The sequence below is a fragment of the Canis lupus genome, chromosome 2 (assembly GCF_003254725.2).
Source record: "Canis lupus dingo isolate Sandy chromosome 2, ASM325472v2, whole genome shotgun sequence".
NCBI classification, from domain to species: Eukaryota; Metazoa; Chordata; class Mammalia; order Carnivora; family Canidae; genus Canis; species Canis lupus.
Window position 1 is genome coordinate 50,373,765 of NC_064244.1, and position 144,179 is coordinate 50,517,943.

Here is a 144,179-nt window from a genome sequence, read left to right on the forward strand (position 1 = left end):
TTTTCTGCACACTCTACAAACATTCCCTACAGTGCTTAGAGAAAAATATACAGCACCAAACGGTCATAGTAGAAAACAAATAGTCCTGAATCAATAATGTAAGCTTCCACTTTAAGAAACCAGAAAAGAAGAGTAGATCAACCACAAAACAGGCAGGAGTGAGAAAATGATAAAAGCAGAATGGAAATCTATAAAACAAAAAATAGAAACAAAATAGGGAAAATCAGTAAAACTGGAAAATGCTTCTTTGATCAGATGAACAAAATTGATAAGCCTTTAGGCACACTGACAGAGAAAAATGAGAAGACATAAATTACCAATAATGGGGGACGCCTGGGTGGCTCAGCGGGTGAGCATCTGCCTTCGGCTCAGGTCATGATCTCAGGGTCCCAGGACTGAGTCCCGCATCAGGCTCCCTGCATGGAGCCTGCTTCTCCCTCTGCCTGTGTCTCTGCCTCTCTCTGTGTCTCTCATGAATAAGCAAATAAAATCTTAAAAAATAAAAATCACCAATATCAGGATTGAAAGGGAGAGCCTTAGTACTGATCTTTCAGAAACTGAAAGGATAAAGAGGATAATTTGAACACCTTTTGGTAAACAAATGATACAATTTAGATGAAATGGATAAATTCCCAAAAAGACAAAAACTAACATAACTATTTTAACAGGTAGCAAATCTTTTTTTTTTTTTTTTAAGATTTTTTATTTATTTATCCACGAGAGACACAGAGAGAGAGAGGCAGAGACACAGGCAGAGGGAGAAGCAGTATCCATGCAGGGAGCCCAATGTGGGACTCGATCCTGGGACTCCAGGATCATGCCCTGGTCCGAAGGCAGGTGCTAAACCACAGGGATCCCAAAAGGTAGCAAATCTAAATAGACCTGTAAGAAATCAAAGTTTTGCTAGGTAATGAAAAATATTCCCACAAAGAAAAGCCCCAACAAACGTAACACTGGATGTTAACTAGACTTCAACAAGAGAGAAAGTCAGTCGTAGGGCAGCTGGCTTCACAGGTGAATTCTAATTAAGAAGAAATAGTATCATTCCTACAAAACTCCTTCACAAGACAGAGGAAGAAGGAACACTTCCCAACTCATACAACAAGGCCAGTGTTATCTTGACATCACAGCCACCTAGATAAACACATTGTGAAAAAAGAAGACCAAAAACCAATATCCTTCATAAAAAGAAATACAAAAATCCTTAACAAAATAACAGCAAGTCAAATCGAGCAACATACAAAAAGGATTATATAACATGACCAAGTAGAAATATCATGATCCATCAACTGTTGAGCAAACCAACAAAATGCTGAATATTCATACAACACTCTGCTTTTTGACACTAAAAAAAGGGATAAAACTAAATGTACATGCTCTGATGTACATGAACCTCAAAAACATTAGGGTTGGTGATAGAAGGTAGACATTCACGATTATGAATATTACGTAACTACATTTATATATAATTTCCCCAAAACCCAATTGTACAGAAACAGAAAGCAGACTGGCGATTGCCAAGAACTGGGGAATCACTGGCGTTGACTTACCTTTTTGGCAACACTCTTTCTCTCTCTCTCTTTTTTTTTTTTTTTTGGCAACACTCTTTCTAAAAAAATATTTATCTGAGAGAGAGAGTGTGTGTGCAGTGGGAAGGGCAGCGGGAGGGGGAGACAAGCGACTTCCTGGGTCAGTGGGGAGCCAGACTCAGGGCTGGAGATCCCAGGAACCTGAGATCAGGACCTGAGCCAAAACCAAGAGTCAGACACTTAACCGATGGAGCCACCCAGGTGCCCTTTGGCAACACTTTTGAGAAAGTCTATGAAAGTCTCCTGCTGATGTTCCCAGAACTACCCCGGTCAATTCCCTTCCTAAGATTTCCCTGTGCAATTCTTCCCCAAATTCCATTAAATATCTCAGTGGTCTTCTTACATATTTTTGGATTTATTTAAAGGAGCCAAAGTCTGTTCTAAACATGTCCTGGTCGTACTTCTTCCAAAGATTTGGTTGTGCAATGATTTCTTCCACTTCGTGAACTAAGCTTGCCATCATTGCCCGTACTTTCCCTTCTGTGTAAGCAATCTAGTGATTTCTTTAGTAATCACAAATATGTATGCCAACTGACAGTTTTCAGAATCAGCCCACTAGAGACATCATGAGCTCATGGAGAGCTCTGGATTCTGAAAGAAGAGAGTGATGTGGGTAAGCACAGGCAGGACAAAGAGTTTCTGCTTCCTTTCTGGAAGAGTCCTACCTCAAAACAGTGTACACACGAACACATGTACACACACAGAGGGCTTGCACACATGGAAAGCTCTCACTCCACTTCTGGTCCCTTCCAGTTCTTCACTTTCCTCCCAGCGCTTCTGTGCTCAATCCACCGTCGGCACTCCTCCTTCAAAGATGGGGTACCGGGATCCCTGGGTGGCGCAGCGGTTTGGCGCCTGCCTTTGGCCCAGGGTGCGATCCTGGAGACCCGGGATCGAATCCCACATCGGGCTCCCGGTGCATGGAGCCTGCTTCTCCCTCTGCCTGTGTCTCTGCCTCTCTCTCTCTCACTGTGTGCCTATCATAAATAAATTAAAAAAAAAATTAAAAAAAAAAAAAACAAAGATGGGGTACCTACAGATCTTTCCTTCCTTGAAATTACTTCTGAATTATTCTCCGTCAAAATTTCCTTGAAAATTCCACAGAGTAGACTCATTGAAGATTTCATTCGTTCAAATCCTAAAAGCCCTCTCTCCAGAGCCCAACTCCGGGTTCTAAATCCAAGAAATGCATCCAATTTTAATGTGTATCTTCTTTTCTTGTTAATTATTTACTGGAGTTTATCTTTCTTACTTTTGGCTTCAGGTTTATTGCTCCGGTCCTGAATCTAAGTGTGAGGAGCCCTCTCTGCACCGAAACCTTGTCACTGCTTGCCTTACTGATTTAGAAGGTGTCGGCAGGCAGAGGAAACCAAGAGGCCTAAGTGACCAAGAAATATCTGCAATTGGGAGCCCAGAGGTTGGGGCAGAACGTGGTATAAAGGTTAAAATTCCAAAGCATGTCCCCAAATGCTTCCAGGGTGGAGGTTGGGGACAGAACGTGGTATAAAGGTTAAAATTCCAAAGCATATGTCCCCAAATGCTTCCAGGGTGGAGCAGTTTGGCATTGGCCAAAGTGGCAGGGCTAGGAGAGGCCCCGGGTTGGGAAGTTTTGCTGGAAGATTCACAGAGGAATCAAGAGAAGTGATGCTGTGGACTTTGCTTCTCTAAACTGGCTCCTAGAGCTTTTGTCTCAGCGGTCACATTCTATCTACCAACGGGCACATGATACTTTTCAGCATTCTTTCCTCCTCATTCCTCACTTTTTCCTTATTAGGCTTTTTTTTCCCCCTCCCTTAACTTTGGTGACTAACATGGCCCCCCCACCCAACCCACCCCCCATTCCACCTGTTTTTTCTCCTCCCTTGATTTCGTTCTTTTTTGGCTGTTTATTGTTTTATCCCTTTAATGCTACACCCTGGGCTTCCTCTAAATCACATTCTAGATATTTTCTCTAAGTTTCACTTCAGAAACTTGTCCATAATGGACCTCAACATTTTTTGCTTATTCCTCACAACCCTGCCTTTCCTTCCTATTTTTGGTACTAAATTATGGCACTATTACACAATCCCCAGGCCAGAAACAGATTCTTCCCTCTGCTTTACCATCAACTGTCGATTAGTAAATGTACTAAGTACTGCTTTTATGACCTTCTAAACCAAGGGTTGTGAAAGTGGTGTTTTTATTTATTTATTTATTTATTTTTGGTGTTTTGAGATCACCAGCAGCAGCACCACCACCACCACTTGGGAACTTGTCAGAAATTTAAATTTTCAGACTCAAGAAACTTATTATTCTAAAACTTATTTGTGTTTGTGTAAATGATGTATCTTTATGATAAAATGATACTCTCCAAAGAGGAATTTGAGAAGAGTGGCATTGTTTTACATATTTCAAACCTCTTTAATGTCTGGCTTAATACAAGACAGCTGGATTCTTCTGTTTGTGCGTTCAATCTGTTGTGATATATTTTGGTTGAAACATATGAAGAAAATCTGGTCTCACACGGATAAGGAGTGGGAAAAGGGAAAACTATTTTCATAGCCTTTCTAGATAATTCTGGATATTCTTTGATACCACACCAAACCTGACATATGGTAGTTTCTTAGAGTACAGTTGCAATGTGGACTGAATCTGAAACTGTATCAATTACCTTTTTCATTCTGCTACATTAAAATCCATGAGTCTACCTACCACTCTGATGACTCATTTTGGTTTTGTAATAGGGCGAGCTCACTGGCTATTTTGAAAACAGTCGTTGGTTGAGTTAATAGGGATCCTCCAAATGTTCACATCTTTCATCATATCATGTCAAAATACGTGTGTTAATATTACTGGTATTTTTGTAGCAAAAAAGTCTTTAAATACTGTAAAGCTGGAGCTTAAGGGGGGGAGAGTAGGTGTTTACAAGTTTTACAAGATTTACATTTTTTGCGTGCGAACACTCAACCCCACAAGTGCTTTTTCTGGAGACAACCAACCGTCTTATACTTGGGCATGCCTGCTAACTTCTTGCCATTTCTTCAAACAATCTAAAAGACGTGTATGCATGCCAGGGCGAACATCAAATGACATCAATAATTTTTGCCCCTTGGTCACGGGCACCCTCAAATTAGCTTATTGAAACGACCTTTTAAGTTTTGCATGCTATGATAGCAAGCAGGTGAGCAACACACAACACCACGATTTAGCGCAGTTTGGCACCACGGCCTTGGTTTCCTTCCGAGGCGCAGGAGGTTAACCTGGGGTCGCTTTTACACCGTGGGTACAAATGCCAGCGAGGTGGAAAAGGTCAGCAGAGTCCTGGCATCATATCGAAAATCGTTCTGGGACGTCTGGGTGGGTGGCTCAGCGGTTGAGCATCTGCCTTCGGCCCAGGGCGTGACCCCGGGGTCCTGGGATCGAGTCCCGCGTGGGGCTCCCTGCGTGGAGCATGCCCTCTGCCTGGGTCTCTGCCTCTCTCTCGCTAATGAATGAATGAATGAATAAATAAATAAATAAATCGAAAGAAAAGAAAAGAAAAGAAAAGAGAGAACCGTTCCGGCCCTACGGACCCATTGAGAGCACCTGCAGCATCCTCGGGGGCGGGGGTGAGGGCATCCTGGGCCCCCTGCCGCGCAAGGAGCGACTGCCTAAGTCCTGGCGGCCGCCTGGCCTTTGTCTTCCTACCTCCTTAACTCAGCCTCAGCCGAGCATCCCGCATCCCGTACATTTTTGCAACCTGTGTGCGTGTGTTTCACGTGGGGCCGCGGGCGGGGCGGCCTGCGCGGGAGCACGGCGCGCTCGCCTGGGCCAAGTGCACGCGGGGGAGGCCGCCGGGACCCCCCCCAGCCCCCCCCGCCGGGACTCCCCCAGGCCCCCCCCACGCCGGGACCCCCCCCAGGTCCCGGCCCCGCCCAGCAGACCAGGCCTCGCGCTTCCCCGGGTCTACCGGGGCGCGACGCGGAGGCAGCGGCGTGCCCTGCGCTTCCAGGGCCGAAACCCGGCCCCTCTGCAGCCGGAGCAAGCCCGGCGTGAGCCCTAGGGGGGCGAGCCCCGCTCTGGCCTCCCTCCTTCCCCCCTCCCCCCCGCGGGCCGCAGCCGCCGCGACCCACCCGTTGCCGGGGCGACGCTTCCGGCCGGCGCGCGCAGCCCGGGGAGCAGGGGAGTCGCGGGCCGGGCGGCTAGACCTGCCCGCCGCCGAGCCTTCGCCCGCGGGAGCGCGCTCGCGGCCCTCCCGGTTCCGCCGCTGACGCGTCGCGGACGTTGGGCAGCGGGAGGCGGCGGCGGCGGCGGCGGCGGCGGCGGTGGTGGCGGTGGCGGCGGCGGCAGCAGCGGGCCGGGATGAACAGCGGCGGCGGCTTCGGGCTGGCGCTGGGCTTCGGCCTCACCCCTACGGCGGTGATCCAGGTGACCAACCTGTCGTCGGCGGTGACCAGCGAGCAGATGCGGACGCTTTTTTCCTTCCTAGGAGAAATCGAGGAGCTGCGGCTTTACCCCCCGGAGTAAGTGCTGGGGCTCGGCTGGGGGAGGGGCGCGGGCGCCATAGAGACCTCGGGCGCCCAGGCCGGTCGGGGTGGGGGGGCGGCAGAGCGCGGGCGGGGGCGCGTCACGTGACCGCCGCGCTCACCTCGGCGTCCATGTTTGATGAGGGCAGCTGGGCGCGGGGCCCCGAGGCCCTTTCCCCGGGTCAGGCGGATTGTGTGTGTGCTCGGAGCGCGGGGGTGGGAGGTGAATCTCTACACCGAGCCACTACAGAGAATTTAGAGAAGCTGCTTTTTTTTTTTTTTTTTTTTTTTAATTTCCGTGCATCCCCGGTTTGTGGTCTCCGTCCGGGTCTCGTAGTCCGTGCCTCCCCTTCCTCCCCTTCCTCCCCGTCTTTCTTCCCGAAGTTAAGATGGCCGCAGGTGGGCCCGGAACGGTCCTCATGGCAAACGCCTGTTGGCGTCCTTGCGGCGGCGGAGTCCCGGAGCCCGCGGCGCCGCCCGCCTGCTGCCGCCTCGGGGTGCGGGCCGTGCCGCGGGCGCTCGGCTCCGCCCCCGGGGCCGTCCCGGCGGATTTAGCGTCTTGTTGGCTAAGCCGACCGAGCCCGTCCATCCGTGTTGGTGAAGATCACGTCCCTTCGTCCCCTCCCACACCCCTTTTTTTTTTTTTTTTTTTTTTTCTTGGCAGCGGATTAAAATTTCCGCCCTCAAGGTCACGCTGTCCTAAGCGTTCGCTAAAAAGTATCAGGGGCGGTGGGGCGGCGGGTTATCGCTGCGGCGCGGCCTCCGCCCTGCCGGGGCCCCGCGGCCGCGTCCCGGGGTGTGTTAGGGCAGCGGGGTGGCCCCGGGCGAGCCGCGGCCGCTCCCAGCGCCGACCCCGCAGGGGCCCTGCGGCCCTCGCGCCGAATTTCCTTTTTTTTTTTTTTTTTTTTTTTTTTAAGATCTGTGTTCTTAAGGTAGAGCTTAGCACCTCAGAGGCCTCCGTGTTTTGCTCATTGTTTCAAATCCCTCTGGAGGAACGGCTTAGAAGTCGCCCAGGATTTCTTTCTTTCCAAAAAAAAGCACACACACACACAACTTTTTTTTTTTTTTTTTTGGTCTTTGACCTTTTTTTTGGTGTACTTGACGATGATGCCCGTAGACCTATTTTTCTTTCGGTTTCCGCCCGTTAGGGATCCCGCGCTGCCACGGCGTGGAGACGGGGAGAGTTGGCATCGGGGTTTGCAGAGGTCGCTTTTCGGAGTGTTTTCCTCTCCTTTTTTTTTTTTTTTTTTTTTGTCGCGAAGTCCTCAGCGTGGGTGAAGTTAGGGAGAGCAGCAGCCACGTTTCTCTCGCGGGTTTTTTCCCTCCTCCGCCTCCCCCTCCCGCTGCCTACGCCCCCTGCGCCCAAACGCCCCTTTCCGCTGCCCGTCCTTTCCAAGCAGACACCGTGCCTGGCCAGCCCTCGGCACCGAAGTGTGTCTTTTTGGGGCAGGTGCATCCTCCTCCGTTACCACGATTCCAGAGCCCGTTTAACGAACTGAACATTGATGCTGTATACGAAGTAGTTTACGTTTTCCCAGTTACAGTCACGTGTCCGTCTGTCCGTCCTTCTCTCACTCCCTTCCTTCCTTTTCCTTTTTTTGTCTAGAATATCATCAGAAAACCACCCGTTGCATTTGATTGTTACCTCCTTTAATCCAGAATCCCCTGTCACCTTCCTAAAAATCTTTCATGGCGTTGACATTTTGTCTTGTACTTTGTTTTGCAAAATGATTTTTTTTTTTAAGATTTTTATTTATTTATTCATGAGAGACAGAGAGAGAGAGAGGCAGAGACCCGGGCAGAGGGAGAAGCAGGCTCCATGCAGGGAGCCCGATGCGGGACTCGATCCCGGGACCCCAGGGTCATGCCCTGGGCCCAAGGCAGACGCTAAACCGCTGAGCCACCCAGGGATCCCCTGCAGAATGATTCTTAATCTGGCTTTATGTTCATTGTTTCTGCATGATTAGATTCAGATAATACATTTTTGTCAAGAATACTCCATAAGTGCATGAGTATACTATTTATTGGCTAGCCACAGCTATATAGCTTGACGATCTTATTTAACTTTTGAAAATGTTTTCTGCTGTCTCTTGGTTTAAGCATTCAGAACTTTTTTTTTTTTTTTTTAATGATAGAGAAGTGTTTGGAGGAGTGTATGCTTAACTGGAAACAAGCAGTAAAATATTTTGTACAAGAGCTTTTGTAAACTAACCTTGCTTTCAAGGTTGTGGTAATAAGGTGTCTTATAGGTAGAAGAAACATATCACAGAATATTATTCAGTGCCAACGTAATAGCCACTTTCGTTGTTAAAACCAGGTATGGGTGGCAGTATGCTGCCGGTTACTATCTGATACTTAGTAATGAGCTGTTTTTTGAAATCAGATGTTAATTACTTTGAAAGTCAGAATAAACACTGTTTACTTAAATTTGGTAGAGTTACTGTGTCACAAACTAATACGTTTTGCAAAATTGTAACAAACAGCACATGTATTCCTTTTTTTTTTTTTTATTTTTATTTATTTATGATAGTCACAGAGAAAGAGAGAGAGGCAGAGACATAGGCAGAGGGAGAAGCAGGCTCCATGCACCAGAAGCCCGATGTGGGATTCGATCCCGGGTCTCCAGGATCACGCCCTGGGCCAAAGGCAGGCGCCAAACCGCTGCGCCACCCAGGGATCCCAGCACATGTATTCCTAATCAGTTTTTCCTTCAGTGTAATTCCTCATTCCTGTCTTTCAGAAATATTGCCTTGTTTTACTAATAGGGTGTTTTCTGCTCTATAATGAAGTGGTCATAACCTGGTCTTTATATTAAAGATGTTATTTGCAAATTTGAGCTGAAATGGATAACAGTACAATAGTAGTAGTTGTATTGAAGACAGATAAATGTTTTGCAGTGTCTCAGAAACAGTACTTTACTATTAATGTCTGGAAGCTGAGTAGAATTTCATTTGTTTAAAATTTGGAAATATATTTCTTTTTTTTCAGGTGGAAATATATTTCTTTAATAGAATGCGGAAACAGTTTCTCATTAACATTTTAAGCATTCACCTGTTAATATGAAAATTCACATTTTAAATTGAATTCTTTTGGAATGAGGCTGTGATTCGGTTTTTTAGCTTTTAAACATTGATAATTAAACATCCTTTATATATATGTTAACAATTCTTAATTGTGCTCTTTTTTATGCTTCTGGATGATAAATACCCAGAATTTTTTTTTTTAAAGATTTTATTTATTTATTCATGAGAGACACACACAGAGAGAGGCAGAGACACAGGCAGAGGGAGAAGCAGGCTCCATGCAGGGAGCCCGACGTGGGACTGGATCCCGGGTCTCCAGGATCAGGCCCTGGACTGAAGGTGGCGCTCAACCGCTGAGCCACCCGGGCTGCCCAATACCCAGAATTTTTTGTTTTCACTTGTTGCACAACAAAGGAGTACCATGTCATGGAAACTTTTTACGGCAGTAAGAAACTTTTGTAGTTTTTTTAGGTCCCCTCCCCCCCCTTTTTTTAGGTGTCCTGTATATGCAGAAAAATGCATGGATAAAAGTACAGCTTGATGGATTTCCACAAAGTGAACACACCTATGTAATCACCACCTACATCAGGCTTGTCTGCGCCCTAGCAGTTTCCCAGTGTCCCCCTTCAAATGACTAACCTTGGAGGGTAATCCTATCCTGATTTCTAACACTGTTTTTCACATGTGTTGATTTCTTTTTGCTTACTGGTTTTCTTCACCTCTCTGGTCTACAGAAGTATTAATAAGCAAGGAAAAATGTGTCACCTCTTACTTATTTAGTTAAAAATATTAATAGAACCAGTATAGTCATTTTATGAGAAGAGAAAAAGAAAACTTCTGCTTACGATCCTATTGAAACCTCTATTTCCATATATTTGCCTGCAGTCCTTTTGATATGTGCTTATTTTAATGTAGCAGAGTCAAAGGATTTATACATTGATGGTAAACTTTTTTCATTCAACATATAATCATTTTTTTCATACTTTTGTGTCTTATTTATAGTAATATTTCAATTCTGTCATTGGCTATATTGAGTCCTTTGGTTTGGTATTTTAAGTAAGTAGATTTTAGCTGGAAACATTTGAAAATGTGTCCTTTTGATTGTCAGGCATTGATGGGAATGCCTCCTGGCATTTGGTTGGCAAGTGTCAGTAATTTGTAAGAAGATCTTAACAAAAGGAAAAATTGTGCCCTCTAAAGTACCACTGGAGTCCTCCTCAGAAACCCTATTAAAAGTTATGTGTCAGTTAATATTTTGCACATACTTTTGTGTAATTTGTCCTTCCTTTGAATTATATCCTTTTTGATAGATCTTCCAATAAATTACTGGAAAAATTAGTACCACATTCACTTTTTCAAAAACGTTGTACAATGCCATCACCATGTTTAATGAAAAACAAAATAACCAATTAGGGCCTAGGAAATTTAACTGATGCTCAAAAAGTTGGCTCTGTAATTTCTACATTAAACTGTTAGAAATTTTTTGAAAAAAAAAAAAGACTATAAAGTTTTATATTTGAAAAAAGAGGCAAAATTTGATTCAACAAATCAGGCAGACGTAAAATTTGCTATATTTGGCTGCTGCTACTTTCTTCCGAAGCATACATTTAGACCAAGTGGAACATGTAACACCCTTTTAAAAGTTAAAACTCTAGGTCAAAAATAGACTTAAAAATGATAATTCTAGGGATCCCTGGGTGGCGCAGCGGTTTGGCGCCTGCCTTTGGCCCAGGGCGCGATCCTGGAGACCCAGGATCGAGTCCCACATCGGGCTCCCGGTGCATGGAGCCTGCTTCTCCCTCTGCCTGTGTCTCTGCCTCATTCTCTCTCTCTCTCTGTGACTATCACAAATAAATAAAAATTAAAAAAAAATGATAATTCTATTTAATTAAAGTAAGTCTGTTTAAAAGTTTAGGTTTATGAGAACAAAAGCTGTAAATATAAAATTTGGAAACAATGATTTATAAATAAATACACACTTGTTGAGCATCTTCTGTATTTAGGCTTGCCACTGTATTGTAATTTAGATGATAATGTTCAAAATAAGATAGTGTTAAATATATGTTGATCTCTTTTCTGTATTTTAAGAAAGGAGATGAAAATGACGGTGGTGTAGCTATGTCTAGTGTCCGCATTCTTATGATCATGCTTGATGCGCACAGATCAGCCTTTCTTAACCAGTTCTGGGCTTCTCAAATCTTGGTAGCCTGTCATAACATGAAATTGCTTTCCCACCCAGTCTCATACTTCCTTTCCCCTGGATGTTTTAAATTTGAAATGATATGGGTTTTAAGTAGGGGTATTGGGAATTGTGTTTTTAGTTTTCAGTAGTGATTATTTAGGTTTCCATTCTTTCACAAAAGGATCTGACCCTTTAGGGAAAATAGTTTCAATGGCGATTTGTTAGGCTCTTGAAGAATGCTAAAAGAGAGTGTACTTGTAATTGCTAGAGCTTTAGTAGCTCATTGTAATTACAGTTTTTTTTAGGGGCAAGGGTTGTTGAAAAAGAAACAGTGCCACTTGGTCTAGTTCGAGAAGAAATAAAATTGTTTCTCTAAATTGAAATAAAGACTAGTACAAGTAGGCCTCATGGAAACTGGGACTGGGAACCAGAAAGATTTCAGCATCCAAGGTGACTATCTGCCTCTTCTCAGAAGCTTTATTGTCCACTCAGTTTCATTCCATGTATCTGCTCTATTTTCTTTGCAGACTTATTTTGTACTCAGTATTTTGGCATCTGGCCCAAGCCCTGATTCTCAGTGACTTTTCAGACCAAGATAGAGAATCTGATTGTTTAAGTTCATTTGATCAAGCCACCCAAATTATAGGTGGTTGGTTAGCCAGTGAAATGGGCCCTTGGGTCATGTGGCAAATCAGTTGTGGCTAGCAGCTTCTAAAATCTGTTGGGGATTTCACCTAAGAAAACTCTTAAAGTCTGTGCTGAAAGTGTATATAGAATGTCTTGGAAGCACATAGAGGAGGGGTACCTAACCACTTTGATATCTTAAAATAGCTTTCCAGAAGACTTGGAAACTCAAGCCTTGAAGAAAAGTGGAATTACCCCTCAAAAAGGAAGGTAGGATATCATAGGCAAATGGAACAATATGTGCAAAGATGGCCCAGATATTCAGAATGTGTTGTGGAAACCACAAGTACTTCTAATGCCTAGATTTTTTGGGTGCGATGTAGAGGATGAAGCAAGAACAGAAGGGTGTCTGTAAAATTTAAGTAAATTTAAGCAGTGGAATGACATGATAAAATGTAGGGTTTAGAGGGATCACTCTGGCAGCTGTTGTGAAAGACCATTATTAAGGAGTTGGGATTGGAATCACTGTGATGGGTTAGGAGCCATAGTAATAATCCTTGTGAGATGATGGGAGCTTGAGTTAAGGCCCTGATCATGAGAATGATGAAAGAACTCCTGTGACAAATATTTGGGATGCAGTCTTCACAGGATTTAACAATCAACTGGATGAAGAAGGAGGAAGGGTCAAGGATGGAAACAACCCCCAATCTCAATAGTTTGTAGAAATGAATTACTTCTTATGCTAAGTTTGTAGGGTAGGGAACTCTACTCATTGTGGTCACTCACTCTGGGATGAAGCTGATGTAGCAGTCAGCCACCCATTTCTCAAATGAGGCTGGTCATTGTGGTGGAGCAAAAGAGCCAAGTAATGTCCCTTAAAGCTCCTGAATGTCGGTCCTGCTCATACTTAATTGGCCAAAACAAGTTACATGGGCACACCAACTTTAAGGAACAAAGAAGTGGAATTTAACCACGTAGCCAGAAGAGATTTGGAAGCATTTAGTGAAAGGTACTAATGACGGTTACATTAGTGACTCCTAGATTTATGATTTGAATAATATGGTGGTATTTTTAACTGAGAGATGATGTATAGGACAAAGACCAGGATTGTTGAGGAAGAAGGGTGATGAACTTATTTCAGACTCAGTAACTTTTGGGGGATGGGCCTTGTGACCATCAAGGTGTGATATCCCAGCAGGCACTTGGATCTGGGAGTCTAAAGCTCAAGAGAGGTCTAAATTGGAGATGTGGGTAATGTAAAGGTGAGTTAAGTGTGGACACCACTGTTTTTACCTCAGTGACAAATTCATGAAGTACTTAGATGTTTGTATAGAGTGAGTGGGGAGTAGGCATTGTTGTAGTGAGCCTGTTGAAGCCTGAATTGGATAGCCTTAGGCAGGAGTGAATTGAATTGAGTTGGGTTGGGTGAGAAAGAGACAGTTTCTTTTTACCAACTTTTATTAGCCTATTTACATTAATAATATAAGTTCAAGTTCTACTTGCTAATATGTTTCATTATCACAGTGTTTTGGTAATAGCATGAATATGTATAATCATTATCAAGATGGATTTGTTACTTTATGTGAAAATTTCTAATTTTAGAAATGTCTAATATTTGGAATTGATAGTACATTAAAATGCTTCTAAATTTTTTTTTTTATTTTACTAGAGAGTGTGAAGGATAGAAGGATAGGGAGAGAGAGAATCTCAAGCAGGCTCCATATCTAGTGCACAGCCTGATGTGGGGGGCTCCATCTCACAACCCAGAGATCATGACCTGAGCACAAATCAAGAATCAGACACTTAACTACCTGAGCCACCCAGGCACCCCTAAAATGCTTTTAAAATTCTTGATTAGTTGAATGATTAAGGTTGCATTATATTTGGCTTTAGATCGTTAGACTTCAAGTCCCACCTTTGCCATTTACTAGGGCTAGGATTATGGTCAACTTTCTTGACCTGTTTTGTAACATAAATTACTGCACAAGGCAAAGATATTTTTCAATGATCTCACTTATTTCATAGTGTAAGAAATGTTAATGCTTTAAAGGAGTGTATATGTTCTATATTAGGTATATATTTGGGTGTTTTTTTTCTTGCTAAAGAAAATTTTAGACTTTAATTAAAAATAGTCTTGGACAGATAGACAAAATGATAATCATTGAATATAGTATATTTTGCAGTCTGACAAGATGAATTATATTATGGGAAAACTGCTTTCATCTGTGCTCTGCTCTGTGGTTTTTTACTGTAGACCTACCTAGATTAAACTGAATCTGGTAGGATTTAGAATAATATGTTTTTTGCATATAAAATAATTAAAATTTTGTTTGTAAAATCTTTGGTCTGAAATCACAATGCTGCCTAGCTAGCCTAAAGCAGTCTAGTACATGCAAAAGATCTTAATATTAATTCTTTGTTGTCTATTTGCAAGACTCTGGTGAAGTTTTTAGTGATCTAATTAGGAAAGGTTGGAAGTGGTTACAAAATTTGAAGGATTGGGACTTTTTATAAAGTGATTTTGCCCATTGATATAATATGCTGGTTGAACATTTTTGGGTTAAATCTGCTGTTTTCATGTTTTGCTTGGGTTAACTCATAAATTTCAAGTTTTTAGAGGTAAGACAATAGGACTTCCTAGATTTCTGTCAACTTTTGTAGACAAATCACGGTGAAAGACTTAAGATATGCCTTAAGTACAGCCACTTTGGAAAACATGGAAGTTTCTCAAAAAGTTAAAAATAGAACTACCCTTTGATCTAGCAGTTGCATTACTAGGTATTTACCCAAGAATACAAAAGCACTAATTCAAAGGGATACATGCACCCCAATGTTTATAGCCAAAATGTGGAAACAGAAGGTGTGTATATACACAATGGAATATTATTCAGCTGTAAAAAAAAATGTCATCTTGCCGTTTGCCATGGCATGGATGGAGTTAGTATTCTACTACTCAGAGTAAATCGGAGAAAGACAAATACCATATGATTTCGCTCATGTGTAGATTTAACAGAACAAATGAGCAAAGGTGGGGAGTGGGAGGCAAACCAAGAAACAGACTCTTAACTATAGAGAACAAACTAATGGTTACCATAAGGCAGAGGGGTAGGTGGATAGGTAAAATAGGTGATAGGGATTAAGGAGTGTGCTTGCTGTGGTGAGCATCAGAATGTCGTATGGAAGTGTTGAATCACTATATTGTATGCCTGAAACTAATATTATACTGTATATTAACTACCTGGAATTTAGATAAAAATTTAAAAATACAAAACTTTTTTTTGTCTTAATAATCTTTAGCAGTAAAAATTCTTGATTAAGATTATGCAGAGATCTAAGAAAGATGTTTCAAGTGAAAATGACAAAACAAACCAAATGTTTATTAGTCCAATTGTTTTTCTTTTTATCTTGCAGCAACGCACCTCTTGCTTTTTCTTCCAAAGTATGTTATGTTAAGTTTCGTGACCCATCAAGTGTTGGCGTGGCCCAGCATCTAACTAACACGGTTTTTATTGACAGAGCTCTGATAGTTGTACCTTGTGCAGAAGGTTGGTATCTGACATGTTTTTTCCATTATTTTAATCTCTGTCCTGTGTGTTACTACCTTTGGCTTTCCTAGAAATTGGTAGGTAGAGAGTATATTGCTGTGTGTGTGTGTGTGTGTTTGTGTGTGTGTGTAGGAATGAAATTTGGAGAAGGAAAGAATTTTTACCTAATACATTAGAATGGCTATTTATTACTTACTTGTGCTTGAGATTTTGTAGCCAAACATCTGAAAAAATTCATGAATTACTTCTCTGGTTTCTTTTGTTTGGCTTTCTGTAGTCAATTTGCAAGTTGTAAACAAAGGTTTCTGAAATTAAAATACTACATTGGTAAGGGAAATTATTTTAAATGTATGTGTAAGTGAGCATTTGCCCCTGTGTATACAGTATTAATGATATCATAAATAAAAATTGTTCATTTTCCCAAATTGAGGTTAAGTAATATTTATAAGAAAGATATTTATAATTTAATCTCCAAAGTATCCTCTTAAGGTAATTCACCTTGTCATTGAGCCATTATTGCATATTCAATGTGATTGCTATGCAACTGGAATTTACTTTTTTCTTTTAATGGCTTGCTTCTCTTGGGGGGTAGGATGGGCAATTCAAGAAAAATCATGGAAAGCCCAAAGCCTCCATCAAGGAAATAGTTGTTGAACATGGGAACAAGGCCAAAAGCCTCGTTAAATTTAAGACTTAACCTGCTTTAAGAGCTAATGATTACTAATACTTATTTTGTAGTAATTTCTGTTTACAGAGCCATTTACATATAATAGGCTGTGCTGAATTTGACAGTTCTGGTGTGTAATCAATTTTTATTTCGAGTACACATTATGGCATGTGTACTCTTTGGATTTTCGAATAGTTCATTATAATTTAAATGTCTTTAAAGTATGTTTTCCCTGGTGGATGGTGGTAACTGTTTTACAACGTAAAAAATTTACCTGGAGCAATTTAAGGAGTTTTCATATGGAATGTTTTAAAACCTCTTTTAAAACAAGGCTAATATTAAAATAACTTGACATATGGTACACAGTGTTGCACTTTTGAAATTTGATGCTTATTTCAGAATGTCTATTCTGGGATGTCAAAAACATTACAGTTAGATACAGTGAGTACCATTCTTTTGGTTTTGAAGTCTCAGAATAGGACATTCTGGATGTTTTTCCAGAGAAATTTGAAAGTATTTTCCCCCCTGCCTGGAGATTAGAATAGAGTAGTACAATAAAAATGGATTAAAGCTAATTATTTGCCGAATCTGTCCTTATCTATTGATCTGTAAGGGGACAGTGAGCCCAGAATTGGAGAAAGCAAGGTGAGAACAGAGCTGGTTATGGTTTAGTTCTGCATACCAAGTTCATACCAGTTTCACATCAGGTAAACTGCATGGGAAAAAAGTCAGATGGCAGGTTTATTAAATGGGAATGTTAATCCTATCAGAAAACTATGCTACCAACAGTGCAGGATCTTATGTTGGCTCATTACTGAATTGGAAGGAAGAATTTTTATCAGTGTTGCTTTGTTGGAACCTTGCTATATTCCCTTAGAATTTTTCATGTATTTGAGAAGCCCAAACCATGATTTGTCATAAATGTTCAAGGTTATGGGCATGTAGAGGTTTTCTTCTTTGTTGTACTTAATAGAGCTTAATAAATACACACTTACTACAATAGGTCTTGAATATTTTTAATACTACCATTTTGAGACAGTTTCTCTGGTTTTGAACATGTAAGTTTAAGCACATTTTTATTGCAATTTAGTTGTATTTTAGAACACTGATAAAATAATTGGTATTAGAGAAACATTGAGATACACATTTTTCATTTAGTGTAACTAAATATCACCAATTTAACCTTACAGAATCTGAAGAATGTTACAGTGAGCCATGAAAGATCTGATTATGCACTGCAAGCAGAGTAATAATGTGTTATGTACTGAAAAAGATAGCAAAGTGAGTTTGAAATAAATCAAAGGAAAGAGTTCCAGTGGAGTAAGTTCTGTTAGAGGAGATAGGGTGCTGTAAGCATTCTTCTATTGACTTCACTGATTGCATTCTTTCTTTGATGTTATAGAAACAGCATTATGAAAGAAATGAGACAGCCATAGCAAGCAACAGTTTTAAGAAAAGTTTTTTCAGTTTCTTTCAATTTGCTGTTTTTCTAATGCAGACAGATTTGTAACAAGGTCCTAAGCTGTATAAGTAATGTTTGATGTGTAATAGTTTCATACATATTAAGCATTAGCTATTGTTAATAAAACCTGCCATTTCAAAATAAAATATGCTTTCATTATACTTGTCCAGATATGACCTCTTTTTGTTGTTGCGTGCATCTCAGATTTCTTTTTTATAAATGTTAACACTTAGAAAAAGATAAGGTCAAACATAACAAGGGTGTCAGCCTAATCATCAGTCGTAACTTTATGTCCACATTTTCTGGTAGATGGATTTTGACTATTAATTTGGTTTTGTATGTTTTCTCTATGTGATATTTGTGCATTATTAGATGACTAGACTGGCCAAGGCAGACCTGTTACACTTGCCTGAGTTAGGCATTGTTTGCCATGCCACTAAACCTGCCGTCAAGTGAAACCTTCATTGGGGAAATGAGATCGGAGTCTGAACCGCAGAAGATGGACGCCCTGTCTCTGTTTTTTATTGTTTTACTTTAATTTCATTTCTTTTTCTTTATTTTGTCCCTTTTTTTGTTTTTGTTTTTGTTTTTGTTTTGTTAAATCTCTTTCACTTTAACTTGTGAGCTGGGTTTCCAGTTCTTTGTAAATGGTATTCCATTAAGGGTTCATAACATTGCTTTGCAGATTATATTGGGAGATGAATAGCAGAGCTCAATCTTACAGTGAAATAAATTTTCATAGTAAACGAGGGTACAGTGTTGTGAAGCTCAGTGTGAGTCTTAATTGGTGTATTTATAGACTGCACAGTACATTTTGTTCTCAAAACACTAAAACACTGATAGAATTCTTAGGAACATTTTCTGACCTCATTGCAACATTTTTGCAACTTTTCTCCCAAATCTACATCTTTCATAAAAACCAACTGATAGCTAATAATTTTCATCCTTTCCCCTAGAAATTTAAGCATACAAAATCCTCAAGGAAAGTAAGTAAATGTCTTAGACTAATTTAGGAGTAGAGGACAAGCAGAGACATTTGCTTTTTTGAGTTATTTTATTATAGAAAAGAACTTACTTTCTTGACTTACAAAGACTTTTTACTTGCCTATATGGGGAATGGGTATTTGAGAAATGAAAACTTGCGTGTGTGTTTCTCTGCTTGAATTTTTTGCAAAATTTTCAGATGTCACTAGCTTCTAAATGGATTCCAAGATTAGGACTAGCACTTTAATTTTCTCTGAGAGATGTTTTTCCTCTCAGCTGAGTTTGAGGAGTATAGTTTGGGGAAAATGCTGAATGCTTGTTTGTTTTATACTTTTATATACTCTGATAGTATTTGGAGGGTAAATTTGATAGAATTCTATATTGGGAGTTAAGCAATGGGACTTTTTTTCTTAAAGTATCTTTAATGGTAATTAGAATAAGGAAAAAATGTGATTACAGTTAGACTTACCATTTATAATAGTTTTTTATTACTGTGAAAGGCAGTGAGAAGCAGATAACCTATTGAAAAATTTTTTAAGCCAAAAGTGGAAGTCTTCATAGTATCAGGTATTCATCTTTTGGCCTGTGTTGAATACTTTTTGTTTGTGTAGTCTTCCTACACTGTCTTTTATGGATACTTTTGCTTATTTAATTACAAGTAATCTTAAATTGGGGACATTAATAATAGAAATTCTTAGCTTATATTTTGGGTATGTAAATTAGGGTGGCAAAGCATAAGATTTACACAGACACAGGACCTCAGTCGATTTATCAAGATGTGTTCAGGTTTTAAAGCATTTAAAAAATAATACCTATTTGTAACATAAAATGGGCATGGTAGCAATATAAATAGCTTAGTATATATAGGTGGGTATACAGATATGTGTATTAATACCAGTAACTAATAAATATAAAATAAATTACTGTTATTTGATGTCTTTAGTAAGGCCTACCTACCTTTTATTTATGCATGTTAAAAAATCTGTGCTTGTGCAGAATTTACACTGAAATAATAAAATAACTGTTTTTGAAATTAGTAAATTAATGTAGACTTAGATGTTGTAAAATTTAGGAAAAAGTAGGATTTGTTAAAGCTAATTGAATGTAATTTTTCTGTTCCTATAAATAAGGTATAACCATTATTTAAATCAAATTTTAAAAGCTGTCTTGAATTCCATCCATGTTTACAGGTATATTCAGATAATATTGTTTAGAGATTATCCCTCCACGTCTGGTTGTCTTAAGTAGAAATTTCAGTTCTAAATTCAGCACGGTGCTTTTGAAAACTTAATCCATATGCTATTTTCAATTTAGTGTGATTTTGTACACTGTTTTATTTTTTGAGGACTCCATAATGGAAATGTGTAGACAACTACCACGTAATTATAAGTAGCTTTTCTAAAATAGATATATGCAGTCAACTTTTTAAGTAATATTTTAGCAGGAGCAGTAGAGAAAGAGGACAGAAAGGGAAAATGTGCGGAAGTTGCAGTTCATATCAAAATTAATTGATTCAAGTTTAGTGTTTAAATACAGCAATTGATGAACTTATTTTATAGTAAGTTTTTCATTTTTTAGTTCTAGGGATTTTTTTCTTTTTAGTGTCTAAGATTGTTTTAGTGTTACACTACTTTTATTAGGCAGTCAAGGTGTTTATAAGCAAGACATTAGGCATTAACCACCCCTCTTCAGATAAGTATACATAAATTGGTTCTAAAAGTCAGGACGTTAAGAAGTTTCCTGAGACAAAGGAACTTTTATTGTTAGTGATTCTCAAAAATTTTAGTAATTCCCAAGGCATGTTCTTTGAATTGGATTCTTTTAGGCATCTCTGACCTAGTTGGTGAGAGGTCTTTTTTACCTTGATGGGTGTAGGCTTCCTTTTAAATTGAAGGTGATTACATGGAGTAGGCTTTTGTTTTTTTCTGTCTGCTTGAAAAATTGAATAGAATATATTGGAAGGTTATCAAAATTGTTTGCATCACCAGTAGGTAGTTTTAGTAACTAGGATAGGGGCACTCATTAAGGAACAAATTTCAATTCGCACATATTTGTTTTTTCTTTTTCTTTTTTTTGACTAATTTGGTTATTTGCCATTTCTGGGGATTAAACTTTAAAAAATGTTCTTCTTTTCTGTATCTGATGTTCTGTGTGCTATTAGTGATGCAGCCAACACGAACGGTTGTCATGTGTAACACAACTTTCGATCACCGCGAAAACACCGTCCTGGGAAAGCGTCCATGCTTGATATCGTTTGGTTCATGAACATTAAGTTTCCAGTACAGGTGACCCATAGCTCAAAGTGTTAAATAATTGTCTACATTATTCAATTTTTAAAATAATATTCCATTAATGAGATTGTTAGTCTTTGAAGTTTTGCTCACTTTTATTTTTCCTAGTAGAGCAGGATAAAAGGAAAGACTTAAGTTCTTATTTATTTCTTTGTACAGATCTGATAGATAGATTCATTTATTATTATTATTTTTTAAGTGCAAGGGTAATTGTAAAATCATAGTGTAAAGTTTGTGTGGTGTTTCTGCTTCCCGTAATGTTTGGAACTTGCCTCTGCAGGTAAAATTCCAGAGGAATCCAAAGCCCTCTCTTTATTGGCTCCTGCTCCAACCATGACAAGTTTAATGCCTGGTGCAGGCTTGCTTCCCATACCGACCCCAAATCCCCTGACTACAGTAAGTATTACACACCCTCTTCTGAAAGGGATTTATGTTCAGTTGTGTAATCATTTGAAAAGAACTTAGAAAATTATTTCTGTTTGGAACCTTTTTTTTTTTAATGAAAAGGATTGAAAATGTCTGCTCAATTTTTCTACTTAATGTCTATTTAATTTTTCCTCCCATGTTATCGTTGACTTAAACTGACTTTTGGAATTACTTCTGAAGTAATTGGGCATTCGTTTAAATTTGAGAACTAAAGTAGATTATTCATTGGAGAATCATTTATTGAAACTGAGCGTTTTAGATTGCGTGGGGAATTGGAAAATCTAGGTAACTATATTTCCGCGTTCATGAGGACTAAATCTTTTAAAGTAAAATAAAATGATCCACAGCTTTATAACGGGAAAAAATATCAGAAACATTTAACTACATACATTTAGGAACTTAATACCTTTTTTTGTGATTTCTAAGAGGGGTTAAATAAGATTTTGCTGTTGGGCAGCCCGGGTGGCTCAGCGGTTTATTGCTGCCTTCAGCCCAGGGTGTGATCCTGGAGACCCGGGATCAAGTACCATGTCAGGCACCCTGCATGGAGCCTGCTTCTCCCTCTGCCTGTGTCTCTGCCTGTCTCTCTCTCTGTGTCTCTCATGAATAAATAAAATCTTTTAAAAAAAATTTTTGCTGTTAATAGGCTCTTGTTTTTATTTATTTATTTGTTTGTTTATTTATAAAAAGATTTTATTTATTCATCAGAGATACACACGCAGAGACAGAGGCAGAGACATAGGCAGAGGGAGAAGCAGGCTCCACACAGGGAGCCCAATGTGGGACTCGATCCCGGGACTCCAGGATCATGCCTGGGCTGAAGGCAGGCACTAAACCGCTGAGCCACCCAGGGATCCCCCTCTTTTTATATTTATTTTAAAGAAGGGTCATTGTTTTTCAAAAAATAATGCAAGACAAAATACAAAATTCACCTTAATTGTAAGTTGTATCTTAGATTTGTGGTATTGGATTATTAGGGAGTGAATGAATACTAGCTTTATGATAGTAGTTAATTTTTTTAAAATACTTTTTTCCTTTTTTTTTTTTTTTTTTAAGATTTTATTTTTAAGTAATCTCTGTACCCAATGTGGGCTTTAAACTCACAACCCTGAGATCAAGAGTTGCATGCTCTACCAACTGACTCAGCCAGGCGCCCTCTTCCCTCCTCCTTTAGGTAAACTCTACTCCCATTGTGGAACATGAACACACCTGGAGATCAAGGGTCTCAGGCTCTACTGACTAAGCCAGCCAGGTGCCCCTTTGATAGTAGTTAATTTACCAAAGTTATGAAAGTGGTCTCTGAAACTTTGAAGTGCAAAATTTTAGGTCTTTTTTTACATGTCATTGTATTGCTGGAGACCTGCACTGTGATCCCTGGTGGGAAAATGCTTTTTATTTTTTATTTTTTGGGGGTGAGGAGGATGCATTTTTGTATTTATTTACTTACTTGAAGGGGCAGGAGAGAGAGAGAGAAAGGGGGAGGAGGGACAGAGGGAGAGGAAGAGAGAATCTTAAGTAGGCTCCACACCCAGCACAGCACCTGACATGGGGCTCAGTCTCACAACCCCCAAGATCATGACCTGAGCCCAAATCAAGAGTCTGGCGCTAAACTGACTGAGCCACACAATTGCCCCTTTTATTTTTGAGATTTACTTATTTTAGAAAGAGTGTGAGTGGTGGAAAGAATAGAGGGAAAGAGAAAGAGAGAATCTCAAGCAGACACCCCCTGAGTGAGGAGCCCCAGCACAATGCTTGATGATCCTGAGGTCGTGACCTGAGCCAGTTGAGCCACCTAGGCACCCTTGGAAAATACTTTTTAATTCAACATCTGTTTGAGTTTGATATTTTAGATACTTTTTAGATACTTTTTAGATATTTTCTAGAAAATTTTATTTTGGTTGTATTCTGGCATATTTTAACACGTTAATTTCTGGATCACTTTTTTTTCATAGTATTGTCTTGCACTCTTGATAATTCTTAGAGGGATTGGTTAGCAACAGTGTAAGTTTTTATTTAATTTGTTGCCTTGAGGGGAAATGGTTTTCTTTTAATTTAGCTGTGGATAGCTATTATTTTGAAATTTAATTTATGAAAAACAATTCGAGCTAGAAAATAGAGGACAGGTGACCCATTGTGACTTGGTTCCTGCTTACCTCTCTGACCTTTTTCTTACCTGTTTCCCTAGCTTACTCTACTTCAGCCATACTGGCTTTGTTGTTTCTTAGACATTCCAAGCATATTTTTGCCGTAGGGCTTTTGTATTTATTCATCCTATGCCTGGAACATTTTGGTTTCAGGGAAGCCATAGTTTCTATGTCAGAAGGCAAAAAGTGTTATGTCAGGAGTTTAGGTCATCTTTAACCCAATGAAGACCAAAAGGGTAACTAAATACTTAGGTTTCTTAGATCAGGGCTAGAAAGTAGACTAATCATCAAAAGAAGGGCAATCATATTGTTACAGAGCATCCACATTCAATAGAACTTTCTACTATGCTGAAAATGTCCGTATCTGTACTACTGAGTGTGGTAACCACTAGCAGCATGTGCCTATTGAGCACTTGAGATGTAGCTGTTGAGCACTTGAAATGTATGTGTTCCTGAGTTTTAATTAAAATTCAAGTAGCTGTATGTCATAATTGACTATTATATTGAATAGCATAGGGATAGCAAGATGATATGAAAGGAAGACACAGGAAAAGTTTCTAAAAAACTGAACTTTAAATTTGAGAAACAAAGGGGTTGGATGAGATGATTTGGAAAAGCTCATTCCAAGTGTATGAGTATGTGTGTGTGTATGTATGTAAATAAGTATAATGTCCCAATGGAGAATATTTGCAGGTCAAAGGGATTGACAACTGAGAGTTACCTGGAAAGGCCTGTTTAAAGCTTTAAATCCATGCAAAACTAATAAATAATAAGAGTCATATTTGTGATTTAACACTAGTATATAACAATTCTTTTGCACAGTTAAAAAAAACTTAAATATAATAATCCTCAAACATCTGTGTACCTTATACCATAGAAGACAAAGCTGGGGGGAAAAAAAGGAGTGTCGATATACAAGCAAAACATGGAAAAAAACTAGGCTTGGGGTGGTGGCCTTGATTCAGAGATCACTCTCCCATTTCGAATTGAGCTATTTTATACGACTTTATGATAACTTGAAACGGTGATGCTGAGCAACAAATCTAAGATCTGTTAGTAGCAAGATACCACACATTATAATAAATACTATGAAGAAAAACAGTGATGTGGTTGAGAGGAAATGAAGCTTTATATGAAGTGAGGGAAATCTGTTAGAGGATATGAATGACCTGATTTCTAAAGGATGTGACTGGCAGCAGGAACACTAAGTGAAAGCCCTAAGGGGGGAAAAACTTGTGTCTTCAAGGTATAGAAGGGCAGTCAGTATAGTTGAAGCTTAGGAAATGGGCGTGGTGGTAGTATGTGTTTTGAGATAGTGGAGGGTTAGATAGGGTACTGATAATAGCGCTTTTGGGCCTTGGAAAAGAATTTGAATTTTATTGTAAAGTTAACTAGAAGCCAATGATTAGTTTTAAGCAAGGTGTAAGACATAATTTGGCATTTTATAAAGATCTTACACAGGCTTTTGTGATGAGTATAAGTGATATTTTTGTTTTATCAATTTCATCTCTACCTTGAGGAAGTGTTTTTACTTTGTATTTGTTTAATCTTAGTTTTGTAACAATATACAATGTCCAAAATTTTCTTTCCTTTTTTTTTTTTTTTTTTTGGAGAGGGGGAGAGCGAGAGGAAGAAAATAGGAAGGGACAGAGAGAATGTTAAGCAGGCTGGAGCCTGACTCGGGGCTCTATCTCATAACCTTAAGATCTTGACCTGAGATGAAATAGAAAGTTGGATGCTTAACTGAGCCACCCAGGCGAACCCCATTGCTCGAAATTTTAAATCTCATAAATGGAAATAAAAGTTGTAGCGTAAGTTCACATTAAAAACATGTTCCTTAACACGAACTAAAACTGAACTTAGTAATGTAAAGATCATTCAAAGGTTTTGTCCTGTTCCCACCAAAGTATAAGTCAGTTCAGTATTCTAGGTTTCTTAGGTAAACTTTGTCCCTGTTTCACTTTTAGTTTGTGCAGTCGTACCTTGCTTCTACAAACACTTAGTAGCTAAGTAGCTTTGGGAAAATTATTTTACATCTGTAAGTCTTTATCTGTGAAATTGGCATAATATTCATACTTACCTTTTACAGTTGATATGAGGATTATGTTAATAACAGAGCAAAGGGGCACCTGCATGGCTCAATTGGTTTATTAGCATCTGCCTTCGGCTCGGGGCATGATCTAGGGTCCTGGGATTGAGTCCCACGTCAGGCTCCCTGCTCAGCAGGGAGTCTGCTTTCCCCTCTCCCTTTCTCCCTTCCCCTGCTTGCATGCACATGTGTGTTCAGAGGGAGAAGCAGGCTCCCGATGGGGAGTCTGATGTGGGACTTGATCCTGGAACCCTGGGATCAGGACCTGAGTCAAAAGCAAATGCTCAACCGCTGAGCCACCCAGGTGTCCCTCTTTCTCTCAAATTAAAAAAAAAAAAAAACAAAAAAAAACAAAAACTTAAAAAAATGCGGCAAAAGTTAGGTGCAGTGATTATTAACCATAAGGAACTCAGTCAATGTTCTTGACATCCTAAGGTACAGGTGATTCTCATTATTTGTGAATTCTGTACTTGTAAATTCACTGACTTAGCTACAATTTATTTGAAGCCTCAAAAATCAATACCTGGTGGAGCTTTTACAGTCATTTATTGACACATAGAATGATGAAAATTCTGAGTTAGGTGCTCTGTATATTCTCTGATGAGTTCAAACAGCAACACCGCCTTCTTGTTTTAGCTCTAAGTCTGTAAAAATGGTTCTTTTTGTGGTCTGGTACCGTGAATTAAACATTTTTTTGTGTTTTGTTGACTTTGCTTTTTAAATTAGCCCCCAAGTATATACTATTGTGTTCCTAAGGGCTGGAGGGCTATGATGGGCCTTATAGAGAAAATATGTGAGTTTGGTAAGGTTCATTCAGGCACTGGTTGATAGTACTGCTGGCTGTGAGTTCAATGTTAATGAATCAACAATATATATTAAATAAGGAGTCTTTAAATAGAAACATGTAACACAAGATAATGCATTTATTGGGTGAAATAGATGAAAATGTGACCAGAAGCTTGCAGGAACCTAGCCCCGTATTTTCCTTAGGAACGCTGATGTAGTATTTAGTAATCCAGTTCTCGGCAACTTTATGACGTGACTACTGTGAAGGATAATTGACTGTTCATTTTTAATTTCAAGTTTTAAAGTAGTTACCTAGGTAGTTAAGAATTATGTTGTTTTTCTAATGATACACAGAACTGTGACCTCCTTCTCAATAATTCAGATGTATACTTGGCTTAAAGTTAGGACTCCCTAGTCTCCTTCCATTCTTGTTGAATTGATAGTTTCTTTTTAAGGTTAAAGAATAGTAATCTTTGATACTAATAGAAAATATGTGTTTTTTCTTTCTTTCTTCTTTCTTTCTTTCTTTCTTTTTTTTTTAATTTATAGTTGGGTGTTTCCCTTAGCAGTTTGGGAGCTATACCAGCAGCAGCACTAGACCCCAACATTGCAACACTTGGAGAGATACCACAGCCACCACTTATGGGAAATGTGGATCCTTCCAAAATTGATGAAATTAGGAGAACAGTCTATGTTGGCAATTTAAATTCTCAGGTAACTAATTTAAGAAGCAGCTGAGTGGTAGGACCTCTTACTCTTTCCTGCTTCTTCAGAGTCATATCGATTATAAAGTAACATTTACCTAATTTTTTAAGAAGGATATACGTCATTAAAGTGTGACTTTGTTTCTTCAGACAACGACAGCTGATCAACTACTTGAATTTTTTAAACAAGTTGGAGAAGTGAAGTTTGTGCGGATGGCAGGTGATGAGACTCAGCCAACTCGGTTTGCTTTTGTGGAATTTGCAGACCAAAATTCTGTACCAAGGGCCCTTGCTTTTAATGGAGTTATGTTTGGAGACAGGCCACTGAAGTAAGAAACCCTAAACAAAGAAATTTTAATGATTTTGGAAAAGCTTAAACTATTTCTGATGTAATTCAGGCTTTTTTTTTTCTTTTTAATAGTAATTGGCAATTTGTGGAAAGGAAGACTTTGTGTTAAGTATAAATGAAATATATGAGTTATTTACCATTTTAGCTTTTAAAATTATATTTGAAAGCATACTATTTTCTATTTTATAAGATCTAATTTGATGTTAACCTTATATACCCTATATAATGATTACAGGTCTTTCCCCATAAGCTCTGATAAATCGGTTTGGGTTTGCATTATGACTAGACTAATGGACGGTTGAATCTACGTTGATGAACTTAGAGTAATATAGTAATAAGAATCCAAAATCCTAGAAGGAAAATAATATTGAGTGCCCAGAAATATTTTAAGTCATACATTTTGAGTGTTAATATTTTCTCATATCCTTGTTTGCAAAAAGAAAAATTGGCATAGACTTTACATTTTCAAGACCAGAAATTCTGTTTCTTACAGATTATTGAGGCAAGAGTTTTATCTGAATTTCATAGGTAATTGCCTTAGTTATACAGCTTTCAGCTATGAAAAAATTAATATCTTTTTTTAGTGAATGCTTGTCTTCTCTGTGTGAAGGGGGGTAAAGTGAGACTCATCAGATTCATTTATGTGCATCAGAGAAACCACTTCTAACCTAGTAGGGAAGAGTTTTATCAGGTATCTCCCACATTTGAAGCTGTATCTGACTCACCTATGGTCCAGGGTTGATTAAAATTGTGCACATATAGAGGTTTTCCTGCATTCTCCCAGCGTGCAGAGATGCCGACAAAATCTTATAATCCAGATGAGAAATGATTCATTTTAATATTGGTGTCAGCATTTTAATTTATTCTAACGTAAGTTGTGTGGAAAAGCACTTGTCTTGGTATATTTAAGTATTAGAGAAGTCAGCTAGTGTTGTTCTTCTTTTTTCTCTGCTTTTGGCCTTGTTAGCAAGAGATAAAGATGGATGGTAATGAGATTAATCATGGTTTTGATGTTGGTTTTGATTATTCTGTATTTAGTTGTATCATTCTTAATGTGCTTTTAAGATGTCCTCAGATTTATAAATACGTCTGTCTTTTAAACATTTGTTTCATGTTTTGTAAAATATGGTGTGTATTTGTGATATGCTAATATTTTTAATTTAGAATTAATCACTCCAACAATGCAATAGTAAAACCCCCTGAGATGACACCTCAGGCTGCAGCTAAGGAGTTAGAAGAAGTAATGAAGCGAGTACGAGAGGCTCAGTCCTTTATCTCAGCAGCCATTGAACCAGGTAAGGCCACAGTGTTGTTACATAGGTCACAGTTTAAGATCATAGAACCTTAGAACTGGAAGGAGTTTTAGAGTTTATCTTGTTCAGTCCCATCATTTTACAAACAAGAAGACTGAAACTCAAGAAAGAGTAAGTGGCTTTATAGCGTCAAAGGTCAAAGAACTGCTTAGCACAAATGTTGTATTTTCCCATGATACTGAATTGAAGCACTGATATTGAATTAGTTTGAGTTTCATCAGTTCTTTATGTTTTCGTAGCAGTCAGTGCCCACAACTGATTTGCTTAACGCAAAGTATAAATGTTATTGTGAGGCTAAAATGAATAAATATACTTAAAATGTTAAAATCATGCAGGTTCACTTTCCTTCAAAGTTTTCATTTTAAAAATAGGAAAGAGAGCCCATGATTTAGACAAAATATGAAGACTTTTAGCAAGGTAAAGGAACACAGACTTTTGTGTTGCTAACTGAAAGTTAAAATCCAATTTAAAAATGTCTACGTGGTTTATAGTTGAGCAGATTTCCTAAATTAGCACTCAGAATTTAAGCTTCACTACTAGCAGAATAAATGGAGAGAAGATTTAAAAATCACTGTCATAGGAATTACAGACATGTTATAATGGTACATTATGGCAGCAACAAAATATTACGAACAGCTGTTTATAATCATCTGGTTTATATGTACTGCTGCAGGGTGGCTGCACTCAACGAGTTTATGCAATGACTTTCTTGGATGTTTCTGAAGGATAATTGCACAGGAGGAGGATGTACAGAGAGTAGGCCCCTTGCACTATATGTGGTACATTCCACTTGTGCCTGATTATTAACTGGGATCTTTAATTGTTCTGAGCTTACACTGCAAAGTGGTTTTTTCCTCCCAGAGTCTGGAAAGAGCAATGAAAGAAAAGGCGGTCGATCTCGTTCCCACACTCGTTCAAAATCCAGGTCTAGCTCAAAATCCCATTCTAGACGAAAAAGATCACAATCAAAACACAGGTGAGAATTTCTGCTATCCTATTTTAAATTTTTTGGTCTTGTGTTTAAAATAGTTAAGATTTCTGAGGTTTTAGAAACTTTGCTGGAGCTCACCAGGACTTAGGTTTATCATTAAATGTTGCTATAATTATAATACTGTAGTTACGAATGAAATTTTATCTAATGCATAATTTTTATTATCTCTAATTTACAGTTTTGGAGGTTGGTTTTCTATCTTGAGGTGCTTTATTCCTGATTTTTCTAAGAATAAACTAGTCTTTATACAGAACTGGTAGAAAGTTTTCATTCTTCTTCTTGAGAAAAGGAAACATATGTGTGGTGATGCTGAAGTATTGTTGAAGTAGCAGCTCCCCTGCCCCTCAGTCCCTTCACGGCTTGGAGAGTAGCACCTTAGATCTTGGTTTCTAGTACTAACTTATCTCTAGTTCATGAGTCAAGTGAGGTGCTTTAGATCTTTGGTATTCTTGATGATAAGAGCCTTTTGCTCCCCCTTTGGGACCTGAAGCACAGGAGTGACTTTGCACCTTTAGCTCCAGTATTATATTATACTTAAGCTCTGTTTCTGTTCTTTTTATCTTACTTTTGAACATAGTTCTGTCATTGTGATTTTCTTCTTTTAATAAATCTGTTTTGTATTTAGTCCAAAATAGACCTCAAAATGTGAACTTGCAACATCATTTTGATTGGAAGTGCCCTAAGAATCAGGTTTAAAGTGTCAAGTTTTATTGTCTTCTCTAGGATACATAGGGAGATGTTACTGAAATGTGAAAATGTATATAGTGGATCCTAATTATGTGTTAATATGTATATACATACTTAGATCTGAAGAGAAGAGAGAGAAAAGTATATGTGCCTGTGTGTGTGCGAGCTGTGTGGTTGTATTAGAGAAGGAGGAAGGTTTGAGGGGAGGGAAAAGGAATCAGTATGCTCTATGTTCAGTGTCAGCAGCAAGCTCAATTTAGTCTGTTCTTCTATGATATCAAGGAGATTGAAGCAATGAGATAGGAAAAATTATATTCTTTGACTCTAGTAAACTATACTTCTGACTGCTTATTGGTATATACATTTCTATAATTCTTAGTTTGTAAAGTCTCTTTTGGGATATAGTTTACTGTTGCCCTCCAAGGTCTTCCAGTAAGGCAAATTCAGATCCAAGTGAAGGAAGTCGTTGCGTGTACAAGGAATAAGGCAGTGCAACAGAAGTCAGTTAGATTATGAATATTTTACAGATTGACAGGATGTGGTGAAGGTAAAGGAGGTAAAGGAAATACAAAATTGAGCTGAAGAGTAATTGCCTCTTTTCTGAGGAAACAGGAGACCAATGACCTGAACCTCATTTTGTGTTGTTCTAAGAGCTGTGCTCCAAATCTAATACCTTGGTGGTTTTCTAAGGCTGGAAAAAAGCAAAATTTGATTAACATCATTGTTTCCTTGATAATCTCTGTGAAGATTTATCTGTTGGAGCAATTTAACTTTCTGCTTTAAGGCTGCTTGCTCTTATCATTTTAGGTATATTTGGATAATTTCCCCTATCAAGGGTTAGGAGAAGAATTTTTCAGTCCAAGATAAAATTTATTAATTACTTCCTAATTCATGAGAAAGCTTTCCTGTAGGTTTGTCTAACTGTGTGGCATTAGAAATTACTTGTTTTTGGCACACACATATATGTAACACTCAGATAAGTTTATGTAGTGCGTAAATTTATACTGTTTTTTATACATGTATAGAAACACTTGTAGCCTTTACTGAGTTCATAAATACAAAAGAAGAAAGGTTCTTTTTAAGGGGGGAAAAAAAACTCCTTAACCACAAACATTTGACTTAAGGATCTTGGTATGGAAGGAACTTCCCTGGTAGGGGAGTGGGATGGCAGGCATTTCTTGGCTTCCCCCTGCTAGTGGAATTTGATACCCTCAGCTCTGGCTCTGCCCCACTAGACTTATTAACAGGAATGTGAGTTTCAGGATCCTTTGCTCTTGAAGGCTCACCCTCTACTTTCTTTAGCATTCTCAGATGCTCCTAGAGCCTCCCTCCAGCCTCTATCCCCTTCCTGTTCCTTCTCCTTCTGTAGTAGGAGGCAGGAAGGGATTTCTTGTCATTGTATCTTGACTAGGACTGGAGAAGTGTTTCGACTATGCTCAAATTTTTATATGTGTTTTTTCCAAATGACAGTGTTATAAAAGGTAGGTAGTACTGTGATTATTATAAAGTTAAGTAACCTTGACAGACCAGCATGGGAACCATAAGACATTTCTTAGTATTTTAAGGGGAAAGAGCAGACTTAGAGTTGAACTTTGATGAGATATAATGGTAAGTTGTTCTGTATTTACAGTTTAATTTATAAATGTGATTTTGCACATATGCTGAAATGATCTCCTAATGGTAACTCAAGTCTTTCTCTTTGGTTGGATTAGATTTGCTCTTGACTTGAAGCTTTTAGCGTTCCTGTTCACAACACTTGTTTGTAGGTGACTAGTGGGTGAGATAGGGACATGAAAGTATTTAATGTCAAAATTAAAATAGGATAATTACTCTTGGGACTTTCAAACTCTGCGGACCCATAAGGTAAGATGGGAAGCCAGTGATCAGTGTTTTTTTTTTTTTTAAGATTTTCATTTATTTATTCATGAGACTACGCAGAGAGGAGAGCGAAAGAGAGGCAGAGGCACAGGCAGAGGGAGAAGCAGGCTCCATGCAGGGAGCCTGACGTGGGACTCAATCCCAGGTCTCCAGGATCACGCCCTGGGCTGAAGGCAGTGCTAAACCACTGAGCCACCTGGGCTGCCCTGATCAGTGTTTTTTAACTTTATTTATTAAAGCTATACATAATGTTTTAAAACGTGTTTCTTTGCTTAAGGTTAAAAAGCAGCAGTGTTGGAGGAAAACAAAATTACTATATATTTTTAGCAAGGTTAACTAGAACAGAAAAGTAGAGTTTCTATTAAGTACATAGAAGCAAAGGCCTTAAAACACATTGCCCTTATGTGGATGTCTATAAATGGATTAAAAATGTTTTTAAGTTTTGCAGTTTTGCCTTAATACCTATCACTCAACTCTGTGTCTCTTGGGTTATTAGTAATAAAGATTTCAACAAGCTGTAGCTTATCTTCTTACATTAAAAATGTGGTATGAAGATAAATGTATAATTTTTAAAGCCATATAATAGGTGAGTGATTCAATTGAAAATTAGCTGTGGAAAACAGATTTTAACTAACTGAAAAATGTGTTTAGGATTAAGATTTTATTATTAATTGAAAATTTTGTGGAAATTTTTCTGGCTTAGCATACCACAAGTATTTAACTCTGTATTTCTTTTATAGATATTTGTTTTAACTTAATTCATGAAAACATGACTATCAAGATGCATTTTAATTATAAAAGCATACTTATGAAAGTTGATTTGATCTCCTTGGGAAAAATAAAGCTATAATTTAAACTTTTCATTTATATTGATTGTTAATGTTGATGATCTTGAGAGTTAAGAATTTTGAGCATTTACTCCATACCGAAGACTGCTAGGCAGTCTTTCATGTATCATCTGATTCAGTCCTCATGACAGCCTGAGGGTACGTAGGTATGCTTCTCCAACTTTGTAGATGAAGAAACTAGACTTAGACTGGGTAAGGGTTCTCCCAGCTAGTGTGTGGCAGAGCCAAGTGTCACAGCCACATTGTTTTACTCCAGAGCTGGTGAGTCTCATCACTTTGTTAAGTTCCATACATTCAATTTTGTTATGTTTTAATAACTAGTTATTAGGGTACCTCTTTATTAAAGAAAATCACATTATATAAGCAATATTTCATTGAGAAGAAGGAGCCTAGAGAATTTCAGAATTGGAGTAACAGTTATTTCTCCTGCAAGAATTCTGGTAATAAAGGTTTCTTTTAATAGCTATGTTTATATGGTTATAAAATCAAGATCTTGCAAATCCAACATAGGATTATACATATCTTTAACTCATGAGTAACATTTATTTTCCTGTCATACTAGCAGCGTAATTAGTACTGGGTGCTTCCGTACACATTCTTAATATATATTATGACGAATATCACACAGCCAGTTAGAGAAACTCTTGAGCCATTAAAACCACTATTTCCTGTCAAAGTGTAACCATAAGCAGTATAATCACAAGCAGTTCTATTATGTGCAGGTCAAGAGTTAAATTTAGGATATAAATACTTGCTCTATGGGAGAAGTCCCATAGTAACAGTCATATAATAATGAGCAAAAGAAAGCCACATGTGAAAATAACAGCTTCAAAAAAAGAAGGCAGGGGTGCCTGGGTGGCTCAGTTGATTGTCTTCCTTTGACTCAGGTCATGATCCCAGGGTTCTGGGATGGAGCCCTGCCTCCTCCCTGCTCTGTGGGGAGGCTGCTTCTCCTTCTCCCTCTCCCTCTACTCCTACCCCCCTGCTCCTGCTTTCTCTCTCTCTTTCTCTGTCTCTCAATAAATTAAAAAGAAAAAAAAAGATTACAACTTCAGTCTGACGTAGAAAGTAACTTAATTTCTTTCTCTGTCTTTGTGTTCTGGATAATTTATTTCAAATAGTCAAATAGTCTGCCTCAGTCAACTGAGGCATTACGTAATAGAGAATTTTAAAATACTGATAAATACTTGGGATAGGTTTTAAAATTTTCTTACTTAAAAGACATCTTAAATGTTTAAAAATTGAAATTAACAGTAAGTTTTGACATTCTAACAACTTGTTTTTCTTTAGGAGTAGATCCCATAATAGATCACGTTCAAGACAAAAAGACAGACGCAGATCTAAGAGCCCACATAAAAAACGCTCTAAATCAAGAGAGAGGCGAAAGTCAAGGAGTCGTTCACGTTCACGGTGAGTTTTGGGGGAAATTAGTGGTAAGTTTTTTTGTGGCTTCATTTGTTAAAAAATTCTTACGGTTTAGGTTTTTAATGAGCAACATTATATTTTTCTGATTGTTTTAGTAGTGATTAATATTGGTTGCCATTGATTTGAGTATGATGATCAGAATGACGCATGAGGTTTCTAAAATACATAATTGAACCTGTTAATTGTTTGATTTAGCAGCTTCATGTACACCTTGGTTACATAGAAATTATTGTGTAATGTGTTATAAGCTAGTATAAATTGTTTTGGGTCGATTGTCGAGGAAAGAGGTAGGTCCTTTTTGGGGAATAGAATAATTTTAGTTGTGAATTTATTTATTTATTTTTGTTTTTAAAGGGACAAGAGAAAAGACACCCGAGAAAAGATCAAGGAAAAGGAAAGAGTGAAAGAAAAAGATAGAGAAAAGGAAAGGGAAAAAGAGAGAGACAGGGAGAAGGAACGTGAAAAAGAAAAGGAACGGGGTAAAAACAAAGATAAAGAACGGGAAAAGGACCGGGATAAAGACAAGGAAAAGGACAGAGAGAGAGAGCGGGACAAAGAACATGACAAGGAGCGAGACAAGGAAAAGGAAAAGGAACAGGACAAAGAAAAGGAACGAGACAAGGACAGATCCAAGGAGATAGATGAGAAAAGAAAGAAGGATAAAAAATCCAGAACACCACCCAGAAGTTACAACGCATCAAGAAGATCTCGTAGTTCCAGCAGGTTTGATAATGCTTAAAATTTTTGCCAAGGGATATACTGTCAACAAATGAAAATAAATTTTAACCAAGGGGGAAAAGATTATTCTGGGCAAATGGAAATAGTACAATAATATTTCCCTCTAATTGCAGAATAAACATTTCTCTAGTAGAGCCCTTGCCACAGTAGTGAACCAGTGAGGTAGAAGGGATGATAATTGGGCAAAGTTATTTGAAAAGTTTTTTTTTTTTTTTTTTTTTTTTAAGATTTTATTTACTTATTTGGCAGAGAGAGAGAGAAGGGGGAGAGGCAGGCAGGAGTGAGTGGGGAGCCTGATGCAGGGCTCGATCTGGGACCTGAGTGCAAGGTAGACACTTAACCTACTGAGCCACCCAGGTGCCCCATTTGAAAAGTTTTTAACTATCTTTTGTAACCCACTGTTTGAATCTGGTGGTGGCAGCCGCAGTGGCTGCTGCTGCTGCTGCTGATTTTGTTGGAGGATGATATGGCAAGGGCAAGTTTTTTTTCTCTTCTCTTCTCTTCTCTTCTCTTCTCTTCTCTTCTCTTCTCTTCTCTTCTCTTCTCTTCTCTTCTCTCCCTCCCCTCCCCTCCCCTCCCCTCCCCTCCCCTCCCCTCCCCTCCCCTCCCCTCCCCTCCCCTCTTTTTTCAATATGGAAGAACTGACCTCTTGGTGAATTTTAATATGCAGAATGATTATTAAAATTTCTTATTTAAGTTTCTTATTTAAGTTCTTATTAAATTACTTATTTAAGTTATCTTTACTGGTCTATTTTTTTGGGTGTTTAAATTTTGGTTTTCCTTTATCTGTCACTGTTCAGATTTTACTGTTTTTCCTAGGGACTGTTCCCTCTATTAATAAGTACACTGCCACCAGATGGCAGCAGGTTGCCATAGTAACAGCTGCTAAAAGAACATAGGACCTTCCTTGATTCCAGATTATCTGAACCTGTATCCATTACTCCAGATGATATAATAACTGAGTAAATGGAGGTTCCTAACTTTTTAAAAAAATTCAGTTAGCCAACATATAGTATAACACCCAGTGTTCATCCCATCAAGTCCTAACTTGTTTTAAACTAGACTTAAAAACACTGAACAAAATATCTATTTTAGCAAGCTTTATGGATATTTTAAGTTTGGTTTTCCATAGAAAATAACTGGAGATGAATGTATATTTTCTGTTTTTCTAACTTTGTGTTTCAGTAGCTTGTTTTTAATACCCGTCTTTGGTCAGGTAATACAAAATAATGGCAGGCATTTATTGCATGCTTTACTATATGTCAGATTTTGTGTCAGCACAGTTTTTCATGACTAACCTTATTTAATCCTCGCAGTATGTGAGAAGACTATTATTGTCATGGTTTAGAAGTATGATAATACTGCAGCTCAGGGGAAATTTTCCATCTGCTCTGCACTTCCATTAGAAGTACGGTAGCTCTTTCTCTTCTTTTTAAGAGATTAAGTTTGAGAATTCTCTAATTAGTACCTGGTACTTGCTTTTAAAAACTGCCACAAAAGCATAAAGTTGAAAGCTACAGTATATATTCAAATGAGGGTTAAAATAAACAGATCACTGCCATACTTCAGCACATTGAACCAGAAACTGAAGAATTAATTAGCCTCATTGCTGTGGACATCAGTCAAGTCTGCAACTGTTCCTTTACTCCACAGTGATTTTATTGATTTGCCTGTCAACATTCCTTCATGTTTATGTGATCATTTAGTTGTTGTCCTTCATAACACAAAACAATGTTTTGATTCCTTTTAAATTCAGTTGAATTTACTTTTTTGATGACTTTGAAATGTTTTAATTTGAGGGGGAGCATTTTAAGTTGCTTGATGTTTAAGAAAGTTCAGATGTTTACATTCATTCCTAAGTATATTCTTAACTCCTGTCTGGGGCCTGGGGAATAAATGCTGACTAACATGAATTTCCAAAGGTTCAGTGGGGCGCCTGCATGGCTCAGTCAGTTAAGTGTCTGCCTTAGGCTCAGGTCATGATCTCAGGCTCCTGGGATGGAGCCCCGCAGCAGCAGACAGTCTGCTTATTGCATTCCTTCTACTCACTCAGCACACGTGTGTGCATGTGTTTTCTCTCTTTCTCAAGTAAATAAAATCTTAAAAAGGTTCAGAAGTTTGAAATGTTTCCTGTTTTCAAAGAGCTTGGTAAAGAGTTAAAATTTGTCTTCTTTTAGTATTTTTCTGTTTTTCTTGTGCTTTGATTTGTTTAGTAAACGGGAAACATTTTAACGGCTCAAAAATAGTGTATTTTTATTTTCAACATTGTCCTCTAATCTACATTTTTAAAGGAAATTTTGATATTTAAGCAACTGGTAATGTTTATATTCACTAGTAAAGCTAGTAAGGGGAAAGGAGAAAATACTGATACCAGATGTCCACCTGTGCATCGTGCTTCCTGAACAAAGTTAAACTGGGTAGGGTGGAACCATTTTGTGTAAACAAAGCCTAAGACACACTGTTAATCTCATCTTATGAAATAAGCTTTGTGGTACTTGTGCTGCGCTGTTACAGAATGGCAGTGACTGAATGGAATATCCTTACCTGATTTTCACCTTAGTCAGGAAGAGTAATTTTGAGGTGTCATGAAAATAAAATCAGGTAATGGAGGAAAGGGCCTTAGGTAGTATTGGAATTGATGTTGTTTTCAAAGTTCTTGGCTGTTTTAGGCATAACATTTACTGTATCTACCACATCTGAGCATTATGTAATTTTAAATTTTATAATGAGAAATGTAGGCAAAATGTTTTATTAGCCTAGAATATTCTTGTTGAGGTGGTATGGAGAACTATGATTCTAGCGGATTTGGTTCTTTGACCTGTACGACCACTACTTATTAGAGCTCTTTGTGAGATCATTGGACACGTTAATCATAGTATGTCCTCCTTCCTACCTCATCCCTTGAATTATGGACATCTTGAAATTCACTGTTTCTCAGTTGACCAGGTTTATAAATGAAGTAATTTTGTGTATGAATCATTTGCTCACATGGTAAACAAAATTGTTCTTAATAATACTAAACACTGTCAGTTCATTAGTTATTTTTTATTTCACATTCAAGCCATAGGTTTTAACTATTTTATTTCTGTCTAAGCAATTTGTGCACTTAGTTTTACATGAAGAGAGCACTAAAGTGGTAGGAAGTTGGGGGGTGAAACAGTTTCTCTATAAAATGAATTAATGTAAATACTTTTTTAGAGATATTCTAAATGCTTGGATTTGAAAGTTCACATATTGCAAGCCAACTTAATCTTTTATAAAATAATCCACAGTGGGGCAGCAAGGAGCTAGATGCAGGACAAAGGGATCTGGACAAGCAAAACCTTTTAGATGCGGAAGAAGAACATACTTGAGAGAATCTAAAGTAGCCATTAGGAAATTATTACTGTAATTAGGAAATTATTGTTCAGATAAACCAGATGAGAAGAAGGTTTTCTTCCTTTTCCGTTATGAAATCTTAGAACATATTTTCATGTCTGTAAAATTTATGGTTCAAAATTTGACCTCCACTAATACTACATAATAGAACATGTTCTTAAAGGAAATGACTTTAAACTGGCCTTTGAAGAATGTTTGCATGAGAGCATTAAGGACCCATTTGCTTTTGTGTATTTGAATTCCCTTTATTAAAATTCCTGTATTTTTAAATAATATATTTTTGACTTCCAGGGAAAGACGTAGGAGGAGGAGCAGGAGTTCTTCGAGATCACCAAGAACATCAAAAACTATAAAAAGGAAATCTTCTAGATCTCCCTCCCCTAGGAGGTAGGTTGAACGCGTGTGCTAATAAACCCAAGGATGGAGTGGGGGGCGGGCGTAGAAATCTTTTCTTTTTGATCTGTTTTTAAACTTTCTCTTTTGAATGAGTAATACGTTATACATTTGCATGTTTGAGAAATCCCAACAGCATAAAAAGTTACAGATCAGTAGGTCTTAACTTCACCTATGCATTCATCTTCTCTGTCTCCGTAAGTAGTGACTTCACTTTTTTTTGTATTGTATGTCCTTCCAGTTTTGTGTTTAGATATACAAGATGGAAATTTATAGTTTCTTTTCATATTTCTTTGCAAAAGGCAGCACAAAAACCACATGTTGTGCCCTTGCTTTTTTTTCACCCAATTACCTGCAAGATCTTTACATATTCATTAGTGAGTGCTGCTTCATTCTTTTTTTTTATTTTTTATTTATTTATAGTTTTTAAAGATTTTATTTATTCACAAGAGACGCAGAGAAGAGAGAGGCAGAGACACAGGCAGAGGGAGAAGCAGGTTCCCTGCAGGGAGCCCGATGTGGGCCTCCATCCTGGGTCTCCAGGATCACGCCCTGAGCCGAAAGGCTGTCACTCAGCCACTGAGCCACCCAGGCGTCCCCTCATTCTTTTTTAGTAACTGCATGGACTTTCGTTATGTGGCAGTACTTTGGTTTATTTAATCAGTCTGCAGTAGAATAGGTTTTCTTAATTTTCCTGTCATAGATTATACAGTACTGTAATGAATAGCTTCAGACTTTGTTGTGTGCAGGTATGTGGGAAAATTCCAAAAGTGTCGGAGGCTAAATGTGTTTATAGTATTGAGAAGTATTTCTGTATCGCCCTCCCTCCTTATGAAGGCAGCAGTTTGCACTTTAACAGACTGTGTATGAGAGTGCCTGTTTTCCATCAGCTACAACATACTTTGTTACTACAGTTGTGGATTTTTGTCTGATAGATGAGAAATAGTATCAGGATATAGTAATTTTAGTTGCATTTCTCTTAAGAGTGAAGATGACCTTCTCTTCATATAGTTGAAGGCCATTTGTATTTCTCTGTGAGTTGTTAGATACTTGGCCCATTATTTTTGTTTGTTTTGTGGGGTCTGGTTTTTGTTTGCTTGTTTGTTTTTAGAATTTTCTTATATCCAGGGGCTTTTTTTGAATTAGCAACATTATTCTTTTTTTTTAAGTTTATTTTATTTTATTTTTTTAGTTAACTCTACCCAAACATGGTGTTTGAACTCATGACCCTGAGATCAATAGTTGCATGCTCTTCTGAGCCAGCCAGGTGCCCCTGTATTAGGGAGATTATTCTTTAGTGATTTGATACCAGCTATCATTCCTAGTTTGTCCTTCCTTTTCAGAAAATATTATGAGACTTGATTCTACAAGAGATTTTGATTTTTTAGTAGTTTCCTAAGTTTTTTCTTTTTCTTTTTTAAAGTAAACTGTATACCCAGTGTGGGCCTGAAACTTAAAACTCTAAGATTGAGTCACATGCTCTACTGACTGAGCTAGCCAGACATCTCTCAAATGTTTCCTTTTATGATTTCTGGATTTTGAGTCTTATAAAGTTAGAAAGATCTAGATTATAATAGAATGCCCCTCACTGTTTCTTCTTGTACTTTTATGATTTTACTTATTGCGTTCAAATCTTTGATCCATTAGGAGTTCGTCTTTATGTATAGTATGGCATGTGGGTCCAATTTTATTTTTCCATATGCTTTTCTCTTTGTTTTTTTTTTTTTTTTTTAAGATTTTATTTATTTATTCATGAGAGACATAGAGAGAGAGAGGCAGAGACATAGGAAGAGGGAGGAGAAGCAGACTCCATGCAGGGAGACCAATGTGAGACTTGATCCTGGGACTCCAGGATCACACCCCGAGCCAAAGGGAGACTCTCAACCACTGAGCCACCCAGACATCCCTCCATATGCTTTTATGTTGATCAGTACAGTACCACTTATTAAAAGCTCATGTTTTTCTAACACTAATTTGTTATATTGACTTTTCAGGTACTAAATATTTCTGTTTGTGGTTGGGTCTATTTCTGGGCCTTCTCTGCTGCTGGATTGGTTTGATGATTCATGCATGTACCAATGCCCCATGCTTTTTTATTTTTTATAACTCAGATTGTATAGTTTTTTTTTTTTTTTTAACATTTTAGTAGGGCCAATTCTTCCCCACTCTTCCACTGCTGTTTTTTGAGCATTCCTGACCATTCTTGCCTATTTTTCCATTTGAACATAAGAGTTGTTTAGGTTCTAGAAATAAAATCTGGTGGTGATCTGTATTACAGTTGCATTAAATTTATTAATTAGGGAAATTGACAAACAGATTTTATCAATAAAGCCTTATGGTGGTGAGTCTTGCTTTCCAGTATCTTTTTTACTTCTTTAAACCATTTGTAGTGTTTTTTAGGAATACTTCAGTGTTTGTTTCATAGAGATTTTTTAATTTAATTTTATTTTATTTTCATTTTTTTCATAGAGATTTTATACATCTTTAAGTTGATTTCTAGATACTTTATTGTTGTTTCTCCTGTCTTTTCTTTCATTATGTCCTCTAGCTGGAGGTTGGGTTCATGCAAAGGAAGATTACTGCATTTTGTGTATTTATTTTTTATTTCATCACCTTAATAATTTGTCATAGTTTTTCAGTTGGTTTTCTAGGTAAAGAAAAGAGAAATTTACAAAAACCTTTGTCAGAATGTAAAGAGGAGCATGTTTCTCAGTAGGGGTCTTACTGTTTATTTGCCAGTGGGTTACTGGCAAACAAACCCAAACAGTGGGTTACTGTTTTTAGGTGAGAATAATAGGAGGCATTATGATACTGTAGTCATGGGCCATATGTGTATATTTTTAATACTTTGGTCTTGGAAGTTAAAACTTTTCTCAGTTGTGAATTCAAATTAGGCAAAAAGGTTACTTTTTTGCCTAATTTTTCACAAGGTTACTTCTGACCCATTCCTTCTATGTTGCTCCCCACCCACCTTCTGTAAGTGATCAATTGCTTTTATCCTTCCTGTGTTTCTTCTTGCAAAATTAAGCAAATGCATTGATTAGAATATCTGTGTATGTATGTGAGTAACTGTACTTAGCCTCACTTACATGTTGGGTTTTTCTTTTTTAATTGAGAAATAATTCACATATCATAAAATTCACTTTAAATGTGCAATTCAGTGGTTTTTAGTTAGGTTCACAGTATTGTCAACCGTCACTCCTACTTCATTCCAGAACATTTTTTTCACTTGAAAACCCGTATCCACAAGCAATTACTCCCCCCCCAGCTCCTGGCAGCCACCAGTCTCACTATCTTTGTGGATTTGCCTGTTTCTGGATGTTCATATGTGGACTCAGCATGTGTTTTACAACTGGCTTCTATGACTAAATGTAATGTTTTCAAGGTTTATGTTGTAGCATGGATCACTACCTGATTCCTTGTGAATAATATTCCATTGAATGCATAAAACCATGTTTTATTTATCCATTCATTAGTTCGTGAACTTTTAGTATTGTTTCCATTTTTTAGCTATAATGAGTAATGCTTCTATGACTATTCATGTACAAGTTTTTGTGAGGCCCTGTGTTTTCATTTCTCTGGGGCATGTGCCTAATGAGTGGTAATTACCCAGTGCTGTTTTACTCTCCTTTTTTTTTTTTAATCAGTGTGCTAAGCAGTGAGTCAATTTATTTTTTTATTTTTAATTTTTTTTTTTAAGTAATCTCTACTCAGTGTGGGGCTGGAGCTCACAACCCTGAGACCAAGAATCACATGTTTTACCAACTGAACCAGCCGGGTGCCCCTCTCTTTATCTTTTTAGAAACTGCCAGACTGTTTTCCCAAGTGCTTGTGCCATTCTACCTTCCACCAGCATTGTGTTAGCGTCCTGATTTCTCCGCATGCTCACCAACATTTGTTATTGTCTGACTGATTATAGCCATTCTACTGAGTGCGTAGTGGTATCTCATTGTGGTTTTGATTTATGGTTTTCTAATGAATAGTGATGTTGAGCATCTTTGTGTGTGCTTAATTATTTTTTGTGTTATCTTAGAGGACATGTCTTTTCAAGTATTTTGCCCATTTCAAATTTAGTTATTTGTATTTTGTTAAGTTGTAGGAGTTCTTTAAAATCTGCGTATTAATCTTGTGTACCAGATACATGATCTGTAAATATCTCTCCTATTTTGTGGGTTTTCTTTTCTTGATAGTATTCTTTGATGCATTAAAGTTCTTAATTTTGGTTTGTTTTTATTTTTGTTTTTGTTTTTTAAATATTTTCTTTATTCACGGGAGACAGAAAGAGGCAGAGACATAGGCAGAGGGAGAAGCAGGCTTCCTATGGGGAGCCTGATGCAGGATTTGATCCCAGGATCAGGACCTGAGCCAAAGGCAGATACTCAACCACTGAGTCACCCAGATGTCCCAAAGTTCTTAATTTTGTTGAAGGCAGATTTATCTATTTTTTTTCCTTTTGATGCCTTTGCTTTTGGTGTCATATCCAAGAAATCATTCTAAATCCAGTGCCTGGATTTCTTCTAAGAATTTTATAGTTTTCTTCTAAGAATTTTATAGTTTAAACATATATGTTAGGTCTTTGACCCATTTGAATTAATTTTTTAATATGATATAATGGTCCAACTTCATTCTTGTGCATGTGGCTATCCAGTTTTCCCAGTATCATTTGTTGAAAAGATTGTCCTTTCCCCCTTGAATGGGTCTTGGCCCCCTAGTCAGAAGTCATTTGAACTATATATGTGGGAGTTTATTTCTGGGTCTTTGGTCTATTCCACTGGTTTATTTTCTGTCTTTATGTAATACTGCACTGTTTTGATTACTGTACCTTTCTTTGTACAGTAAGTTTTGAAGTTGAATGCTGTGCCTTCAAACTTTGTTCTAAATTTTAAGATTGTTTTGGCTATTTGATGTTCTTCAAGATTCTATATGCATTTTAGGATGGGTTTTGTATATCTGCTAATAACAAAGATAATGCGATTTTGATAGAGGTTGTATTCAATCTCTAGTTGGCTTTGGATGCTGTTTGTCATCTTAACAATAGTTAAGTCTTCCAGTCCATAAACATGGATGTCTATTTATTTGTTTTCATCTTTTTAACAAATTTTTTGCCTTGGTTAAATTTATTCCTAAGAATTTTATTCAATTTAATGTGATTGTTCCTTTGACACTTAAGAATTAATGTAGAAAGATGCACACATATGTTGCAAATATGTAATTTTTCTTTTGAACATGCTAATTTTTTTTTTACTTGCAAAGTTTTATGTAGGCAAATTTATCAGTCTTTTATTGTACCTGAATTTTTAGTTATGGTTGAAAAATCTTTTTTTTCACCCAGATAGTAAGGAAATTTACCCATATTTTCTTCTAATACTATTTTATTTTAAAAATTTAGGTTCTAATCCATTTGGACTTACTTAGATATTTTGGAATGAGATATGAGATAATGATCCAGATTAATTACTTCAAATAAGTTGTCTCCAAACCTTTTATTTATAAAAGACCATCTTAGGGCAGCTCAGGTGGCTCAGCGGTTTAGCGCCACCTTCAGCCCAGGGCCTGATCCTGGAGACCTGGAATCGAGTCCCATGTCAGGCTCCCTGCATGGAGCCTGCTTCTCCCTTTGCCTGTGTCTCTGCCTCTCTCTGTTTCTCTCATGAATAAATAAATAAAATCTTAAAGAAAAGACCATCTTTTCCTCAGTGATTTGAGATCCTACCTTTGTTACACTAAATTTCGTATGTACTTATATGTTTGCTGAATGTCTTTGTTTTCTTAGTCTTTATTTTTGAATTACTCGTTATTACAAGAGAAAATTTAGAATTCCATGTTGAGGCTAACTTTTTTAAGTGGAAGGTATTATGCTTCTGACCGAAAATGCATTATTTTTTCCCTCTAATTCTAAAGATCTATTGTTTTTATAAATGAAATTTGTTCATGAAGTCTTCTCTTAACTTTTGATCTTGAATTGGTGGGTCTTGTTTGTAATTGTGAGTGACAAGGGCAGTGGCACAGGTTACTTGAAATTCTAAGTTTTGCTGTAGTCATTCAGCCCTCCCTGGAGCTGCCCCTAATTTTTTATCCTTTACATTCCTTTCTGCTTTTTGCTTTGAAAAGGTGGCTATAAAAAAACCAGCACCCTATATTTGGCCTTATTTTAATCTTATTACAGTTGATAGATAAATCTTGAACAAATAAATTGAAAATGCCAAATCATGTTTTATGTGAACACACTGTGGCCTCTGCAAAAAAAGATTAATTGGGTTGTGGGGTAGAACAGGTGGGGCTGTAGGACTGTTTATGTAACTTGGTCAAACCCGATTACTGACCTGCTTATTTCCAGTGCATTAGTGTTAGATGAGACTGTTTCATCGACAACATGGGAGTCTATAATGTCTTAGAAGTTAACTGGCATATTACCACTGTTCTTACAGCAGAAATAAGAAGGATAAAAAAAGAGAAAAAGAAAGGGACCATATTAGTGAAAGAAGAGAGAGAGAACGTTCAAGCTCTACAAGAAAGAGTTCTAATGACCGAGATGGAAAGGAAAAGTTGGAGAAGAACAATACTTCACTTAAAGTAAGCAGCAATCACTCAGTGTTTTGGCTTTGAATAATTAAAATTGAGATTATTTTTTACATAGAACTAGATTTAGACCAAAAACTTCTTGATATCTTGTATGTTTTTGGTATCCTTTAATATTTGTTCGATTAATAACTTTTTTAAGCTGGATTTTTGAAGAGATGAAGTAAGAGCTAACTGAAACTCAGACACATACATTCCTTACTATAGGGAATCCTAGAGTCCTGGTTGTCCTGTAGACAGTAGGACTGTCTACAGATAATGCATATTTGATTTTATACGAAGATTTCTGGTTGAGGCCATTTTCCTTAAAATATATGTATTTCCTGAAATAGATTTTTTCCAGCAAATTTGACACAAGTTCTGTTGTCATTGGTATTGTAATGTATATTGAAATTAGTAGGTTCGTCGAATTAGAACAACAGAAAACCAAATTCTACCAAGTAAGGGTGTTTTTGGGGATAAATATTTAATTGCTAGTGAATTACATTAATTGCTTTATTATTCCAGTAAGTGTATTTGTATTTGGAAATCATTTGTAAGTTCTAGAGCTTTCACCTGATAATTTTATTTACTCTCATATTGGTAGGGGTTTATCACCATCATCAGTAACCTTGATAACATCTCTTGAGCATTACTGTGTGTCAGGCATTGATTGTTCCATATGTTCTCATTTAATTCTCCTTGAAGCTGAGGGCAGAATTGGACTGTTCTTGAGCAGTCTTTTCTAGAATGAAGAGTGATTTCTTTTTCTGCATCCTCTGAATTTTGCTTCTTTGGTATCCAGATTGCAAACCTATCCTGGCATCTTTGGGAGCTATTTAACTCTTTCGGCTAGTCTGTCCTACTTTTCAATTCAGTAATGTTTATTGAATATGTCCTAGACTTTCTTTTTGATTATTGTAATTTAATTTACAATTTCCATCTTTTATGAGAAATACAGAGGATATAGTGATACATTTATTTATGTGAAAAGATAATGGGAGCAAATAATCACTTTTACTAAGTTCACAGAAGTACCTATTTTAGCTGTAACCAGATGTAATAGCAGGCAACTTTTGAGAAAAAATATTAAACATATGGCTTAATATTCATTGTAGGAGAAGGAACACAGTAAAGAACCAGATTTAAGCGTGGGCAAAGAAGTAGATGACAAGGACGCACCAAGGACTGAGGAAAACAAAGTGCAGCAAAATGGGAATTGTCAGCCAAATGAAGAAAACCTCTCTACCAAAACAGAAGCAGTATAGAACTGACAGGTGCACCTCTGAACACAGGCTGGAAGAAAAATCCAAAGCTTTTAATTCTCTCAACAAGATGTTAAACGGTGAAGAAATCCAGTTGAGCATAAAGATACAAACTAACAGCTTTCCTAGTTGTTAGGTGACTTTGTGGCCATCTTGTTACTGAGTAAGAAAATAAAGCATGGACATGGTGAAAATAACAGGTGTTACCCAAACTCCTCATCTTCTAGAATCTGTGCATTTCCATGGTGGCTGCCACACTTGTCATGTGGTTTGTTAGTGTTTGCCAAGAACCATTACAAATAAATGGGACATCAAAGATCCAAATTTGTACTATCCATAAAGACTGGAGATAAGCATTGGAGGCTCTTTTAAAAAATGGTAGTTGCTGAATTTTGTATTGTTTTACCTTTTTTTTTTTAAATTTCAGTATATACAGATTTGATGATGTGCTTGAAATCGGTGCAAATATATACACACCCTTGTAAGTGCAGAGTATGTAAGAAGTTTTAACATTTACTTCACAGGATTTACGGTGATTGTGTTAAATTCTCACTATTGTGTTTTCTTTTGCTCACTGTTTAGGACAACAGTTTTTTGTTAAAATAGTTTTACAGACTAAAATTGCTTAAATAAGTGGATTAATAGACAACTGACAATGCATGCTCCTGTTCTCTTTCAAAAGGAAGAGCACCCATGCTGAATACTAATACTAATGTATTAGTATTCAGTTTAGAATCATTGGGTCTCCCCACAAAGTAAGCATTTCTTTTTGAACTTTCATGACATTTCCAAGCTTATTATGAATAATATTGCAGTGTGTGTTGTCAGCTGTAGGTGGCAAAGGTGCCATTATTAAAAGAAGACTGGGTTTTCAAAATGGGCTATGGGAGCACAAGCTGAAGCTTTAGTGCCTTCTACAATGTGGTATGCTGTTTTCTAGAATTTTATATGTGCTAGTCATTCTCAGTTCATAGGGAACGTAGATGGATATCCCGTTCACTCCCATAGAGAAGTGTGCAAATGGTATGTCAGAAGAGCTTCTCACATAGTTCACCTAACACAAGGCAAGTCCTGTTTTCAAGAATGGCTTCAGAGCTTAAAACAACAGTGCAGTTTTGGGACCATCAGTTTTATACTGTGATGATTGAAAATGAAGCATGTTCTTACTTTACTTAAATCAAAGCAAACACTTTCTCGTCTCCATTGGATGGCCTTAATTATTACCTCTTAATCATCTTCTCATAAATGATGTGCAGAAATTCTATGTAAAGGAGAACACATGAGGTTATTTGTTTAAGGATACGTTTACTTGAGTTTAAAATATAGGTCGTCCGTTACTCTTAGGCTCACTTTCAGCAGGAAGTATACATGTAGTAAAATGACAACATTGCTAATATTTTCCCCCAAAGCCGTAAGTCATAATTTCAGAAATATTTTCATTATTGTTTTGTTTCCCCAAATGTTATACCTTTTGATTAGCATGTTATTAAAATAAATCAAGTATAATTATTTTAATGCAAGTCTAATACAATCAAATTACTCCGTTGCCTTACCTCATGGGAAGAGTTACTTATAGATTTAAAAAGCTGAGTAGCACATCAGTTACTTGGTTTCAACTTGAGTTTTCTTTTAATGTTAATACTATTGAAACTTAAGTATTTGGTAGAGAACGGAAAGAATTGCCCCTATTGCAATGAAGCCTCGTTTTATTATGAAGCTGCTTAATTACTCTTCATGTGTTCAGAATTACTGTGTTTTTTTTTCCTTTTTTGTCACTGTGTACATTAAAATTTTTGAAAATGCTTTACTATGTAAAGTATAGATGGTCATTTTAATCATTCAACCACATACGGTTGGCTGGTAAACAGCTTATTCTGATACAAGAATGCTTGGGTGCATATGGAAAGATTGTGGAGGAGTGTGTGTCTTGCATCAACAGCTGTCTTATTTATAATATGTAAGTAGAATAGAGCAAATGTTGTTTGAATCTTTGTTATTTTTAGTACCATTTCTCTAATAAAGCCAAGTATTTTAGAGGAAAGTATTTGTTTATGCATTTCAAAACAGCATCTTAGTTTATCATGTTTATCTTGTTTTAGTTGGCATAGAGATTGTTTCGACATGGAGAGTACATGTTTGTTTGGTGTCTATAAAACAATCATTTAAAGTTTGAGTTATTTCTTGTACTCTGGACTCCTAATGTTTTCTTTGTTGGCAGTTAATTTGGTGCTTGCTGCTAATTATTTTTCCTGCTGGTGACATTCAGCTTTAAAATAATGACATTTCTTTTGAAAGACACTGATTTGTAAAAGTTGGACATGAATTGAGTAGGGATGCAAGAGATACAAAGAAAGTGAAAAAATGTCTTTAAGTGGGCTTACAGAAGCAGTGTATAGGGCCTGGAGGTGAGTGGTTGCGTGTGTGCGGGCGCATGCGTGAGAGAGATTGAGAGATCGAGAAAGAATGAGAGAGAGAAAGACATATTTTTTTCTTTGTTCACTTATAGGAGCCTGGTAGGTTTCCATTTATTATTTTCTTTCAAGGCATTTTGTTTTTTCTTTAAGGCTATTCTCTTTCAACCCAGGTAGATGTTGTCAGGAAAACTTGAGGTAAGGCCGAGAAGACAGCTTTTTATACTTGATCCCTTCTGTAATTATCTTTTTTAGCTTGATTATACAGAGAGTACATTCTGTTCCCTAATTGTGTTGCTATTCATCATTTTAGACAAATTCTGTTGATCTTGTTCTTTCTTTTCAGCAGTGCATAATGAATTATTTATATTAAGATGGCCTTCATAATAAGCTGGCTAGTTTCATATGTGAAAACAAGTATGAATCCTTAACTTCTGCAATTATCTCCTTATTATTCTCCATCTAATCTAATTTATAATTGCAAACACTAATTGTGATTTTGTTCAGAATTCTTATATTCAAGAGTTCTATATATGCTGTGTTGATCTTCAGAAACGTCAGAGGCTTAAATTTTGACATGCTTAATAGTAAAAACTCATGTTTAGAATCCTTTCTTTTTTGTGAAGAAAATAACTTCATTTGTGATGTTATTTCCAGGACCTCATTCATTCCTATATATATGTTTCTGTCTTTATCTTAAAACTTAAAAAGCCCTGAATCCAAATCACCTCTGAAGGTTCTAATTTTAAGAATTACGGTATGTAGTAATAGGCTTTTAAACATTTAAAAAATCTATTAGAAATAATATGGTTTGAATTAAATCTTTTTTTTTTTTTTTAAGTAGTTGAATTAGCTGTTAAAATGAGTCTTTGGAGGGATGCATCGCATAGCTTAAAATTTCAGGGAATTGTATCTTCACTCAAACATAGTATCTGATTCTAACTGCGTGGGTTATAAAGTAGAGCCATTTCCACAAAGTATGTTCCTTACATGTTTAGGTTTTTAAAAAAATTTTTACTACCTACATACTTAGTAATCTCACATTTATTTAACTAGTGTAATATTCATTTAAAATTGTTTCTTTTCAGATTTCAAAAGGTAGTGCTCTTAAAAGGGCTAAATTATATTTCTGGAAGCAGTAGTCAAGTATAATGTAATAGTCTTTTAAAATGAAATTGACTTCCCTATTTAATTTTGGGGTTGTGGATGAATTTGTTTTTCTTAAATCTTCTCTTGGTGATTCTGTCTGAAGATTGATACATTATTTTAAAAATAATAGCTAGAGCTGTTAATGGTTTTTGGTCCCTATTCAGGCTGGTAGTATGTAATCACTAGATTTCTTTCCATTCTAAAGATATTTTTATAGTTCCTAGCAACTAATTTGTTAAAATTATTAGTTTATATTTAATATAGCTTTTCTTAATACATTGTTTTTAAAAGCAAGGTTTTAGTTTGTTGCCTGATTTTTAAATTTACTTTGTATCTAACATTTTCATTTCAAAAATTGCCAACTTTTGTGAAATTTGACATATTTTACTGCTGAGATTTATTTTCCTGGGATTGGAATGGAATTAATATAGTTTTCTCCACTCTTGATTAACTTTTATTTGCTAGATAGTTAATTTCTTGACTATATGTGCAAGTTCAAGTATATGAAAATCATAATGAAGAAGTTAGAGTTGAGGAGACGGAGTTTTACCAACTTGAGGCTGTGTGTGGTAGGCAACAACCTCTTGGGGAATGATCTCTGGTTTCCACAGAAGATGACTTTTGGGTGTATTGTGTAGTTGTATAGGTAGTTCGGTTTAATAGTTAAATATTACTCTCCTGAATCTTACAATAGTGTTCTTCACATAATGCGATGGATTATTAAGGGAAGAGTTTAAAATGTAAACATAAAGATGCTGCATAGGTGGTGTATATTTATGTGAGTAGGACTACTTCTAAGTGGACTAGTAAAGATTTATCAAATGATGCTGCTATTGTGTTGCTATATTTTTAATAAAAACGAAAATCTTAAAATGTTGCCACTGTTGAGTAGTATTTTCACCTACTTCTGAGACATTTACACATTTATGGCTTTTGAAAAATAACTGAAAGGTGGTAACAAGCCCTTCCAGGGTTTCGCAATGTCTTTCTGGTTTTGGTTTTACAAAGATCTTGCTGGCCTAACAGGATGAATTGGAAGGTTGTGTGTGTTCCCTCCTCTTCAGTTTTCTGAAGGACTTTGATTCATATTGTCATTACTTCTTCCATAGACGTTAGGTGGAATTTCATAGTAAAGCCAATCCGAGTCTGGAATTTCCTTCTTAACATTACAAATCAACATTAATAGTAGATTTAGGATTATTCAGGTTATTTATTCCTGAGTAAGCTTTGGTGGTGTACATCTTCAAAGGAATTTGTTGTCAAAGCTATCGGGATATAAAGTTGGAAATTCCCTTTTTTTAATAAAGTAAGATATGTAGTGATACTTTCTTGTTCCTAATGTTAACATGTCTTTAAAAGGAATCTAATCAGATTTTGCTTTCATCATCATTTCCTCTTTTTTTTTTTCTTTTTATTTCACCAATTTCTGCCCCTTATTTCTTTTGCTTATTTCAGGTTTAGTTTGCTCTTTCTCTCATTTAATGTGTAAGCTGGAGTCACTGATGTGAGGCCTTCTTTTCAAAATAGGTATTGTAATGCTATGAATTTCCTTCTAAACACTGCATTAGCTTCATTCCAGCCAATCTTCGTATGTTGTGTCTTTGTTTTTGTTCAGTTCAAAACACTTCATAGTTTTCCATTTAGCATGTCTTTGATCCTTGGGTTACTTTCAGTGTGTGTTATTTTACTGTCGAAATATTTGGGCAGATATTTAGAGTCCAAAGAGCATTGTTGCTCTCTTATAACTTAATTCCATTTTGATTAGTAAACAGTTTGTATGATTTGATTTCCTTTTAAAAATTTTCTAAGAGTTGCTTTATGGCTCACAGTACATCTTCATAAGTGCCCCACACTCACCTGAAAAGAAGGTATCTTCTGGCTCTTGTTGAGTGAAATAATCTATAATGCCACGTCATGCTCTCTGATGGTGGTGTTCAAGTTTGTATATCCTTAATGATTTTCTGTCTATTGTTGCTATCATTTAATGTTGGGGTCTTGAAATCCCCAGGTGGATTGTGGATTTTGTCTGTTTTTCCTTTTAGTTCTTCCTGATTTTGCTTTATGTATTTTGAATTCATAAGTATTTAGGATTGTTGTTATATTCTACTGTTGAATTGACATTTATATCTTTAGTAACCCTTTTTGTTCCCGGTAATATTCTTTGCTTAAAATCTTATGTTAATACTAGCAGTCTGATTAAAAACTTTAAAAAACCCACATATTAGTGTAGTATTATCTTTTCCTATCCTTTTACTTCAGACTTGTTGGTGTGTTTATATTTAAGTGTGCATCTTATGGGCAGCATACAGTTTAGCCTTTATTTTTTTTTAATCCAGTATGTCAACCTATGCCTTAGTTGGTAATATTAAGACCAGTTACATTGAATGTGAGTATTGATGTGTTAAAATCTATCATCTTGAAGTTTTTTTTTTTTTTTTTAAGATTTTATTTATTCATGAGAGGCACACAGAGAAAGAGGCAGAGAGACACACAGGCAGAGGGAGAAGCAGGCTCCATGTAGGGAGCCGGACGTGGGACTCAATCCTGGGTCTCCAGGATCACACCCTGGGCCGAAGGCAGGTGCCCAACCGCTGAGCCACCCAAGTGTTCCTATCATCCTGAGTTTTATCCCACTTTTTATCTGCCTTCTTTTGAATACCTGTTTATTATCCTAGTTGTGCTCTTTGTTGGCTTCTTAGGTCTAATACTTTGTTTCAGATTTTAAGTGTTTTTAGGGTTTATTGTGTGTAAACTTTTCTTTTTTTAATTTGAGAGAGCAAGCAAGAGCGAGCATGAGCAGAATGAGGGTGGGGATGGACAGAGGGAGAGGGAGAAGCAGACTTCACGCTGAGCAGGGACCCTGATGCAGGGCTCCATCCCAGGAGCCCAGGATCATGACCTGAGCTGAAGGCAGATGCTTAACTGACTGAGCCTCCTCCCAGGCGCCCCTATTGTGTGTGAATTTTCATTTATCACAGTCTAAAGTAGTACACCACTTCATTTATAGTGTGAGAACCTTCCTGTAATACTCTTATTATTCCTAGTCCCAGTTCGTGTTATTTTTGTCCTACATTTATATTTGTTGAAGTCACCACAATACAGTGGTAACTATTTTTGCTTGAATAGTTTTAAAGAGACTTTGAAGAAGAAGGAAAAACAAGTCTCTTATATTTACCCACATATTTACAATTTATGGTGTTCTTTATGTCTTTGTGTAGATCCAGATTTCTGCTTGATTCTATTTTTCCTCTGCCTAAAGATAACATGGTATTTGTCTTTCCCTGACTGACTTATTTTGCTTAGCATAATACACTCTAACCCCATCTTTGTCATTGCAAATGGGTCTGCTATCATTCTTCGTGTTCCTCTACATGGCCTTCTTCTTGTGACCACTTTTTCCCCCCTAAGTTTATTTATTTTTAGGTAATCTCTCCGCCCAATATGGGAATCGAACTCATAATGACCCCAAGATCAAGAGTCACATTACTCGAGGAGTGCCTGGGTGGCTCAGTCGGTTAAGCATCTGACTTGATGTTGTCTTAGGTCATGAACTCGGGGTTGTGAGATCAAGCCCTGCACAAGCACAGCTCCGTGCTGTGTGTAGAGCCTACTTAAGATTCTCCTCATATCCCTCGGCCCATCCCCCCTACTACCTCTCTAAAAAAAGATAAAAGTCATGCTCTTCCAACTGAGCCAGCCAGGGACCCTTATTTGTGACCACTTTTAAGATTTTCTCCTTTAATTGGTTTTAATCAGTTGACTGATAGTCCTTGGTATTGTTTTATATGTTTCAGTGTTTGTGGTTCCCTGAGCTTCTTGGGTCAGTATGTTTTGAATTTTTATTAAATTTGGAAAATTTCCAACCATTATTTCTTCATGTATGTTTTCTTTTCTCCTCCCCACTTCTGGTCTCCTATTTATATATACGTCACTTGAAGTTGTCCCACAGCTCACTCAATCTCTTTTCTTTTTTTTCAGCTTTGTGTGTGTGTGTGTATGTCACTTTGGGTAGTTCTCTTGCTCTTCTCTGAGGTTAATATATCCTGTAGAGTTGAATCTGTTCGTTTTCCCCAATATCTTCTTTTTTTAAAGATTTATTTCAGAGAGAGGGTGGGCACGGGGAGAGGGAGAATGAAACTAAAACAGACTCCATGCTGAGTGTGGAGCCCAACACGGGGCTTGATTCCATGACTCTGAGATCATGACCTGAGTCAAGAGCAGGAGTTGTACACTTAATCAACCGTGCCATCCAGGTGCCCCAAGGCGTATCTTTTTAAGATTTTAAAAAAATTTTATTTGAGAGAAAGTTCAAACAAGGGGAGTGCCAGAGGAAGAAGAAGAAGCCCCAGTGTGGGACTCAATCCCAGGACCCTGGGATCATGACCTAAGCCGAAGCTACCTGGGAGCCCCCTAAATGTATCTTTTTTTTTAAATAGTTTATTTATTCATGAGAGAGGCAGAGACACAGGCAGAGGGAGAAGCAGACTCCCTGCAGGGAGGCCCGATGTGGGACTTGATCCCAGGACCCCAGGGTCACACCCTGAGCCAGAGGCAGATGCTCAACCACTGAGCCACCCAGGCGTCCCTAAATGTATCTTTTAAAAAATAATCTCAGATATTGTATTTTACAACTCTAGAAGTTCAACTTAAGACATTTTTTTAATCTTCCATGTCTATTTTACGTCTTAAAATGTAAATGTAATTTAAGCATGTAAAAGCGGGAAATCTTGCCCTTAGCCTTTCTAACTTACTTATTTGGCTGCATACTTTGTGCTGATTCTGTGTTTTCCCTACACACAAATGTGATTAGGAGTCTTGGCAAAGATCCATGCAAGCAATGAGTCTTGAAGCTTAAACTTTATTATTTTCACAGTAAATCCATCTTAGGGCCTATTTAAGAAAAGAAGGACCAGATTGGCAGGATGGAGGCTTCAGTCCAGGCTCATTAGATTGTTGCCAAGTGCAACGTGGCCAGTGACAACCAATGAAGGAGGTAATATTTACAAAGACTGATTTCTTGATGGGTCATAAAAGCTCACTTGCATAAAGATTTTATGAAGCCACTCAGCCGGTTGCTTGGACCTAGTGGATCTCCTGATCTGGATCTTCAGGGTCAGGCAGCCTAGAGCCCCAAGTGGCCCAGGAACAGACAGGGGGGTGGGGTGGGGGGCACGGGAGAGGTCTCCCGTTATTACAAGAGCTGAATCTGGGGTGCATGCTTTTATCTTTGTCATCCTAACGTCAAGCTCCTCCTAATTGCGTGGTGTGAGAGCAAGCTAATAATCAGAAACTTGAATAGGGGTTAAACTGAGATAGACCCTAGTTGAGATCATGTGATTATAAAACAAGTCATGAAACTCACTGTGACTCAACAACTAGCAACCTAGATGGTTGTCATGTGTATAGTAGTATGATACAAGGATGACTAGAATTTTGAAATTCTGTAGCCAGTCTGTTTGGTTTCAGAGTTCTCTAGTTCATGTGCATGTAGGCTCTTTACCATTCTTAAGAATAAATGCTAATAAACAGTAATAAATTGAGCAATAAGGATTATATTCTGTAACTACTTCCTCTGAAACAAGAAGGGAGTCTGGCAGCTTCTCACAGAAACTGTGAAATCCAGGGAGGTGGCCCAGGGCTTCTGCGAGCCTCGTGGGTGCCTTTGTGTGGCTGAGGACAGGGTGCTGCCCCGACAGATGCAAACTCCTGGGCGCTTGGCTTGGCAAATGGAGCTTGGACTGTTCCGTCTCCCTTGTTGCCCAGGCTGGGTCTTCTTGTGCGATCATCAGACTGCACAATTGCCTGTGGGCTACCAGTGACCGGAGGCGGCTTCAACAAATCTCCATCCAGCCACAACATCTGGCTGGCTTGGTCAGCAGGTACAGCCACCGAGGTCAGTGAGACAGTGATTGGCTCAAAAAAGGATGAGAGCTTAACTATGAAATCCTGAGCCTAAAAATGTACTGTGGAGGAATGAGAAAAGGTCCACACACAACAGTATTTTAGAGCTTGAAAGTATCTGGGAAATGATCTAGTTCTTCCCTTCTTGGACTTCAGCAGATGCGGCTCCCAAAGCTCAGAAGACCTGAGTAGCCTCAGGTTCACCAAGGGTAAGCAGGGAGTCCGGACCTGAGTGACGCAGTCCTTGGCCATCAGCAATTTCCTATCCAACACTTGCCTGCCTTGTTTAATTAAAATTTGGATAGTTTTTTTCCCCTCAAAGTGCTGCTTACATTAAAACCCATCTCAAAAATGCGGATGAAAAGGTATGATTCAGTGAGTACAGGGCTGCCAAGCATCATCATTTATAGTATTTGGAAAAAATACAATTTTCATTTCCGTGGAATCATGGCTTCTGGCAATAATAACTCCATTACTCTTGATGAACCAACTGAGACTTCCGAGCTAATGCAATTTATGTTCAGAGATGTCCTAAAAGGCCGACGTAACTTCATTATCAGTACCTGACTTTTTAAAAGTACTACAGCTATTAAACAATGAGAACATCTTCTAACATCACTGTAATAGGATTTTCTGTTCTTTCAGGTCAGGTGGCAAAAGTTTAATGAGCGATTTAATTGCTTGAAGAATTAAATATGTCTTATTTTTTGCTTCAGGGGTTGGGGTAACATTGGTTTGGACGAGATATTAAGAGTTTGGGTGAGAGTTTTTACCTTCGGGGAAGAAAACCTGCCTTAGAAATCATCTCCAGGTTCTCCAAATCCTATACTGGGCCAACTTCACTCTTGACTAATTACTATTCATAAAATCCACAGAACTTAGAGCTACATTTTATTTTAGAAATTATTATCCTCCCCTCACTTTTCTCAGGCGAGAGACAACCACCACAAACCAGGTGGCTTAGAACAACAGAGATTCATTCTCCCAGAGTTCTAGTTCAGAGGCTAAAAGTCTGAGATCGAGGCTTCTCTTCGGGCTTCAGGGGAGAATCGGCCCCATGCCCTTCTTTGAGCTTCCGGTGCTGCTGGCAATCAGGGGCAATCGTTGGCTCCCTCGGCTGGTAGACACACCGCTCCAGGCCCTGTTCTGTGGTCACATGGTGTTCTCCCTCCATGTGTCCTGAGTCTCCTCTTAGAGAGGCATTGGTCATATTGGATCGAGGGACATTATCAGTCCAGTATGACCTCATCTTAACTAATTATGTCTGCAACAACCCTATTTGTGACTGAGGTTACACCCACAGCTACCAGGGGTTAGGAAACGAGCCTATCTTTTTTGGGGGACACGAGTCTGCCTACTACAGCCTGCAACCTTTCTACTGTGAATACGGAAGCACTACAGCCAGTCATTAATTACCTTTCTGTGGGGCTCCTTGAGTTGGGTGAAAGTGGGGCGCAGGGAATCATGACTTACATCGATCATTTCTTGTCCTCGCATAGCTTATAGTCTCATGGAAAAACTGATCATAAATAAGTCAACTGATAGGTATTGATTAAAGAAAAATAAGTCTGGATAGGACACAGTTTTCACAGTGTGGTCAAGGGAAGCCTCTCAGGATATACATTGAAACTGAGACAGCTGTGGGAAAGGTATGGAGAAAAACGTTCCGGGGTGGGGGTTGTGGGGGGAAGCAACAGCAAATACTAAGGCAACAAGGTGGGCAAGAGCTCAGAACTCCAGGTACTGAGGGAACGAATAGGGGGAGATGAGGGAGGAGGAGACCAAGGATGTAGGCCGAGGCCTTAACCTGATGGGCAGTGAGTGGCTCCCAAATTTCTTTGACCGCAACGCTGCAGCTAAGAAATAGCAGCTCAAGATGCATACATATAACCAGATGGTGAAAGAGAAGACAGCAGGCAGTCGTTTGATTTCTAGTCACATTTTGGAGGTGACATCTCAGGATGCTAATGTACCTCATGTGGGGGGGGTGTGAAGGAATTCAGGGTGATGCTCATTGTTTTGGCTTGAGCAACTGGGCCGAAGGCTGTGCTGGTAAGTGAAATGGTGAAGCCTGGGGAAGGAAAGGAGGTTTTGTTAGACACGGAGGTGGCGGGGGGGGGGCTGTAAATAAACAGTTAAGTGTTTGACATATTCCATTGCAGACACCAATAAGTCACACGTACGTTGCCTAGTGGATACGTCTCTGAAGCTCAGGGATGAGATCGGGGCTGACAATGTAAGTTTGGTGATTGATGACGATCTAGAGATAGAATCTAGAGCCAGGAGAAGTAGATGACATTTGAGGAAAGGGAGTAGAAGAGGAGAGCATTAAGAAACTGCAAACAAAGCACCCGGTCACTGAGTGTGTTCATTACCATTATTTTGTGAGTGGCATCCGGGCACAGATGCCACACAGGGTAGTGAGCCAAGACCTGGAATGCCAGCACAGTGGCGTGTGAATTTGCACCAATTTGTCCTACCTGTGCAACTGGAGCAAGTCCTGCAATCTCTGGGCTTCTGTTTCCATATTTGCTAAGTGGTAACAGCCTCGCCTGTATCGCAGGGTAGGCGGGCTGGGTTCACTTGACACCTGTTGAGTTCCTGTCCCTTTCCCCATGGGCAGGTGTTTCAGGGCGGGGACAGTGTGGAGGAGGAGAGAGGGCAAAAGAAAAAAGCTGCTCTGGAACAACTTGACGCCATGCAAACAAATATCCCACTATATAGGTGTTTAATAGTGTGGGCTCCTTGGTGGCCGTGAGTGGGGAGCCCCCCATCTGTTGCCTCTTGAGTCAGTCTCATCTTTTGCGTGCTCTTATGCTTGCTGGGATTCCCGTTAGTGATATTTCTCTCAGCTAAGAGAGCTCTTGAGTACAACTCAATGTCTTCATCTGGCATCCAATGGAAGGAAGACGTCAAGGCGATTTTGACTCCCCCGGACTTTTGCTTTATTTGCTTCAAGTACCCGAGGGAGCCATGTGGTTATTGCTTATGTATCTAAGAGCCACTGGTAATAAAATAGATCACAGTTGCTGTTCCTGTTTGGCAGGTCTCCTCTGGGTTCACACAAGAGAATGAAATTCATACCGTAACCGAGTCCTCGCTCAGGTATTTAACAAAACTCTGGACCCACTGAGTCAGAATGGGGCCTGTAGGTGGGATGGAAGGAGGGGGGAAGATGACTTTAACATCCTCCTCTGCTTGTTCTTATGCAGATCAGAATTTGAGAGCCAGCTCTCTATGCCGAGGAGAAAGCTGTCACCCATATTAGGTCACTTAGTCACCTCTTGTCACTAGTGGAAGCTGACACGCAGAGCGCGTTCTACGCGAAGCACATCGTACTTAGCACGCGGACGGCCTCTGCCCTTGCAACTCCAAGTCTTTCAGCCACGAGTCCCTAAAATGTTTGGAACCGTGACAAATGGGGTGCAAATGAAGTCGCAGGGCACGGTAAAATGTAGAAATAGCAAATCACACTTTGAACCTAAACAACAAAGCTTATTACTGAAGAGAATTCTTCACAAAATGATTTTTTTTTTTTGACCTGTGGATTTAGTCATTCAGCCTTTTGTTCTTCCGTAAAGGCAAGATGTGCGTGAGTGTGTGTGTGTGCGTGAGTGTGTGTTCCAGTAAGGTTCTACAGAAGATAGGCAACCCGGCCTCCACTGGGGATTCACAGCCACGTCCCTGCAGCCTCCCCGGCCCCTCCTTAGGGTGCCCTCCGCAGCCACAGGCCTTAACAGGATCCCGCAGCCCGAGGGGGTGCCCTCCAAAGAGCAGTCATCGTAGATTGGACAATTTTCTGGCAGGTGTAAGGAAGGTGTCTGGAGGAAGGGGGACCACGGTCCCGATCACACAAAGGCTCGGTATGAGCCGGTGGTGGTGCTGCCCGCTGGGCCTCTGAAACCCGAGACTCAGAAGCAAGCTTCCTTCCCGGATAACCTACGAACAAACTTGTGTGTTGGGGTTTGCCATGCCCTCGGGAGGGGACTTGGGTCACATCTCTGGTCTGTGTGTGTCCTGTCCCTTCTTTGTGACCTCTGTGAATTTCTGACCCAATTCCTTCTGACCTTCATCCTAACTGGCTTCTCCATCCAAGTGTGCTGCCTCAGTTTGACCCCAAACTAGTTTGTCCCTCTGTCAGCCTTGTTCCTGTCCGCATTTTCCGTAAGAAACTGCAGTGACACTCCTGTGAGTTCGTAAACTCAGGAATGCTCCTGGAGGTCTAAGGAGTTTCAATAGCACCTACTCAGTACGACACTGTTCTTTTCTGCCTCTGGTTCCACTGGTCTCCCGAAGAAACATGATCCATGTTGCAGTCTCGAGAAGAATACTCCCCCCACAAGTATACTTCTTTTGGGCCAACCTTGCCTTGTCTGCCTTGAAATCCTGGGGAATAGAAATGTTTTAAAGACCTATTGGTCTTATACATATTTGTGTATTTTAAATTGTGTTTGAATGACTTCATTTTGAATAGCAAATACAGTCTTACTTTTCAAAATTCAAAGGCCACAAAAGCATAGTTTCTTTCCTCGGGGACGGTATGATTTGTTTCTTGTGTGTCTTTACAGAGATATTTTCTTTTTCTTTCTTTCTCTTTTTTTTTGTAAGATTTCTTTCTTTCTTTGAGAGAGAGAGAGAGTGGAGGAGGTGCAGAGGGTGCACACAGGTGCAGAGGGAGAGAGAGAGAATCCCAAGCTGACTCCTTGCTGAGCGGAGAGCCTGATGTGGGACTTGATCTCACAAACCCGAGGTCAGACCTGCGCCAAATCCAAGAGTCAGACACCTAGCTCACTGCCATCCAAGTGCCCTCAGAGGTATTTTATTTCCATGCAAACAGATGAATTTATTTTCTTTCAGTTTTGTACAATGAGTAAAGCTTATCACACACATAGTTCTGGACTTTGGCTTTTCTCACTTACTATCAGAATGAAGTTATTCTCCACCTCATCTGTGTCATGGCCTGAGGGCCAAGGCGTGTTCCTTGTCTACGGATCGCTGCTTGGGTGGACACCAGGCATCAGAGTGAGCAAGGCTGTGCCCCAAGTCAGGACAGGCAGCTAACGTGTGCAGGGATTCTGAAGTCCTAGAGGATGGGGCTGGCCTTTCAGAAAGTCTCAAAGAGGAGGTGGGATCCAGCTGGGGTCTCAAAGCATTTGGGGAGAGAGCATGTCCTTCATTATCATCCCCTCCCCTTGTTCAGGTGCTCGAGGCCAGCTGGGAAGTAAGACCTGGAATCTTCCCCAGGACCTGGCAAGCCTTTTTCTCCTGAGGATGTTTCGGATTTGGGCACCCTTGGGTGCCTTGGGCTGGGGTGTGGGGCACGGCAAACATTTCAGGGCTTCAAATTCTTCGCTCCTGGGTTTGAAGAAATAAAGGCTGTTTGTGAGATGAGGTGTTTCAAGAGGTAAGTGTCCAGTGTAAACAAGGCACCAGGAGCTGGTTCTAGAATTTTCCTATCCCACCCCTCCCAGGTTGTCACCCAAAGTGTCTCCTAAAGACCCATCTTGCAGGCCTAGGATGACCTGAGGCATCTTCAGAAGATGTTAAGCTGTTGAAATCAAAACCACAGAGATGATCACCTAAACTGAAAGGAGCAAGTTTCCTTGGCTTCTTTCAGGCCGAGAAGCTCCCAACGCAGTCTGTGCCTCACGAGTGCATGCGAGCAGAAAGGCCTCTGAGGTAAAGCCAAGGCCCTGAGCCCAGACGTTGCTGGGCTGTCCGAATTGGTTTCAGCCGAGGACCTCGTTAGCGGGGGCTGCCCTCTGGGTAACTGTCTTGTGGTTTTTTTCATTTTCTTGCTGAATTCATTTCTGGAGCTCGAGGCCTCAAAAACAACAAGCTTTTAAAATGACTGAGGAGGCTCTCCGGCTCCACAGGGCCCAACACCCGCCGCTTGGTGTTCTCAGCAAGACGCTGGGCCCTCATTTTCCAGGCAAGTCTGCCAGGAACAGCGGTAGGGAGCCCTGTCTGTGAGCGTCCTCGGCGGGAGGAGGGTCAGAGGCGTGGGGGGTGCTCATCAGTCATGGCTAAATTCTCAAGCAGTCTTTTGTTTTTTTTCCCCAAGATTTTATTTATTTATTCATGAGAGACCCAGATAGAGAGAGACAGAGACACAGGCCGAGGGAGAAGCAGGCTTCCTACGGGGAGCCCGATGTGGGACTCGATCCTGAGAACTGAGCTGAAGGCTGACGCTCAACCACTGAGCCCCAGTCCTCAAGCTTCCTTGAGCAATCTTCTGAGGTACTTAAGTTTGAAATTGCTGAGCAAATGCCTTTTGGTAAGGGACGTATATGCTGTGGTGCGTCCCCTCCTGGACCGTGGTATGGACACCCGTGGGAACCTGCCAGGCCCTCAGGCAGCTCGGCCTCACAAGAGTTCCAGCCTCCCTGAGATCGGCCCCACCCAAGTTTGCTCTAGACCAGAACTGGAGCAAAGCCCTCGGGCCCAGAGGCAGCATTGCACCTGCTGGGCGAAGGGCAGGGCACTAAGTCCCCAAGTGTCTGCCGGGCCTGGGGGTTGTGTGTGGACACAGCGTGAAGGTTTGACCTGGGGTTGGGAAGAACATGGGGTGGGAAGGGGAATTATTGAAGGGGAAGCCCCTCCTGGAAGGACATCTGGGCCAGTCCTGACAGTGCGCTAGCTCACTCTCTGAGACAGGGACAGAGTGGTGGCCCAGTTAGCCAGGTGCAAAGCAGAGCTGCCTGAGGGGGGGGTCCGAGCGCAGGGGGCCAGGACTGTTGGAGGGATTGATTTGCTGATGCCAGGGAACCATCCCCAACTATGCTCCTTTTTTTTTTTTTTTTTTTTTCCCAACTATGCTCCTTGAGAGAACTAGAGCACGCTCCCTTCACCGAGCTGATAAAGGTGTGCCTGGAGAGGCAGGGCCGGGCTTTCTTGAGGAGCTCAGGGGATGCTGCAGGTGACAGGGCGACATGCTGCCACTCAACTGGCCGCTCCAGCATCAATGGGGATGATAGAATCACCAAATGGCAGGTGTAAAGTGGATGAAACTACCCTAGTAGGCAGAGAACAAAAAAAAGTCTACGTTCGTGAATCAAGATAAAGACCATAGAACGTTGGTCTTGGCCTCAAGGAGGCTCTCCTCATTCCATGGATCATCATCCAGGGGCCGCTCAGACCAGAAAAGGGCAACCAGTGACCCTGACTCCCATGCCTACTAGGGTAGGTGTGTGAACAGGGCTCACAGATGGGAGAGATTTCCATCCTCGCGGCCACTGCCCTGGTTCAGGCCTTCAACAGACTCTTCCAGGAGCCTTGCCTCTCTCCCCTCCCTCTGACGGATGCACGCGGTGGTTTTTCTGAACTGAAAGCTGCCCTCCTTTGCGTGGAAAGAGAGACTCAAAGCCCCTCCTTTGCGTGGAATCTGTCAATGGTGCTCTCTTGTCCTCAGAGCAAAGCCCCATGGCCGGGGTGGGTGGTGGTGGGCAAGTCGGGTGACTGAGCGGGCCTTTGCCTGCCCCTCTGAGTTCTCTTCCCAGCACTCCTGCCATTTAGGCCTCCCAGGCTGCTCTGGCCCCACCCAGTCAACGTCCCTTCCTCTCATTCTTGTTGGTGTGGCCAACACTCGGTCCCCTTTCGAGTCTCAACACGAGCAGCTTGTCAACAAAATCTTGCTAGGGCCCCAGAGAGAACTAACCATGTCTGTCACGTGCCCCCCGGTACCCCCTTCCGGTACGGTGCCTTCCCTCTCCCAGCAAACCTGTTGTGTCCCAAGTCACCAGCTCAAGGTACAAAAGCCCCATCACAATGCCTTTCCTCCATGATGTCTATGTTTGCCATGTCTCCGCAACACCCACGCAATGTGCACGTTATGGCAAATGGAAACCAGCTCGTCCACTGCAACATCAGACTTGTAGTTTTCCACCATGATAAGGACCTGTTCTGGGGCTCCCTGGGGCGGGGGGGGGGGGGCAGGCAAACTCAGACATGAGCCCCCAGGGCCAGAGGGACCCCACCCTCCATGCCTAACCACTGCAGGCCTCCCCAGGCACTGCCACTGGATCCTCTTTCGAAGTCTCATTTCTGCACAAGCCTCTTACCCTAAAAGCTGTCATCGTCCCTGCTGTAGTCTAAACAACAGAGCACTCACTCCTGAGGCCCCCACGAGGTGGCCCTGCGGCAGATCGTGCCAGCTGTGACTTTTGTCTTCCCTCTGCCCATCTCTTTCTTCCAGGTTCAGACCCTATTCTGCGACAGTAGGCTGGGCACGTAACCAGGCCTGGCTGATCACTGCTCCCTGCGCACAAGGACCTGGTGATTGGCGGGAGAGAGGCAAGTAAGTGTCTCGCACAAGGGCCATCAGATTGTTCTGTGGCTCCAGGCAAGAGGCAAAGGACAGTTCTCCCACCTGAGTCGCCAGATGAGAGCTGCACAGCCTGCCACCTGACAGCCACTGCTGGTGGCTTTTCCTTGACTACCTGGAGGAATTGGTCTGTGGAGGGAACAACCAACCCCCACTGGTGGGTACGGCTGAGAGGCGGGGAGAGGACAGATGGAGGGTCTCTTCAGTGCTTGTGAGCAGTCACACTTGAGGCTGGCAGCAGCCCTGGATGTTCCAGTTACGGGAGCCACTGAACTCCCTTCTTTTTTGACTCCGTGAATTCGAATTGAGTTTCAATTCCTTTCTTTGGAAGAGTCCTTTCCTAAAGCAAACCCAACCCATCTTTTATCCCATGCTCCCTCTTCCTTCTTGGAATACATAGCCTGTGCTCTATGTTTGGTCCCCTTTCCTGCCTTCTCAACTTAGAGTATCATCTGCTCAAATCCCATTTCTCCAAGTCCAAATCCACCTCGGCAATGCCCAATACCTTGGACCTTATTCCTTGAAAAGTTCCCTCAGATGTTGTCTTTTTTTAATTAAAAAAAAATTTTTTTAAGATTATTTATTTGAGAGAGACAGAGCCAGAGCCTGAGCAGGGGGAGAGGGAGAGTGAGAAGCAGGCTCCATCCCAGGACCCCGAGGTCATGACCTGAGCCAAAGGCAGACCCTTAACCGACTGAGCTACCCAAGGCGACCCCCCACCCTGCCCCCGCAGATATTGTCTTCATCTGCTTGGGCTGATGTAACAAAATACCACAGACTGACTGGTTTATGGAAGCGGAAGTTGATTTCTCACAGTTCTGGAGGTTGGCAAGTCCAAGATCAAGGTGCCGGCGTAGTTGGGTGTGGGTCCTTTTCCTGCTTCCTAGCTGCTACCTTCTTGCTGTACCTTTTTTTTTTTTTTTTTAAGATTTTATTTATTTATGAGAGAGAGAGAGAGAGGGGAGAGAGAGAGAGAGAGAGAGAGAAGGAGAAGCAGGCTCCATGCAGGGAGCCTGATATGGGACTTGATCCCAGGACTCCAGGATCAGTGCTAAGCCACTGAGCCACCCAGGGATCCCCCTCTGGCTGTATCTTTACATGGTAGGGGAGGCTGCGGTCTCTCCGGAGCCTGTTTTATAAGGGCACTAATCCCACCCACGTGTGTTCCACCCTCATGGCTTAAGTCGCACCACCTAATACCATCGACTTTGCAGGTAGGGTTTCAACCTATGAATTTTGGGGAGGACACATTTGGACCATAGTAGGCATGACCGCTCAGTGGTCAGATACCGTTTCTTTCTGCGTGCACTGAGCTTGGCCTAAAGCATTCCAAGGTAGCAAGCACATTACGATGCTCAGAAGCCGTAGCCTTTCAGAAGTGGATATGCTGTGCTCCAGCAGGGCTGCCCACGCAGCCCCACGACAGGACAAGCATCACACCATTTATCATAGGAATTGATTTTTCTCCAGCGTGTGTTGCTAAGATATATCCATCTTACTTTGAACTTGGAATGTGCCGCAGCGCAAAAATCACCATAAGCGTTCAGCAGCAAGGTCAGCCGAAGGTACTGGGGCCCAGGAGCATAAATTGTTTCTCTCGGATCCTAGAATCAGGAATGGTTTTTCAGGTTGCACAAAACTCTCTCCGACCATCTCTGCCTTTTCTCATGTGTTGTTTGCAAGGAGGCTGAAGAGCCATCGCCAAGACCTACCAGCTCACAAACGTTGAATTGGGCTGATGCTTCTTTTGGATTTATGGGTTCAACTCAACTCCAAATAAACCGAACCAGCCCAATTTTGTCAGCTACAGAATCAGAGGATGGAGTTAGAAGCACGTGACTAAGGTCATTCCAGCTCAGATTCTATGAGCCCGGAAGATGCCTTCAGGACAGATACAACTTAGCAGAACCTGACCAGTCTAATTCCTGGGAACGAAACAGGCATCCTAACCACAGTCACACAATGAGACTCTTTCCTCTTTTGGTAAGTGGGATCTGGAAAATATCACCCGCCTCACAGGGTTTTGGTAAGAATCAAGAATAACATTTGTAAAGGGCTATACTCAGAGCTGTATCTGACGGACGATACCTAACAGATGGCTGCTGGTATTTTTCTTTTCTTTTCTTAAAAAGATTTTATTTATTCATGAGAGAGAGAGAGAGAGAGAGACAGAGACACAGGCAGAGGGAGAAGCAGGCTCCATGCAGGGAGCCCAACGTGGGACTTGATCCCGTGTCCCCAGGGTCAGGCCCTGGGCTGAAGGCAGTCTGAGCCACCTGGGCTGCCCTGATATTTTTCTTAATATCACCAGCGACTGTGTGTTACAGGGACTCAGGTGGTTATAAACCAAACGCTGAGGGGAGGGCACAGAAGCAAGTGAGAGAGACCTGAAGAAGCCTTCAAGGGCTTAAGAAGGTGGAGATGGGGTGGATGAAGTTGGGTTTTGCAGGCCAAAGTGAGGACGGGCCTTTTGGCCCCAGGCTTGCTGTGGTTTGGAGAACATTCTCCCTGCCCCGGACTCATTTCCAGAGCTTGAATGTCTCTCCCCTTGATTAGGTTCTCTTTCTCATGTCACCACCACACAAGTCCCTCTACCTTCCCTTCCTTAGTGTTCTTCTCTATCAACATCCACACCCAACAGAACTCCCGTCAGACAGGGTTACAATTTTCGTGTTCAACTGTCATGCCTGTTTTAAAGAACCCAAGAGGGGAGTAATCACCTGTTATGTTTACCAGCTATTTACCAGTTTTGTGTCTCTTCCTGTGTTTCTGAAGATGCACAGTCCCCTCTGATGCTGTTGCCCCACCATTTGAAGAGCTTCCTCGAGCTGTTCTTTCTGGGGCGGGTGTGCGCACATGAATTCTCTCAGTTTCTCTTTCTGTGAGAATGCCTTCTCTCCCGAAGGATGTCATCCTGGAGAGAGAATACTGACAGTTCGTGTCTTTCAGGCTTAACAAATATTGCCCTCTTCTTTCCAGACTCCAGAGCCTCTGAGGAGAAAGCGGCCCTTCTTCAAATCATCATTTTCTTATGGCTTTTGGGATGTTTCCCTTGCCTTTAGTTTCCAACAGCTTGGTTATGATGTGTCCGGGTGGGTGTCTTTGGATTCATCCTGTCGGAGTTGCTGGACTTTTTGAATTCGCAGGTTTGTGTCTTTCACCAGATTCAGGAATTTTTCAGCCATTGTGTCTTCAAAACAATTTTCATTTTTACACCCCACCCCTTCCCTCTCTTTCTGTGACTCTGATGACAAGAGTGTTTTTAGGCCTCTTGGTCTTGCCCTGAGGCCTCTGAAGTGACCCAAAGATTCATTCTTTTTCATCATTTATTCTCTGTGTTGCTCAACTTGTATAATTTCTTTTTTTAAGATTTATTTATTTATTTATGTATGATAGACATAGAGAGAGAGAGAGAGGCAGAGACACAGGAGGAGGGAGAAGCAGGCTCCATGCCGGGAGCCTGACGTGGGACTCAATCCCATGACTCCAGGATTGCACCCTGGGCCAAAGGCAGGCCCTAAACCACTGAGACACCCAGGGATCCCTCAACCTGTATAATTTCTACTGGTTTGTCCTTATATGTGCTGGCTCTTCCCAGGGCATCTCTGTTCTGCTGAGGAGCCCTTCCGATGAATTTGGTTTGCTTGAGATCGTCAACTTGGCTCTTGTTTCTGTCTTCTGTTTCTTTTGTTCAAGAATGCTCCCCCCGCCCCCGCCCCCGCCCCCACCGGGAGGAGGAATTTCGTAGTAGCTGCTGTAGAGTCCAAATCCCATAACTTCCATGTCTATGTGGTAGTTGGTTTTCATTTTGTTTTGTGTTGGTATCGAGTTGTATGAGTTCTTTACATATTTTGGGTATTATCCCCTTATTAGAGATATCATTTGCAGCACCTTCTCCCATTCAGTAGGGTGCCTTTTCCTCTTGCTGATGGCTCCCTTGGCTGCACACAAGCTTTTTTGTAATAGTCCCTATGGATGCAGTCCTGGGCCTGCAGAAGCAGATCCAGAAATGTACTGCTGGGGCTGATGTCCAAGAGATTTCGGGCTCCAAATTCCTCACCAGACTTTTGTGGATAGCTTTGTGGTGCCCTTCAGATCTATCCAATGTGTGCCCATCAGATGACCACATGGGTAGTGGTGCAGCTCTTAGGTCAGCCCCCAAAGTCACTGGGGAATTCAACCTGCACAGGTGCAGCTTGGCGGTGAGTCCAGGGCTCATCAACACCTTGATGGGACTGATTTTCCTTTCTCTCCTTTCTCTCCGTGATTGCTTCAGTTCTCCGTTGGCCCCCCAGAGTTGTCTTTCTGGTGTCTTTGCTCACCCAGCCCTGTGGTGCACCCCCCAACCAGGTGGGCTCTGGGGTGCACTTCTGCAATGGGGTGGGCTCTGCGGTTCATTCCCCCAAACTGGGTGGGCTCTGGGGTGCACTTCTGCAACTGGGTGGGCCCTGGGGTGCATTCCCTCAACTGAGTAGGCTCTGGGGTGCACAACCCCAACTGGGTGGGCTCTGGGGTGGATTCCCCCAACTGGGTGGGCTCTGGGGTGCACCCCCACAACTGGGTGGGTTTCCTGGGATGAACACCGAGGGGACACCCGGAGAAAAGAGCCACAGGATCCACTCTATTCTTTTGGGAATATAGCTCTTTGATGGAGAAAGTTCTTCCCTAGTTTTAGGTAGGCTGCAGGTGGTGGACTTTGCCTGCACCATGGCTTCCAGGCTGCTGGAGCCGTCTGCCCCCTGCGACTCCTCCCCAGGGGTCTCCCAGCACCTCCAGTCCAGGCAGGGGCTTTCATGCTTAATGGAAGTCACATAGCATGGTAAGCTCTGCACTAGGTCTGGGGTACTTCCAATGCCGACCCTCGTCCCCAGTCCTCCTGCTGCTCTGCGCTTCCAGAGTCCTCAGATCACTGGTCCTTGCGTTATGTCCAGGTTTTCACTTGGGGAGAGACAGGGCTGGACCTGCTTATCCCATTTTCCCCAGAACTGGACCCCTACTCCTAAATGTTGTTAGTATTTTGGTCTTTTCCTTTCTTTTTTCTTGGGGAGCATATACACAATCTTGGGATCAAACCTCATGTATAGGTTAGTAGTTTACTTTTTTAAAAGATCATTGTGAGACTTTACCCACATATTAACATAGGAGCAAAATATTTTGAGTCTGATTTCAAAGTATTATGTAGTTATTGTTGAAATATTGGGTAAAGGAGATAATCATAAATAATAAATCAAAAAAGGATGTGTAGTCGCACCATCAGAAATGACTCTGAGCATTTTGACATACGCCCTTCCCATCTTCTGCACGTTTTCTGGACATAAATTGCTGAACATACTACTTTGAGACTTTCTTTTAGCTTAATAACATTGTAAGTATCTCCGTGCTGTTTTTTTTTAAGATTTATTTATTTATTCATAGAGACACACAGAGAGAATGAGAGGCAGAGACACAGGCAGCGGTAGAAGCAGGCTCCATGCAGAGAGCCCGACGTGGGACTCGATCCAGGGTCTCCAGGATCACGCCCTGGGCTGCAGGCGGCGCTAAACCGCTGCGCCACCGGGGCTGCCCTCCGTGCTGTTTAGTAATCTTCTTCAGCACATTTTGAAGGGCTGCATTGTAATCCGTTCCATGGATGTACCAGAATAGATCATAATATATTTAAGCAACCAGATATCGTTGTGAATTTGAGTTGGTCATACTTCTTCTTTTTACAGGGAAAAAAATTAATCAACATTGTTTAGCATTCATAGAAATGACTCTTTTGTACATCTCTCCTTTTATTCTTCGCATAAATCCTAACCTATTATTGCTGGGCCAGGCATTTTACACCTATGACCCGATTGTCCTTGAAAGAGATTGTGCCTATTTCGAATATTAACGTACCCCTGCACTTATGCCAAATTAGGTACCATCACTTAAATACATATTCTAATCCGATTGGTTAAGATAAATCATCAATCGATTCCATTTCATTACTGTTTTGTGTATACGATTGAAAATATTTTCTGATTGAATAATATTTTACAAGTGACGGAGCATTCTTTCAGTATTGGACATTTTAAAAAAGATTTTATTTATTTATGAGAGGGAGAGAGGCAGAGACACAGAGGGAGAAGCAGGCTCCACGCAGGGAGCCCAACATGGGACTCGATCCTGGGACCCCAGGATCACACCCTGAGCCGAAGGCAGGCATTAAACCGCTGAGCCACCCAGTGATCCCTAGTATTAGACATTTTTTTGGTTCCATTCTAACATAGTTGTCACACAGCTGCATGTCTCTGTCTTTATCAATCATATTGGTGTATCCGTATTGGTCATCTACTTAGTGTAGCTTTTCCCACAGCTCTCTCTTTAAGGTAGGTTTATTGAATGGGCTGTTTCTGGGTCAAAGATTATTCAGTTCTATCCTTATATATTTTTTGTGTGTTCCTCTCTCTATATATATAAATAAATATTAATATATCAATATATTAATAAATCAATATATTATATTAATATAATATATTAATAAATATAAATAATATTTATTTTAATTCATCTACTTTATTTATTTAATATTTATTTAATATTTATTTATTTATTTAATATTTATTATATATTATACATTATATTAATATATATTATATATTAATAAATATGAAATATATATATATATAGAGAGAGAGAGAGGCCAGGAGACTATTTTATTTTATTTTATTTTATTTTATTTTTATTTTATTTTATTTATTTATTTTTTTCAGGAGACTATTTTAAAGTCTAGAAGTGCACACAGTAGCTTGGACAGAATGCTCACAGTGGCTGCAGGGGGAGAAGTAAGAATGATGCACCTGGAATATAGGGCCCATAGGATTTCCTGGTACACTTGATGTGGGGGTGGCAGGGGAGGGTCCCCACAGTGTGGACAGAGAGGCCTTTCTAAAGTGTAAGTTTAAAATGTAAACAGCTTAAAATCTTGCAAGAGCTCCCCCTCATTCACCATGAATACACATGGGGTGAAATCTCAGCAGCAACCCCGGGGCCCCCCATAACCCAGCTCAAGGCCCTTCTCATCCCACCATTCTGCATTTTATGCTCCAGCCGGATCAACCTTTGGCTCTCCCCTTGCATCTCCACACCCAGTGCATGCAGTTTTCTTTTTTTTAACCCTCTAGAGTCTCTCCAAATTCTTGGTATGTTATTTTCCTTTTTCCTGAACAAACCGACACAAACCTAAGTGGCTTAAAACAAAGAATTGTCTTCTCTCCTGATTCTGGAGGCCAGAGACCCAGTCAAGGTGTCGGCGGGCTGCACTCCCTCCCTTTGGAGGCTCTGGCGGAGAGCTCTTCCTTCACTTTTTCAACTTTTGGTGGCTCCTGCCATCCCAAGGCTTGTGGCTGCATTCATCCAATCTCTTCTGTCCTCGCATGGCCTTCTCTTCTGTGTGTCTGCACCAAATGTCCCTCTGCCTCCTTCCTCTAAGGATGCTTGCTTTTTGTTTTATTGTGTGTGTTTTTTTAAAAGATAGATTTTATTTATTTATTTATTCATTCATTCATTCATTCATTCATTCATTCATTCATTCATGAGAGATAGAGAGAGACAGAGAAGCAGGCTCCCTGTGGGGACCCTGATGTGGGACTCGATCCCAGGACTCTGGGACCATGCCCTGAGCCGAAGGCAGATGCTCAGCCCCTGAGTCACCCAGGCGTCCCCGATAAGGATGTCTGCGATCAGAGTTTGTGCTCCCTCAAATCATCCAGGATAACTTCCCCATGTCCAGATCCTTAACTCAATCCCATCTGCAGAGGCCCTTCTTCTTTATAGGGCGGCCTTTCCAGGTGCCAGGGTTTGGGGCCCTGCCACGTTTGATTGGCCATTGGCTGCACTTGTCGGAGGCCCTTAGCGAGCTGAGTTCCAGCACCATGTTCGCTCCTCTGCAGCGCTTCTTACACGCTGGCTCCTACGACCTGTTTTCACGTGGGTATTCACACACAGTCCCTCCGTCTACACATTGCCTCCTAGCCAGGGAGCGTGGCCAACTACTGATCACTCCTTCCCCCAACACAGCTGATGGTCCAAGTAAATGACGGGTGAGTGAATGAAGATTCATGCCGCAGGATCTGTTGGGTGCTCTTGAGACTTAATCATCTTATGAAAATTAAAAATAGGATTGGACTCCTCAGGCATCTGCTCAGTGGCTTTCCTGTTTCTTTCCTGTTGTCATGTCCAGCAGTTGTATTAGATCATCTCCATTCAAACAAACCTGCTCAGTCTGGCCTTGTGCCCAGTTACAGCCCTTGATAAAGACAGCTATTGCTGGGCGGCAGGAGAATATAGGTTTTCCTTTAATTGGTGTATGGAATCCAGAGTGTAGGATTTTTTTCTTAAGATTTTATTTATTTATTCATGAGAGACAGAGAGAGAGAGAGAGAGAATGAGGCAGAGACACAGGCAGAGGGAGAAGCAGGCTCCATGCAGGGAGCTTGATGTGGGACTTGATCCCAGGACCCCAGGGTCATGCCCTGGGCCGAAGGCGGCGCTAAACCACTGTGCCACCAGGGCTGCCCAAGAATGTAGGATCTCTGAGACTATCTGGGGTGCTAAGGAGGCTGGTCTGATGCTCCTGCCTTTGTCATGCAGGCAGTCATGGTGTTGTGTTGGGAGGTGAGCAGAGCCATCAGGGCGTTTCTTGGAGGTTACTCTGATCTTGGCCTATGAAAAATCTGTGCATTCCCTTGTTTGTGTTAGGATTTAGCCGGGGCATCGGTTGGCTTCCATGGTGTATGACACGAGGTCAAAATAACTCCCAAGTTTCCACCTGCCACATGGTGTTTGATTTTATTTACATTTCCCAGGACTTAGTCACGCACGGCTACAAGGAGAATAGGTTCTTGCAGCTAAAAAAGCACATCTGTGTTGTTCTTTCGCAACGGGTTTTGTCAGTCCAGAAACAGCACAGTATTTGATTTTCTATTTTGAAAATTCGTTTCCTTTCATTTCCTACGTCCCTTTGACTACCGTGAGCAATATTTGCAGACAACAGCGCCCTGCTTGGATATACTTGGCAAATCAAATTTATTCTTAACTAACCTACGTTGATCCAGACCAGACACACACGAACATGATGCTGGTTAAAATCCTATGTATTTGAAGATCCCTCTGGGGCAAACTGCAGCACATTTTATTTTTTATTTATTTATTTATTTTTAAACAATTTCTTTTTTTTTTTTTATTTTTTTATTTATGATAGTCATACAGAGAGAGAGAGAGAGGGGCAGAGACATAGGCAGAGGGAGAAGCAGGCTCCATGCACCGGGAGCCCGACGTGGGATTCGATCCCGGGTCTCCAGGATCGCGCCCTGGGCCAAAGGCAGGCGCCAAACCGCTGCGCCACCCAGGGATCCCTCATTTTAAAATCCTTAAGCCAAGCCTGGATAAATTTCCCCAGCTGTTACGGAAATGCATCGACCCGAATTAATAATCCGCCTGAATGCAGCGTCCGGAACGTCCACGGCCTCTTTACTTCTGTCCTTCCTTCTATCCTGGCGGTTGTCCCCAGTGCCCCTTAGGCAGTCCAAGCCCCAGGACCAGGCCCTCACTTTTCTCAAACATCCTAAATGTGTTGACAACGAGGCATGAGGCGGAGAAATAGAAGCTGAAGAGGAGAGGGGAGGTGGGTTCACCTGGGTCCCTTTAAACCTGTTTCACTCTGACAACTTGGCGGTGTCACCGAAACAGGCATCACGGGCCCTGCTGCCTTGCGCGCTGTGCCCTGGGAAGGGCCTGGAAAGAGCCTGGAAGAGCATGAAGGCAGCTGGCTCCGAGCGGGGAGCAGGGCCGGGACGCCTGGGTCGCACAGAGCTGCCCAAGAGCCGAGGGAGCTCAGCTCGTTTCGCTCTAAACGAGGCCCTGCTGTGGGTGCGGGTCCCGGGCCTCTCCACCTGCCGCCCTGCCCTCTTCTGGGGGTGGGGAGGGGGCCCTGGGGTGGGGTAAACTGAGGAATCTCCCCTGTGAGAGGCATGTGCATTTTAATAGCGAGCATTTCAAACCCCAGTCGAATTTTTACAATCATTTTGTAAATATTGTCACTGAAGTACAATGTCCCTACAGCAAAATAGCCCACTGTTCCCGGTGTACAGCATGACGGTCTTAGGAGGTGACGTCAAGACCCAGAGCCAGGCATGTTGGCAGTGCCTGGTGGCACGTCTGGATGCTCTGTGGTCAAAGGTAAGTGCTCTCCTGATCTCCGTAAGCACGGGTTAGCTCTTCCCCGGTTCAGGGGCACCGTAAGGTATGTAGTTTTGGGGGCCTGCTTTCATTTGGTCACCAACATGTCGTGGGAGTTGTCACTGTTACTGCTGGGAGTGTGTTTTTCTCCATTTCACTTCATTTCCTTGTCTGGTATTCCATTTTGTGGGGAAAACCCCCCCTCGCCACTCATGCATTCCCTTGTTGCTGAACCCTTGGGTTGAGTTTGGCTGCTATGAGTATGCTTCTATGAATATTCTTAAACATGTTCCTTCATGTTCATTTGGGGGATATGGGGGTATGTTTGGGGGTGGAATTGCTGGGTCATGAGGTGTGTCTGTGCTGGTTAGAGTTGACATGGACAATTCCCACTGTGGTTCTCTACCCATTGACGTTCCTACCAGTGGTATGCGAGGCCCAGAAACGCCACACTTCACTACTCTATAGTACTGTCAGGTTTTAAACATTTGTTCAGTCTCATTTCTCCATGCCAGTGGGTAGGTAATGACGTCGTGGCTTAAATGTGCATTCCCATGGCGACCAGCGTGTTGCTCCTCTTTTCATAGTCTTACTGGCCATTTCTGTGTTGTGTAGTGCCTGTGCCATAGAGGATAGGTTTTTGTGGACTATCTATCTACCCACATATCACAAACATAAAAGAAAAAAAAATATATGTACTATATTACAGATACATTTCATTTTTTTAAAGCATCATGGGGATAATGTAGCACATGCTTGTGACAGGTTGCTTGAGAGTTGGCCCCAATTCTCCATCTCCATCTCTTCGTGTATCTGAACCTTATCAGTGAGTTTTTGCAAGTCTCCCCTCAAGAGGCGGTGTCATTTCCCGCCCCCCCCCCCAACTCTTCCCTGACCTTGTGACGTGTTTTTGGCCAAAGGAAGGCAGGGGAAGTGATGGCATGCCAGTCCTGAGGCAAGGCCTGGAGAAGCCTGTGTTTCTGCTCCCTCCCCACTCCTCCCTCCACCGTGATGAGCAGCCCAGCCTGGTTTGAGGCAGAGTGAGTGAGCTCAGGAACCTCAGCTGGTAGCCAGCATCATGAGGTGGTCCTTTCCTTCACAAGGTCGTCCTTATTAAGGGAAAAGTAACCAATCCCAATTGGGTAGGTGAGCATACTCTTATATTCTAATGTGCATGTCCTTGATTCTGAGTAAACTTGAACACTAAAAATGGATTGAATGTCTGTTGCTTGTTCATATCCTTTGTATATTTTCTCTTGCGATTTTCATCTATTTGCAGAGCTATTTATATAGAAAGGATATTAGCTCTGCATTATATGCAGAAAAACTGCTCTTTGGTTTCATTTCCCTTTAAAGTTTATTTATGGTGTTTCTTATTGAAAAATTTTAACTTTTTATGTAGTTAAATGTATTAATATTTTCCTTTGTGAATAATTTCCTTTCGTGTAGTAATAAGAAAAATGGTCTTGGGTGCCCAGGTGGCTCCGTAGGTTAAGCATCTGCCTCCAGCTCAGGTCATGATCCCAGGGTCCCGGGATCTGGTGCTGCTCTCCAATCTGGTTCCCTGCTCTGTGGGGAATCGGCCTCTCCCTCTGCCTCTCCCCCCTGCCCATGCGTGCTCTCTCTCTCTCAAATAAATAAAAAAAATTTAAAAAAAAGGAAAAACGGTCCCTTCTCTAAGATTATATAATTATTTATCTATTACCTATTAAGGAATATAAATATTCAAAGGACTAAATCTCTAATTGTGGAACATGGCTACTTGGTAGGCTTTAAAGAAGATGATTGAGGCAGGGAGCCAATACCAGCTAGGATGCTTTTATATACCAATAATAGAAACTGTGCCTCAAATTAGTTAAAAATAAAAGCACCTTTTATTTCACATAATAAGAAGTTCAGAAGTATGACAGTTTTGAAAATTTGCTAAGTCAGCAGCTCAATGGAAATTTTTTTTTTTTTTTTTTTTTTGCACAGACCCAGTTTTTCCCCATCTTGCTACAATGCCATTCGTGGAGTGCTGGCTTTGTCTTCCCCTGGTTTTCTTCATGGCTATCACATGGCTGCCAGTTTTTTTTCCAGAGGAAAGAGAAGAGTATCTCTACCATATTGACTATAACCCCCTCCCTTCAGTGTAACTGGGCCATGTGCTCACCCACAGACCAGTAGCAGTGGTTGGGAAAACACCAATCAAGGATCCTCTTATTTCAATCAGGACTCTCCCTTGGAAGCTGGAAATTATTTAAAGACATATATAACATGATTGAGGTTTGAACAGGAAGGAGGAAAGGAGGAAAAAGATGTTGGACAGGTCACGGACAGCAGTCACTCCAGGCCTTCCAGGCACACCTCAACCTGGATGCCATTTCCCAACTTGTGGTCTGAAAAAAATTGTAGCCATTTTCAATATAGTCTGAAATAATTGACGGGCTCTGGATTTAGCTCAACCTTGATGCGGATCAAGGCTCTGGTTTTCATCATCTGTAGCATCTGCTTTGTTTTATTGAACTTCTTTAAGCCTCACATTCCCCACCTGTAAAATAGGAATGATATCTATCTTATTTGGTGATCAGTAGATTCTTAATAAATGGTATCTATCGTTATGACCACTCATAAATCTGCTTATGATTCTAATTTCCTCTGTTTTGTCTCAACAAGGTCTTTGAGTCCATTTCTGTTTAATGTGCTTTATGTGACTTGCTTTAAAGCTAGTCTTATTTATTTAGTATTTTCTTGTAAGATTTTAAGTAATCGCCGTACCCACTGTGGGGCTCGAACTCACAACCCTGAGATCAAGAGTTGCATGCTCTACCGACTGAGCCAGCCCAGGCGCCCTGAGGCCAGTTTTAAACACTAACCTGGCTTTTCTTTCTAAAAATACTCCCACTTGCACTTCTGCTAGCCTTCTCTTTCTCTTGTATGCTTACAAGTTCGGGTGTTTTCTGCACTTTATATGGGAGTGGCATCGATCCCACCCTTCCTGCCCCCCACTATTGCATACGGCTGACCTAAGGTTCTGAGGGTTAGCATTTACAAAAAGAGGATTCCATCTGTTGTGAAGCTGCCCACCCTCCAACACATGTTTGGTTTTATCATAAAAACCACCTGCCTCTTCCCGTTTGAAACTAACCTAAGCAAATTTCTTTAATTTATCTCCTTGTGGGTGAAGCCGAGCTCTTCTCAGCCTTAGCCTGTTTATATGTGTGTTGTTTTCTCTCCACCGTGACAGTGAGGAATGAGTCTCCTAGGTTGGAAGATTGAGAAGCATGGGCTGGGCCTTCCACACATGGGGGACCAGTCAGCACTAACGCTTGGGCCATGACTAGGTGCAGTGTTTCCTCAGCCGGCAGCTATGATGGCCTGGTCTCCAGCTGAGCCACAGCTTTGCTTCCCCTTCTAGTGATGGGAACAATGGCCTTGTCACGTATCTAAATAGTGCCTGAGCCATCTGGGCCTCCAGATCATTCTGCGACATAGATATATGTCCTAATTGTTACTCCTGAGTTACCTTTACTCAAAAGCAAGGTGACACCTCCAGTATTTTCAGAAGCATTTGGATATTCTTGCCATCATTGTGTTTATTTTTTTTCAAGGGAGGTTCCCCCTTAGGCCCTAAGGTTGGAAGGTGGCACAGACTATCGATTAAACCTATAGGTTCAAAGCAGCCTACTCAGGTTACTAGCTATATGACTTTTTGCAAGTTAATTAATTAACCTCTCTGAGTTTTAGATTTCCCATATGTACGAAGAAGAGAATGATATCTCATTTGTAGTATCATAGAAAACTATTTAGTCTTTGTCCCAGGTTCCTAGCACAGAGCTCCTAAAACTCTTGTATCTTCCTGAGTGATAGGAGTGTTCAAACGTCTTTTATTCTGATGGGATGACTCTTCATGGGCCCTTAGGTAGTTTCAGGATGGGGGCCAGTCTCCAGAAAGACCAAGTCTTGGATATAGGGTTGGAAATTTATTCCCACCTCCTGACATCCTGGGTGGGGAGAGGGGCTGGAGGTTGAGTTCAGTCACCAGTAGCCAATGATTCAGTCATACCTGTATAATGAGCTGCCCCCCCTCCAAATATCTAAACAATGGGGTTCAGACCCTTCATCTGGCTATTCACTTGTATCCTTTATAATAAATTGGTAATACTAAATCAAGTATCTTCCTGAATTCTGTGGGCTGTTCTAGCAAATTATTGAATCTGAAATGAGGTGGTGTGGGAACCCTCAACTTTGTCACACAGGGAGTGGGTATCCTAGGTACCCAATACTTGCAACCTGAAGTCTTGTGGGACAGAGTCCTTCAACCTGTGGGGTTTGATGTGAACTCCCAATAGTTAGTGTCAGCATTGAGCTGAATTGTGGGACACCCACCCATTTGGTGCTGGAGTGTTGGAGAACTGGTCGTTGGTGTAGAAAAAGCCCACACATTTGATGTGAGGAGTGTTGGGAGTGAAAGCAGCCCCTGTTGCTGCAGAGGACAGTGTGAAAATCAAGATCTAGCTTGGTGCCTGGTCCACAGTAAACTCCTAACAAGTGTTAGTGTTCATAAGAGGTAGGATTTTTTTTAACCACATTTTTTTTTAAATGAAAGGACTATACCTGTTTATTTACTTGGAAATTATCGTTTTGTTTTATTTTTCCCAGTTGTAAAGTTGATTTCTCTCCAAACCTTCAGCATATTGTTCATTCCTTGACATTGTGTTTTGGAGACCAGTCAACACCACTGATTTCTTTGTGGGTTGGGATTGAACCCATAACCCCCAGATCAAGAGTCACACGCTCCACCGACTGAGCCAATCAGGTGCCTTAGGGTTGATACATTCAAATGAGTTCTGGAGAAACACATCTTTGTAAATCAGTAGAGAAAAACAGCTGAAACCTGTTTGTGTGTGTGTTTGTAATGTCAGTTTTCCTCTCCTGATTTCGTCTTGGAGGGAAAGAACTCCAGACTCGATGTGCTCATCTCCTACGGGTTGGCGTGGGGTCCTCTGTGCTGGGCCCTCCCTGCAGTGGGGAGGGCTGTGAGGCAAGTCCAGGCAGAGGTGGCCTGAAGACTCCATCTCATCATATGGGCTCTGGGATGAAATTAAGTGGTGGGCATCATGCTGGTTTTGGTCTCTAAAACGCCTAGAAGGCCTTCAGTCTGGCTGGCTTGTGTTCTGTTCACACCGTGGCTTTGCAGACTGAGCATTTCCAGGAAGGCCTAGGGTGGGGGAGGACCCATGAAGTGGAGTTGTTGGGGGGGGGGATCCATCCAGAATGGGGTCAGCCCTCTGCATCTCAGTGTTCAGGAGGATGTAACTCCGCAGCCCTGTTGTGTCAAGAAGACAGCTCCCCAGAGCTGCAGAAATGTGCCTAAGGGGAGAAAAAGTGTTCCTGCCACAAGACACTGAGAAGCTGTGGCTGAGGTCTCCCCTCTTATAGACAGGATCTCCTTCCCTCCATCCCCTGTCCCCAGGCCTCCAAGAGGGCACTGACCTGCCTCAGCACATCACAGGGCTGGGACGTGGAAGGGAGCTCATGGGTGGCTCGTGCTTTGGGAGCATCTTGAAGTGTTGGGGCCGAGAGCTCTGGATGTCTGGGGCAGGGCTCTCCAGCTGCTGCATGCATGTGACCCCGGCTTCGCTCTTGTTAGAACACGGCTTCCACCTCCATGGGGTTGGGAGAAAGTCTGAGGCTCTGGGTTCCTCACAAGTGCCCTGGGGCTGCTGCTGCTGGTGGTTCTGGGACTACCCTGAGAAGCAGGGGTGTAGAGCAGAGGGTCTCAGAGGCATGCCCTTGACCCCAGGGGTGTGGGGCCAGGAGCTCTGGAGGTGGGCCTGCCATCTGTGTTTTAACAAGCCCAGCAGGTGATTCTGATGTTTGCTCAAGTTTGAGAACCACTGCCCACTTCGTCATTGTGATGTCACCAACGTCCGTTTTCTCAGAAGCAACAGAAGGAAACTTTTTGAATATTCATGTGTCCGTGTAACAGCCAAGTGTAAATAGAAAGCCTCTAGAGCAAATCTCAGTGAAACACTCCTGACGACGCTGCCCCCCACACGGCTCTTCCCATGTGGCTAGTAGCTGCGAGGGAAGAAGAGGCAGACAGAGTTTTGTGATTACAAAAGAAGTCCTCGTTCACTTTTGAAAATCCGCAGAATACTGAACATTGTAACTGCAAAAGTGAAGTTTCTTCCCCTCTGACTCCCTTTCATTTCCTGTGAGAAGTAATCATGGCTCACAATTTGCCATGTAATTGTGCGACTTTTTTTTTTTTTGCACAACTAAAGGTCTGTAGTGTATTTTTTGCACAAATACACTACAGAGGGTCCATTTTTAAGTACAAAAATTAGAGTGCCCTGCATATTATTCTCCAATTTGTTCATTGCAGCTCACTGTCAGGTGTATGGAAATTTCCGAAAACCTGAGGCCATCGAGGAGCCAGGCCTGAGATCACCCATGTCGTCGTGGAGGTGGCCTGCCAGGGCTCTGCCCCCCGGCAAGGGAGCGGGGTGTGTAGGTTCCTCTGCTTTGGCTGGGCTGCCCTCTGTGTAACACGCCTCCCCTCTCTGCATGCTGCCCCAGAGAGGGGTAGTTGGAACACACATACCTCACTGTCTCTTCCCCTTCCTCTGTCCTTCCCGTACCCCCTTGTTGGGAGGGACAAACCTGTCTCCTCTTTTTTCCTGTTTAGTTTAGTTAGAACCAGCCTGGGGTCCTATCTCAAGTGCCTTCTACCCCGTGAAAGAACCTTGATCTACAGTGGCTAGCTAGGCTCCTCAATAAAGAAGTAGCGGCAGTTCCAGCTGGCAGCAACCCCTCTAGTCAGTGTTTTACCAATACCAGATTGGGAACATTTTGCTAAACAGGCTAGAGAAGAGGCTCTAGGCGGAGCTGCCAGCAATGACTCCCAGCACAACACTGCAGAGTTTGCCTGCCAAGGGTGCTGCTGCCTCTGCTGGGAGATCAGGAAACCCTGCCTCATGTGCAGGACCAACTGGCCTCAGCCAGCACCACACCCCAAAATACGGGTCCTTTGTTCTGATGGCCAGGATTTTTGCATCTGCTGTGGTGTGCCTGCTTGGCAGAAGCCAGGTAATAGGAGGATCTTGAGATCTAAAGGGATCGGAGGAATGAGTCTTGTTTTCCAGCCTCTAGCATGTGTGGCAAGGCCCCTGGGGATAGAATGGTACAGTGTAGGGCAATCTATAATATCTACCTCGGAAGAGCTGATGACTAGCTAAAGCAAGGATGAAACTACGTTGGCCTAATACTCCCCTGATGCTGTTGTCATAATCCCACAGCTACCACGCCCTTAATCCCCATGGGCTCAAACTGTTCTAAAACTCTTAAAGTCTGTGATACTCCTTGGGTTCAAAAGTTTGCCAGACACCATGTAAAGTGACGTGTCCTTTCATCGTCCACCACAAAACGCTTGGCGCTGACACCTGCAGGCCAGAATTAGGTGCTAAGGGGAACTCAAAATGAAAACAGCAATGCCTGGGCCCCACGGGATGTGCAGCCTTGCGGGACTCAGAGGAGCCACCTGCTAATCATAACATTCACTACTGAGCCTCTATGGGCGTATGCTGTAGTGGCTGTTGGACGCACATAGCTTCACTTATGCCTCATCGCAGCCCTGCCAGATAAATACTCGTCCCTTTTGGCAGATGAGCAATGTGAATTCCAAAGGGGTTGGGTATCCCAGCTAGCAGGTGGCACGGCTAGAATCTGAACCCAGAACTGGCTTCGGTCAAAGTCAATGCACTTTTCACTGGATCCCACTGCTTCCTGTAATTGCCTAGGACTTGAACGTGAGGACATATTCAGCCCTATTGCGAGGAGTTGCCGTTCCACCAGGTGGAGGTAGACACTGAAGATAGAAGTAAAGTTTAGGACGTGAAGATGGCAGCAAATGAAGGGGAAAAAGGCAAGAAAAGGCGACAGGGTGGGGAGAGAGGGTGTAGAGGGGCTGTCATGAAGTTGTGTAGTCAGAGAAGCCCTCGATTGGAAGACCTCTAAGGTCTTTGAAGTTACTGGAAAGACCGGTTTTTACTTTAAGTATGACAGAAAACCAGCAGAGAGCTTTTGAGAAGAGAAGGCTGGAAACTGATGTGTGTTTTAAATGATTTGCTTTGAGTACTACTGTGTTGAGAAGACACTGGAGATGAGGAGAGTGACCAAGGGTAGAGCAGTGGGACCACTGGGAAGGCTGCTGCCCAAACCTGGGTGAGAGATGGTAGTGGTGCCCTTTGGGGCAGTCATGGTGAGTTGGCAAGATGTGGTTAGATTCTGGAAATATGTATATGCATATTTGAGAGAGAAAGAGAGAGCACAGGAGGGAGGAGAAGAGGGAGAGGGAGGAAGAGAATCTTCAGCAGGTTCCATGCTCAGCTTGGAGCCCGATGTGGGATTTGATCTCAAGTGGAAATCAAGAGTCAGATGGTTAACTGACTGAGCTGCCCAGGCACCTGGATTCTGGAAATATTTTGAAAGTAGATCCACTGGGATTTCTTGATGGACTGGATGTGGGGTATGAGAAAAATGGTCCGCAAGCCTGGAAGGATGGAGTTGCCAAGTTTGACATGGCCTTTAGACAAATGGGGATATTAAATTAGCAGTTGGATATATGAATAAAATACTTGAAATCAATATCGTGGAAGGGATGTCATTATCAGAAATGACAAGGTCCAGAGTATGACCATAGGAGTGAGTGGCTGAGGTAGGGTGGAGGAGGAGAGCTGTAGGATATGAAAAGGCAGCCTATTGGCAAGATCATCCCTGAGGATATTAAAATCACCAAGGATTTTTGAAGAGAGCGCTGTTGGAGGAAGTGACAGTGAGTCAAGAGCAAAAATCTTAGAGGAATGAGGGGTGGTGTTGGGACTCGGTAGATGACTATAACCAAGAGGGGTAGTGGATGGGAACAGTGTGATGGCATAAGATCAAAGCTGAGGTTGGAGGATGTAGGAGGAAGAAAGTTCTAGAAGTGGCAGTGAGGATCATAGGACAGCTACCCTGTCTCCTGCCCGGTGGTTTAAGGGGTGTCAGGGAGTAAATGGCCACCACCTGAAGGGGTTATGGGAGAAGTGGTATCCTCAGGTTTTAGAGCAAGAGGTAAAGGAAATGGTCCTGGAGAGGCTGAGAATCAGAGATTTCACTGAGGACTGTTATGTGATCACCCTGGCAGGTATCGTGGAGAGTTCAGAGGTGGGAGGTGAGTGATGGTAGCTGATGGGGTCTGAAAGGTAATCCCAGATGCTTTAGGGCCCTGGGCAGCTTGGGGGTGGCTGCTGGAGTAGGACAAAGGGCCTGTGGTCACAAGGCAGAGGGTGGTAGCTAGGGTGCATGTCGTGGTACTGGGTGGAAGGGCAGTGTGTGCTGCTGGAACCTGGCTCCCTCTTGGCTCCAGCTGATGATGGTGCCAGGCTTGGGGGGCTCAGGTCTTCCTTGGGGTGTGGAGTGCTTTCTTGTCTCCCATCATCAGAGGCAGGGAGGGCACAGCAAGGAACTGAAGAGATTCAGTCTGGTTTAGGAAAAAGTGAGCTTGCAGGCAGATGTCTCCTGGGCCCCAAGGCTGCTGGACTCAGCAGTGGGAGTCCATGGCTCCTCTTTTTGGCCTGCTGCTGGGGCTCAGCAGCCAGTTTTGAGCTGCCCTTGCTCTTGGGTTGAAGTTGGGATTTTTGACTGACTCGACTGACAGGATCAGTCGAGTGTGTTTCCAGGGGAGCCACCTCGCTGGACTGTGGGGCAAAGATGGGGGAGCACAAAGAGGTGAACACCTGGATGGGAGCAGTTCAGACTCTTGCTGAGGTGTCTAATTCCTTAAGCTTAAGATTCTCATCTGTAAAACCGGGATCATAATTGCCCGAGTCTCCTTCACTAGAGGTGCAGGTTATATGAGCTTACACATAGAGGACATTGAGCTCAGTGCGGGTATCCAGTTGGCACTCCCTCCCTACATGTTGGCCATCATTTCTATAATCATGGCATCTGATGATTTTTCATCGTCCCGAGGGACAAATGTGACTTGCTCGTGCTGTGAGCGAATCAATCATTCAGGTTGTGAGAAAGCTGAGGAGAAGCCTGGGCAGGATGGGGACCCTGGGGTCCGGCTAGGTCCCCAGCAGGACTTCTAGCAGCGGGCATTGACATTTCAATGTGGTTTTGTTGTTCTTGGCGTGAGTCTGAAAGGGCATTGTGTTTCCATTTGTATTTTATTGCTTTTTATTGAGGAATCCTATCCTATAGAGAGACTTGCTTGACGATGGGGACCCCTGATGATCTGGGGACTCATTCTCAGCTAATGCCAAGGGTCTCAATGGGCCTCCTTTTGGTCCCTTCATCTCCCTGACCTTCACAGCTCACCTCCACCAGCTTGCTTTTGTTTGGCTTTTCACTCAGTTTCTATTAGGACAGATCTTGAACGTGAGCAGCCATGCATTCACTCCCCGGATAAGAATTTTCATTCTTTTATTTAGTTATTTAGGATTTATTGGCTTATGTATCTATCTGAGCACTTGTGGATAAATGCAGGCACAGTGCATAGGTGTGCCCTCTATTGTGTGCTTTAAAGAGATCATAAATGTATTGATGGAAGCTGCGTGATAAGAAAAATGTGGTGTGTGCTGGAATAATTTTGGTTCCTACTGAGAAATCCTGAGGACGCCTAAGTGCATGGAGTCTGTAATGTATTATTGGAAAGGAGACTATTATAATTCACATCACAGTGGTTTGCAGCTCCTGCAAGGTCACTGAGACCCTTTCTGTGATCTCCCCGACTGTCCCAAGGAGCAGAGAATGCTAAGCTGTGGATATCAAATGCCGATTTTTCTGATTTCTTGCTTTATTGCTGTGGATTTTGCTGTAAAACAGGGGCATGGTTTTGGGGCAATAAACTGCTGTGGAATTGAGGAGCAAAAGTCCCAAGGCATTTTTGACATGAGTCATAAATAACACACAGTTGTAACTCGGGGAATAGACGACGATGGAAATTCCCTCGGCTTGATACTGATGATATTATTTGATCAGTTTCTTCCAATTTATCCTATCAGATGTCTGAAAAAAGTAGGTAAGTGGCCAAAGACAGGTGTTTTAAAATAGATGATTTAAAAAACATAGGCATTTTTATGCCTACCCTCTAATGACACACCAACTTTCTGAAGCCGAGGGACTTTTCCTCATTACTACGAATGACAGATGATGAGCTTCCCATAAAACCTCTTATCAGGACTCGTGTTCAATTACTGTTCTTGAATGGGGCATGGAGTACACAGGTTGGTCCTCTTTAGAATGTCATAGTGTTTTGTTACTTCACTTTCTCTTGTTTTGAAGGATTTCATGGCAAAATGCGTACTTTCTTTACTTAAAGCGGATTTTAAAGATACATGGTGAAACCCTTCATTATTATAGTAAAGTCAAGTAAATTGATTTAATTTGCCCAATTCTTGGAATAGGAACATTTTAAAAGTTACCTTAAGTTATCAACTTAAGCTGCAAACAGTCATCTTCTTACTGTGTGGAACCTTCCATTAGGGTCAACATCATACAAACACTGGATTTTACATGGGAGAGAAGATTTCGACTGTCACAGACCATAAAGGGTAGTGTCCAGAGTCTCTGATTGGCTTCATTCCCTGTTCTGCGGCTCTGTGTTAGACCCCACGTCTCGGCCGTGCTGGGTCAAGGTGATTTGAACAGATCCTGGGCCACTGTGGGGTGACTTACCAAGTGGTTCCCCCCCAAGACATCACAAGAGAATGGAGATTATTTGCAAATGTATATTTGGTGCAAGATCCAGCTGTGGAATCAGGATTCCCCTTCACGGGTGGGTCGGGCCGGGTTTCCTGCTACTTGTCAAAGCTGGTGCCCACAAGCCGACCGAGATTACAAGAACCCTGGGCATCCAGCAACCAGTTAGCCTCATACAGAGATCCCAGTCCACCCCCATCAAGAGAGCATGGACTAATTCCGAGTCTAACTCTGAGCCCCACCCCCAAGAAAAGAGCTGGGTTTTTTTTGTTTGAATTTTAATTTCTTATTACTTAATAATTGCACATATTTTTTTAAATTTAAATTTTAGGTAGCTAGCATACAGTGCAATATTGGTTTCTGGAGTAGTATTCAGTGATTCATCATTTATATACAACACCCAGTGCTCATCACAAGTGCCCTCCTTAGTATTTGTCACCTGTCTGGCCCATCCTCCACCCACCTCCCTCCATCAACCCTCAATTTGCTGTCTATTGTTAAGATCTCTTAGGGCTTGTTTCCCCTTCTCCTTTTTTTTCTTTTCCCCCTTCCCATATGTTCATCTGTTTTCTTTCTTAAATTCTACATATGAGTGAGATCATATGGTATCTGTCTTTCTCTGATGGACTTATTTCGCTTAGCATAATACACTTTAGCTCCATCCACGTCATTGCAAATGGCAAGATTTCATTTTTTTTGATGGCTGAATTACACACACACACACACACACACACACACACAATGGAATATATTTGGAAGAGATGTGCAGTAGCACATTATATAGTATTGTTACGTGTATATTACGTATGTGATATATTAATGCTGTATGTTATATATATAGGCCACATCTTCTTTATCCATTCATCAGTTGATGGACGCTTGGGTTCTCTCCATAGTTTGGCTGCTGTGGATTTGTTGCTATACTATCAGGGTGCATGTACTCCTTTGAATCTGTATTTTTGTATCTTTTGGATAAATATCTAGTAGTGCAATTATTGGATCATATGGCAGCTCTATTTTTAACATTTGAGGAACCTCCATGCTGTGACTGCACCAGTTTGCATTCCCACCAACAGTGCAAGGCGGTTCCCCTTTCTCTGCATCTTCGCCAACACCTGTTGTTTCTTATGTTGTTAATTTTAGCCATTCTGACAGGTGCGAGATGATATCTCTTCATGGTTTTGATGTTAGTTCCCTTCATGGTTTTGATGTGTGATGAGTGATATTGAGACAGCTGTGGTTTGTACGAGACTTGCCACCTCTCCACCCAACGCCAGCTATTTAGTCTCCATGGATCAGTTAGTATCTACATGGAGAGCTTCATGACCATTGCTTTCATTTTTTCCAGCTGACTCTCTCATCTCCATGCCTTTGCACGGGCTCTTCCCTCTGCCTGGAATACTCTTCCCATGGGCCCTCCTCTGACTACTTTCTACTTGTCTTTCAGAGCTCAGGTTAGAGATCTCTTCCTGGGAGCCCCTCATTTGACTTAGATGCCTTTCTGGCACCCTGTACTTCTGTTAGTGGAGCCCTTCCCGCTCAGCCTTGGATTTTTGGTTTGAGAAACTGCTTCACCACTAGGCTATAGTTTTTTTCTTAGTATCGTAAAAAAATTATTTCTTTTTTTATATTTAAATCTTTCATTTGTATAGATTTAATTTGGTTTAATTATTTTTTTAAAAATTTATTTATTTATTCATGAGAGACAGAGCGAGAGAGAGAGAGAGATAGAGAGAGAGGCAGAGACACAGGCAGAGGGAGAAGCAGGCTCCATGCAGGGAGCCTGACATGGGACTCAATCCCGGGTCTCCAGGATCATGCCCTGGGCTGCAGGTGGCACTAAACTGCTGTGCCACCCAGGCTGCCCATTTAACTTGGTTTAAACTGTGAGGTAGAGATCTAACTTAAGGAAGAAACTTTCCCTTAATTTTTCCTTACCTACATCAAGAGGATCACTACATATTCATCCAACATTTATTGAGGGACCACTCGGGATCAGCGACAGTAGTTGATGTGGGGGATGAGAAGTGCAGGACACTGCTCCTAACCTCAGGAAGCTTACGTTCAGCTGAAAAAGACCCAAAGACAAACAAATCATTCATTAGTCAGACCACATGAAGTTGTAGACCAACGATGGTCAAATGTTGGCGATTTCATGTAGTTTAAACCAATACAAAATAAACACAATGTCTTAGCTTGACTTTCCCTGAACACAGGGCCCGAGACAGACACATGCATGGAGGCAGTTTATTTGGAAATAATTCAAGGGAGCAGTAGAAAGGGAGGGACCAAGAGAGTGAAACAGGAAAGGAGAGAAAGCCAGTACACACAGATGTTTTTGGAGTTGGCCACTGCCACACCCATCGGTGCTCAGTTCACTGGAACTTCTAAGGTCCTTTATGAAAAATGAGTTGGAATTTCCTACAGGAGGGTGAAAAGGGCAACTTTTACCCTTGGGTAGCCCCGGAGTGTTTCACCTTCCCTATGTTTCTTCCACTTAGCCCATGTGTGTGTCTAGTGGGTTTCTGGGGGATGTTCCCTTGATGGTGTCTAAGAAGGCCTGGGCCATGCAGTGAGGGGCAAGTGGTGTGGGCTGAGGAGAGGGGTGATTAGATCACCCCTGCATGAAACTGGTTGAAGTGAGGTCGGTGCTAGTAGCTGCAGCAGTGGCTGGAGTGGCAGATGGAGCTGACACGGTGGGCAGGGATGTTGGGTCCACGCAGCAGTAGTGGCACCTCTGAGGATGGGTGGTTAATTCTGTGGAAGTTTGGCTGGGAGTGGGGAAGAGCATGGTGACCAGGGGAACAGAAGAGGGGAGGGTTAAGCTGAGCCTCCCAGACTCTGGGCACACTCCAGGTGGAAGGGGGCTCGGAGTCGGCATTCCAGGTAGAGGGAGCAGCATGGGCACAAGCCCAGAGGCACAAAACATACTACATCGTGATTAAACGTGATTTAATCTATTCAGAAGGCATTTGGGGGGATTTTCCAGGTTTGTGTGACAGTGTTGTGTGCATAACTGAGTTTCTGTTCGGCACTACGCTAGGTGTCCACGTCGAAGGAAGGGTTGGAGCACAGATGACTGCATTACTATTTTCCTGGGGTGCATTTCACTTCCCCTTCTGCCCTGTTCGGAAACCTTTAGGGACTCGCCCATGTTTACCTAGTAAGTTCCACGTTCCTTGCCTAGAAATCAAGACATGATGCCCCCACCCATCCCTTCAATAAACCTATTGCTTAAACTACATTTGTTGGTTTTAGGATATTTTACTATAAATTGGTATCGGTATTGAGTGTGTGATATGCATCAGCCACTGTTTGGGGCTTTTATTTTATTTTTATTTTATTTTATTTTTTATTCTAAGGTTTTATTTATTTATCTGAGAGAGAGAGACAGGGAGAGCACAGAGGGAGCAGAAGAAGCAGACTCCCCACTGAGCAGGGAGCCCTGACACGGGGCTTGATTCAGGACCTTGGGATCATGACCTGAGCCCAAGGCAGATGCTCAACTGACTGAGCCACCCAGATGCCCCAGGCACTGTGTGAGGCATTTAAAACTATATTCTTCTTAGTTCTCATGACATCACGTGATGGTTGGCTTTACCATCCATCTTACATGTGATGACATGGAGGCTCAGTAATGTTATGCGGCCCCCCTAAGTTCGCCCAATAAGTGAATAGCAGAATGGGGATTTGAACCCATGACTACAGCTCCCTTCATTCCCACTGCGCCGCACTGTCCCCTTCACTGTGGGTGTTTCAGGTTCTACCATTTTGCACATGCCGTTGCTTCTTTATGATGATGTGGCCTTCCTCCAGTGGCATGCTGGTGGACGTTCCACAACTGGCTCTCACTCTAGTCCTGCCCTGAGTACTGGTTGGCATACTTATTGACATCACTGAGCGTTTTAGAACATCACTGTTCACCAGCAGCATGAGGGAGTTTGCTTTTATTTTTAGTAGGTCTCTTTCACCAACAATATGGTCAACTCTTTGAGGGCAGGGAGCTTGCTTAGTATCTTTGCACTTTCTGACAGTACTTAGCACACTTGCACATGAGTTACTTGAGAATGTACTGTTGTTTTGTTGCTTTTTGGATAAATTAGCCATATGCAGTTGTCTCATCTCCATTTGTCCTAAAGATGAGCACAAAATTACCAGGCTGGTTCCAGGAAAGTGGGAGTTGACTGTGTTTGCATAGCTCACACCGACACTGATTTTGGGGGCTGCAAAACTCACTTAGCGTGACCTTGGCACATGCTGTTCACGTCTCCAGGCTCTTTTCTTTGGAAAGATCACTCTTTGGCCCTCAGAGCCCTTGGCAGCCCATATCCAAGCAGCATTACTGTGTGGCATGACTCGCCTCCCCCAAGTCACCTCATCTTTTTCTTATGCGGGAGTTCCATCTACCTGTTGAATTTTGAATGAAAACCCAAAGAACAGAAGCTCTGCACTGAATTCTATATTTTGTTCCTTGCTGGGCTTCCATGAATATAAAACAGCAACACAAAGGGGAGAGTCAGCAGGTGTAGATCAACACTATCCATATTTAATGGGAAGGGAGCCCGACCTCATAGATGGGGAAAACCATGCTAGAAGGAGGCGACGTTCAGTAACTTGCCCGCACATACTGAGTGAGCTTCTGGCAAAAAGAGAGGAGTGTCTATCTTATGACAGATTTTCCTGGTTTGTAATAGTACCATCATTTTAATTCCTAAGGAGAAAAAAAAAAAAAAGCAAACAAGGGATTAAATAATGATTGGTAATCAGGAAATTTTCTTCAGCTACAATGGGGTACACAGGTGGGGACAGGAACCCACATCCTTCACCAAAAACCTAAGCTTCCTGTGACCAGGCTGGCCCAGTGCCCACCAGCCTCTTTCTTTAGGGGAAGACACTGGAACACTCACAGTCTCTACCCTCCACGAGAAAGTCAAGGATTGCGAGGCAGAGACGTCTGGAGCCAGAACCATGGTGGTCTCCCCACCTGTCCATGGGTGTGTAGCTCCCAATGTGGGATCCACGGTGGCCCTTGGCAAGGCTCTCCCAAGGAAAGCGTGTCTCAACCATTTCTTCCCTGGTCCCCAGTGGTTTTCCACGTCCTTTCTGAGGCAACTCCTCTGGTGGCAACGTGATCAGTAGCAGTAGCTTCAGTTATAGCAACTGTAGCTGTCAATAGCTGTTGCTTCCAGAATGTCCTTCAGGGTTCCTGGGATCTCTCCTGTGTCTCCAGACTCTCCAACAGATGCCATGTCTCTCTGCAGCTGGGCAGGCATCACTGCTTCTTTTTTTGCATCAAATATACAAATAAATACATTCTTTTAATACCTACATCAGCAAATATAAAACACAGAGTCTCATGGGGCCCTGGGAGGCTCAGTCGGTTAAGGGTCCGACTCTTGGTTCTGAATTGGGTTATGAGGGTTGTGAGATCGAGCCCCGTGTCGGGCTCCCTTCTGATCAGTGCAGAATCTGCTTGAGATTCCCTCTCTCCTTCCTTCTGCTCTTCATTAACCCCCATCAAATAAATAAACCTTAAAAAATGGGGACTCACCATTGTCCCCTGTTCCTATTTACACATACTCCTTTTGCACCAGACATAGAAGCATTAACGACTCTGTCTATCCAGAAAGATCTAGGAAGTTCCTAACCTACACTCAGTGGGCCTGTGGGTTATATTCTTGTTCTCACTGCTGCTTCCTCATTTAAAGGGTTATCCTTTTACTCATTCATTCAACCACCCACTCAATATTTATTGAGCACCTACTGTGTACCAAGGGGCTCACAGTCTAATAATCATTGTTATTATAACAACAACAACCAAAAATACTTATAAATGCTTAGTACATGCCATTCCTCGATATCATTAGGTAAATACTCTGGTTCTTCCCCATTTTCAAGTGAGAAACTAAGGCACGGAGAGGTACAGCTGCCCATGTTCACACAGCGAGTGAAGTGAATGGCCAGCCCCTGTTGCACGGCATAGCCCAGGGAGGCAGAGAAGCCCCTGTGCAGAGGGTATACTCACGAGTCAGATGTGATTCACACCTAACCTGGTTACACACTCACACCTAATTCTAGGATTTTCCAGAGATGACTCCATTTTATTTATTTATATATTTTTTAAGATTTTACTTATTTATTCATGAGAGACACACAGAGAAAGGCAGAGGCACAGGCAGAGGGAGAAGCAGGCTCCATGCAGGGATCCCAACATGGGACTCGATCCCGGATCTCCAGGATCAGGCCCTGGGCTGAAGGTGGTGCTAAACCACTAAGTCACCCGGGCTGCCCATAACTCCATTTTAAAAAAGAAAAAAGATTATAATTGTCTTTAAGAGAAACTAAAACAGGAAAGCAGCAACTAAGAAAATGAGAAAGTATCCTTCCAAAATGGGAAAAGCATTCAGTTTTAGGATTAACGTAACCTTTCCTTGACGTGTGTCTTCAGCCCAACTGAACTCAACCCTATGTCGGGAGAAATAGCCTTGATAGTGTTGAATCAGAAAGAGTCAGAAAGATCCGCGATTGCTAAGGAACTCTCGGGAAACCTTTTCAAAGTAGAAAAGACCCAACCCACGGAGCCCATCTCCTTGCATCGGGGGAGGGCCTCCTGCAGACCCAGAGGGGGGACCTGAAGCAACGGCGCTGCCCTGACCCCAGGGCATTTGCACGGCCTCACCTCCCACCAGCAAGCTGATTTAATCCAGTGGCTCTCTGAGTGGGGAGCGATGCCAGACCTCCTCGTGCCAATTTTTCAAGAACCAAAAGAGGGCATTTGAACATACCTCAGCTGACCCACCATCTGAGGCGCTCCAGCAATACACCCTGTGGCTCCAGCCACATGATACCACATGCCAACCAGCTCTGTCAATTCAGAGAAGAAAAGAAAAAGTCAGCGAGATGCAACATCCCCCGGGTTTCATGAGGTCAGAAGAAGTCCTTAGACTGACCTTTCCAGCCCGTTGTTTTGGTGTCACGGAGCGATGACAGCCCCCGGGTGGTTTCTGCCTTTTGGGCGGTCATCTCCTTTGGTGATGAGTGAAGAACACTCGCTCTGGGAGCTGCATCCTCCTGGTGGTTTGTTTTTTTTTTTTTCCACACCAGTTTGGGGCATGACAGAGGTCTTTCCTGTCAGCTAGAACAGAGGGTGATGCCAAAAGGAAAGAGCTTAATGAGCACTTGGCAGTGATTTTACACCTATTTCTAGAAGAAAAGGCTTAGGTTCCAATGTAGTTTTACAAAGCAAGAATTCTTTGTTGACTTCTTCACAGCCGTATTTTCCACACTGTGGGAAACAGTGACAGTGAATCTCGTTAAGTAACAAAGGGCATTTAATGAAAAAAATTTTTTTGATGTAAAGAGATTTGGGGCAGGGAGGGGGGCTTTGCCTATTATTATTATTATTTGCTTTCATTTATTCAATTATTCTTTTTGCCTTTCTCTTGGTCTTCTCCTTGTGGGATTCCTATTGTGCATATGTTGGCATAACTGGCAGTGGCCAACAGGTTTGTTAGAATTTTCTCAGATGGCATAATCTCAGTTGAGATTCCTATCACCAAGTAGTAAAGTTTTAATTCCAGTTATTGTACTTTTCAGCTCCAGAATTTCTGTTTGGCTCCTTTCAATGATTTCTTTCCTTATTTATGTCTTCATCGATAGTCTTCTTTTGGTCGGACACTGTCCTCGTGATATCCTTTAGCTCTTTGAACGTATTTAAAATAGCTGACTCCAAATCTTCTTCTAGTAGCTCCAGTGTCTCGGCTACTTCCGAGACACTTTCTATGGAGTGTTTTTTTGTCTCTGTGAATGGACTAGAGGCCCTATTTTCTTGTTTCCTCCCATCGTTTACAATTTTTAGGCGAAAACAGGACAAGTTGAGCATTATAATAGGTGACTTTGGAAATAAGACTTTCCATCATCCCCAGGGCTCATTGTTTCTGCTTGTTTCTGAGTTTTCTGAGCCAGAGTTTAAGTCTATATTTGTGTCCTTTGTGACCACTGAGGTTCCTATTCTTTCGGCCTCGTGGTCAGGTAGTGAGTGGACACAGGTTTTCCTTAAATGTTTGGAGGTAAAATATCTGGGGCACCTGGGTGGCTTAGTTGGTTAAGCGTCTGCCTTGGGCTCAGGTCATGATCCTGGGTCCTGGGACCAAGACCCGGGAATCCACTGCTTGTGCACGTGTGTTCTCTCTCTGTCAAATAAATAAATCCTTTAGAAAATATTTCTAGAATTCTTCTAAAAAAAAAAGAACTAAAATCTCTCTGAGCTTTTGCACAGGGGCTCTGTGTGTTGGGGTGTACGTTCAGTCCTTGGCCAGTGTATACCTCTGCTTTAGTCTTCACTTGCGGCGTGTGCGGAAAGTCAGGATCCTCAGCCAGGAGTGTGGATGTGAGGCCTTCTCAGGTCTTTTCCTGAACATGTGTGCAGTCCCATTTGTGTGTGTGTGTGTGTGTCTTTCCAGATTTCAGGAATATGTTGGAGCTTTTTGAAAAGCTCTTAAGCCCCAAGTGTATTATTATTTCCCAGCCTTTACTCTGTGCTTTTTGTTTTTTAAAAAAAATTTTAAAAGTTTTTCTTTAAGTAATCTGTCTCCAACATGGGGCTCCAACGCATGACACCAAGATCAAGAGTCACATGCTCTTCCGACTGACCCAGCCGGGTGCCCCTCCTCTGTTTTTTAATCTATTGTGTTCCAGTTGTAAATTGGAAATGTTTTTACAACATTGTAAATGTTTTTGACAAATGCCCCTTGGGTAGTGGTTACAGTGCCTGGTGTGATCCAGTTAGGTGAGATAAGACGTGCCCTTTGAGGGAGTACCTACCTGGGTGACTCAATTGGTTAGGTGTCTGCCGTTGGCTCAGGTCACGATCTTGGAGTCCTGGGGTTGAGGCCCTCCTCGGGCTCCCTGATCAGCTAGGAATCTGCTTCTCTCTCTCTCTCCCTCTGCCTGCTATTCCCTGTGCTTGGACTCTTCTGGCTCCATCTCTCTGTCAAATAAATAAATAAAATATTTAAAAAAAACCCTCAAAAAAACCCCTCAAAACCAAACCCAAAAAGCATGCCCCTTGAGTTGGTCTTCCATGGAGGCACCAGATAGATCCACAAGGACAATTGCTTGCAGATGAGGATGGTTCTAGTCTCTCTGGTATCAGCACCAGTACTGGGACTGGGTTACCTTCAAGGCGACTATTAAGCTGAGGACAGGCAATGAGACTGGGGTAAATTAAAATGCCCCAGAGCTCACTGTTCTTACTGAGGTTTGGCCTTTTTGGTTGATTGAATGCCCCCAAAGTTGTGCCAAGCTACTGGTTTGTTTCCAGAGTTCCAGGAAGAGTTGATTCTGACAGTTTTTTGGCCACTGTTTTTTAGTTGATTTTATGGAGGAGGGCACTCCTGCAGTTTCTTCCTGTGACGTTTTCACTGGTACCGCCTTGCCTGTTTTTCTCATAGGATTATTGGACCTTATTCTTGAGTTCTTAGAAGTTCTTTCTTTCTTTTTTTTTTTTTAAGTTCTTTCTTTATTAGAGATATTAATACTTTGTGATCTTAGCTATAAATAGTTTTGCCCGGTTCAGGTTTGGGATTTTACTTTGTTCATGGTTTTGATCCATACAAAACTATCCATAGTTTTTTGTTACTATGTTATTAAATAGATTAATCTTTTCTATGGGTTTGAGCCATAGCAAGAAATAATTGCCTCCCTCTAATTCTAGAGCTATTTACTTATTTATTTTCTTTCTTTCTTTCTTTCTTTCTTTCTTTCTTTCTTTCTTTCTTTCTTTCTTTCTTCTTTCTTTCTTTCTTCTTTCTTTCCTTCCTTTTTTTTTTTTTTTTTAAGATTTTATCTATTTACTCATGAGAGGCACAGAGAGAAAGGCAGAGACCCAGGCAGAGGGAGAAGCAGGCTCCATGCAGGGAGCCCGACGTGGGACTCGATCCCAGGACCCCGGAATCATGCCCTTAGCTGAAGGCAGGTGCCCAATGCTGAGCCACCCAGGCATCCCTACTTCTGTTTTCTGAAGGTATTTATATAGGTTTATGTTTTATGTGTAAATCTTTGTTCCATTTGGATTATAACATCATGTGTAGTGTGAAAAATGGATCCAATTTTATCTTTTTCATACAGACAGCCAGTCCTGCTGTTAGCAGGTATTCCTCTCTGACTTGGGATGTTTCCTTTATTGTATATGAAATTTCCTGGAACACCTGGGTGGCTCAGTGATCGAGCATCTGCCTTTGGCTCAGGACATAATCCTGGAGTCCCGGGATCGAGTCCTCCATCCGGCTCCTCGCAAGGAGCCTGCTTCTCCTTCTGCCTGTGTCTCTGCCTCTCTCATGAATAAATACATAGAATCTTAAAAAAAAGAAAAAAAAAAAGAGAAATTTCCACATGCAGTTAGGCCTCAGTCTGGATTTTCTATTCTGTGGTTTCTCTAGTCATGTGCCAATGCCATGCTGTTTTTTTTTTTAACTTATTGAAGCTTTATTTTATATAAGCTAGTTCCCTGTCTTCCTCATGTTGTTTTTCTGTTTTAAGCCCCCCCTACCCAGCTTTTACTGTTCATTCTTCTTCCACATGAACGTTGTAGCATGCTTACTTTGTGCCAGGCAAAAATCCTAATGGTATTTTATATTGAAATTGTGTTATATTCATATAATGCCTTCATGATAACTGATGTGCCCAAGCATGCTGTATTTCTGTACTTTTTCAGGTCAACTTTTGGGACGTAACGGGATGCTCCGTGGTTTCCCTCATACAGATTTTGGGCATTTCATATTAAGTTTGCACCTACATATTTTGATATAAATAGCACATTCTCTCCTGTTTTTAACTGGTTCTTCTTTGTACACGTAAAGCCTATTAATCTTGGCACATTGATTTTGTAACCTGCTATTTTATTATTATAGGTAATAGTTTTTTCATGAGTTCTTTTGGGGTTTCCAAATATAAAATAATATCAGTTGCTGGCATATTATGTTTTGGTGGTTTTAGCAAGGACTGTGAAAGCTCCCTTGTGAGAGAGCTCCGGACATCACTATTTGTTAATAAAACCAGACACCGAGGTAACCTCTCATATGGTGTTACTATGATTTTAGGCCTAAACTAGCCTCTGAAAGAGAATTTAAAAAGCGACATTATCAGGATCATTTGTGTCTACAAATACCCATGTGTAAACCCTCACAACACATAAATACACAGTCTGTTTTGCTTTTGAGAAATAAACATGTGTACAGAACTGAAGACATCCTCCCAATGAGGTTACCAGGTGAATTAGCACCCTCCTGTTGAAAGGGACCACCAACCCCTCACTGTTGTTTACCAAAACTGAGCTAATGATTCCTGACCTTGGGCTGATGCTCTTCAACTTTCCCAGTGCAATTTTGTGCTTCACATTGGATTTTTTTTTTTTTTTTTTTACTCTTGACATTACTCCTCTGATGCTACATGGGGGGGCGGGGTGGTGGGGTGGGTGGGATTCCATTCCCATTTCCCAGAAAACAGGGCTCCCCGGGCTAAGTCAGCTGGCTAAGGGAGAAGCAGGGATTAGAACTCAGATTTTTCTGTCTTAATGTCTGTTCTTCCAACATACTCAAATACCTGCAAACCCTTTTGTTGCTATTAAAGCCCATTTCTTACCTTTCCTCAGAGGAATCCGGAACAGCTGCTCAGCATCCCCTATTATAATATCTCTTCATATGTATGAATCCTGTGATTTTGTTCCCTTCCAGCTTCCCCTTCGGCAGGTTAAATCGCCCCAATTCTGTTCCTCACAGAGTTTATCTCCCACCTCTTTTGTCAGTTTTAACAAAGAGGTTGTGACTCTTGGGTCCCTGCTCAACAGAGCTCTTCCTCATTATTTTGTAACCTTTATACCTCCTTCCAGGGAGAGTGAAATAAAGCCTGTGGATTTTTGATATGAATGTCTGGCAGGCTCACGCTCACACAGAAAGGTTTCCAGCAAGGCTCACTGATGAAAGCCTCACTCCAGTGACTGAGTCTCATTCATGGCAGATGAAAGGCAACAGCTCCTCGGCTCCTTCCAAAACACACAAATGGGGACTGTGCCCACATGTAGGTCCAAATTCCAGAGCAAGTCCCATTTTGGCAGGAGGAGATGGGTTGTAATGAGAATATTTAGAGACTAGGAACCACTGGCTAATTATTTCAGGTGAATAATTCATTTTTTGGAAGGATACTGTTCTTTCAGCTTGTTAATCATGTGTAAAAATTATCCTTGACCTAGAATTTCATTATTGCACCTGAGCCAGCCTGAAAATTAGAGAAATTAAGTAGCGTAAAATATAAGTAGTAAAAAGGAGAATAAACCTTGAGAGTTAACAGCTATGCGATGTTCTGGATGTTAAAGCGTGAAGCATGTCAAATATGCTTCAGTGGTATTTTAAAAAGAAGACCAGATGCTGACTTCTCTTTTGGCATCCTCAGGTTCTCTTCCCAGCCCCTTCTCTCTGTACCCACCAAAGAAGGCGCCAGATTTGGATGGTAGCAGGGCATGCCATCCACCAACCAGTTCGTTTGCTTTTATCCTTTCTACCAACAGTAAGTGGCGATCGCTGTCCTTCAGGGAGTGTTCCTCTATGAGTCTTACATGAGCAACTTCTCCCTGTTTGTGAACAAGGTTCCTCTGTAGCTGAGCCCCTTGGATTCTCTGTTTGGATTCCCTGGGACATGTAGGAACTACCGGCTTCTGAGAGGAAGATGCTCCCCAAGACTAGTGTCAGCCCGGGTCAAACAGAGCAACAGGGAGGGGGCTGGGAGAGCTCTTCTTGTGTTCCTCATCTTAGAGTGAAGAACTTACACTGATGTCCGTTCATCATTTGTGTGAAAAGAATTTGGGTAATGAATGGGGAGAACTTTCCAGAGGGAGAAAAGTGGTAAAGAAAGGGTAAAGGTGTGAAGGATGAGGCTACTGATACCGATTCATCATTTGTTTGAAAAGAATTTGGATAAGGAATGGAGAGAACTTTCCAGAAGGGAGAAATGTGGTGAAGAAAGGGTAAAGGTGTGAAGGATGAGGCTAAGTAAGGGCCAAGAGTGGACCTCGCCTTGTGTGAGGCAGTATGATTTGGGTTCAGCGGCATGATGGGGTGGCCGGGGCCTCTGCTGCTCCTTGAGCAGGGAAGGCATGTTTATAAAAGAGAAAGGGTCTGCTGATGGTGTGCAGCATGGTCTGAGGGGCAGCAGTGAGAGTGAAGGGGGGGGTTGACACCAACACATGTGATGAAGGAATTTGCTCTGTCCTATGACGGCAGAAAGTGTGGTGTCATGGAAGGAACTGGTCTGAGCCGTCCAAGGACTACATTTGAATCCTTAAAATGGACCACACCAAGAAATGCTTCCCAGAGACTCCAGGTTGGAGTTTCAAACAGGATGAGGCCCATGCCTCAGTTTCCACCAGCAGCTGTGTCTACTGTGCTTTGGTTTCCACAGTCCCCACCACTCCCTATTGTTCACACTCTCACGTCACCAGCCCAGCCCTTTTCTGGGTACAACCAGCAGAGCTCCCAGTCTTGTTAAAGTGGGTATATTTATGTTCGCCTGGTTTGCTGCTGCCACTTTGGGTTGAGGGTTCTTAAGAGTTAGGGAACTATTGGGCTTACTTTCTTCTAGCACAATGTTGAGGGCAAGTTAGTAATTGATACTTATGAGTTGATGATATTCAAGTATATAATCGTAGACTCTCTTTCCTCTTTGCTTCTTCTCTACTTTTTGGGGAAACCAATAGGAGTTAAAAGGCATGATTTGGGAACCATCCTAAGGTTAGATTCCATTTCACCTCTGCTTACCCTGCTCAGTTTGGACCTTTCATATATTTAGAGCCACGGATGCATAAGTATCTGTTTAGAAGGTGACAGGTCTGACCTCTTTTGTTAATTTAGGACAGTGACTTCGGGGTTATCATAAAGAGAGACTCAGCGCAGGAGGGGATCCTGGAATTAACCAGGCTCAATGCCTTTATTTTAAACAAGAAAGAACTGAGGTCTAGACAGGGCTAGAGCTGGGGACTCTCTTAGTGCCCCATCTCCGCAACTGGAGTCCAGTACGCCCTCTGTTGCGTTCATGGCTTCTCCGGCTCTGGTTCACATAATATTTGTAAGAGGCTATATTCTGCTCGGGGCTTCATCTAAAGGTAAATCTTTTAGACCAAGTACCTATATTGAGTTGTTAAAATTGCATTTTCAAAAAATACGGGTAGTGATGTGTTTTTGTAGAACCAAAACCCTCTGTAGACTAGGCTTATTTTCCCAGAAGATTTAAGAATCAAGTCAGAGAAACCAGATGATTAAAAAAAGGTAAAGATTAATTTGATTATCATACAATTCCAAGTATCTAAATCATATTTTGAGGTCATCATTTAGTTATGGTAATTTTTTGGCTTCCATTTCCCTTTATTTATTTTATTTAATATGAGTCATTTTATTGTCCTCCAGAGGGTATAACTTTTAAATGAGTTAAAATGTTACAGCACATTTTCCTTTATAACATGAAATTTAATTATATCACATTTAATTCACTTCAGTGTTCATTTTCAGACTCAATTTGTGTTTTTCAAGTTACTGGAAAAAAGAACTTCTTTTTCCTCCTTATTCTCTTTTCCTTTCCTTTTCCTTCCCTTCTTCCTTCTGAAGCGAATCTGCAACATTATCTGCTGCTCACAGGTTGTCCACATTGCAACACGTTAGAGCTCAGGGCGGCTGGTGAGGTGCCCTTATCTGGGGCCCCTGACCTGTGGTTTGCTTACACCAGGGATGCCCTAGGTAGGCTTTTGTGGAGAGCTTTCATGGGGAACCTTGAAATTGTGTGCAAAATTCTGCATTCATGTGCATTTCTCTGGGAAGAGGGCCTACAGCTTCGTCAAATCCTCAGAGGTGTCATTGACCCCAAAGGTTAAGTAGGTGTCAGGGATGAGAAAAGCAATGCCCAAGAAGTGAACATTAACTCATCCGGGACCCCATAAATATGCAGTGACAGACCAAGAAGTACGCTCTCGGTCGGTTGGCTTTCAGTACCAGGCTTTTTCGGCTGTGTTACGAAAGCAGGCTTAGTTTCAATTTTAATGGAGTCAGTGTCCGTATTGTCTTTATGTCTTCTTAAATCTGTGTGCCATGGATGGCTAAGGAATTAGAAATAAATTACTAATAAAATCAGCACAATGAAAACGTCTTATGGGCCAAACCCAACCAAAATGCTCTCTAAACTTCGAGTGCTCTAACCCCTTTCATATAAAATTTCACCCACCCCCAGTGTGCCAGTGTCCTATATACCTGAAGACAAAGTGAACGAGACGGGGGAGGGAGAGAGAAAGAGGCAGGACAGGTGGGTCATGCGTGTTGGGGGAATGCCACAGCGTTGGGGGAAGCCAGGGGAAGAATAGTAAAAACTTCCAAATCAGTAAGTCCTTTCTCCTCCCTGACTTGTAATGGATGATGGGGACACTCTTTCTTGGGAGAACCCAGGATTTATTGAAATTTCCAAAGTTTTAGCTCTGCTTCTTCTTTTGGTCAAGTAAGCTTCTCAGGAGAGGTAATTGCAATCCCCAACAAGGGACTGTGGAGCCCTAGGGGGACACTACAGCCCTGCAGGAACCACTGTGTACCAAGTACTCTCCCATCGAGTCTGCAGGCACCAGCTGGCCCGTAAATAAAGCTGGGAGAGGACAGGGTTGGCATAGGCCCTCCTCACTGATTCCTCACACTGCAGGGTGCTGGGGGCCCTCCTGTGGGTGGCCTGACCTGCGAAGGATCTTCCGCCCTGCTTTCCCTGTCTCCTTTTTGCTGTTTTACCAGGTAGTAAAGATTTTTAGCTTTATTGTTCACATTAATGTAAATTACCATCTTTTCAGGCACAATTATCAACTCCTCCCCGAATGCCCTGATGGTGGCCAGCTCCTGGATTGTTACCAACCATGAATGGATTTCAATTTCTCCGTGAGCAGAGGTGTGCAGGGAAAGGTGCTTTTTCTCCTCAGTGGTGATAAAGATGATGGTTTAATCTTTTTTTTCCTCATGCTCTCATATAATAAGAATCAAATCATACCCAGTTTAATCATACCTCTCATAATGGTGGCTATAATTCTTTGGATTCTGTTTTATTAGCAGTATGTAAAAAATCTGCAGAAACTCAGATTGCTCAGCTGGCCAAATCGCTTGACATCTCTTTCCAAACAATAACAATTTTTTTTAATGAAATAAAGGAAAGAGGGAAGGAAGACAAAGTTAATTGAGTCCATGACAGAGACTTCTTGGGCAAGTTGTGTTACAGCCTGCTGCTTGAGAGGTGGGCAGAGCGGCCAAGGGCCAGAGAAGCTACAGAGGGGATGCTGTCGTGGAGGTTGGGCCACTGACTGCATACCCTTGAGTGAAGTGCTAGTGAGACATCAGGTTGGCTCCAAGGAGGGTGTTGCAGTTAGATCTGCTCTGGGGCTGTCAAGTCTGGTTTTTTTTCTGCTTTGCTCCTGAGACTATTGGGACCTTCAGGTTATTGGGACCTCCATGGCTGCTGTATTGGGTACATTTTGACTCTGCGAGGCTCCTCAATCATCCTTTCCTTTGGCATTTGGAAAGCACAAGTGATGCAGTTGTACTCCTCCACTGAATCTGCCATCTTTCTCTGGGCTCTCAGGTGCAGGCAGTGATTTTTGGCAAGCCTAAGTTCTCAGCAGCAAACAGAGGCATCTCTGAATTGTCTGCAATTTAGTAACATATACTAAGCCTCTGGCTATGGTGGTAACCATATGGCGTCATGTTCTGGAGCATACAGCATTTGGTGGCAGCCTCCTATCCTCAAGGGAGGCATAGGGATGAGTTTTTAACACACAAGACCACGAATTTGCCTGTGGGAATGACCATCTGCCAGCATCCATTTCCTAGGTAGAAGAATGGAACAGGATGGAACATGGCAGGCAAGCTCAAGCACTTGTGTTTCCTTGGCTGGTGGACTTAGGATCTGAGTTTGAAAGCTGGATATCACCCTGTGAAGTTCCCAACATATGGGTGGCCCCTGGGATTTAGGAGTAAATCTAAGCACCTGATGGCAGAGACTTCTTTGAGTGATTTCCAGAGATTTTTTTTGGCAGAAGCTTCTGTGATGGATTTCCAGAGATTTTTTGCCTCATTGACATCAAAATTAGATAGAAGGAAATCTTGAACAGCTTGGCAGCAAAACAGTGTGTGTGTGTGTGTGTGTGTGTGTGTGTGTGTGTGTGTGTTTGTGTGTGTGTGTAGGAGGAAGAACCTTGGATCTTGGTATTGAAAGGATACCCTATAACCCCTTTCAGGGGCCATGTTTTGGGGGGAAAGCCAATAAATTTTTAAAGAGACTGATGGTTTATTTCTCACTAAAATATTCACAAATATCTAGTATAATATGACCGTCTATGCCCCGACCCAAACTAGACAAACTGGTAACAGAATCTGGGAGGGACTGACAGTAATCATAAAGCAGATGGGACTGGACTAGGAAAAACCACTCAAGCTTTAGAGTTGTTTCCAAAGCAGACTGTCTTAAAAAATGTTACGAGATATTACATATCCCACCAGCCTTTATCCTCTCTCTATATGAACTTAGGTCCCATATACTTGAAAATGAGAAGTTATACTTATGTCCCCCTCTTTGAGGCTGGAAGAGTATATATTTTTCCGCAGGTGTCTCCTTTACTAACTTTGTATATCCAGGAAGAGCCTACAAATCTCAAAAATCATCTCAGCATGAAGTGTGTGTGTGTGTTCGCGCACGCACACACATGTCCATATAATAGTACTATATATTCTGGGAGATGTTATCTCATGAATAAAGCACTAGTTTAGGAGCAGAGACAGGAAGTGCATGTTGGGAATTCCAGTCGCTCATGTACTCCATTGGTTCAAGTATGAGAGAAAAAGGAAGAAGAAGTACGATACCTGTGCAACAAATTGGTGATCATTAGATGAAAACCCATACAAAACCAAGAATTAGCCTGGGATATTGGCATATCACACTGTCTATTGACAAACTCTAAGGCTAGATAGATGTTTCATCCAAGGAAGAGAAAACAATGACATGGAGCACATGAAAAAAATATTGTGTGGAGCCAATGAAAGGATATACAACCTGGACAATGCAGAGGAAAAGCATACTTTTAAAAATCATCTCCCACAGAACTTGGAGGAAAATTTCATAAGGCTTCTTGACATTCTTGAAATAGTTCAAGAAGACTTGACCTCTGTGAATCAGGAGCGAAAGCCAAAAGTGAAAAAGAGCTGCAGTGAAAAGGCAACAGGATAAGATAAAAAGGCAGCTAGATGAATCAAGAGAGGATTGCTCACAGCTGGAATGCCTTTGCAGAATTCACAATTACACTGAAGGCAGCAAAAGCAGAATTGAGGTTAAAAAAAAAAAAAAGCTGGGTTAATGGGCCCCATAAAAAGGGAATATATAATATGAAATTAGCAATAATCTGGATTTTAAAATCCATGATATTAATTAAAAAACCTGAAAGTGAATGAAAGAGAAGAAGGAATGTGCTTAATTTCTTGTCTCAAATGGAGGCAACTGAAAAAAAATTACAATATTCTCTTGGTTCTTACAGATAACTTTAGCTGAAAGAATTATTTACAGAGGTATTAGATTATTTACTGCAATAAAAAACAAACTAGTTTCCAGAACTTTGGAGCATATAAATCAAAACCAACTGAACAAACATAGAATGCGGCGGGGTGGGGGTGGGGGGGAGAGTCAAGATAGTAAGACTTAAAACTAAATTAGCATCAGAAAGCATAGAATACTGTGATAAAAATAAGACCAACCAGTTCAGTTGCAATGATAAATATATATTGGATAAAATGTCATTAAAAGAAGTACAGTTTCATACTGAGTCAGAAAATACAATCCAACCTTATGCTATGGAAAAGCAGTAGACCTAAAACAAAGTGAAGCAAATGCTTAAATGTAAAAGGATAAGTAGAGGTATATCAGGTAATTGAACAAGTTGAAAGCAGATGATAAAGTAAATATAAGATAGAATTTAAGGAGCCAATTAAATGAGATTAAATATGATTATGGGGCCTTTTATGTTAATAAAACAAATTATTGTCAAAAATATATAACTGTCATGAACTCTTATGAACCAAACAATATTGTTTCAAAATATACAAAGCAAATAATATTAAAATAATGTGGAAAGAGAATCCCAACAGCATCAATAATACGAGTTACTCTGATATCTATATCTATATTTATCTACACATATATATATTCTTTTCAAGTAACCATAAGAATGTTATTAAAATAATCTAAAATAGATCCTAAAGAAAAGTAAATACATTTTACAAAGACCAAAAATTACGAAAACAGAAACTCCGACCAGTAACAGACATCATAAAACACTTTTCTAAATATCTTTGAGGCCAGGTGGAAATAAAAACTACAAGTAAAGTAAATATAGAATAAATAAGCATTGCCTCAGAGGAGTCTCATTTTTTTTCTTGATTAGAATGTTCTACTTCAGGATATTGTGAAATCTTTTTCTCTTAATGAATATCATTAAGAGAATGCTGGAACAGTGATGCTCTTTAGGGTGGTTTAAATAAGTCCAAATAAATGTTTAAATTGTTTAAATATTCTTATATGCAGGGGTCTCCTCAGATTTCTAAATATATCTTCTAATTTTACTAGAATGCCCCACTCCCATTAAGAAAATTACTTCTTTCATTGCAGGAATAAAACAGACAAAATCCAATCTCCCAAACAAGCAAAAGCAAAACAGTGAAACAAAACAAGTCAAAACAGAATCCAACTAAACAAAAACCAACCCTCTTAAACACATTGAAACACAACACACTATCACTACCACCACTACCACCATTGTATCCTTAAGATCAAGAGATGGGTTTTTTTTTTTTTAATTTGTTTATTTATTTGAGAGTGAGAGTGAGAGCAAGAGTGAGAGAAAACATGTGTGGGGAGGAGGCAGAGAGGGAGAGAAGCATATTCCCTGTTGAGTGGGGAACTGGTCTGGGGCTTGACCCCATGACCCTGGGATCATGACTCCAGCTGAAGCCAAGAGTCTGATGATTCACTGACTGAGCCACCCATGTGCCCTGTGATCATGAACTTTCTGAAAGGTACATCCTTGCCGTGTCTCCAGGTCTGTGTGGTGCTGACAGCCCCTAATAGTTTTGCTCACTTTGCATTACTTGCCTGGCCTTCTACATTTGAATTTGCCGCCCTTGATAAAGGCTAAGAGTTTAAAAAGAGATTTTTATTATCTTTGTTTGGGTTAAAAGCTAACACCTGGGAGTTTGCACTCATGGAGTCTGCTGGGGGGCAGCACTGGAGCCATCTCCCAGGTGTAAAATAAGTTCAGGTGCAAAAAAAAAAAAAAAAAAAAGTTCAGGTGCAGCCTGCACTGTGAGAGCTGTGGTGCGGCTGTGCCGAAATCCTAAGGAAGTGGGGCTGTTCAATCTTGTTTGGGAGGTGGGCCAACTACATCTTCCTAAAGCAAAATAGAGAAATGGAAGGAAGATGACATAGTAATGGCTTATTGATTGATTAGAATGGTCTTCATATTTCCTGTAGGCTCTGGTGTTCTGAGGTTTCTAAATAAATCTTTTAGGTATATTTAGTTCCCAAGTTTACTTGCATTCATTCATTTATATTTGCCCCATTTACAAAAGGATTTTGAGGCGATTGCTACTAATGGGTGGAGAACAGTCTGCCCCAGAGATAAGCAAAAGAGAAGTTTACTACTACTACTACTACTACTACTACTACTACTACTTTTATTTTAATAATAAAACTGACTAGGATCCATTTTGCTTTTTATTAGCACCTGTACCAGTAATTCTAAACAATGTCAGTGAGAAAATATTCCTCCTCATCAAGATGGATGACTCTATCATTTATTTTACATACAAACAGTATTTGTATCTATTTAAAATAAGTGTATTTATTTTAAACCATGCTTCAAAGTCATGTATCATTTCTTATAAATTGTGATATAGTTAGTGTTGATACTTCATTTGTAATACAGATTTATTTTTAGTGCAAAACATGTGTTCTATGTGTATAAAATAATGGGTCACATTTCTATGGAACTCAGCGCATGACTTGCTTAGATAAATTACCTGAGTAAGCTGCCTTCCTCTTCACACCATTCATCACCGATTGCCAATAGCTTAGCCCTCAGTTTGAGGCAGATGATCTAGAAAAAAAATAGGATTCTTGATATATGCTAGTGTTTCAAGCCCTCCCTTTAAAAAAGATAGGGAACATAACCCTAATCTACATTTTTTTAAAAAGTTGCCATGCGTATCTAGTGACTAATAAAAGCAACACTGGATCATGTGTAGATTCAGTAAAATATTGGTTGAATGACTTTTCTTCCTAAAATGGTACATACCTGTAATTTATTGTCCGTATGCATTTGTAGTCTACTTTAAATTAGCCCTCAAGCCAATTCCATGCATCTTCTCATTAGTTCTCCTTCATTAGACTGGGATTTTTATCTTCCCTTAAGGTGAGTAAATGTTACCTTTTTGTTAATACAGTACCATTGGGCCTTGAACAATGATGGGTTGAAGGGCACCAACCCCTGTGCAGTTGAAAATCCATGTATAACTTTTGACTCCCCCAAAACTGAACCACTAATAGCCTCATGTGGATGGGAAATCTTACCCATAACATAAACAGTGGACTCACACATATTTTGTATGTTATATGTATCATGGACTATATTCCTACCATAGAGGAAGCTAGAGAAAAGAAAAAGTTACTAAGAGAATCATAAGGAAGAGATGCATTTACAGTACTGTACTGTCCTTTATTAAAAATATAAAACTTTGCCTACGTGGACCCGTGTAGTTCAAACCTGTTTTTCCAGGGTCAACTGTATTTACTAGGTGTTTTTATTTATGCTCTATCTTTCCTGAAAGGGTGGTGAAGACTGGGAACTGAATGTTTTTTCAAATCTTGGGTGTCTTGTTATTTTCGAGAGATAGGAAGCAGGCTCGCGGGAAGGCAGGATGATATAGTTTCTCGACTTGGAAGTACTCTTCATCTGCTTATGTGACTTTTCTCAGGAAGATGTGGAACTCTTGACTCCTCGTTAGGAAAACTAAGATAAACTAAACACATTTTGACAGAATGTCATGCCTTCTGTACTGCATTCTCTTTGGTCACAGACCCCAAAAGATACCCCAAGGGTATCTTTCTTTCAAGAACATTTTCTGGGAGGAAGTGAGCTTCTCCTTCCAGGTAGAGTACCTGCCTGTTTCTGTGGGCAGTGGTGTATACCTGACGGGGTAGGATGCTGAGCGAGGGTACTTGTGCCACAAGAAGAAGAGTGGCGTTTAGGACTAAAGGTGTTGCCCCTACTGGTATATAACCAGCTCAAAAGATATTGACTCCTTTGCTGTCAATTCAGTGCCCTTCTTGTGAGTTGGTCTCACAAGTTGGTCTCACTTATTCACTCAGGCAATTAAAGGGACCCAGGACAAAACCGAAACCAGTCCAGAGCACTCGAGGGATGTTATGTGTGACATAATTCAAGCTAATGTTGGAAGGAAGAGTGGAATTGTTTGCTCTGCTCAGACTCAGAGCACAAGGATGGTGTGGCCCACACTGTCTCCAGCACCAAAGGGAAGCAGGGAGCTAGAGGCCTGTCAGACCCATCACTCACACCACAGGTAAGGGGTTTGACACCTGAGCTCAGTGGTCAATGAGTAACCTGTACAGATTGTTCACGAGGGTTCTGGAGATTTTCACCCAGAGGTGCAGTGAGGAGAATGACACATCTGAGAAGGAAAATAGAGGGGACTGCTATCTCCTGTTCTCCAGGCTTTCCTGTCTCCTTCCTTATCTTCTGAGAGGGGAAGAGGCATAAAAAAGCAGCTATTTTATAGCTTACAAAGGATTGTCTTAAACAAGTTTTGGAAGGTCCACAAAAGACTCTCATTGGTATATAGAAATCGCTGATTCTCAGAGAAAGAGGTCTAAAGGTTCCCAAGCACCTCTTTAGGGCATAATTATGAATGTGACCTGATAGACCTAATATATTCTTGCAGATATATTCAAATCCACCACACATTTTCATTGGTCACCTCTCCTTTCTTAATACTCCTGTCACAGCCCTTGAAACGTTAGTTCCCTAGTGTTGTCGCGCAACCAAACACTCAAGCAAATGGCACAGCAAGGCTTCCATTAAAACTGTTTAACACCTGGCAGCACTGGCACCAATCAGTCAAAATAGAGCCTGATGCATCGGTACAGATGTGTGCAACTGGCTCAGCTGTATCAGCATCGGCCGTGGCGGTAACGAGGCCTGGGCTGACCTCGGACACTTTAGAATGTCTTTGTTAGTCCACCCCAAGAGAAAACATGTCCACATGCTGCCAGAAGTGAGATTTATCAGAATCAGATTAAGGGCCAAACCAAGGCAATGATCTAAATAAAACAAAGGCGCCAAAAATCGCTGGAATAAAAAAGAAATACTATGCCAGTTAACTCAGGGCTCGGTACATAAGCAAAGTATAAATTCATCCATTTTATTGAAATAAACAGTACTCTTGAGTCAAAGTATAAGGCCCTGATGTATTTGTGCTGAGTACTTCTGTATGGCGAGAGCTTCATGGTGCAAACACCTACTGCACCGCCAGCTCTGTTACCCACCAGTTGATCATTGCCTGGAATCTAGACCCAGTTCTGCTGAGAAATTGGAAGTGGAGAATTGCTTTATACCAGACTTGCTAACAATGACCACAGAAGACAGAGATTCCCAGTACATGTCACCAAGATGTCACAAATGGCCACATGGGAGTTGCAAGGTATTGTTGCTGCCAGTGTTAAGGCGGCAGGGCAGGACCTGCAGAGGCAGGAGCTTCTGAGCCCCCATATGGGGCCCAAGTGGAGCAGGGTCTCCTGGTTGCCCTGTGGTCCCATTGGGTGGCAAGCATTCATGGGTCTAGGTTGATGTACTGAATGAGGGCAGAGTCCTACCACCCAGAGGCTTACCTTAGTGGCCAGCTGCAGAGTATACACATTGTAGACAGGGCCCTATGGAGTTGTTGGAGAATCTGTTTCTGATGCCCAAGAAATAGGTGGTTGGAGATAGGGGAGGTACAGAGGTTGGATAAGTTTCCTTGTGAGCTTAGCTCCAAGTCCTGGCTCTGCATTAGCTTAAGTATATGTAATAGTTTTCGGTTGCTGCTGTAACACATTGCCACAAACTTAGTGGCTTAACCAGTAACATAGACTTATTATCTTATAGTTCTAGAAGTGAAAATTCTGAGATGGGTTTCACTAGACCAAAATCAAGATGCTAGCAGGGTTGCCTTTCTTGGGAGGCTCTGGGGGAGAATCTGTTTTCCTGATCTTTATCAGCTTCTAAAGGCCACTTGCATTCCTTGGCTCATGACTGACCCCTTCTTCCATCTTCAAAGTCCACAGCACAGCATCTTCAACTCTCTCTCTGACTCTACCCTTGATTTCTGCTATCACGTCTTCTCTGACTCCAACTTTCCTGCCTCCTCCTTTTTCCTATAAGGACCCTTGGGATCACCTTGAGTTCACATGCATCGCCAGGATCGTCCTGCCATCTGAAGACCCTTAATTTTAAGCGCATTTGCAAGGTTTTTTTTGTGGTGTGAAGTGACAAAGTCGGGGATTGCAACACCGACATGCTTGGGGACTTGTTATTCAGCCTACCACACAGAGAGGGGGATGGCTACCTTTCTGCTTTGCAACCAATTGGCCTTGAAGGATGACATTCATGCCCTCCAAGTTAGAGTGTTATCAGTATTTTGGAACACTTGATGTGAAAATTTCATTGCATTAAAAATTCATTCCCATCATTAAATTCATTTCAGTATTATGTTGCCAATGAAAAGAAAGAAGAGTAGTTAGATTTTTTTTTAGTGTCATCTTCACTGTTATGAATTTTCCAGTGATTATAAAAATGGTCTTAAAAATGATCTTAAAATCTGGATTGTAATTATATGAACAAAATTTCTCACTGAGGTGACTCACGAATTTGAGCGGTCATCATTGGAAATTCTATTTTTTTTTTTTTTATCATTGAAAATTCTTGATGAGAAATTGTGCTTACTGTTTTAGCCTTAAAATCTGATACAAGACGTTTAGTTTGTTATTTTCATGGAAATAAGCTCAAAGTTCTCATTAAAATATGTGAAAAAGATGTTGGGGAAAGTTTTATTCAAGTTCAATAATTAACATCTTCCTACTATCTTAAATCTTATTTTTATCATGAAAATATAATGACAATTTTATTTACACCAAGTTCCAAAGAGTTATGTCCAGATTTCCCCCAGATTACCTAGCATACCATACAAATATTCTCATTTTCTATGAGCGGATAATGTTAAAAAAAGTTGGAAGGAATGGTTGTGAGTGACCCCATCCTTTGTGATCATGTGGGACCAACTCAAAACAGTTTTAAAGGAGAAATTATGGAATAGATGATTCCAATACAAGATTAATTGTAAGATTTGGAATGCAGAATAAATCCTTTAATTTGTCCATAAAGACCTATATAGCTTTTATTTGCAAAATATCAGCTAAGCCCACCCCTGCTAGGATGTGTTGAACAAATTCTTACAGCCTGTCATTTGAAGAGATCAGCCTTTTGTGGGTGGCCTGTATCTCAGTCTTCCTGAATCAGTTTTGGCAAGTTTGAAATTCATCTTGGTTATAAAATATAAATCGATAAGTTCCAAAGAAGTTGAATCAAAATATCTGAAGAAATAAATATTTTAGTAAGGATTGCACGGATACATTTATTTTTATTAAGAAAACCAGCTGAAATAGCCCATACACCCACGTCCTGTTAGGGTGACCCCCATTTCTAGTGCTCGTGGGCATGGAAGTAGCGGAGAGAGTGCTGCCCAGGGAACCCTGGGTGGGGGAGATCAGAGCAGGTGTGGGTGGCAGGTAAGGAGGGGGGTCAGGTGGTGAACCTCTGGCCTTCCTCTGCTCTAGTCATCCGAACTCGGGTGACCCTTTCTCTGCCCTGTGTCTCCCCTCTGGCCCAGTCATTCTTCTACCATGAGGATTTGGGAACTGGGTCACCACACATAGCTTTCCGTCCCACCCCACTTTGTAGCATAGAAAGGTGAAGCACCGGGACACCTGGGGGGCTCAGCTGTTGAGCGTCTGCCTTCAGCCCAGGGTGTGATCCTGGGGACCCAGGATTGAGTCCTGCGTCGTGCTCCCTGCATGGAGCCTGCTTCTCCCCCTGCCTGTGTCTCTGCCTCTCTCCCTCTGTGTCTCTCATGAATAAATAAATAAAATCTTAAAAAAAAAAAAAAAGACAAAGCACAGTCTAGTTCTTCGTTGCTTGGAGCTAAGGCCACTTTGTTCTAATTTTCAATTCCTTTTCTTTACTCCCTGGTCTTACTATCTATCCCTCTGCCCCGGGTCGATGGTTCTAGGTCTTTCATTCCCTAGAGACTCCGCAGGGCAGCTCCCAGAGGGGTTGCATTTCAGTACTTGATTCATAGTAAGCGCTTAACAAACCCTTTGGACTGAGTGAACGGGTCAATGAAGAGATGTGTTTTCTGAAACAGATTAGATTACTTACTAAATCTGGAGAGAAAGTTAACAGGAAGAGAAATTTACTGACGTTGAAATCCTTAGGTTCTGTTTTTTCTGATTTACTTTTTTTTTTTAAATCTCGTACTTTCAGAACTTAATTTGCTTTTACTGAAAAAGTTATTTATGCTCCTTGCCTACATCTTTTAGGAATCACAGAAAAGTATACAGAAGAAAACAAGGATTGTATATGATCTTTTGTCCCAGAAGTAATCACTGCTCACACTGATGTATATATTTATATATATCTTTTTTTTCTTTAAGAACAATTTATTAGTTTTGGATCACAAAACATAGGGAAAGCACGAGGGCAGTGCCGGTGACCCCTTGGCTGCACTTCCCAGTCTCCGCATCTGGAACTACCTCTGTACGGCAGCAAGCTTGGCCCCAGGCGTCCTCATACCCTAATAGCTGCAGACCCTGTAGCAAGTTGAGACACACCTCCCTAACAACGTAGGACCCCCGCCTTAATCATTTTCCAGATCTCTCTTGCAAACAGTGACATGGCATCTGTTGTTCAACTGCCAATTTCTCAGGACTCTCAGGAATGAGTAGGTCACAGACAATTATGCTTAGAGGTGGCTCTTAGAGGTGGTTAGTTTTTTTTTCCTTACCTTTCAAGAAGGCCTTTCTTCACAGCGGTGACTAAGGCCCTTTCTGTGTTCCCGGCATTCTAAGGCCCAGGCTGCCAGTGGCACAAGGACAGTAGCCCCGGAGAGTCGCCCATATCTAGGGCAGAGAGGGAGGGAGGCCAGGCCGGGCCGAGCAGAAGGACTTCACAGTCCATCTTATTGAGCTCAGGCCTGTGGATCATGAGGACCTCTGTGTATTCATCGATTTTCTTCTCTATGTTTTTTTTTGGCCTGTTTCCATAGCCTCTTCAGCTATGGGATTGGATTTTGGCCTTCTCCTTTCTCCTCTCCTCCGGGGTGGGGGGGGGGGGGTTGTTACTGTCTGGTGCTTCTAGCCGGGCTCATGAGCCGTGTAGGCCTCAGGGGCACCACCTAGAGACCCAGGAGCCACCATCTGTAGGTTTTCTGTCCTAGGGTGGCCGGATCCCATCAAACACCTTGAGGTGGTCGGGGCCAGCATGGGGCAGCATGCCTCGCACTGTCTGCCCGAGGGTGGGGCTGGGTGCTCGGGCGTGGTGGGGCCGCTGGGTGCGTTGGCACTCATCTCCTTGAAGAGGCAGGCCAGGTACTTCCCTTGTTTCTGTAGAAATTGCCAGAACTGTGGATGCCCTTACAGTGCACGACCATGACCTTCTGGCCCAGAAGCATGCCCCAGGGATGGACTTGGCCACCGAGCACCAGCACCTGATATTCTGTGAGGTTATTTTGTGAGATGGAACTCATGGTAGTATACATATGACAGTGCATTAAAATGTCATGTTAGGGATGCCTGGTGGCTCAGCAGTTGCGTGTCTGCCTTTGGCTCAGGTGGTGACCCTGGGGTCCCGGGATCAAGTCCAGCATCGGGCTCCCTGCCTGGAGCCTGCTTCTCCCTCTGTCCATGTCTCTGCCTCTCTCTCTGTCTCTCATGAATAAATAAATAAAATCATAAAAAAGTCATGTTAATATAGATCAACCATCATCCTTATATTTTTAAAGAGTTTATATATATACATATAAAGTAAAAAATAAATTTAAAAATAGAAATATAATAAATTTAATATAAATAAACCTGTATCTATACATGTGTATGTGCGTATATACATTTATGTACACACACACACACACACACACATTTTTAGAAGACTCTTATTTCAAGGTCCTGGCACCAGCCTGTTGCCGGACTCACCTGAGGCATGGGGCTCAGACGGGGGCATGTCTACACCTCCCTCCTTGGCAGGCCCCTGAATGACTTCATTACCTACCTCACGCCTATTGTGTACCTGACGCGGTTATTGTGAAGGGTAAGGAGGTAAGATGCATACAGTGTCTGTCACAACTCCGATGCTAATAGCGATTTCCAGGAAACGTTCATCTTTTCCCCTTGGAATTCTGAAATGAGAATGATTCATGTCTCTGGGCCTCCGAGGTTTTTTTTAGGTGGAAAAATATCCATTTTATAAATCCATGAACTGAAATGACAGATAGTTTTTAATAGTTACATCAGAAGGACCAGTGCAAGGCCTCAGCACAGAGCCCCGGCGGTTGGCCTGAGGGCCTGGAGGCACCCGGGTGTTGGCCCTGAGTTCTCCATCTCTTTGTTCTCTCCCACACCTGCGCAGGTGCTCAGTTCCAAACAGGTCTCCCAGTAAGAAGGGTCGTGAACAATACTTGGTAAGAAGCCCGAGCTGCCGAGCGAGGCCCGTGGTCAGCTTGGTGCTGGGAAGGCCGCAGAGGGGCAAGGCCCCAGGCGGCTGCAAAGCCCCACGGTCTCCCAGTCTCCCCGCTCTCCCACGGTGTGCGCCCCAACCTCGGCATCATCCGTGACCGATGTTCAGCAAGCCTCAGCCTGCACTCGGGCTCTAGGTATAATAAATGAGACAGCAGAAGCTTTTGGGTTAAGAGGCCTAAATCCATTTAACGCCTGGGTGGACAACAGAATTAGGTGACAGACAATCCCACAAAAGTCGAGGCAAGCAAGCGTCTCTTGCTGAAGTGACTATTAGCCCTGAGGTGCTGGGATCTGGGTCATTTCTCAGGTTCTATAGTCCTCGTGTTTCTGGGGAGGCTGCAGGTGCCCTCTCCACCCTCACCCCCCGGCCCCCCTACCCATAAAGGGTTATTAAGTTATGGTGCTGAGGATTTTAGAACTCGATAAAGCCTCCTCTAACTTAAAAAAGCGCGAAGCAAGTTATAGGCACGTGTGGTCTTATAAGGAAGAGGTTAGGGGAGCACTTCAGGGATTAATGCCAAACGTGTGTGAGTGATGCTTTCAGAGGAGGGGGCGACAGTAGCCACTCCTGACCCTCTAGTGTGCCCACGCCCGGGGAGCCCAGAATAGCGTCCGGCTTCGGTCTGGGGATACGCTCACGAAAGCAAAGGGGCCTAGGCGTTGGCGGAAGTTTGCCACAGGCCTTGGGGTCCACTGTCAGGGTTTCTGGGCTCCTGTCTCCCGGGTGGCAGAGGGAAGGAGGGCGATGAGGGGACATATGTGACAGGCCCCCTTTCTTCCTTTTCTGTGACTACCCCCTCCCTTGGCTATTTCCCCTCCATCTTTTCCTCTAACATTACCTCGAGCTGGGCCTGGTGGAGACGCACGCGCGACAAGCAGGCCCTGCCCACGCCCCCCACACCCAGTGGGGCCACAGATGGTTACAGTGTAGAGGGGGGTCAGTGACGGGGACTCTGGGACACGAAGGACGGTGGGAGGTGCCGTGATTACCTGCTGCGCTCGTTGGCACAGCCCGCAGGACCCACCCGTGGGGTTGCTGCTTCAGTACATCTGGGGGTCAAGCCCACGAATGCGCGCTTCTAGCAAGTTCCTGGGTGCTGCTGCGTTTGACGGGTGGACCGTTTCAGGGCGATTGTAATTCGAGGGCATTTGCCAGACTTCTGCTGGCCCTGCGCTGGCTTCAAAGCTGCAGAAAGAGAGTGACACGTATATAAGGATCATTAAGTGGAGAGAGGCTGACGTGCAAGACTTAGGAAAGGCGGCGGATGTCCTGGGGCCCCAGAGGGCGGGAGTGCATGTGCATGTGTGCGCGTGTGTGTGTCAATGGGTGGCGAAGGGCCCAGCTCCTGCGTCCTCAGGAGGAAGTGCCTGTGATCACAGCCGTTGCTGAGAGTGTGCTTCCTGGAGCTGCCACGGCTTAGTCGTGTGGTGTCATCTTGGTTATTTACCTTTCTCTCTCTTTTTAAAATACTTAACTTATTTATTTGAAAAAAGAGAGAGAGAACATGCAAGCGAGGGGAGGGGCAGAGGGAGAAGGAGGCTCCTCGCTGAGCCCAGCACGGGGCCCGATCCCAGGACCCCGGGATCATGACCAGCGCTGAAGGCAGACACTTCACTGACGGCGCCACCCAGGTGCCCCAGCTTGTTGGCCTCTCCGTATCTCAGTTTCCCTACCTGTAATATGGGAATAATACCCATCTCATAGGGTTGTCAATTTTTTTTCCTTATTAATAGGCTTTTTAAAGAACAGTTTTATGTTCACGGAAAGATGGTGCAGGTAGCGCGGTGAGTTTTCACGCACCTCCTCTCCTCCCATTCGGGCTGTACAGTTCTACGGGCTGCGACCAATGCATGTCATGTGCCCATCACCACAGTATCCCAGAGAGCAGTGTCACCTCCCCCTAACACTCACCTGTGGTTCCCGTATTCATCCCTGCCCCCCGCCCACCCTCACAACCACCCATCTCTTGACGGTCTCCACAGCTTCGCCTTTTCCAGAAAGGCACATGGTTGGACTCGTACAGCCTGTACACTTTTCGGGGCTGGCCTTTTTCATTTAGCATCTCAGGTCCACCGTGTCTTGTCATTGCTCGGCAGCTCACTTCCTCTTACCTGGGAATATCCCATTGTAAGGATGCACCGGTTGGCTTATCCATCCACCTGTCAAGAAGCACCTTGGTTGCATCCCACGTTTGACCTTTTTGAATAAAGCTCCTATAAGCCTCGTGTGCACATTTTTGCACACATGGATTTTCGAGTCATTTGAGTGAATACCTAGGAGCGTGATTGCTGGAAAATACGCTGAGTCTAGGTTGAGCTTGGTGAGCGACTGCCCAACCATCTTCCAAAGTAGCCGTACCATTGGGCCTTCTTACCAGTGGTGAACGAAAGTTCCTCTTGCTCCCCATCCTCACCACAAGATGGATTGAATAAAATAACGGTTGTACAGCCCTGAGCACAGTGCCTGCTATGGGGGCAGAGCTCAGTCTCTAGAAGCCACTCCTACTGGTTCCAGTTATTTTCCTCCTTTCCCCATGCCTTTCTCTTTTTCTGGGACTATTTCAATCCCCTGTTTTTTCGGAGGCAAAGCTCTGATCTTTAATCCCTAACCCTCCTCTCCTCTCTGCCGGTCTCTCCTCTTTAGAAGACCTCCTGTCCCTTCTAATTGGACCTGCGACATCTTGTACTTCCAGAATCACCTTAAGGGTTGTAGAAGTTTTCTAGAGAAGCAGAACTAGTAGAGTGTGTGTGTATGTAGAGAAAGAGAGAGGGGGATTTATTTTAAGGAATTGGCTCATGTGATTACAGAGTCTGGTAAGCCCACAGTCTTCAGGCTGGAGGGCAGGGGAAGAGCCAATGCTGCGGGTGACGTCTGGAGTCATCTACTGGTGGAACTCCTTCTTGCTGGGGAGAGGTCAATCTTTTTTGATCTATTCAGACCTTCAGCTGATTGGGTGAGGCCCACCCGCACTAGGAAATGCAAGCCTCTCTCCTCCAAGTTTACTGATTTAAATGTTACTCTCATTCCAAACGGCCTTCACGGAGCCTCCAGAATAATGTTTGAACAAGGCTGTGGACACCGTGGTCCAGGCGAGTCGCAGAGAGAGGAGCCATCACAGGTGTGTTGCTGGTATTTTGAAATTCACTTTAGAAGCATTTTGAAATCAGGAACCTTATTCCGAAATTTGGTGTCCCAGGCAGCTCTGGCACCCTGCTAGTTTCCAAATGGGGCTCAGTAAATGTTGGCCAAGAGGAAGCTGGAGGGGAGAAGTTGTTTAATTAGCAAGTTTCCGACCCAGTGTGGGGATGAGGCAGGAGGGTGTAAGATGAGACTGTCCTACCAGCATGGGACCATTTAAGGTAAGATGCTCCTGCCCAGAGGACTTCATTGTAGGGCTTAATTTTGAATTATATGGAACATGTAAGGAAGTGTTGGAGAGGATGGTATTTCTGAATGCAGCAGGAAGCAGCTTACTAACCTTTGTGATTTTGAGTATCTTTATTTCCCCCGCCTCCTTCTATCCTTTTATGCCTTCTTTACTCTGAAATATATAAGTGATATATTTATACATAATTGGAATATAAAATGATAATGATCTGAAATTATATGCACAGATGCTCACATCCTCCAAGGAGGCAGAGCCTTGTCATTGTTACCTTGTGGGTTGTTAGAGACTGATCGCCAGTGTAAAGTACTGGGGGTCTGTGCTCAGCCAACATCTTTATATAACCACCGTTGGTAAATAGCTCAAGACCTCCCTCCCTCCCTCCAGAGTTCTCTTCCCCCAACCTCATTTCTGCTTCTTCCATGTGGGGACTCCTCAGCGAACGGGAGAAAGTAAATAAGCAAAGGTCAATGTGAATTGTAATATACAGGGTGTTGACTTGTGTGATGATTAATTTCAGGTGTCAACTTGTCTAGACCTTGGTGCCTCGATATTTGGTCAGACATGTCTGGATGTTGCTGTGAAGGTTTTTTTTTTTTTCAGATGAGACTAACATTTAAATGGTAGACTTTGAGTGAAGAGGATTATCTATCTTCCATAACGTGGGTGAGCCTCAACTAATCAGTAAATGGTCTTAAGGAAAAGACGGAAATTTCCCGAGGAAGAAAGGCGTCAGCTCCAAACTGTATTTGGATTCAAGCTACAACATTAACTCTTCCCTCTCTAGCACGTTGACCTATCTTGCAGATTTTGGACTTGGACCTCCATAATTCCAAGGGCCAAATTCTTAAGGCCAACTCCCTTCTCTCTCTCTCTCTACACACACACACACACACACACACACACACACACACACACACATGCATCCTCCTATTGGTTATATTTCTCTGGAGAACCCTGACTGATACCTTGTGGTCAGTTGGATGTTGGTTCACAGAAAGAGAACTGATGCACTTAGTGTAATAAATCCTGCCATTGGGAGCAACAGTCTGCTGCAAATCCTGCAGAATCACACCTTCAGAAATACAAAGCTTCTTTGCCGGAATAAAGTGTAGGTGGAAGGAGCGTAAATTTAGAGTCAGAAAGCCTGGGTTTGAGAGCTTGCTCTGCCATAGTTAGGTGTGATCTTAGGTGAGCCATTTAGCGTCTCTGAATCTCAGTATCTTCATTTCTAAAGTGATAGTATATTTATTTATTTATTTATTTATTTATTTATTTATTTAGGAGTGCTTGAGTGGCTCATTTGGTTGAGTGTGTGATTCTTGATCTCAGCTCAGGTGTTGATCTCAGGGTCGTGAGTTCAAGCCCAGCACTGGGTTCCACACTGGGCATAGAGCTTATTACATACATAAATAAATAGATGATAGATAGATAGATAGATAGATAGATAGATAGATAGATAGATAAAGAAGTGATGATAATTATGTTTCCTTCCTGGGCTACTGGAGCAATTCAATGAGCTACCATTTGCGAATATACCAGTATAGTTACTGAGCTCTACTGTTGCATTTTATTAATGGGGAAGCTGAGACTCAGAGATAGTAATTTATCCAAGATCAGAATTTAAGGCCATAGAGTTTTGTCTTTTCTCTCAGTGCTCTGTTGGTGACCCGTCAGTGATGACAGTCATAGTGTTTCCTGAGCAGTTGCTATGCGTGAGAAAACTGTGCTAAATGCTCTATATCCATTTTCCCCCTCAGCCAGACCTTACACAGTTGGTGCAGGTGTCAGCTTCCTACTCCACATATAACAAATTATCAGAGTTACTGGCTTCAAACAATACCCGTTTATTCTCTTACACTTCTGTAGGTCAGGAGTCTGGGCATCGCATGGGCGGGTCTTCTGCTCAGGGTCTTGTAAACCTAAAATCAAAGTAACAGCAGGGCTGGGTTCTTTTCTGGAGGTTCTGAGGAAGAATCTTCTTTGAAGCTTGTTCAGGTTGTTTGTCAAATTCAGTTTATAGCTTCTGGGGCAGAGATGCTCATTTCCTGGGGCTACTCTCAGTACCCAGGGCCACCACATTCCTTGCCACAGGCCCAACACGGTTGTGGCCTCTTCTTCCCATCCAGCAAAAATGTGCACCTCTGGCTTCCATCCTCTGCGACCAGCTGGAGAAAATGCCATTTTTAAAGTGCCCACCTGATTAAACCAAGTTCACCAAGGCAATCTCCCTTTCTTAGAGTCAGCTGTGCCATATGACATGACCCAGTCATGGGGGTAAAATCCACCCTATTCACATTTCTGGAGGTTATACAGGGCGTGCCCAGGGTGGGGGTGTGTGTGTGGATCTAGGGCCGTTTTGGAACTGTCTGTTAAATAACATTTCCATGTTAAAGGTCAAGAAAGTGAGACCAGGAAGATTGAGTAAACTGCCCGAGGTTACACAGCACTCAGTGGAAAAGGCAGAAATCCAAACGCATGCGCAGCCCTGCTCTGTTTCACTGTGTCTCGCTGCTGCCAAGACCTTTCCCTGGAGTCCCTTGAGGCTCTTGAGAAGACCCCGGTCTCTGACCATGAGGAAATAATTAGTACTGGGTCTTCCAAATAAATTCTTGTTAGAGATGGCTAGCCATTCGGAATCACCAAAGTTTATCCCATAAACAATATTGTCCTCAAGTGTATTTCTCTCTTGGTTACTACGATGCCTTAGGTCACTAGAAACATTTTGGGGCCTTAAAGTAATGTCATGAATGCCAGAAATTTCAGGCAGCCTGCAAGAGCTGAAAACGTCAATTGGCCTTTTTACTCTTCCAAGAAAGGGTGTTGGGCAGGTGCTGGTCTACTCTGCTTCTATGCAGGGAAAGCATGTGCAAGCAGGTGCATGAGGACCAATCCTCTTCCCCTCCTCAACCTCTTTCAAAGAGTCGCTGTGAGAAGGGTAGGTGTGCGGACAGAGATGAAGACCCCTCAGTGGAGCTCCTGACTCACGAGGCTCTGTCATGTGGTCACACACCTGCCATTTGCTGCTTCATGATCCCAGTGCCCTCTCTTCTGGTGGGGTGCTGCACGCCGGGATTGGGACCGTAGGAGCTTGGCTAAGTGGGATTTTGTTTTCTACAAGGTTGTATCCCTGGTGCGCAGAGGTGAGATAAGCAGGAAGGTATCATGCTTGCATTTTATAGTCTTTATTCACTGTTGGCCTCTCAGAGAGACTGGGGAGCTGCATGAAATGATCATAACCACCCACACATTGGCTTTAGCATGCACCACCTTGAGGGTGATTCCTCAATGGCAGGACTTTAGTGCTTTGGTTTAAATCCCCAAGGTTTTGCACAGAAAGCAGGAAACGGGGGTGTCCTTTGTTTGGAACTCATTGGTGACTGTGGGGACACAGTGTCAGTGTGAGGAGGGGGGTGAGCAAGACTCTCATGGAGGCAGGTTCTGGACACCTCAAAGCAGCACACTCTGAAACAAGATGTATGGTTCGTAGCAACCTGACATCTTTCCATATCACATCTGGTAAACAAACTTCCTCCAGGATGTTCCCCTCTCACTCCTTGGAAGATGTGCTCTGGAAAATTCAGATTCAGCATCGTGATACTCTGTGTTTTTGTTATAAGAATCCCAGTAGTGACACGTGGATTTATTTGACTTATTTGCCAGGGAGGCTCAAACCACCCATCTGTGCCCTTGTAGCTCCATTGTTGGGCAGCCCAGAGAGGCATCACAGGATTGATGCCTTTTAAAAAAAAGGTCAGAGGTGGGACGCCTGGGTGGCATAGTTGGTTGTGTGTCCGACTCTTGGTTTCCACTCAGGTGGTGATCGCAGGGTCCTGGGGGGCGGGGTGGAGGGGAGCCCGACGTCTGGCTCCATACTCTGCATGGAGTCTGCTTGGATTTCTCTCTCATTGTCCCTCTCCTTCTTCCCCTCCCCAGCTCGCACTCTCCTACCTCCCTCTAAATTGAAGAAATAAATCATGTAAAAAAAAAAAAAGGTGGGTGGTGGGAGTGTGGGAAGCATGGGAGGCGTGCCCCAGAAGATGGAAGGAAGACTAACAAGCAATCTAAAAGGAAGAGGGAGCGATTCTTGTGAGCGCTCCTTTGAACTCCATGCATGCATGTGATGGCCTGACAGGGAGCAATGGGCTGTGGTTTCTACGCCAGCAGGTGTTACGTGCAGGATTTGATCTTGGCCTCTGTACAGGTCTGAGCTCCTCCACTCGGATCCTAGGATTCTTGGGCACAAACCCAGGGAATGGTCTTGGCCATTCCTATTCCATTTTGTCATTCCTGATCTGGTTCTTCATGCACGGATGGAGAGGTGCCCCACTCACCCTCCCGTGCTCTCTTCTGTAGGGGCTTGCAGCCTACGAGCCTCGCTCGCTCCCTGTGGGCTCCGTCAATGCTCTCATGGAAGGAGATGGAAAGTCTGGAGGAGGTGGGGAGCCATCTTCGTGGATGTGGCGGTGCCTGTGGCCTCAGCGAGTGGCTCTGCGTGACTGCAGGTGGCCTCCCAGATCTTGGCTGCCGGGGCCGTCGGTGGAAGCCCCTCAGCACCAGAGCTGAGCGAGAAGTTTCCCGTGCAGGGGGTGGCAGCAGTTTTCTGATCTTGGGGCACAACGCTCTTCTTGTTTCTCCTTCAGGCTCACCACACCTTTTCTCTTTGGTTCTTCCAGCTTTCTGGGGCCTGGCATTAGATCTTTATCCTCAAAACATGCTCAGGGGTTCACTTCCTTGCATGAGCACAGATCCAGGCTGACCAAGCCGTGGCCATTCTGAACCTGCGGCCTGTATTTGCTTGCTTGCCTTCCCTTAGCTTCCAGGGGTAGTTTGACAAGTCTGTTGACTCTCTTATGACTGAGAACCCCTAATGTTATTATTTCAGGGTTACATTTATTTTTTAAGGCAAATAATCAAGGTTGGGGGGGTGGTTAGACCTTTCAACAAACTGTCGTCATAAAGCCAGGGAAGAGGGCAGGGGGCCATAGACAGTGATAAAAATGTGCTCCTGCCCCAGTCTGGACGGGCCTATCACGGCCAGGAGGTCACCAGTTCAGCCAGAGGACAAGCTTCGTCTAAATGTGACTGGATCTGTCAGCCAGCTTCACTGTGTGGGCCACAGGGGCCCTTAACCTGTGCTCTATTTCCATGTCAGATGGGACGTAGGATGTGAACATAGGCCACTTGTGAAGCATCAGTGAGGGCATCACTGATGAGGTGGTACTTTTCAAATGCACATGTAAATATATTGTTTTGAGTACATCTTTCGGGTGCGATAATTTTGTCAGAGATGGGGGAGGCGTCAGTGCTGGCCCAATCCAGGGGTCCTTGCTCCATTTCCTGAGTTGCTCCTGCCTTTGCTGACCTCTGTGGGGGCCTTTCTGGGCTTGTCGTGTGTGGCCATGTCTACAGTAAGAGTAAAAAGGCTTGTTGCCAAAGGATTGAGAAGACTCCAGAAACTCTTTTCTAATGGTGTGCTTGCCCAAATTCAGCCATCTGGCTTTGTGGAGGCTCAAACCACCCAAGGGAAGGGATGGGAAGGACATTACATTCTGGGGCTGGGAATGAGGTCAGATCGCTCGCATGGGCTGCACGGGGGGCGACGGGGAGGCATCATTTCTTGAAGGAAATCAGGTTTCTGTTAGGGAGGAAGAAGAGTGGGGAAGAGATACTTGAATAATGAAGCCTGTGAGAGAGCCAAGTGGTTCTCACAGACCTTTTACTACTTTATACTTTTGATTCATTCAACAAACACTCAGTGAGCCATTAAATCTCTGCTTGGTACTGTGCCAAATGCTGGAGATAGAAAGGATAATAAAAATATCATCCCACCTGTTGAGGATTTTATAGTCTAAGTGGAGGAGACGTATGGGGGAACAAAATGATAATAAGAAAGAAAGAGCTGAGAAAGTTGTTGAGTAGCGATGAAGCCACGTTTTATGAGAACTCAGAGGAAGGAGGAACTAAATCTATCGGGAAAGAAGCTCAGGGAAGAAGAGGAGTCTGGGAGGATGGGCACCCCGGTCAGGGGAGCAGCACATGTGATGGTGTAGGGACATAGAAGGGCATGGAATGTTCCTGTCTGTACAGGAAACATGGTGAGCACGTGAGGGCTGCTGAGGGGCGAGGTCTAGAACCCAGCTCGTGGAGACTCGGTGCAGAGTCCACCCTGCACGTGGTGGTGGACGGGCCATGAGACAGGCCCAGGAAGGCTGTTGTGGCTTTGGTGTGGGTAATGCATTGGAGGAAGCAAGCTTGAAGGGGGTGGGGGTGCTCAATGGACAAGTGAGAAAGAAAATAGGAGCCTGCGCCCAATTAGGGGCAGGGGGCTGTGTTAGGGGAGCCAACGGGCGCTGGCCTGGAAGTGGAGGAGGGAGGAGGCTGGGAGGACAGCAGGGAGAGGAAGGGCCAAAGACGGGATAGCCCGGAATGTCCTCTTGGGTGTGGGGAATTGAGATGGGGAGCCCGGGAGGAGGAGGACGAAAAGGAGGAGGGGAAGCAGGCCTGGGGTGACAACCGTGGCTCTGAGGGTCGGCAGTGGGCTCTGGCCGGGGACTTGGGTGGGGACTTGAGGTGGGGGGGCAGGAGGGCCCTCTGGGGGAGGAAAGGTGCCAACAGGCACTTGCAAAGAGTCGGGGGTGCCCCACAGATCTCTCACCAGGGGAACTAGCTTGTCCTCTGGCCATTACCTGGCAGCTGTAGAGCCCCGGGCCGGGGTCGGGAGGAGGGTACTCCCTGCCAGCCGGGTAGCAGTCCAGCCAGTCTGGGTAGCAGCCCGGCCGCCCGTGGACCCCATCAGGCCTCTGGCCCCGACGCTGGGAGTGCTGGATGGCGATCCCCTCGCACCTGGGGTGGCAGGGAGCCCCCAGGGTCCTCCCTGCGTGGCGCAGACTCCACTCCTCAACACGGCGGGGGGGGGGGGGCTCCCAGGAACCCGACTCAGCCGGATGACCTCCAGGGCCAGCCGTCCTCTGAGGCTGCTGCAGGCGTGGGGTGCGGGAGAGTGAAGCATTAGCCCATTCAAGCTCAGGTCACGCTTGATTTGATACAGAAGACACCTCATCCAAGAAACTCGATGACAAAGGCATGAAAATTCCATGAAAGTCCCATTTCTCTGCTTTCCCGATCTTGGTCTTGAATTATAGGTTGAGTGAATGAACGAATGAATGAATGAATGAACGAATGAATGAGTGCTTATGTAAAATCCCAGGGGAATTTCCAGAAAGGGCTGAGAATGGGAAGTAAAGCCGCCGCTGTTTCTCTCTGCTTGCGGCAAGTCCCATGGGAGTGTTCTCCTTTACTTGAGCTGGGCCTAGGTCTTGTCACGGCTGGCCAACCCCAAGACCCTCCCTGTCTCCTTGGGAACAAAGCCCTCGTGGGAATGGGTATCTCGGGAGCTGACGCCTGTGGCCGTTGGCACACTTGGAGTTTTCGAAGACACGCTGGGAAGGCATTCTCTGGCTGCTTCAGGGTCAAGATCGTGCTGGCCCCGTAGGATGGAGTTTCTGTGAGCTGGGGCTGCACGGAGTCAGGGAAAAGAAACAGTAGGTTCAGTGGGCAGGAGGGAGAAGGGCCACCACTTTCCCGATGAGAAGCAGCTTTTTAAAGGGAATATGCTAGGGGCGCCTAGCATAGGCCTAGGCCATATTCCCTCGTGGCTCAGTCGGGTCGGTGTCTGACTCTTGATTTCAGCTCCAGTCGTGATCTCAGGGTTGTGGGATGGAGCCCTATGTCGGGCTATGCACTCGGTGGGGAATCTGCTTGAGATTCTCTCTCTCCCTCCGCCTCTCCCTCCACTTGCATCTGCTGCCCCCCAAACAAATAAACCCTTGGATGGGACGCCTGGGTGGCTCAGCGGTTGAGCATCTGCCTTCGGCCAAGGGCGTGACCCTAGGGTCCTGGGATCGAGTCCCACATCGGGCTCCCCGCAGGGAGCCTGCTTCTCCCTCTGCCTATGTCTCTGCTTCTCTCTCTATGTGTCTCTCATGAATAAAAAACAAACAAAACAAAACAAAACAAAACAAAAATAAACCTTTGCAAAAAAAAAAAAAAAAAGGAACATGTTTCTCATTGCTTATAAGAGGCTGTTCCTCGGCTCCGCCGTCTGCTCAGCACGCTGTCTGCTGAAGCAGCCCTGTTCCGGGCACCGCGTCGTGGAGTGTGGGTCCGTAAGTGCCATAATCATAAAAACACACAATATAACAGACTTGGTGGCCTTTTCGTCTCGGTTACTGTTGCCACTGTTTCGTGCAGCTGGATCTGACTTCTCAAGTCCTGGTTGGTGGGGAATGGGCAAGAGGAGAATTGAAAAAAAAAAAAAAAAAAAAAAAAAAAAAAACAACCAAAAAACCAAAAACCCCAAACCGGTTTCCAACCAATAGGCGAGTTGGATGAATTCATCGTGTTGCAGACCTAAACAGCCTCCACGGGGGCTTTCGTACCGACACCACTAGATGTCACTAAATAACAAGCTTCTTAGAACGACTGCATTGGAGGCTTTAACAGCCACGGCTTCCCTCATTCTGTTAATACTTCACAAGTATATTTGTGCTGGATGCATTTTCCACATCATTATTTTTTTTTCTGAATCCTTTACATTCAATCCGACACTCATTCTTAGGGACGTAGCTTCACCCTCTTTGACTGTCAGCCAGTTCATTCTTTGGACGGGGGTGACTTCTCTAGCCCACCCTCCGCGCGGCAAGCGAATTCACATTTCATGGGCTGTGAAACTATAGTGGTCAGAATGTGCCCGGTTCTGTTTTTTGACATGGGTGGAATGCTTGATCTCTGATGTGCTTGTGGCTGACCGAATGCAACGTAAAAAACTGGAAGCCTGATTGCCTTGTGTATGATGTAGGCTCCTCAGAAAGCAGTGATGCTGTCAGAGATCATTGTGGCCATCAGACAGGGCCACCATCCAAACCATCTGGGGACAGTGAAAAGCCCATTCTGGTTTAAAGACCTCAATGGAAAAAGGTCTCTGCTAAAACAAAACCCTTTTCTTTGATGCCCCTTCATTCCTTTATCTTTCTCTAGGCTGCCTTGTCATATTTTCTGTGACAGCTCTCAGGGGACCAAGGCTAGCAACATTTTCTTGCCTTGGGAATATCTATCCCCATCAGTAATTCTGACGGAAGGAAGGAGAGCTTGTCGTGTGTCCCAGGGGGACCCTTCAATTGTGCATTTGATGTTGACGGCTCTTTGTCATGAAGAATGGAATTCCAGGGTGCACGGATCACACGGTCTAATGATAAAACTTGGGAGTTATACCAGGCTTTGCAATTTCCAGAGCACTTTCAAATCTATTACCTCACTTTATTCTCACAACCATCTATTAAGGAAGGCAGGATGGGTGTTTTACTTCTGTCTCACAGAATAGGAAACAGAAGGCCAGAGAGGTTAAATGGCTTGGCCAAGGTTGTGTGGATAGAAGGTGGGGCTGTGACACTCTGTTGCATCTCCAGGCTCTTGGGCTCGGACACCCCCCTCCCCGACTCCACGACACCAAGCTGCTTCCTGCAGTGGCATTGTCAGGGGCAACAAGAAATGGGCTTCTAGCAAGGCTGCGTCCACAAAGCCGGCAAAGTATCAGAGATCCAGTGCTGCAGAATTCAGGGCAAGAGCAGAGGAGTCCTTGGTTTCCCTGTTGCCAACTTGCCCACCTTCACTTGGCACCTGCCCAAGGCACTGCTTGCTAAAACTGCTACTTAAGAGATGTGAGAAAGATGGAGAGTGCAGAGGAAGCCGATAGAAATACCTGCACACTTGCAAGGTGGTACGTGGGGAAGTGAAAGGAGTCAAGATAGGGAGCTTGCTTCATTTAGAAAAGCAACATTGAGAAGGAGAACTTGAATATCGTTGTCAAGTCAAAAAGCAGAACTTGTCCTCTCCTTGGAATGTCGGAGGAGGCAGGAAGGATGGAGCACACGGAGCCCCTGTGGGGTCATTTCCTGCCTTCCCAGGCCAAACATGGGTGGTGGTGGTGAGAGAGAGAGAGAGAGAGAGAGAGAGAGAGAGAGAGAGAGAGAGAGGCTATGGGAGACTTCTTTCATCAACATCAGGGTGTACCTGGCCCAACGAGGTCTACTGAGCATCTCTAACCTGATGGAAAACCCTAGCTAATCACTAAAGTACCCTGTTAATCTGTTGAGTGGTGGCCTCCCTTTCCTGATGAATAGAGGCTTTGAAAAATACTGCTTGATCGATGATGACCATGGAGCTTATTTTCAGCTGCCTCTGATATTTGACTGACAACAGAGCTGACACTTCTTACTTTGAAGCCAGAAGATGATGGAACCGAAGGCACCTGTCCGGTGTTATTTCGGAAACAGCCATACCTGCAAAATCCCTGTTTGTGAATTGCATAGCAGCTTGCTTTCGGGGTACAGTCTGAAATACTAGTCTTTCCACCAGATGCCCAATTATTTCTCAGGTTCAGCCTGAATGGCATCTGAGAAACGGGCAATAATGTTTGCCTTTGTGTTCCAGGGTGGGGTATGCAGCACTAGCCACTCAGTTCCCAATAGAGCCCATGGTTCTTAACCTTGGTTGTACCTTAGATCAGCTCGGTGAGCTTTATAAAATTGCTGATACCCAGGCTCCACCCCCAGATGTTTAGATTTAATTAATTTGGGATGGATCCTGGGCGCTGTTACTTTTAATAAGTGCCCTAGATGATTGTAATGTGCAGTCAGGGTTGCGAATCACTGTGTCAGAACATCTCCACCGGAGGCACTTCTTTATACGATGCCCTTCTCATAGGTGTAGGTAACCGATAATCCTAGAAAAAATTCTATATTTTTTGTGTTCAGGGAAAGGAGGTTTCTCCAGATAGCTAAGTGTAAACAACTACTCATCCATAATTCTTCTATTAAAAAGCTCAGTGGCATTTTAATGCTAAGTTGAAATAGGTAGCATCGCCCAGATATAATTTATTCTGCAATTTAGTATAATGTTTCTCAAAGTGTATTTTGTGACAATTCGTGTCAAAACCATCTGAGGTGCTTGGTAATATCCAGGTTCCTGGGCCCCATTCCAGGCCTACTGAATGGAACACTCTGGGTCGAAAGCCAAGGATCTGCAGTGTGAGCTGTCGCTCCAGGGGATTTTGGTGGGAGTCACCAGCAATGCTTAACTAGTTTTAATTAGTATTAACCCTGTCTGTCCTGAGGGCCTTAGTAAACATTGGTCCTTACAGTGTTCTCTCCCTTCCCTTTTTTTGCTTGTTTGTTTCTCTCTCTCTCTCTCTCTTTTTTTTTTTTTGTAATTGCAAGACTTCTGGTCTTGCAAACTTCCAATACTTCATCAGAACTACAAACTTTTTTCTGTATAGTCTGTTTGCTAATGAGAGCCATGGCCTGATTTCACCTTTCTGGCATTTGTGACCAATTGAAAATCTTTATGTCTTTCTTCAATTCTGTCAAAGAGCCAAAAAAGAAAGAAAAATAAAGTAGCAGCATGATGTCACTGGTCTGCTTAAAAATCCCATGATTGTCTATTTTCAATTAGCAGTTTCCCTGCTGGCTGGCCTCTGAGTCTCTCTGAGCTTGCCCTTATCAGGTTTCCAGCTGCTTCATGGTTCTGCTTTATTTGCATCAAATAGTCCCTTAATAACTATCTCTCTCAGGATCAAACACCTCTGCATTTGGCACATTTTCTTTCAAGGGTTTAGAGCCAAGCTCTTCTCGTGATGCGTGATGTTAAAAATGGATTATTAGAGAGCACAAGTAATAGTAAATAGGTGTAAAATGGTTTCTCTGTGCTCATGAAAATCTTTCAGATACCTGCGTTGATGTCTCACTCCTGGTTATGGTCTTTCTAATGTTAAACAGATTCTGGGTGTCTTCTTCATACTTCTACTGTATACTTTCCTAAAAGAAAGCAGCTTTGGATGTAATTCCTAGTTATCCTGAAGAATTAATACAATGACTTCTGAATCAAAGGGTCAAATTGAACAAGTGCTAAGAGACACTGTTCTTACATCAAACATGTAGAAATGCCTGAAAAAAAAAAAAAAAAACTACTCAAAGTCAAATTAAAAGGAGCCAAGGAGAAATCTTAAAAATGAGAACCAGACTCATAGAAATAAAAAACTCAACACATGGGTTATAAAATAATTTAGACATAGATAAAGAGAGAATTAGCGATTTGGAAGCCAAGATTCCAAGAGGCAATGGCTGAATATCTTTTATATATGAAGGGATAATGTTCTAGAAGAAAGTCAAAATGCCAAGAAGAATTTAAAAGGGCAAAAAAAAAAAAAAAAATCCTTCAGTAGATTCCACTGTGGTAGAGTGGTTGAGTATAAAATCCTAAATTCACCAGAATACCTACAAGGCTGTGGCCATCACACTTACAGTAGGCTTCTTATCATAAATGTCAGAAAACATTGACTACTGCTCCCAAATCCAAACCTAGAGTTTCATATCCAGCTGTTAAGAACTAATCTAAGTCTATTCAATATTCAATCACTGCCTCCTCCTCCTTCTTTTCTTTTTTCAGAGAAAGAGAAAGAGGGAGGGGTGGGACAGAGGTAGAAAGAGGAAGAAAATCATTTATTTATTTATTTATGACAGTCACACACACACACAGAGAGAGAGAGGCAGAGACACAGGCAGAGGGAGAAGCAGGCTCCAAGCACCGGGAGCCCGATGTGGGATTCGATCCCGAGTCTCCAGGATCACGCCCCGGGCCAAAGGCAGGCACCAAACTGCTGCGCCACCCAGGGATCCCAAGAGGAAGAAAATCTTAAGCAGGTTCCATGCTCAGTGTGGAGCTGACGCAGGGCTCCATCTCACGACCCTGTGATTGTGACCAGAGCTAAAATCAAGACATGCTTAACCAACTGAGCCGTCCAGGCACCCCAATCGCTGCCTTATTCTTTTTTGATGAATTTTGAGGGCCACCCACTTTGAGATTAGTGGTGAGGTTGTCTTCTGCATAATCTTGCCACCAAGTAGAATCTTACAATGAAAGCAAGTCTCAGACCAAATTCAGCTGCACTCGCAAACATTTTTGGTAAACAAAATAAGACAAAAGTCTTACCTGTTTTTAGAAGATCAAGGAAATTCTAGTTCTGCAGCCTTTAGGCATTTCTCCCAAATGCGTATTACACTCCGTGGAGGCAGATGTGACAATATTCTAGATGTAGAATATTCCTGATGGATCAAATGAGAGTTTTCTATTAAGTAGTAAAACACAAGTCAAAAGGAAGCCCACTGCTCTGCAGGGAGGTAAGCTGTGGGGCAGGCCCAGTTTTATACCCTATCCACACAGGAGCAGAGGAAATACGTTCAGTACTTCTTAGCCACCAATTATTGCAACAATCAAAAAAATTTTTTTTCTGTAAACTTAGGCTCATTACATGATCTCTGCGTGATTTTAGCAGTATTCAGGGGCCTATAGAAGTTGCCTCAGGGGAAGGAGTCTTGAACAGAATCTTCCAGATTCAAATGAACTACTCTTGGTGTGTTTTTTATTGATTAGGAGACTGCTAATGTTTTTTTTTTTTTATTTTTTTTATTTTTTTTATTTTTTAAACATTTTTTTTATTTATTTATGATAGTCATACAGAGAGAGAGAGAGAGGCAGAGACACAACAGGCAGAGGGAGAAGCAGGCTCCATGCACCGGGAGCCTGATGTGGGATTCGATCCCGGGTCTCCAGGATCGCGCCCTGGGCCAAAGGCAGGCGCCAAACCGCTGCGCCACCCAGGGATCCCGAGACTGCTAATGTTAACCAACTAAGACCACAGATTAAAACTAGCCTACATTCATAGATAAATGTCATGCTATCTCTGCTGAAACATTTTAAAGTGAATTATAGACTATATAACACCAGGCAATTGGTATTTTTAAGAGTTAGGGCAAAACAAGGACATTTTAAAACATAAAAGGACCTGGAGAATTTGCCACCTACAGATACAGAGAGACAGGATGTCCTAAAGCAGGATGCAAATGAACCTGGAAGGAGGGTATGGGATGCAGGAGGAAGACAATAATTCATGTGTATGTTTAAGCAAAACGTAACTGAAATTCTGGTTGTAAATACAGCAAAGATTTGAGACTGGGTTTTATTTGGAAAGGAAGTTAAAGCAAGCTGAGGTTTCTGAAGTGGGATACCAATATCAAATAAGTCAATTATTTTAGTTGAAAAAATATATAGTTAGCTATGCATTTTAAAATCTAAAACTTAAAAAAAAAATAAAATCTAAAAGTTAATCTCTGAAAGAATGTAAATAGCAAGCACAAATGTTTAAACCAGGAGTGGAAAATAGAGGATTGTGAAGGTAAAATTGTAGAAAAAGATGGACTGACTAGAAAGAAGGCATGCCCTAAAGTCCTGGTGGTGATTCTCTGGAGGTGAAAGTTTGGAGTGAGAATGCATGTGGGGGGGATGAGGCTGACAAGAAAAGAGCCAGCAGACGGGATCACAAATTCCACATGGTGGGAATTTGGGCTTTGAGAAGGTTATTATTTGCTGTTTTTTTGGTATTGTGTTGAAATGAAATCTTCAAACAAGAAAAACGACCATTGCAACTCTGGATCAATTTCAGTATCATGCTGGGAGCCAAAGGCTTGAGTGAAGAAAGAGCCCCATGAAGGCAAGGACCAAGTGTTTTAGTCACTGTATTAAACTCATAGTAGGTGCTCAGTTAATGCTTGGAGGTGCAGGTTTGACTCTGACTCTGAAAGCTCACTGTCTTTATTCCTGGGCATTTCACCCCACTCCGAACAGCTTCCTTTCTTGGAAGGTCCCAGGTTGTTCTTGGCATGCTCTGTGTTCTCCAATCTGTCCTTTCTGAGGTCCCTGCTCTAGCGCACCCTGGAGTGACGAGAGTTCTTTTAGCTACTCTCAAGAAGGTCAGGTCTCCACATGTTCTCAGATTGTTGGGGCCAGTGGTGAGGACTGGGAAGATGTAAAGGACACATCCTCAAAGCGGTGCATCAAAGACCTGCTCCCTATGCTCCTTTGTTCCTGGGCTAGGGCCCCTTGGGGGCACCCCGGTCAGCCTGCACCACAGGGAGAGCTGTTTTGGGGCCAAGCACAGTGGAGCTGGGAGCGGGGCCTTGAATGGAAGGCCTTGTTGCTCTGACGTATTTTACCTCTGCTGAGAGGGTATTTGAGGAGGTACAGCTTCCAGATGCATTTGCATTTCAACAGGTGGCTCTCAGTCCCAGAAACATCTATAGGGGTCAAGGGAATAAATCTTTAAGGTGAGATGTGGGACCTGGAGTGCAGGGGCTGGGCCATCTGTGGCAGGGATGGGAGCATGACATACAAATGGGTGGTCTTGGTGTGAACTCTTCCCAGGTCCTGCTGATACTGGCTGCCAAGTCTTCTCTCAGCAGAGTGCCTTAGGAAGCCCGAGTCCTGCTGGCTCCTGTCTGCCTCCCTCCGTTGGCTGTAGGGTTCTGGGGCAGTCAGAACTCCCTTCTGGAAGGAGCTGTGCTGGGCAGGAACCATACAGCTTGAAGGGGCTCAGCCTATCTGGGTCTGCAGCCCTGTCCTGCCGCTTACCCGCTGTGGGACTTTGGGTAAGTTACTTAAACTCACTGTGTCTCAGTTTCTGCATCTATGAAATGGGGATAAGAATGGGACCTACCTTGGGACTCCTGGGTGGCTCAGCAGTTGAGCCTCTGTTTTTGGCTCAGGTCATGACCCCAGGGTCCTGGGATCCAGTCCCACATCAGGCTCCCCACAGGGAGCCTGCTTCTCCTTCTGCCTATGTCTCTGCCTCTCTCTGTGTCTCTCATGAATAAATAAATAAAAATCTTAAAAAAGAATGGGACCTACCTCATAGGGTTTCTGGGAGGATGGAATGAGGTATTTTATGAGGAGTACTAAGAACTGCTAGGAATTCCTGGCACAGTATGTCCTCAGCAGATATATGGAACAGTGGCATGGAAGCAAATGCTAGAGGGAGGGGAGCTCTATGGGCAGTGGATCCGATAGACAGGGGTTCAAATTTATACTGTGCTACCTACAAGCCATGTGCCCTGGGAGGAGCCTTTTCTAGTCTCCATTCCTCATTCGTAAAATGGAGATTGTACCTGTACCAAATGCTTGTGAGAAATAAATGAGATAAGAGATGTAAAATATAAAAAAAAAAAGATGTAAAATATCTAGCAGGGTGTTTGTCATACATAAATGAGTATATGAGTGTTCCATGAATGTTACATTTGTAGTGAAATGTCTCACTGAAGATTCAACTTGTGTTTGGCATGAGAGATGAGGTCAGTGTGTTGAAACTCAGGGGGCAGCTCTGTCCTCTGAGGCAGATGGGACAGGGGGAAGGGAAGGAGGGGAGGGCCCTAGGGAGGGGGTGTGGAGGCCTGGCTGGAGTGGGGATGGGGGGAGGGGAAGGTGAGAGGGGATGGGGAGGCGAGTGTGGGGATGGTGGGGAAGGGAAGGTGGGAGGGGAGGGGTTGTGGAGATGGGTAAGGGGAGAGGAAGGTGGGAGAGGAGGGGGAAGGGCGGGGGCGTGAAGATGGGGAGGGGGAGGGGAAGAAGGGAGGGGAGGGGGAAGGAAGGGGGGAGGGAGGGGGCAGGGTGTGGAGGTGGGGTGTGGAGATGGGAGGAGGGGAATGTGGGGAGGGGATGGGGATGGGAGCCTGGGGGTGGGCAGGGGGGAGGGTAGGTGGATGGGGAGACAGCCAATAGCGGTCCTTGGTCCTTGGTTGTTATAACATCCATTGCATTTCACAAATGAAGGGAAGCGTCAGCTTGCCCTCAGAGGGCATAGAGAGCAGGGGACTGAGAGGTCCAGAAGACTGTTGCCACCTGAACCAACTCCAGGAGAGCTCCTGTGAACTCTGACACCTGGGGAATGGCTGGGAGGGAGGGAAAGAACATCTGCCATAAACTGCTTTCTTGGAAACCGTGTTAGGGACAGGCATCCTTAGTTAAACTTGACGGTGAAGTCTAGATCTTCACTCAGAGGCCCAGGGTACTGGATCAGCGCAGGCTGGAAGGGCGTCTGAGGCTGGTTGAGGTCAAGCAAATTTCAAACGGGGCTCTGGTGGTATCAAGAAAGTCGAATGGGAGAGGATGGCCTGGGGATAGGTGCTCTCCCTGCCGGGTGTGGAGGTGGGCTGAAGCTGTAGTTAGGAGAAATCCTGGTCTGGGTGCCATGTGGTAGGTGGGTGAACATGCCAGCTGTTGTCTTGTTTTTAGAAAAGGGAAATTGAGAGCACATGGGGGGAGCCGCATGGGGGGAGCCGTGCCCTGAATTAGTGGATCAGGTCTTTCTTAGGCCTGTTTGGACAAAGGATGGCTGAGCTCTTTACTGCTGCCAGAGTTGCCTCTTCCCAGGGCCCTGGGCTCAGGGAAGGTGACTATTTTGTGTCAAGACATGCAGGAGCCCGATGCATGCCCTTCCTCACGCAGGACGCCCACAACACGTATTTGTTGCCACTTTAAAGTACCTTTTTTACTTCTGCCATTTAATTATCACAATGACCCTGAGAGTCAGTATTTCTGTCCATTTTAGAGACAAGAAAACTGAAGGCTGTAGAGTTCTAGGAACTTGCTCCAGGTCCTAGGAGGACATGGTGCAGCCTGGCTTGAAATTCCACATCGCTTCTAGGAACCCATTCCTTCACACAGTTCCTGTGTGACGTGCCCCTCATGTCGGAATTGTGTACGATGGCCATTCTCTTGTACTGAATCACTCTTCTGTATTGCTGGGAGTGTAGGCTCAGAGTCCATAAATAATACATAAATTAGTATGTGGAGCTGATTCCCAACTTTTTTTCTATCAAGCCTTCAGTTCTTCCAAGATCAATAAACTTAAAAGGAAAAAAAAAAAGCCAACTCAGCTTTTGTGTGGATCCTGGACTTTGCTCTCACACAGCCCCCTTTCGTGGAGTGGAAGCCATGCTTGACAGCTCAGCTTTCTTGTCACTAATGAGTTAGGACGTGATTGTGCATTTGAAATCTCGTAAGGACTAAGCCAGCACAGTTGGATCCACACTGCTGATTAAACACAGTTGAAAAGAAAAAAAAATTTTTTTGAGGGGATATTTAAGAGGAGAGGCTGAGAGAGAGGTGCGAGAGATTTGCATATGCTCTGTGCCAGGGGGATACCACATTTTCCATGGGGGACCACAGAGATGAAATTAAAGGAAAAATAACCAAAGAAGAAAACAGCAACAACTGAAGACAAGCAGAAACCGCAAGTCATACAACAGCCTATTGGCCCAATTCAACACCCGGAGGAAATGACCCACTGAAAATCCAGGGTTACTGCCAACCCAGAGACGGTGCTGTGGTGTGAAGTGGGAAAGGGCACACACAGCCCTCACGGGCTCAGTTTCAGGCTCCCTCACCCCTCAACCTGGCCCCCTCATGCAGGGAACCCAACACATGTGTGCGGAGCCTTGAGCATCCAGGTTATATTTTCAGCCTTTCTTTTATTCAGGTTTTCCTTTTTTTTTTTTTTTTTAAAGGGCTCAGTAGCTCCTTTTTTTTCAAGGGCTATGAAGCTGCAGCCTCTGACATGATATGTAGATGAAAGATGTCACGGGGATAAGAGCTGGAGAAAGCTTTAATGAGAAAAGCTTAGACCATTTTCAAAGCTTCTTCACCATGCACGGAGGGGACCCAGAGCTAGCAGAGCACTGGGTGACATTCCGTGGGTGACACGTGGTGGCAATGGGCTCTTGCTTGTGCTCAGGCCTTGCTCTGATGAGCTGGGCAATCGGGGGACCGTTTGAACAGACCAAAGAAAAATATCAAAAGGCAAATTGGAGTCAGGGAGAAAATGAATAGCCCATGATCTCCAAGGGAGATTACAGAGGTAATGACAAAGCAGTCAGGTTTTAGAAGGGGCTGTTATTCCAAGAAAGGTAATTTTGTTCAACTTTTTTTTTTTTTTAATGGAAAAGAGGATGAAGAGATCAGAACCAGTTAAATCATCACTGTCAGATAAAAGACAAATCTTTCATTAGGAAACATTTCTTTGCATGCCCTTTTGACATTGAAGAATATATTTGATGGAAGGATTTGGGCTTTATCAAAACTGTAATATGCTAAAATAAACAAAACCACGATGTAATGTTTTATTGGTGAAGAGCAACCATAAAAAAAAAATGGAAGAGAACTTTCAAGATTAATAGCGTGTTTTCCCTATAGGAGCTTTGCTCTTTTTAATCATTTTTAAGATCCCTACTCATGAATGTTTGTGCATTCAGCAAACACAGGCTTGGATAATGAGAGGGGCTGCCCTGATGTCCTAGAGATCCAGGTAAAATCTCCCATCCTGAGTCTTTCAGTGTCTGCAAAGCTTCATTCCCTAAATAGGTTTCATGTCCCAGGTCACTGCTGAGGCCTGGCTTCTGCCCTCGGTGGGTCCACTGCCTCCCCACCACTGCTGACCACCTTTCTAATAGCTCCCCCAGCTTCACCCAGCTACCTGCAGGTCCAGGCTGCTCTTCATTCTGGGCCAGTGAGAAGGGACAGAAGAAACCCTCCCCAGGAAGAGATGGTCTGCTGCTGGGTATGCGGGCACCTGGCGCTCACTGTGGGCTCCTTCTGTTGGTACTCCTTTCCTTGATCCCCTTCCACTGGGCCACACTGGCATGCCAGCCGAGTCTCCCGTGACTGGTGTGGTGTCCCACCGGCCCCTGCCACTGGCTTCAGATGGCTGTCCCAAGTCACCTGTGCATTCTAGTCCCATCCCCCTGGCTAGAGCTCTGCCCCTTGGCAGGCTTTCACTCATGACCCTGGACTGTAGTTCTCTGCTCCCTGCCTTTTGTCAGCCTCCTGCTTCTCTGCACACTGTCTGCTGGGTTTCCTCCTTCCGTCTGTAGCTGGCTGCACACCTCAATATCTGTCCTATTCTCATAGATATAGCCTTCCTTGGGTTATCAACTCCCTGGTCTTGCTAGTAAAACTCGGCCTCAGTAGGAAGAGCTTATGGTTCATTTTAGAGCTCTGCCGTGAGCTCGGCCCTTTCCGTGTGCCTACTCCATTGTCTAGTGGCATGGGCTCCTCATCCTCCACTCAGTGGATTTGCTCTACTGAGTGTCTCCGCTACTCATAGTGTGTGCTCCTTTATTATTTCCCTTTCTACACAGCCCATTTTAACCTGGCTGTCTTCTCTTTATCTGTCTCTTTTTATCTGTCAGCTTCTGTCTCCCCACCCAATTTCTCTCTCAGTCTCTGTCTTTCTCTCTCTGTTTATATAGAGAGATGCACAGACATTTATTGACATATTAATAGAGAGATGTTACATGCAGACATTTTCGTATAGACACCTCTCTGGGGCTGTGGTGAACACTCCCACTGGGCCCTGCCCAGGTCCCCATTAGTGGGCTGGTGAGCCTCCCCTAGCTGCTGTGAGCATTGCCCACTAACATAGGCAGCTCAGAGCTGCTCCTTCCTCTAGAGCATTATCCTCTGGTGATAGGACAGCAGATGCCCCCATTCTGGGGGAGGCCTTAGCTGGAGCCCTTCACGTAAAGCTAAACTTCTCCTGAGGCCGCATCTTTGCTTAGCCCTTATCTCTTTCCTATACTGCTTCACATTCTCCCTCATAGGTTTTTCTTGAAGAACATTCCTTTTTATTTTTATTTTTTAAAGATTTATTTTATTTAAGATGTATAGAGAGAGAATGAGAGAGAGAGAGCAAGCAGGGGGAGGAGCAGAGAGAGAGGGAGGCAAACAGACTCCCTGCTGAGTGGGGAGGCTGATTCAGGGCCCAATCCCAGGACTCTGGGATCATGGCCTCAGCCAAAACCTAGACTCAGATGCTTAACCATCTGAGCCACCCAGGTGCCCCAAAGAGCACTCCTTTCAATAAAGCATGTGTGCCTGCATCCTTGTCTCAGGCTCTGCTTTTAAGGAATGTGACTTGGCTAGAAACTCAGCTTACCTCTCTATAAAATGATGTAGGAAACTGGGTTAATGAGGTCTGAGGTCCCCTTCTATTGTGATAATCCATAGTTATTTTGTTGTGCATATCCTCATTTCTATTTGGCAAACAGACCAGGCTTAGAAGGAAACAGTGATAAACTTGGAATAGCTTTGTTTCTGTGGAGCTTATCAGATAACTGACATAAGCTAAGGGATGTCTTAGCCATTTAGATTACAACACTTACTTTATCACTTCTGGAAATAGGATTTGGAGAAGTTCTAGGGTTGACCACAGTGGAGTAATTTTATCAGCATGTTGAGCCTTGCCAACATTTCAGGATGCTGAGTTCTTGGGACGTGGATTTAGCCAGTCACTTACATCAGCCTGACTTGTTACCTGTTGACACTTGTGCAGGCATTTGGAAGTCTCCTGTGGTGGTCTTCATGTAGAGCAATTTGTAAATCATTCAGAGCAATAAGCAGGCTGTGTTTCTAATTATTTGTATCTCAAAAATGTTCACTGCACATGTGACTATTTTCAGCTTTGGCTTGGATCATGGAAAATCTGAAGGTGAATTAGATCATCAAAGTTAATGGCACAAACAATGCTACAGAAGAAAGGATCTTTCTCCAAATTAAAACTCTATAGCATAGTTCCTCCAGCATAACTGTTCTACGCATCCAATATTTCCTTTTTATAAAAGATTTATTTATTTATTTGAGACAGAGAGCTCATGAGAGCAGGGGGAGGGACAGGAGTCAGAGAGAGAGAGAATCCTCAAGCAGACTCTCCGTTGAGTGCAGTGCCTGATATGGGGCTTGATGCCAGGACCCCAAGACTGTGAGGCTTGAGCTGAAATCAAGAGTCAGCTGCTCAACCGACTGAGCCACTGAAGTGCCCCCAATATTTCCCTTTTGCGTTCTTAAAACCTAACAACATTTGCCAAAACTTCATCCCATGACCATTGTCAAGTAGCCATGATTTCACTTAGGAAACCTTGTTAAACTAAGCTACCGCACATGTGGTTTTGGGTTTGGAACTTAAGACCTGGCTTCTCTGTCTTCTACTGACTTTACCTTATTGGCATCACAGGACCATCAACACACAAGAGGCTGAACAGTCTTAGGCATCAGTGGAAGGTAACAATTATCCCATGGTGTTCTGTGAGCTGCTTAGGGAACCCTTGCTTGCCTGTGGGAGGACCCCAGGTCAGCTCACAGCATCCCCTGAAATGCATACACTTCGCCAGGGTTATAGCACCATTGAGTGCACAGTGAAGTGGTTCTCTGGTAATCGTTGCTCCGGATCTGTGCCCAGTCTCAGGCAGAGATGTTTTGTGGGGCTTGTTTCACCATGGGCTGCACTTTGAGCTCCAACAGGACAGAGGATTGGGGGTGCTGTGGTGGGGGATGTAAGAGCTGGATGCTAACAGCTGGATGCTAACCTTTTGCCAGGGAGCCAAGGAGGGGACTGCAGGCTCCCTTTACCCTTTGTTGTGTTTCTCTTCAATTCCTAATTCTAATATCTAGAGCCATCTATTTCCCAAGGTCTGGGGTCAAGGACACATGGTTTGACATTGTTCATGGGAGCCAGGACCAGGAGGCAGAAGTCCAGGCTATAAAGTCCAGTGTGAGCTTGGCCAAGTCAGTGTATCTCCCAGGACAGAGATTTCTTCATGTGAATGAGAAGGGATTGGGGCACCTGGGTGGCTCAGTGATTGAGGTCATGATTCCGGAACCTGCTTCTTCCTCTGCCTGTGTCTCTGCCTCTCTCTCTCTCTCTCTCTCTGTCTCTCATGAAGAAATAAATAAAATCTTTTAAAAAAAATTTAGGAAACAGAAGAGATTGAGGAGAAATGTCCCTACCAGTGAGAAAATTGCATTTAGACATGGTAAAGCCCCAGAAATCAAGAGCAACTTCCTCATTGATGGATGATGAAATGGAGCTCCCTCACTTCTCCTGACTCCTGAATCTGTGCCCAGAGTCACTCAGCAGCATGGCTGTGGTCACCCTGACTCCTTCCTGAGCCCCTGCCAGGTTTGATGTACATGGTCTGGTTGTTCATCCTCGGTTTTGATGATGGAGGCCACCAAGGGTCAGCTCAGGGTAGAGTTTGAAAGTGGGCTGCCCATGATCTCTCTGGACAGTTCCTGGCGCTGAATTTGCATACGTTCCTGTGTTCAGTGTGGGTAGAGTGGATGTGGGAAGGGGAACTAAAATTTCTAGTGTTCAGGTTCTTTGCATACCTGAGGAGAGGGAAAGGGGTTCATTACAACAGTAGTCATTTGGGTTGGGGTGGTACTGGGCACAGACATGCTAGGACACCTGACAGTGGGCCTGTGCCCCACTCAGAGCACACCATGGTGGTGGCCGAAGGCTGGAAAACAGGACACCAGGTTGGTGACAGAAGGGCATGGGGTGCTCCTCAGCACATTTCCTAGTGATCCTGGCTGTGGACTACTTCCTTAAGGAGCTTGGTGGCCACTGGGAGGGACACTGTTGTGAGTAAGGTGTGTTCCAGAGGTGAGCTGCAGGAGTACTTACGGTACCACCAGGATGGAGTTAGAGACAGGGGCTGAGGGCAGAAACCTTCCAAAGCACTTTCTGGGAATCACTTCACGAGTGAGGGTGTGGACAGAGAAACAAACCCAGAGGTAGTTTGAGGAGACTTTATTTAGTGAAGCTTGGTACCATCCCTTGGAGAGTGTCCCTATATGGGCAAAAGAGACTGCATGTCACCAGGGGGAAGACAGCAGGGTTTTCTACCAAGGAACTGAGAGATTTGGAGTTCTCCGTGGGGAATTGAGTTTGTATTTAGACCCTTGAATAACAAACTTGAATTCTAAGTCTCAGCATGGGGTGGGGTGGCATCCGGATGGGGATGGTGAGGGTGCCTCACCTGAGCAAATGAGTCATGGAAAAACCTTCAATCATCTGGCCCCACCTTCCTCCACCTCAGAAATCCCTCACATGACAGCCCAGACAGATGAGCATACAGCTTCTCGTTTCAGCTCTTCCACGGAGGGGAAACTTAGTCATAAGATCTCTCAGCAGTGACAGCCCTGCGCACTCCGTTGTGGGACAGTAGTAGTTTTTCGAAACTGCTCCATTACGTACAAGTAAACACACCTCTCCTTGTTCTCTCGATCTCAGCGTCCAAATATATGTATGCACTTTCAACACACTGTCCCTCTCAGCTCTCAGCTGCCACCTCCCTTCTTCCCTCCCCAAGGGTTTTCTTTCTTAATTAATTCATTCTCTTGTTGATCATGCCTACCGCGGCTCTAGATCCCTTCCCGTTTATCTGGATGTTCTCTGCTTGGCCAGAGTGAGCTACGGCCTATCTCCCCTTCTCTCTCCGCAGTCCTAGGGGTGGGTGGGGGTCACTCGTAACCTTGGGCTTTCCTGTGTGAGGAGGTTGGGGGTCCTGTGAGGCTCTCTGCAGCATTTTCTGGCTCTGTCTAGCCTGCTCTGTGCCTCACAACTCATGGCTGCCCAAAGGCAGGGGGTTGGCCCAGGTGGGAACAGCGAGGCCTGGGAAGGTAGATGTTCTCAACAAGTATAGAAAACTCGATTGGTGAAGCCCTACCTGTCCTTTTGTCCTCTGCCTTCTTCCAAGAAGTAGTCCATTCTTCTCATCTTATCCCAGACCATGATCCCCTAAAGCTCAAGGTTACAGCACAAAGTTAACTTTGGCCCTATGGAAGAGTAGATGTTGACCTGGGATCCCTTCTACCCACGGATGCATCGTCCACACTGGCCATCATGCATCAGCACATCCTGAGCAGAGCCCAAGTGGTAGGCCGTGTCCTAGGCATGGAACCAGCATGCATGGGATGTGGCCCCCTGCCGACAACCTCTCCTGTCTTCCTGAGCCCCAACTTCTCCGTGAGTACCCATGGGCCCAACGAAGACTTAAGAAGATCCAAGAAGATGAAGACAGAGACTTAAGAAGGTCACAATCGAAAATAAGCTTATATGAAATATTTCCCATTGGGGGACAAAAGGAAATATCCCCATTTAAGGGCTTCTTGGAACCTGAGGCCATGGGGCAGGAAACAGGGAGACAGGAGTAGCAGGCGCAGCTCACCGTTTTGCCTTGCACTTCACTGACGTTGATACACTCTGTTCCCTTGAAATGCATAAAAGACCGTGGGAGTTGTTTATATTAATTACAAATAAAATGAGTTTTTAAAAATGCTGAAACCCGCAGACGGTCTCTCCTTGGCTGTTCCCGCGTCGTGTAGGCAGCAAGCTTCTCTCTCCTGGCTTCTGCCGAGGTGAGTCCTTTCACTGCCCACACCTCTGGCCTCCACCCTGAAGGCTCACCCCACATTTGGTGGCCCAGATGGGGGACCTCTGCTGGGCTGGGACATTTCCTGAATTTCTTGGGACTTTTCTTCGGTGGACCTACACTGGTTCTCCCTGGGGAACTGAGGTGGCTCC

The 144,179-nt window shown here is 42.8% G+C and overlaps 1 protein-coding gene and 1 long non-coding RNA gene across 8 annotated transcripts; one reads left to right on the forward strand and one right to left on the reverse strand.

Annotated features, from left to right (window-relative positions):
* Positions 1–5,852: 5,852 nt before the first annotated feature.
* SREK1 (splicing regulatory glutamic acid and lysine rich protein 1) lies at positions 5,853–51,260 on the forward strand. Of its 7 annotated transcripts, none has more exons than XM_025448254.3 (13): positions 5,853–6,070; positions 12,110–12,172; positions 15,314–15,447; positions 21,132–21,247; positions 26,846–27,010; positions 27,151–27,329; positions 28,514–28,644; positions 29,524–29,638; positions 34,357–34,476; positions 34,846–35,214; positions 38,899–38,994; positions 45,432–45,573; positions 46,677–51,260. In XM_025448254.3, the coding sequence occupies exons 1-13, from the start codon at positions 5,910–5,912 to the stop codon at positions 46,824–46,826; spliced, it is 1,941 nt and encodes a 646-aa protein (XP_025304039.1). In that variant the 5' UTR covers positions 5,853–5,909; the 3' UTR covers positions 46,827–51,260. The 7 variants fall into 7 exon arrangements, with proteins under 7 accessions (XP_025304039.1, XP_025304042.1, XP_025304038.1 ...); XM_025448253.3 differs by having other exon boundaries at positions 5,855–6,070; positions 45,429–45,573; XM_025448257.3 differs by lacking the exon at positions 12,110–12,172 and having other exon boundaries at positions 5,854–6,070.
* A 25,469-nt stretch (positions 51,261–76,729) lies between these two features.
* LOC112660167 (uncharacterized) lies at positions 76,730–80,684 on the reverse strand. The gene is made up of 2 exons (XR_003136738.3): positions 80,286–80,684; positions 76,730–77,340 (listed from the first exon to the last, which is right to left on the reverse strand). It is a non-coding gene; the product is annotated as an uncharacterized LOC112660167 (long non-coding RNA).
* Between the last annotated feature and the right edge of the window lie 63,495 nt (positions 80,685–144,179).

What these genes read in the sequence shown, in the direction of transcription:
- SREK1 (XM_025448253.3), top strand. Translation starts at nt 5,910, where the DNA reads ATGAACAGCGGCGGCGGCTTCGGGCTGGCGCTGGGCTTCGGCCTCACC. An exon ending in AGTTGTACCTTGTGCAGAAG is followed by an intron (nt 15,448 to 21,131) that starts GTTGGTATCTGA and finishes TTGCCTCTGCAG; the next exon opens with GTAAAATTCCAGAGGAATCC. An exon ending in CCCCAAATCCCCTGACTACA is followed by an intron (nt 21,248 to 26,845) that starts GTAAGTATTACA and finishes TTTAATTTATAG; the next exon opens with TTGGGTGTTTCCCTTAGCAG.